The 125,936-nt window shown below is 49.6% G+C and overlaps 1 protein-coding gene across 1 annotated transcript; it reads right to left on the reverse strand.

The window, feature by feature from the left end:
• Positions 1-57,305: 57,305 nt before the first annotated feature.
• On the reverse strand, positions 57,306-109,913 carry COTL1 (coactosin like F-actin binding protein 1). The gene is made up of 4 exons (XM_016930291.3): positions 109,618-109,913; positions 109,280-109,362; positions 81,344-81,501; positions 57,306-58,664 (listed from the first exon to the last, which is right to left on the reverse strand). The coding sequence occupies exons 1-4, from the start codon at positions 109,692-109,694 to the stop codon at positions 58,554-58,556; spliced, it is 429 nt and encodes a 142-aa protein (XP_016785780.1). The 5' UTR covers positions 109,695-109,913; the 3' UTR covers positions 57,306-58,553.
• Between the last annotated feature and the right edge of the window lie 16,023 nt (positions 109,914-125,936).

A 125,936-nucleotide genomic window follows, 5' to 3' on the forward strand; every position in this document is an offset into this window, starting at 1 on the left:
GTACTGGATGTTCACGCAGCACTGTTCACAATAGCCTAAAGTGGAAAAAAGATAAAAGCCCATCTGAAGAATGGATAAACAAGATACCGTATATCCACACAATGGAATAATATTTGGCAATTTAAAAAAAAAGGAATGAACCACTGACACGTTACAATGTGGATAATCCTTGAAAATCTGATGTTACGGCCGGGCGCAGTGGCTCACGCCTGTAATCGCAGCACTTTGGGAGGCCGAGGTAGGTGGATCACCTACCTCGGTGGATCACCTGAGGTCAGGAGTTTCAGACCAGCCTGGCCAACATGGTGAAACCCTGTCTCTACTAAAAATACAAAAATTAGCCGGGCATGGTGGTGGGCGCCTGTAATTTTAGCTACTCAAGAGGCTGAGACATGAGAATTGCTTGAATCCAGGAGGCAGAGGTTGCAGTGAGCCAAGATCGCGCACTGCACTACAGCCTGGGTGACAGAGTAAGACTTTGTCTCAAAAAAAAAAAAAAAAAAAAAAACTGTGGTTACGTGAAAGCAGCCAGACACAAAGGACCACGTATTGTAGCTTTGATGTAAAATGTTCAGAAAAGACAAATTTAGAGACAGAAAGTAGATTGCGGTTGCCAGTGCTGGAGCGTGAGGAATGAGGAGTGACTGCTAATAATGGCTCTGGGGTCTCCTTCAAGGGTAATAAAAATATTTTGGGACTAAACAGAGGCAATAGTACAGCAATTGTGAACGTATTATCCTCAATGTCATGGAATTATACACTTCAATATGCTTAATTTTATGCGATGGGAATTATACTAAGATTTTTCTTTTTTTTTTTTTTTTCAAGGAAAGTGCACAATCTTTTGAGGCCTCACACAGATGGTTGTGTGAATGGGTCAAGGCTGTGGAGACCTGCTACAGGGCCGAGTTCCATTTCCCCTTAGAGTGAGTGCAGGGTCAGCCTCTCAGGGCTCGGGGGCTTCAGTGGCCCTGCCTCGGAGAGCTCCAGCCAATGGCCATGTCACACGTGAGGAAGCTGAGGGGCCAGGGCAGCAGAGCAAGGTCTGTTGCCAGGAACTGACTGCCCTGCCTCGCAGCAGCAGGTCAGAGGTGGGGCATCTGGGACAGGTGGCCACAGCAGCCTGGAGACATCGCAGAAGGAGACCTTCCGCAGAACACCAGGAGCCCAGCGGTGAGGGGCTGCAGGGCCAGGACCCAGGGTGAACCAGGACCCAGGGTGAACCAGGACCCAGGGTGAACCAGGACCCAGGGTGAACCAGGAGGGTGAAAGGCCAGGCACTGCCCAGCTAAGGGCTGCAGCAGGCACGGCCTGCTAGGAGAGTCTCAAAGGACATCCACACAAGTGACCACAAGCTCAAAGTCAACTTGAAACATGGGCCACAGATCGCCTGAAGCCAGCTTACCCCCGTGGGACACAGAACAGCCCCCAAAGACGTCCATGCCCTAATCCCCAGAACCTGCGCATATGTTACCTGACACGGCAAGAGGGACTTCGCATATGCGACTGAGTTAAGGACTTTGAAATGAGGCGATTATCCCAGATTACCCAGGTGGGCCCCAGGCAATCACAGCAATCCTAATGGGGGAAGACAGGAGGCTCAGGGTTGGGAGGAGACCGCGATGGAAGTAGGGAAGCAGGTGGGGGTGGGAGGCACTGGACCGTGCCACGCTACCGCCCTGAAGATGGAAGAGGGAAGGGAATCCCCTCTAGAGCCTCCACAGAGGACACCATGCTGCTGACCCCTTGATTTTAGGCTTCTGATTGCGGGACTGTAAGAACACATTAACGTGTCTTCAGCCACTGAGTTTTTGGGTCATTTCTCATAGCACCAATGGGAAGCCAACATCTCACCCCACTGGGCAAGTGAAAACTTCCCGTGCCCTATCCCTCCTTCCGAGCCGGAAGGGGGTCACAAATCAGGCGGTCAGACACCAAAAATAAAAATATAGGTGGCCAGGTACAGTGGCTCACGCCTGTAATCCCAGCACTTCGGGAGGCCAAGGCAAGCAGATCGCAATGTCAGGAGTTCGAAACCAGCCTGGCCAACATGGTGAAACCCTGTCTCTACTAAAAAACAAAAATTAGCCAGGCGCGGTGACACACTCCTGTAATCCCAGCTACTCAGGAGGCTGAAAAAGGAGAATTGCTTGAACCCGGGAGGCAGAGTTTGCAGTGGGCCAAAATCACGCCACTGCACTCCAGCCTGAGTGACAGAGCCAGACTCCATCTCAAAAAAAAAAAAAAAAAATAGAGGATAGTGGCCAGGTGCAGTGGCTCCCAATGCTTTGGGAGGCCAAGGCAGGAGGATTGCTTTAGTCCAGAAGTTCAAGACCAGTCTGGAAAACATATTGAGACCTTGTATCTTAGACAAAAATTAGCCTGGCATGGTGGTGCATGAATTTTAAATTCATGAATAGCCTGTGGCCCCAGCTACTTGGGAGGCTAAGATAGGAGGATCACTTGAGCCTAGGAGGTCAAGGCTGCAGTGAGCTATGATCGTACCACTGCACTCCAGCCTGGGCAACAGAGTGAGATCCTGTCAAAAAAAAAAAAAAAAAAAGCCCAGCTAAGTTTGAGTTTCAAATACTTTTTTTTTTAGTAGAAAAAGACCCCAATATTGCATGAGATATAATTATACTAAAAAAGTGTTCACTCTTTATCTGAAATGCAAACTTAGCTTGGCATCCTGTTATCTGGCAATCCTCATCAAAAACAGCAGCTACATGGAAGGAGGGTAGCAGGGAAGAGAAAAACCACAGTCCCTGCTGCCCCAGTAGGCTCTTGGGGGCATGGGGGAAAGCTAATGGTAAGTCAGCGTCCACATTTTACTACCTGGGACCGAATATTTTAAATTCATGAATAGAGACTGCTTTTGATCTAAAGTGGTACCAGGAACTAATTCCCTAGGAATAGACAAAAAAAAAATCACGGGAAAGGTCTGGGCTTTTCATAGCGTAGAAAGAAGGGACAAGAGGGCAGCCCTCTTCCCGCGTTCCCACTGAGCAGGTTTGAGGGGCAGCAGGAAACAACGCTGACTGCATTGTGGCACCCCTCCAGGCTGCCTTGGACGAGTTAAGATGGGATCCGTCAGCTTGGTCCCTAACCCCAGGTAAAGATGGAACAGATGCTGGCTGTGACCAGGAGTCCTGAATTTGCCTTGCACCATTTCCCTCCACCGGACTGGGAGCCACTGCGGGGCAGGAAGCTGCCTTTTCCATTTCCCAAGACCGGAATCAATCACAGCGGCTCATCGCATCATGCATCCTCTGCAATTGTTCCTTCCTTTCCAGGGAGGTTGGTCACGGCCAATGCTGTCCTGTGTCCACGAGGTGGCGCTCGCGATCACCGCAAAACACATTGCTACGGTGATGGTTTTTAAATAAGAAATCTTACAATGGTTTTAGACATAAAGGACTGTTGAGAATATGATAGAGAGTTCGTGTGCGACCCGCACCCTGTTCCACTGCGCCTTAACATCTGACATGACTCTGGTCCATCTGTCACCATGAAGGAGCCAATTCAAATATGAGTAAGTCACCTGCATTTTATTCACTCTTCCTTCGTGTTTGCCTAATGTCCTTTTCTACCCCAGGTCCCACGAGACATTTAGCCACCAGGTGTCCCCAGGCTGCTCCTGGCTCTCGCGGTTTCTCAGACTCTTTGTTTCTGATGCTCTTGACAATTTGAGGAGTCCTGGTCAGGGATTCAGTCAAGTGTCCCCCACTATTGTGATTTAGCTGATGGTCTCCTCGTGATTGGACGGGGGTATGGGTCTGGGAGACAGACCCCAGAGGTGAAGTGGCCCTTCTCGTCGCATCCTGTCAAGGGCCAGAACTATCAGTGTGGCTCACGGCCGTCGATGTCGCCCTTGAGCACCTGGCTGAGGTGGCGCCTGTCCGCCTCTCCTGCTATGAGACTGCCCTTCCACTCCCCTTCTATTCGGTACTCTTGGATCATTTTTTGGCTTTTGGAAACCATTTCCTGAACGCTTGGCCATTGGAGCACTGAGTTCGGTTAGGACAGTGGAGGTAGGGGTGAGAATTGGGGGACAGGGTGCTGGTCACATGGTGTGAGAACAAAGTGGAAACTTACAACCAGGGGGAAGGGCCCAGCAGTTTTCAAAGTTAGGGCACCAAATAGTAACTTAGGGTTCTTGCCTCTTCCCACCTCTGAATTACCCAGGTAAAACTTAAGTCAGGATCCTTTCAGAGGTGATAGGAAGTGTGATCTGAGAGACCAAAATAGATGCCCCTGTATCAGCTAAGATGGACCATAAGGTTAAGGAAACAAAGTTACCTGTGGTTCCAGGGTTCAAGGTTCAGGGCCCAGCTGGCATGGGAAATTAATTTTTTTCTTTTTTGAGACAGAGTCTCACTGTCATCCAGGCTGGAGTACAATGGCGTGCTCTCGGCTCACTGCAACCTCCGCCTCCCAGGTTCAAGCAATTCTCCCACCTCAAACTCCTGAGTAGCTGGGATTATAGGCATGCGCCACCACACCCAGCTAATTTTTGTATTTGTAGTAGAGACGGGGTTTCACAATGTTGGCCAGGCTGGTCTCAAACTCCTGACCTCGTGATCAGCCCGCCTCAGCCTCCCAAAGTCCTGGGTTTACAGGTGTGAGCCACCACACCTGGCCAAATTTATTTATTTGACACCCCGGCTGGAGTGCAGTGGCGCGATCTTGGCCCAGTGCAACCTCTGCCTCCTGGGCTGAAGCAATTCTCCCACCTCAGCCTCCCAAGAATCTGGGATTACAGGCATGTGCCACCATACCTGGCTAATTTTTATATTTTTTGTACAGATAGGGTTTCATCATGTTGCCCAGGCTAGTCTCGAACTCCTGACCTCAAGTGATCTGCCCACCTCAGCTTCCCAAAGTGCTGGTATTACAGGCATGAGCCACTGCATCTGGCCTGGCATGGCAAATTTTAAAATCCCTATGGCGGCAAGAAAAAAAAAAAACACATTTGTAAAACACCGTAATAATTGGAGCTATCAGGCAAATTATCCTAACTCTGATTTACAATCCCAACCGCTACAACTCTGACCGGACGAAGGAATGGACTTACATTCTTTTCCCATAAGTAATTACAGACCTTAAGCCTGTTTCGGCGGCTTACAGAAGCTACCCACAGACTGTGTGCCCTACAGTTCACCTTTTCACACAAAGAGCCAAGTTCCACCTCTCTTTAATGCTAACCTCACTCCAACGTGAACATGTGATGTATATGTATGTTACATGTGTTTACCCACTGCCCGTGCACTCGGCTCCCTTCATAAATATATATCACTTCTTCCCGAACCTGCTGAATATGTGCAACTATTGTGGGCTACAGGCCCTGTTAGGCATAAAACCCAGCCTGTTGCTCCCCTCTTGGAAGAGGGGGTACCTTTGGCACACACTGGAGACCGTCTCTTCCAGTTTGCAAACTGATACCCCCGCCAAGCTCTCCTTTCTACCGTTTAGCCACCCTGGTGGTCTTTCGGATAACAAGAAAAATCCAGGAAAAGGCAGCCAAGGAAAAGCAGCGTCCAAAAGGCTGACAGAGACTGTCACCCTGTCCTCTAAGTGCCACCAGGACACAGAGCCTGAGCACAGGGACGTCATGTGTATGTCCCTTGCACCTGGGCCTGGTCTGGCCCACAGCGGGGGCTCAAGAAACAGCTGCTCACCAAGAGTGGTGGCTCACACCTGGAATCCCAGCACTTTGGGAGGCCAAGATGGGAGGATCACTTGAGCCCAGGATTTCAAGACCAGCCTGGGCAACACAGGGAGGTCCCTCAACCCTACAAAAAGTCAAAAATTAGCTGGGCGTGGTGGCCCACGTCTCTGGTCCCAGCTATTCGGGAGGCTGGGGAGGGAAGATTGCTTGAGCCTAGGATGTAGAGGCTAAAGCAAGTTGTGATTGTGTCACCACACTTCAGCCTGGGTGACAGAGCCAGTCAAAAAAAAAAAAAAGAAAGAAAGAAAGAAAGAAAAAGAAATGGCTACTGAATGAACAAATGGTCGGTTGGTTGCTCTGCCCCACTCAATTCCCCCAGGTAAAATGGATCCTGCCTCTCACCTACTTTAAAACCCTTCCACGACTGCCCACCGCCCTAGGCTGACCTCTCACTCAGCCCCCACCATCTGGGCCTGGTCTCTCCCCACATGCACGGCCCAGCTCAACTCCTTCACCCCGACCTTTCCATGGTCCTCTCTCCCCATGCGCATGGCCCAGGTCGACTCCTTCACCCGGGCCTTTCCATGGCCCTCTCTCCCCACGCGCATGGCCCAGCTCAACTCCTTCACCTGGGCCTTTCCATTTTGCCTGGAACACGTGTCCCCATGTTCTTCCCTCCCTCATCCTTCAGGTGTCCCCAAGATCTTCCTGCCCACTCTCCACCCCACCTTGGCTTACGTGGCCCGCAGCCCAGAATTGGGATGAAAATAATGGGGGTGGAGGGAGGTGATGTTCTTTGACGACAGTACAGGCTTCAAGGACAGTGGAGAAGCCTGATCTGGGGGAGGATGGTGTGGGGAAAGACCCCGTGGGTGAGCCACGAGGCTAAGGAGGGGTCGTGGGGGAGGGTTATGCCCCATCCAAAAGCCCCACCAACTTAAATTCTGCAGCTGATTTCTGCCGCTGCTGTCTTGCCACTGCACAGGAACCCCAGGCTCACAGTTCCAGTCACTTTATCTTGGGCACCAGGCACCCTGCAGAGTTAGCTTCATCCTGGGCCTCTCACAAAACGTTGCTTTTGCAGTAAGAGTCGCTGTGAGTTCAACCCACGGTTCTCACTGCGCTAAGGCTGTGTTTCTGCTTTTGTGGTACACAGGTCTTTTTCTTCTTCTAACACCATAAAAGGTGACAAAATCTCCTAGTTGCTGAAGTCCTCTGTGCACACACTCAGCTGGGGAGCCTTTGTGGCTTAGTGGAGCGAGGCTTGTGGGGCCGCCTGCTTACCTGGGTCCCTGCCTCTGCAGGGATTGCCTTATATGGTGAACAGGCCCAGTGACAACGTGCAGCCAGGGCTGGTGACGGAAGTCCTCAGTTTCGAAAGAGGCTTTGCACAGATCTTTACAGAAGGTCTGGCCTCCAAGCAGGCAGGCAGGCAGCAAGCCACCTTTCCAGAAGTCACCAGGCATCGAGGGCAACCAGGGACTCGGTGCCCAGACTAAATGCAGAGAGGTCATTCTGCTTCCTGCCCAGCAGTTCAAAGGAGAAGAGATGGCCAGGAATGGACTGTTTCGGGGAGATGAACAGAGGGAGGCAGCAGGGCTTTCTAACACTAGGTACAACCAGATGAAGCTGCCGTTTGGGATTGCAAACATGATTAATACCAGTAGATGTGGTCCAGGCTCACAATCACCCGCCCATGGGCCAGGCCCATGCTAAGTGCCGAACACGCAGCATCCCACTTAACCCTGGCCGCCAGCACTCTGGGATAGGCACTCTCATTCTTCCCACTTAACAGATACACAAACTGAGGCTCCAAGCAGGACAGTAGCTTCTCTACCAGGCCACCGGTCCATGGCAGAGACAGTGCAGGCCTCCTGCAATCCCAGCTCAAGAAGGCTGTGCTGGGGCAGGGAGCAAGGGACATGGCTGTCTGACACTGTGGCCTCAGGCCACGCCCGCTGCTTGAATGTCTCGGGTCCAAACCTAGATGTGATATAAGCATGAAAGATGCAACAGTGTTCAAAGATTTGGTTGATTTTTTTTAATTTTAAAATCTCAAATTTTAAACTACTATTTTATGGCCAGGAGCAGTGGCTCAAGCCTATAATCCCAGCACTTTGGGAGGCCAACGCAGGCAGATCACCCAAGGTCAGGAGTTTGAGACCAGCCTGGCCAACATGGCGAAATCCTGTCTCTACTAAAAATACAAAAATTAGCCAAGAGTGGTGGTGGGCATCTGTGGTCCCAGCTACTCTGGAGGCTGAGGCAGGAGAATCGCTTCAGCCCAAGAGGTTGAGGTTGCAGTGAGCCGAGATTGCACCACTGCACTCCAGCCTGGGCAACAGAGTGAGACTCCATCTCAAAAAAATAAACTACTATTTAGAAATAATTATAGATTCAACAGAAAGTTGCAAAGACAGTGCACAGATGTCCAATATACCCTGCACCAAGTTTCCCTGTGGTTCTAACTCACCTAATCCAAACTGGGGAAGAGACATTGATGCAATCAATGTGTGTGTCCAATTCTGTCATTTCCCCACGAGGGTAGTAGAGTCGTGTGACCATCACTACAAAACACAACTATTCCATCTATGCTGAAGATACAGAAGTGTTCCATCACCACGATGATCTCTTCCATGTTGCCCCAAAATAATTGTGAAATAGAAATTCCATGTAGAAATAGTATTTTGGCTATATTAGGTTCAAAGCATATTAATATTAATGTTACCATTTCTCGTTTTAAAACATGAACACTGAAAACCTTAGAATCGCACACAGGGCTTGTGTTCTACCTCCATTGTCTGTATTTGGATGTTGGACAGCACCGGCTCCGAAGTTCAGACCACAGCTCGGCTGCTTTGGATGGGTTAATTAACCTCCCTGAGCTAGGCTCCGTGGGAGTAGACCAGACCTGTAAGAGTCACTGTTCGGCACACTTGAGTGCCTATGTGCTGGGCATCACGTAAGGGCAGGGGACACAGGAGGCAGCGAGAGAGACCATGTCCTCCAGAGGGAGAGGAGATGCCCCATAAAGGCTCACACACGGGCTAGCAGTGAGAAGGGTCAGTCCACCAGCACCGCCAGGCAGAGTGGGGACCCAGAAGGGGTTAAATAAAAACAGCAAGGGAGACGACTTAAGAACATGGCACAGACTCGCCCACACACAGTAAGGAAAAGAAACGCATGCACTGTCAGCAAATAAACAGCAGAAACAAAGAATTTTTTTTTTTTTTTTTTTTTGAGATGGAGTCTTACTCTGTCGCCCAAGCTGGAGTGCAATGGCGCGATCTCGGCTCACTGCAACCTCCGCCTCCCAGATTCAAGCGATTCTCCTGCCTCAGCCTCCCAAGTAGCTGGGATGACCAGGGTCCACCACCGCACCCAGCTAATTTTTGTATTTTTAGTAGAGATGGGGTTTCATCATGTTGGCCAGGCTGGTCTCGAACTCCTGACCTCAGGTGACCTGCCCACCTCGGCCTCCCAAAGTGCTGGGATTACAGGCATGAGCCACGGCACCCGGCCAGAATGTTGCTTAGAAACCCAAATTGTCCCTGTTGCCCCAGAGCAGGTAAACCATACTGGGGGACCCCAGAATCCCAGCCCTTCCCGGGTGCCTCCCAGTACCCAGAGGGCAACAGGAAGAAGCGACTGCGGTTGAAAATAATAAAAATACTGCTACATGCAGCCCCTGTTTCCCTAGAGAACTCGACCACCAGCTGGGAACTGATACCAAGCCCCACGAGACCCATCCCCCAGGGCCCGTCCCAGAGGTACTCAGCCCCAGGCGCTGGAAAGCTTTTCCAAAGAGATTATGAAAAACGTCTAATATGCGGAAAACCAGACTAAAAAAACAAGCCCTCTTTATACCCACCACCCAGACTCAGCCATTGCTAACATTCTGCCGTTTCCTACTTTTCATTGGAATGTTCGAAGTGAGGCAATTCTGACATTTGAGCTTTCAACATATTTGATGCATTTTTTAAAAAATGATGCCTTTGTACTAACCACAGAACTGTCAATGCATCTAACAACGTTAACAATCATTTTATCATAGAACCTGAGCGTCAATTGCTGGACTCTGGTTGGTAATGCAGAGTCTCCGGCTTTACCCCAGAACTCCTGAATCAGAATCCGCACCTTCACAAGGTCTGAGTCCTTCACGTACTCATGATGGTTGGAGGAACCAACTATTTTTTTGGAGACAGGGTCTCGCTGTCACTGAGGCTGGAGTGCAGTGGTGCAATCATAGCTCACTGCAGCCTCCACTTCCTGGGCTCAAGTGATCCTCCCGCGTCAGCCTCTTGAGTAGCTGGGACTACAGGCACAGGCCACTACACCTGGCTGATTTTTATTTTATTTTACAGGGTCTTGCCAAGTTGCCCAGGCTGGTCTGGAACTCCTGGACTCAAGTGATCCACCCACCTCAGCCTCCCAAAGTGCTGGGATTATAGGTGTGAGCTGCTCCGCCCAGCCCAGAAGCAAACCTTATATTCAGTCTCATTGGATTAAATTCTGTGCCTCCACAAAATTCATGTGTTAAAGTCTTTCTCCCAGTGCCCCAGGATATGACTATGTGACTTATCTGAAAATAGAGTCATTGCAGATGGAATTAGTTAAGATGAGGTCACTCCAGGGTACTATGTATGATCTAGTGTGGGCCTATGATCTAGTGTGACTGGTATTTTTTTTTTTTTTTTTTTTTGGAGATGGAGTCTCACTCTGTTGCCCAGGCTGGAGTGCAGTGGTGAGATCTCGGTTCACTGCAGCCTCTGCCTCCCAGATTCAAGCGATTCTCCTGCCTTAGCCTCCTAAGTAGCTGGGATTACAGGCATGCACCACCACGCCCGGCTAATTTTTTTTTTTTTTTTTTGTATATTTTTAATAGAGCTGGGGTTTTGCCATGTTGGCCAGGCTGGTCTTGAACTCCTGACCTCAGGAGATCCACCCGCCCTGGCCTCCTAAAGTGCTAGGATTATAGGCGGGAGCCACCATGCATGGCCTTTTTTTTTTTTTAATTAGATAGAGACAGCCATGCACGGAGGGAAGATATTGTGAAGAGTCACACAGGAAGACAGCGTCCACAGGCCTCGAGACGCACCAGCCCTGCTGACACCTTGACTTTGGGTTTGTGGCATCCAGAGCTGTGAGGAAGTCGATTTCTGGTGATTTTAACCCCCTGCCCGCAGTTTGTGGTACAGCTGACCTAGGAAATGAATCCACAGTCCCTATCCAAAGTTCACCTGTGGTTTTCTTAAAAATACCCACGGCGGAGCCCACACTAACGATTCCGATGTCCCAGGTCTGGACAGGGCTCAGATGTGGGTGCTTTTAAAACTGAGACTACACTGCAGGCAAGGCCAGCATGGAGTCACGAAGCTGCTCTCCTGGTTAACCAGGAAACAGCAGCCAGGTGGTGTAGGGCGCCTGAGGACAGTCACTGAAGTGTACCTGAGAAGGTGGGGATGACCCTGGATGGCAGATGCACGCGGATGCATGTTCCGAGCTAGGGAATCTGGGTTGGCCAACCCCGAGATCTATTCCTTGTCTATGAGACACATCTGAGCCTCAGTTCCCTCTCCCCCACCCCAACCCCAGCCTAGCCCGTGGAACACGAGCTGTACAGGAGGGTGAGGCCCTGAGTTTTTTGTTAAATGCAGGTTGCCAGGTGGAGGTCGTTAAGGGGAGGGGGTTAAATGAAAATGCTGGGTAAACTGCATGATGTTTGCAGACAGCCGTGGCTCTCCTGTGCAGCCCGCTCTCCCCTGTCCGTACGCCGCAGTAAAACCTGTGTCTCGTTCACTGTCTCTGAGTCTCTTCGTTGGCCTCTTGAACCTGGTGCCTTCCCTATTGAGGTTAATAGGGGTTTCGGCACAAAGGATGGACCCTCATCTGCCGCCTGCTGTTTTGTGGGGAAAGGGTAGTAAGTTATTTGGAGAGAGAAATACCCAACACCAGGGCTGGAACCCCGGCAGCTCTGGTCCTCAGTGTGGGTTTTGACTCACAGCAGCCCCTTAGGAACTTGTTAAATTACAAAAATCCTCAAGCCGCACACACAGCTCTTGAGTCAGAGATTCCTGGAGTGGGCTGCTGTCTGCATTTTAAGGAGCCGTCCTGGGGGCTCCGATGCAGGCTTGAGAGTGAGAACCCGGACGAGAAGACGTGCAGGCCCCACGCTGTGTGCACTCAGGCAGCCCCCGGACCAACCCACAGGGGTTTCAGTGTGATCAGCTCTGCCTACGACAAGGTGTAAAGAAACAAAATCCCACAACCACAGCCCCTGACCTGGGAGTTTCCTTCATCATCCGCAAACACAGTAACATTTTCAAAAAGTCCTAAAGACTTAAGAAAAAGGCAACTTCCTCTCCACCTCCTCCAGACCTGCTCCCTGGAGGCAACCGCCACGAGAAGCTTCCCGTGGATTTTCCCAAAGTTCTAGAGGTGCATATTCACGTCCACCTACAGCCCTTAAACATGGACACACGGGAAGCAGACGACTGTCTTACACCTTGACTTTTTTCTCGTTTAACAATATATTAGGCGCTCACACCAATCTACATTTTCCTAACCTGCCACTGTCTAAGTCGATAATAATTTATTGAGCCAATTCCCGTTGAGAGGCACTTCAGTTGCTCCGTCTTTTGCTTTTATGTACAACACTTGTTTAACATCCTAGTACGCACATCTTCCTACATACAGATGGCTAAATATTGTTTCCAGACTGTGGGTTTCATAGGCAAGTTAAAACATCAAGAGACTAATCCAAAGCTGTCTCTTATTTCACCCACTAAGGATATTTAAAAGAAAAAAAAAGTAATACCCTTTATCATTGCCTGTTTCACAAAATAAAGTCATTTTAACCTAAACCTTAGAAAAGACAGATTCAAAAAACCAAAGTGAACACATCGCTTTCTCACGTGACCGGGGATCTGCAGCTCTCCAACACGGTTCTTCAAAGGAAAAGGGGAGATGAGATTAGTAGCACGCCCAAGCCCCCACCAGCTGCAGCTGATCCCCCTCCCGCCTCCCAAGGGCACAATTCTGTAAGAGGAACTCCTACCGCCTCCTTCCATCCTGTCTGCAATTATATCGCCCTGATGTCCCAGGCTTTTCTAATTTAGAGGGAGCGTGTCCATTCTCATTGGGTGCTTGGAGAAGGTAATTCCATCCAGGTGCCTAATGAGACCAGCAGGCCACTGGACAGCTGTCGGGTTTTCAAAGAAATCTGTTAGCAGGTGCTCACCAAGCAAATAAACTTCTCGGCTCTATGAAATGCCAATTGCTCTGCAATTCCAAGGCAAAGTGGTTCCTATTACCCAGGTGTTACCATGGCTGGAAAACAGGACGGAGCTGCCCAGGTCAGGACTTTCCCCCACTCCATCATAGGTGCCTCTTGAGGGTTTGTGGAGCGGTACGCTTGCTCGCAACCCCATACCAACCAACGCCTGGTCCCAAGCCAACGGGGCTGGCATCACCTGGAGCCAGAATCTGCATTTTAACCAGGTGACTCACGTCCACATTGAAGTTTGAGAAGCACCAGCTTAAACAGAGCTATACTGAAACCAAGCCAGGGGGCAGGGGTCACACTGTGAAACTGGGAGCGACGCCTCGTCAGGCAGCTGACTGGAAAGCTGACTCTGCCACCTCTGTTTGTGCGACACTGAGTGGACATTTTGTCTCTCTGGGCTTCAGGCTCCTCGTCTGTAAAATGGGAGTAAGGACAGGACCTGCCTCACGGGATGCTCTGAGGATGAAATACGCTAATGAATGTAAAGCACAGGGCTTGGCACAGCACACGAGCTCTGAACACGTGGGTGCTTCCTTCTCCTGCCTCTTCCAGTAGAAAGGCTCAGGTTCCTCCAAAGGCCACTGTCTCAGCCTTGATCATCCTAGAAACCCACAAAGATGTGGCATGTCTATTTAATGTTCTCAAGACCCTGAGTGCTTTTTTTAAAAATTGAGGCAGGGTCTTGCTCTGTTGCCCAAGCTGGACCGCAGTGATGTGATCATGTCTCACTGTAGCCTCGACCTCCTGGGCTCAAGAGCTCCTCCTGCCTCAGCCTCCCAAATAGCTGAGACTACAGGCATGCACCACCACGCCCAGCTAATTGTTTTGATTTTGTGTATGTGTGGACATGAAGTTCTCACTGTGTTGTCCAGGCTGGTCTCAAACTCCTGGCCTCAAGCAGTCCTCCTGACTTGGCCTCCCAAAGCACTGGGATTATAGGTATGAGCCCCTGCACCCAGCCCAACCCTGAATACTTTAAGCCTCGGTAGTTATGTGACTGTCCTGGGAGGCAGTTAAACACACAAATGTCTGGGGCTCAGTCCCAAGCAGCCTGATTTTGTAGGTCAGGAATGATGTCCTGGATTTTCCAATTTTTTTGTTTTGTTTTGTTTTGTTACAGAGTCTCACTCTGTCGCCCAGGCTGGAGTGCAGTGGCACAATCTCGGCTCACTGCAACCTCCGCCTTCTGGATTCAAGCAATTTTCCTGCCTCAGCCTCCTGAGTAGCTGGGATGACAGGCGTGTGCCAGCACGTCCAGCTAATTTTTGTATTTTTAGTAGAGACGGGGTTTCACCATGTTGGCCAGGATGGTCTCGATCTCTTCACCTCGTGATCCGCCTGCCATAGCCTCCCAAAGTGCTGGATTACAGGCGTGAGCCACCACGTCCAGCGGATTTTCCAATTTTTAACCAGCATCTGGGTGACATTGATACATGTAGACCAGGAAACACCCAGGAAGAAGCACGAATCTAAGACCTCACTGCTCAGAGGGTGATCCGGGACCAGCAGCACCGGCGTCGCTAGACAGCCTGTTAGGAAGGCAGCCTCCGGCCGCCAGGACCTACTGAATCGGAATCCGCATTTTAACAAGATCCTGGGAGACTCGTGTGCACCTTAAAGCTGACTAGGCGCTGCCCAGGGATGTCCCTGACCCAGGCTTGGAGGTGATGAGGAGACCCTTGGCGCTCTTGGGTATGGGCACTCCCAGCCCTCCATCTGCCCAGCCCCTTCTTCGGGGACCGGTGTTGGAGCTCAAGCTCCAGGGCTAGAGCTTGATTTCTTCTGGAATGGATCTTGTATTTGTTTCCTGTAGCTGCTGTAACAAAGTATCACCAACTGGGTGCCTGAAAGCAACAAAGTCTTTTGTGTCACAGTTCAGGAGGCCAGAAGTCCAAAACGAGGTGTCCACAGGGCTGGTTCCTTCTGAGCACTGTGAGGAAGAATCTGACCAGCCTTTCCGCTACTTCACTTCAGGGGGTTGCCTGCAGTCCCTGGTTTGTGGCCACATTGCTCCAATCGCTGCCTCCAGCTTCACGTGGCCTTCTCTGTGTCCGTCTCTTCTTCTCTTCTGCTTCTTCTGTTTTGGTTGGGTTTTTTTGGGTTTTTTTGAGACAGGATCTCACTCTGTCACCCAGGCTAGAATGCAGTGGTACGATCACAGCTCACTGAAGCCTCAACCTCCTGGGCTCAGGTGATTCTCCCACCTCAGCCTTCTGAGTAGCTGGGACCACAGGTGCCCCAACGCACCTGGCTAATTTTTTTTTTTTTTTTTTCAGTTTTAGTAGAGACAAGGTCTCACTTTGTTGCCCAGGCTGGTCTCAAACTCCTGGGCTCAAGTGATCCTCCTGCCTCTGCCTCCCAAAGTGCTGGGATTATAGGCCTGAGACACTGCACCCAGCCCTCTTCTGCCTCTTAGAAGGACACTAGTCGTTGGATTTAGGACCCACCCCTAATCTAGGATGATCTCATCTGCAAAGACCCTCTGTCTAAATAAGGCCGCAGGTGCAGGGCTTAGGACTGGACATGTCCACCATTCAACTCATGACAGGCCTACTCTGCGGCTCACACCTGTGAGGATTTAAGTCACTGTTCTCCAGGCAGTTTTACATCTGTTTGGTCTCTTTTCTTCTCCAGAAGGAAGAAAGGTTGTGTCCTCCTTTAAAGAGATTTCAGCCCTCTGCCAGTTGGCAGGGGAGGCTGCGTGCATTCCCATGACTGGCTGACAACCCCGGTGACAGCTTTTTATACTCACCAGGAAACAGAGGGCAGAAAGGGGCAGCCAGGGGGCTGGGGCTCAGCAGCTCCCCCCGCGAAAGGACACCATGTGGGCACCACAGCCGGATGGCCCACAGAATGGGGGGGGCATCCTTTGGCCTTCAGACACAGCCCTACCTGCAGTCATGCAGATTTCACGGACTAATCTGGGGCACCAACACCCAGGGGAGGCTACCAGGAAATGATCTGGCCCCGAATAAAAGAACGTTTGGCCGGTCACGGTGGCTCACACCTGTAATCCCAGCACTTTGGGAGGCCGAGGCAGGCGGATCACGAAGTCAGGAGATCGAGACCATCCTGGCTAATATGGTGAAACCCTGTCTCTACTGAAGGTACAAAAAAATTAGCCGGGCGTGGTGGCAGCTGCCTGTAGTCCCAGCTACTCGGGAGGCTGAGACAGAATGGTGTGAAGCCGGGAGGCGGAGCTTGCAGTGAGCTGAGTTTGCTCCATGGCACTCCAGCCTGGGCAACAGAGCAAGACTCCATTTCAAAAAAAAAAAAAAAAAGAACGTTCATCTGGCTGTGCTTTTTGAAACCTCTAACACCTGACGCTAAGGGACCTGGGGGTTGGGTTGATGAGACCCACAGAATGGGAGGGTCCATGGCCCTGGTGAGCAGGCTTCAGGCAGCCTCAGAGCTCGCCTGAGCTGAGACACACACATGGATGCACAGACTTTGATAGCACACGCTGTCGACTGCAGCCAACAGCTAGTTGAGTCAAAAGATCAGACCTCCTGTTGCTCTTGTTGTGGCCAGCAGCCCTGAGCCCCGCTGCCCTGCTGCCAGGATCTCGTGGGATGCTTAGACAAGCCCGGCTGCCAGGGCTGCTCCCAGACCGGCTGAGTGGCAAGCTCTGGGAGATGGGGTGCAGGCACCGGGGGTTCCAATGACCAGCAGCACCAAGAACCACTGGTATGTAACTATAATCTGTTGTCACACCGGCGGGAGCTTTGGGAAGACATGGGGCCTTGTGGCACCAAAGGGCAGCTTTAGGAACCTGCAGGTCTAGGTGGTTGCCATGTGGCAGCCTGTTTGAAACAGTGTTGAAAGTGCTTCCATCCTATGGGGCCCCCTGCAGCCCTCAGCCTGGGACCCCTCCTCACCTTACCCCAGCTCCAATGACAGAATCCATCCCTCTTTTTGGGCTACTGTGTCTGTGTTCTTGGGTTTGTGGTGGCCATGGGGGTGCACGGCTCAGATCTCCCTGCAAGACAGAATCTGGTGGTGTCCCTGCTCCCAGCCAATGTGAGACCAGGGCATGGCTCCTAGAACCCAGCCACTCCGCCCCCTCCACTCAGTCCTCTCCTAGAGCCCGGCCACTCCACCCCCTCCGCTCAGTCCTCTTTGTTCTGGGCTCCCTGACTTTCTCATTGCTGCTCTGCAGGCTGAGGCTCTTCCCCGCTCCCAAACTGCCATCCTCCCTCCCCCTCCGCTCTGTCAGTGTCAGACCCGTCCCACGGCTGAAGCCCTTCAGCACCCACTCCTCTCCCCAGCCCCTCGACCCACATGGGCATTACATTCAGTACATTGCTGGCACATCTAACTCCCACTCGGGATTCGAATCTGTTTCCCATGAGACTGGAACTGGCAAAAAGTTCAACGTGGTTTCTAGCTCAGAACTCATAATGTGTGCTTGCCCCCAAATCTAGGAATGGGATTCCAAAGACATGTGACAAGTGTCCTCGGTGCTCACACATGGCCCCAGAGGCCCACGCCAAGCAGCAGCCTGCCCAGCGTGGGCTTCCAACACCTCTTCCTCACCCCTGCATGGCCTCCTCTTCCGTGGATCTTTCCACGGCACTCTCCCTGATGTCAACATAACCTGCTACCTGATCAGAGCCACCAGGATCCCAGACCTGCCAAACCGTTCATCCATTCATCAGCCCTACTTGGAAGCTCAGAGGACATGCAGACATGTTAACTTTTAATTTTTTAATTTTTTATTTTTTTTTTGGAGACAGGGTCTTGCTCTGTTACGCAGGCTGGGGTGCAGCAGCACCATCACGACTCACTGCGGCCTCAACCTCCTGGGCTCAAGCGATCCTCCTGCCTCAGCCTCCTGGGTAGTTGGTTCTACCGGTGCACGCCACCACACGGCTAATGTTGTTGTTGTTGTTTTGGTTTGGTTTTTTAGAAACAGGGTTCTGGCCAGGTGTGATAGCTCAGGCCCGTAATCCCAGCACTTTGGGAGGCCAAGGTGGTGGATCACCTGAGGTCAGGAGTTCGAGACCAGCCTGACCAACATGGTGAAACCCTGTCTTTACTAAAAACTACAAAAAATTAGCCGGGTGTGGTGGCGGGCACCTATAATCCCAGCTACTCGGGAGGCTGAAGCAGGAGAATCACTTGAACCCGGGAGGCAGAGGTTGCAGTGAGCCAAGATTGCGCCACTACACTCCAGCCTGGGCAGCAGAGCGAGACTCCAAGTCAAAAAAAAAAAAAGAAGAAGAAAAAGAAAGAAAGAAACAGGGTCCCACTTTGTTACCCAGGCTGGTCTTGAACTGGGCTCAAGTGATCCTCCCACATCTACCTCCCAAAGTGTTGGGATTACAGGTGTGTGCCACCATGCTGGCCTGTTTGTTAATATTTTTGTCTCTGCCCCAAGGACACCAGCGTAATGGTTAAGATACTTTACCCTCACAACTCACTTTCTGCATTACTACTAAGCATCCCTCGGTTGTGGAAATGAAGGTCCAGGGAACGGGTGGCCATTTGCTCAGAAGAACCTAAGAGGGGAGCTTTCAGAGCCCCTGCCTCCAGAAACTGCCTCGAAGGCTCTCTGACCCTATCTCCTCTCCCTGAGCCTATCCTTGAAAATCACAACAGCCGCAAGTGATCAGGCCTCCCACCGCAGCCCTGTGTGCAGGGCAGTGTCTCCGCTCCAGACTGGAGGAGGGGTGTTTCCTTCTGCTCTTCCACCTCCTTCCTGCAGCCACGTGGACCCAGCCTCTGCTGCTGCCTTTTGTCTGGCAGCACCAGCCGGGCTAAGGGTCTAAGCAGATTTCGTGCAAATCCCCGTCAGAAAGCACAAATCCACCCGGTCAGCACAACCAGGCAAGGGTTCCCCCTGCACACACGACAAGGAAGGGGGACCTTTCTCCCGCTCAGGAGAGTCATGTGATGCCTCGGGAAGGGGCAAACGGGTCCAAGCCTCAGCACACACCCACAGTGGAGGCCACAGCCTCGGAGAACCCCGGGCGGACTGTTTTCTTTGTTAGGACTTAGAGTTCCCAAAGTCCTTCCAGTCCCTCTGCCAATCCCACTGTGGAGATGACAATTCCAGCCGCTCGTCAGCCCACAAGCTGGAAAACAGGAAAAGACGGTGGCTATTATTTTTGAGACTATGTTATTAATGACTCCGAGGGCTTTCCAATGGTGGCAGGCGGCCACGCTCACGGAAGCAGGGTGAGTCCTGGGATGTTTGATGTGCCTGTGTGAATCTTGGATGACGTGGTTAGAAGGAAGAGAAAAGACTGTCAGAATGAGCTACTTGCTGCTTTTGAGTCAGTATTTCTTTGAATGCTCAGAGGCCTCTTGCGGAGAAGAATGACGCCTGATTTCACAGGTGTGAAAATGAACGCTCAGGAAGACCCAGCAACTTGCCCAAGGGCACACAGCGAGGGGGGGCCAGGGCGGGCAGGGTGGGCAGGGACTCCAGCTGAGCCTCCTGGCTCTAAGCAGAGCAGACTGCTTGGCAGGGCACCCAGGAACAGATTAAGAGAATTTTCCAACAAAGTTCCGTTCTTTGAGCAAATGTGGATTTGTTATCTTAAAATATGTTAATAGCAGGCATGCGCATTGCTCTATGTGCCAAGCACTATTCTAAGGCCTTTACCAGCAGTGACTTATGTCATCGTCTCCACAATTCGATGAAGCAAGCTCAGCTATTATGCAAATATTATATATGAGGAAATCAAGGCACAGAAAGGTGGTCTGACTTGCTGGAAATCACACAGGAGGGGAGGAGCTGGGGGCTCACACCTCGGATCTAACTCCAGAATTGATGTCCTCAGCCACTGCCCTAGATCACAGAGAACAGAAAGGAGACACAAAGAAAAGAGAAGTGGGTTGGGCTGATGCCCAAGGTCACTCACTGAATCACATGACAGAGCAAAAATCCTGAAGGCCTGTGTGTGGGGCAGCTCGTTGTAAAGTGCTCCCCATCAGCCAGAGGCAGCAGAGCGTGGGGACAAAGAGCTGGGGCCAAGGAGCCACGCTCTGCACATCCACTGGCTGTGTGACCTGAGCCAGCTATCTAACTAGCCTCACTCTCCCCATCTGTAAGATGTGGGTGGTGACACCTGCTTCAGACTTTGGGCACCTAACGAACAAGAGCTCCGAGAACAGTGCCCGCTCTTCCTAAGGGAGCAACAGGGCATCTCTCATAGGCCTGTCTTTCTGCCCAGTTCCATACACCTGCCAGACCACCCCCACCTGACCCCTCTTTGAAAGCTGGAGTGAATTTGCAGGGATGCTGCACCGCCTGCAGAAGCTGCCAAGCTCACTTAGCGCCATCCATATATGGGCCACAGGGGGCTTGTGATTTCTGCCTATGGCTTTTGTAAAGGTCATAAAGGGGTCACAACTGTTTCTGCGGGTTACTTCTCTCACTTGGACACCCAAACACTCGATGTTCATGCCTTCAAAGAGGGAACTAGTGTTTCAGCTCCTCCCGTGCTGAAACCATGAGTGTGAAGACTTAGGAGCTAGAGACAGAAGGTGCCTATGGAGAGCGTGTCTCATTTCTCCATTTTCTTTCTTTTCTTTTTTTTTTTTCTTGAGACAGGGTCTCACTCTGTCACCCAGGCTGGAGTGCAGTGGCCCGATCTCAGCTCAATGCAACCTCCACCTCCCGGGTTCAAGCGATTCTCCTGCCTCAGCCTCCCGAGTAGCTGGGATTACAGGCATGCACCACCACACCTAGCTAATTTTTGTAGTTTTAGTAGAGATAGGGTTTTGCCATGTTGGCTACTCCTAGGCTCAAGTGATTCCCGCGCCTTGGCCTCCCAAAGTGCTGGGATTACAGGCATGACAGCCACCGCATCTGGCTGTCATTTCTTTATTTTCTCATTCACTCATTCAACAAATGTTTCTGGAGCACCTACTCCTTGCTGGGCACTAGGCTAAGCACTGCCAAAGTATGGTGATGGACACGGTTTCTGCCACTCTAAAGGGAAGATACCATCAAACCCCATATTATGCACATAATCCCTTAGTCACAAGTGCTGAGGAGAAAAACACCACAGGGCCCACAGGGTATATAACAGCTGGATGGCAACCACTCAGGGAGAAGAGGGGCTTCCTGAGGAGGTGAAACACCAGCTGAGACCTAGGAGATGGAGAGGAAAAGATGGATGAGGGGAGAGAATGGACATCAGTCCAGGCTATAGGGAGGCCTGGGGAAGGAGAAAGAGCCATGTGGAGAGTCTAAAGGAAGCAGGTGTTCGTTGGAGAAGAGCAAGCCAAGACAGATGTGGGCAAGACCAGCTCAGGAGGGGCCTGTAGGATCGTGTTCTCAGAGCAATGGGAGGTGCTCACAGGTTTCAGCAGTAAGTGTCATGCTGAGATATGCATTGTAGGAAGGTCACTTTGGCTGCTGTATGGGAATAGATGGAAAGAGTGGAACCCAGTGAGGAGGTGTAGGATGGCAGGGGCTTTGACTAGAGGGCTGGAAGTGGAAGGGAGCTGGACTCGGTGCCATCAAGATGCCTCCTGGTTTTCTGGAATGTACATCTGGGAATGTAGCGCGGTCCTTCATTGAGACAGTGACAGGAACGGGTTGTTGTTTTGCAGCTCCCTGTCTACTCAGTTGTTTCTCCACCAGAGTCATCAGATGCAGCCAAAGCTGCATCAAGTAGCATCTTCAAAGCCTCTGCACTGTATGTAAACCATCAAAATGTGGAGACAGTTGCTATGCTTGAGCAGAGTGCTGGTGATTTGGGACTGATCCACCACTACATTACAGAGGGCCTGGAGGTCTTGTTATTTGGAAAGCAGAACTCCAGCTTGAACTCTTGACACTTTTAACAGAACCACTGTATCTTTAGCTCTTGGCATCTGAGTTTCCTTTCCCAAAACTTCTTTCCTGATCAGCAGGGTTATTACAAGTGGCGGTGACGTGCAGTACCTTGATGATGTTTGCCATAAGCCTGTGGGAAAGGGGCTATTATTTGCTCTACTTTGCAATGACAGAAACCAAGGCTCAGAGATGATAATGTGTGGCCCAAGACCATGTGTCTAGTAAGTAGCAGATCTGGGATTCCAGGACATGCCAACTACTTCCTCTGTGCCCTTCCCCACCCATTCTCAATCTTTCTCTTCTCTGCTCTCCAGCCCGGAAAGCTGATCTCTAGGATCTCGTCCCTTGGGCTCCCTTGGATTTGGCCAGTGGGAGGCACTAGCAGGAGCTCAGAGGCTGGCAGGAGACAGAGGCCAGGGCACCCGTCACCCTCCCCTCAGCGCCACTCACACTGGGTTTGCTTTCAGCAGTGGCTCCATTCTTCTGCTATGGTCTTGGCTCCTGTCTGTAAACATTCCATGCTGCGTCGCTGGCTCGCAAACTCCCTGACACCATTCTCTCCTCTCACACCTGCTGCAGCTTGCTGGGTGCTCTGGCATCCTGTTGTGGTCCCTCTGACCTGCCCATCCTCTCTGAAGAGACTCTTCAATCCTCTGGGTGTGTCACCCTTCCCTGATGGCATATGCCCATCAGACGGTCATCAGCCACTGAGAAACCTTGAGCCACACAAGAGAAAGAGTATGGGCTTTGGAGCCAGACAGTCCTGGGTTTCCTCATTGAGCCTCGGTTTCCTCATCTATGCAATGGGCACAGTAAGAGTTGCCTACCTTCTTGTCTTTCAAAGTGTGGTCACAGACCAGGAGCATTAGCATCACCCTCCAGCTTGACAGAAATGCAGGTGGGGCTGAGTGGCATGGCTCACACTTGTAGTCCCAGCACATAGTTAGAGAGGCTGAGGCAGGACAAGTGCTTGAGCCCGGGAGTTTGAGACCAGCCTGGGCAACATAATGAGACCCTGTCTCTATAAAACATTTAAAAATTAGCCAGGCAGGGAGAAAAAAAAAGGAAATCCTGACTCTCAGCCCCCAACCTGGGACCTGCTAAATCAGAGTCTACATTTTAATGAAATCTCTAAGGAATTCGTGTGTACATTAATTTTTGAAAAGGCCAACCCCACCTGAAAAGAGTTCCGGTTTGGATTAAATAAAATTTAAAGTTCCTGGTACATTTTGATTTTGATAAAGGTTAATTTTCTTTTCCCACCCTTCCTTTCTGCCCCCACCATAATGTAGAAACTATTTTTTTTGAGACAGGGTCTTACTCTGTCGCCCAGGCTGGAGTACAGTGGCACGATCATAGCTCACCACAGCCTCAACCTCCTGGGCTCAAGCGATCCTCCCACCTCAGCCTCCTGAGTAGTTGGGACCACAGGCGCATGCCACCACACCCAGCTAATTTTCCTATTTTCTGTAGAGACAGGATCTCGATATGTTGCCCAGGCTGGACTTTAACTCCTGGTCTCAAGAGATCGATCCTCCCACTTCAGCCTCCCAAAGTGCTGGGATTACAGGTGTGAGCCACACCCAGCTGGAAGGTAGAAACTTTACCCTCCTCCTGATGTGCCCTCCTAATAAACCCTGAGGAGCCGGTAGTTGCCTGAGTGCCTGCATTTGACATGCATGATTGCATTTCATCTCACAGTGCCCCTCAAAGTAGAAATGATGGGCACCATGCGACAGATGAGGAAACAGATGCTCAGAGATCTTGCCCAAGATATCTGTGGCCAATACACAAGTCAGATGCATGGCTTGTCCCAGTTCACTGTGGTGGAGGCAGGTCTGGAAACCAAGTCTGTCTGACAGCACAGCCCTTGTTCTCACCAGTACGTTCTGCTCCCTTTGTCATGAAGCCTGCTGCAGTTTGGGATCGGAGTTGGTTCACTGCGTTTCTAAGCATCATGCCTGCTCATGCACTCATTCATTTGCTCATCCATTCACTCCTTCCAAAGGCTGAGAGAAGAGGTATCCTTCCCAGGTGAACAAGTCCCCGGCGCCACCCACACCTCCGCCCCCAGGTCAGTCTTGACACTCCAGATGAACGCACCCTCCAAGCAGACAAGCCAGAACCTGAACAAAGGAACCCAAAAATCTTACCAACTTGCAAACTGATTGCAACTTGAAAATGTATTGCAGCTTGACATTTATTGAAAATGACTGCAATCTTGGCTGCTGGGTTTGCATTTTTGGCAAAATGTCCCTTTAGTCCCCTCTGCTTGCTGAAATCACTCCATTCTGATTCTCTCATTCACAAGCTCAGCCAGGGCACTCACTGGGAGGGTGAATGTTAACACAAGCAGTGACCTTTCCAGAAAAGAATGACCATTCGCCTCCGCATTCCCGAGAGAAATTCCCCAGGAGCAGCTGAGGAACTTGGTACCATTTCTAAAAGCACATTCTTGGCTGCTTAACATCTCATGTCCATATTTGGGAGTTCTTGTGTCTTGTTGCATTCATACGCGGTTCCCTTTCAGGGCAAGGCCTCAGCTCCAGGCTATCTGGGTCGTTTCCTGCCTGCGGCCCAGTAGGAAGAGAGTTAGTGGTGGCTTCTGACAATCTCCATAGGAGGGATGTTAGAGCCAAGGCCAGGGCAGGAAGGAAGCTGCCAGCTAAGCGGCTACTGGAAACTCCCGCTGAGGATGCGGCACCAGGAACACAACCTTATGACTGTCAGAACATCATAGCTGCACATTCATTTGGCAAAATTTAGAAGCGTGTTTATTTTTTTCCTTATGAAAGTAACATAACCACCTTCCAGAAAACAGAAGCAAGAAACCTCACACAGATTATGCTGGGAGTCCCGAAGACCACCCTCACATTCATAGATTTGCTAAAAGAATTCATATGGGCTTCGGCATACTCAGGTAGCTGTATTTGTGGCTAAGATTTATTTACAACAGTGCAGTAAGGATACACAATCAGCTCAAAAGGCGAAACCGTAGAGTTGGAGTCTGCAGGAGTCCATTATGAGGCTCTCTCATGCCCTCCCCTCCCCAAGAAGGGTTGCGCAGAGCACATTCCGTCCCCATCAACAAAAATGCAGCTGTGTGTCTGCAAGGCTTCTGTCCAAGGCAGCCCATCAGAGACTCAGCACCCCAGAGTTTTTCTAAGGGCTGGTCAGTTGGCACCTTCTTCTTAGCAGGTACCAAATTCCCAGCTCCCAGAAGGGAAGCACGTGTTTAGTATGAACCACATTGTTTGTGGTCTAGGCACAGTGAACCACTTTTATCATTTAGGAAACAGCTCAAGTGCCAAGTTCCCAGACACCAGCCAAGAGTCAACCTAGCAAGCAGGTCTTCCGAAAGATAGCAGTCTCAAGCCTGCTATACTAACTTCTGTCTGCACAACCACATATATGCAGCTGGAATACGGCCACCCCTAGCAGTTCTGTGAATCGCCCTCCTTTCTTTCCTTTTTTTAACCTGTGACTATTTATACATCTTAATTATAATCTTGTCATATGAAGTGAAGCAACACAGAATTATACAATTTTATATTCTTTTTTTCACTTGATATCATAATTTTTTTTTTGAGACAGAGTCTCACTCTGTTGCCCAGGCTGTAGTGCAGTGGCGTAATCTTGGCTGACTACAACCTCTGCCTCCCAGGTTCAAGTGATCCTCCTGCCTCCACCTCCCAAGCAGCTGGGACTACAGGTGCGTGCCACCACGCCTGGCTAATTTTTTTTATTTTTAGTAGAGATGTGGTTTTGCCATGTTGGCCAGGCTGGTCTCCAACTGACCTCAAGTGAACTGCCCACCTCAGCCTCCCAAAGAGCTGGGATTACAGATGTGAGCCACTGCACCCAGCCTCATAACATAACTTTTAGTGGCTGAAATCATGCACGCATCCCACCAGTATTTACTAAATGAGTGATGTTCTCTTCAGTAGATGTTCTGTGATTTATTACAGTGCATGGTTGTCTCTTTGATGTTCACTCTTTATGCACCTATTGTGCAAGCCTGAAAAACTAGGTGAGCTCTGGTCACTAAAGAGCCAGGGGAAACAGTATTATTTCAGGTATGATTAACAAACAAGCCTGATGTGAGCCCCAGCCAGGACTCTAGAATGGATTATTCAATGGAGGACCTGGAAAGCGGGAAACACTTGGAAAAGAAATCATTCATGTTCATGACGAAGTCACATGAATTAATAATAATATTAGTAATTTCCATCACTACATGCCAGGCAACTTTATCGAATGATTTCCAGATCATTAAAGATCAAATTATCTCCCTATGCCTCATAGCCATCTTGGGGGGATAAAGAAATATTATTATTCTCATTTTCCAGCTGAGGAAAAGGGAAGCTCAGACAGGTTAAGTGACTTTCCCAAGGCTACAGGGCCCATAAGTGGAGATGCTGTGACTCAGATCTAGACCCATTCACAACCTAAGCCTGATCTCCATGACACTAAGAGCACCATGCCAACCTATTTCCAACAGGCTACAAAAGGCTGTCAACCAGGAAAAGGCAACAGACACAGTGAACCTGGATGTCAGATGGCTGGCAAGGTCTCTCATTATTTCCTTGACATTTAATCCAGTTAGGTGGGTTCCAAATTGTTGCAAGACAGCCCTGAATGGGAACCTACTGATTCATGGGCAGGACTGATGGCCACCCAAGGGGGTGACATGTCACAGGGCTATGGGCTCAGCATGTCCTGGCCAACAGTCTAATGAGCGATCTGGAAAGAGGCAGAGAGGCAGGCTATTTCTGATACGCCCATGCCCCATCAGCCCTCAGCATGGTGCCTAGATGCAATGTGCTCCTGACCTGGGCAGACACAGCCAGCTAAGAGAGCCCCCTGTATGGTCACCGCTGACTGATCCCCTTCCACTCGGAGCCCCAGCAACTCGGCTGCTGCACACAGATCGGTTTTATCCAATCCAAAATCATCTTCTTCTTTCTCCTTCTCCACCTCCTCCCCCCCCCTTTCCCCCCATTCCCCCTCCTCCTCTCCCCATTCCTCCTCCTTCTCCCACTCCTCCTCCCTCCCCCTCCTCCCTCCTCCTTCTCCCACTCCTCCCCCTCCCCCTCTTTCTCCTCCTCTTCCTCCTTCTCCTTCTTTTTCTCCTTCTTCTTTTCTTTTCTTCTTCTTTTTAACCTAAGAGTTTATAAAGAATTGGAGGGCGGTATTTGAAACCACCATGGAGAATGAGTACGGTATTCAGTTAATTCCAGGTAATTAAACATAATATAGCCAAAGCTGCAAGTGTTTGGATACATTAGCAAGAAATGTCAGGGTCCTGCCTGGCCCCTCTCACTGCATTGCTGATACATTTGGTGAAGAGAAAGGCCTATGTCTCTTTGTCCTGATCTGATCTGGACTCCTCCTCATCATCCTGCCAGTGTTAGTGCCTTTTGGATTCTTGGACTGTACCATCTGCCCTACGAACAGCCCTCCCTGGGCCTTGGGCCCCGTCTGCTCTTGGGCCAGTAGCATGGAGTTTAAAGGCGTTTGCTCCCATCCCCCCAAAGGCTCTCTGTTGACCACCTGCCCCAGGAATGCCTTTTCTTTCATGTTGTTTAGTCATCCCGAACTTTCTCTGTCCTCTGAAGTTTTACTGCCTATAGCTGCCCCTTTGATGTAATTCTAGGCAAGATTTCTAAATGCTGATATAGGAATTAAGAAGAAATTAGGCAGATAGTAACGGTATGGCAGTTCGCAGTAAGGCTTTTCTTTTAAACGAAAAGCAGCCCCAAATTATTTTCTTTTCTAACAAAGAGCAGCCTGTAAAATCGAGTTACAGACATAGATACTGGCAGTTGTGCCAATCATGTTAAAGATGGAGGCTCCATCTTCCTTTGTCTTTGTCAGCCACCTGTGCAAAGGAGCAGGCAAGATGGCACAATCAACTGGGAAGTCCATTTGCATAATAAGATTAGGGTGGGGCAACCAGACTTCCCTGTACACTACGTAAACGTCATACATGATCGAACCAATCTGTAAGCCCTACGTAAATCAGACACCCCCTTCTCCAGCCTGCCTATAAAATCTGATGCGGTCCGCCACCTCCCCCATTTTTTTGGACGTTCTCTCTCAAGGAGCTGCTCTCCTCTCTTCTTCCTTCTATTAAACTTTCCACTCCTTAACTCACCCACATATGTCCGTGTCCTGAATTCTTTCTCCGCAGGAGACAAACAACCCCAGGGTGTATACCCCAGACAACATAGCCATTTCAATGCCTTTCCTTCACATGGGAAGGCCACCTTTCCAAACAGGTCAGTCTTGCTCAAGGTTCTTTTGGTTGCAGCCGACATAAACCCACGGCGGCCTCCACGGGCACGCAAGCTACCAGCCGCACAGGCTCGCATTCAGAATGGCTTCATGCTTTGTTTCGGGTTCTGCTGCTGCCATATTGAAATTCTTAACACATTTTGAACAAAAGGCCCCACCATTTCCTTTTGCATTAAGCCTCTAAGTTCTGTAGTTGGCCCTGCATAAAGCCATTCTGGTAACTTGGATTACCAAGGGGAGATTTACGAGAAGGACAAGGGGTGTCTCTCAGAACCCAAGGGTGAGAACTGGAAGCAGGGCCTGGAAAACCAGAGTCCAGGAGGCCGGCACTCGCTCACAGTCTCTCTCTCCCTCTGTCTCTACTTGTGCTTCATTTGTCTTATTCTGTTTTGTTTTGTTTGTTTGTTTTTTTTTTAGATGATATCTTGCTCTGTCGCCCAGGCTGCAATGCAGGAGCGTGATCGCGGCTCACTGCAACCTCCGCCTCCCAGGTTCAAGCGATTCTCCTGCCTCAGCCTCCCGAGTAGCTGGGATTACAGGCTCACGCCACCACGCTGGATTAATTTTTGTATTTTTAGTAGAGATGGGGTTTCACCATGTTGGCCAGGCTGATCTCGAACTCCTGACCTCAGGTGATCCACCCACCTCGGCCTCCCAAAGTGCTGGGATTACAGGTGTGAGCCACTGTGCCTGGCCCATTTCTGTCTTATTCTCTCTCTGAGAGAGACAACATGGCTGCTGGCCCCACCCAAGACTCCATCTCCTTTGTCCCAGATATCAGACCCAATGGCAATTTCATGAGACGGAGACTCTGATTAGCCCAGCTTGGGTCAGGTGTCCAGCCCTGGTCCAATCAGCTCCACCCCACGGGGCAGGGTCCCATAGTGCCAACATGGCGCCCATATGGAAGCAGGAAACAGTCAGCAGTTTGCAAAGAACAGATTCGCCTTGAAGTTTCCAGGAAACACATTCAGCCAGGCCCCACCCCACCCGCTGCAGCAGCCCCAAACTCACTGCCCAGCCATCTCATGCTGACTATCCTATGGGCGCCCCTTCTAGAAATGCCCTCAAAATGTGTTTGGTGATTGATTAATTGACCATTGGCCTCGAGCCCATTTCTAGCTGAGCTATTGACTTTTGTGCTGGGGGTTTGGAGAAAATCCTATCCTCTATTGTCATTTTCTTTCTCCTGTTTAAAAACAAAGCAAAGCAAACAAACAAAACTCCTTCACAAGAAGGCTGGGAGGGCGCACAATATAGACAGCTGTGAAAAAGGCTGGTGTGGGGAGAAGCTTCTCTCTCTCTCTCTCCATGCACACAATGTATATTATCTAAGGCTGTGTCAGCAAGCTATATATCTTTGACCCTTCAAAGTCTGGCTCTTTGTAACTCATTGCAAAGAATTCTCTTGGGGGCACTCAGTTCTGTGAGGGACAGATAGCCGCCTCTCCCAAGGAAGCGGATTCGACTCTGGGAGATAAATCTTCTTCGCTTCCTTCCTCTCTGAGACGATGATGAAGAAAGTGCTCCCATAGTCCTGGCAGGAACAAAGGCCCTGTGTCCAGAGAGGCTCCCCCACCCGACCTCTCATGCATTATGAATGGGGCCTCAAGATCATTTCACAAGCTTTTCACGCTCCGAAATGGCCACTCCCCAGCCTTAGGCTGCCCAGCTGTCGGAGACCCCTTGGCCCCTTCAGGGCTGTGTCCCCCATAGCTCCTTCATACCAGCCCCAGGGGACTGACAACCTCTCAGCCATAAATGTCAGCCAGGCCTTCTGCCGATGCCACCGGGGGATGCGGAGGGTAATCGGGACATGCTCTGTTGTCCCATCAGTAAAATTATTAGGAATTTCAAAGAATTAAATCCCAAGCACAGGCCCTTCTGAGTGCAGGGCCCTTGGCTGCTGCCCTGGGAGATAATTACCCACGAGGCTAGCCCTGACTGTAGCTATAATTTCAACTTATCCATCACCCTGATTCTTTGACTCAGGAAAGTTATTCATTAAATAAATATTTTTCTAAGAATTTCAGAGCATCCACTAAAGCAGACCATAGATCTGCACCATAACCCAGCATTTGCACTGTGTATACACCCAACAGGGGGATGTGTGTGGATAAGGACTTGAACTAGAATGTTCTTTGCAACACTGTTCACAATAGCCCCACATTGGAAACCACCCAAATGCTGATCAATAGTAGAATGGCTAAATACATGTGGTCTGTCCAAGTGATGGAAAACCACACAGAAAGAAGAATGGCTTCAAACCACACACAATATGGCCGACTCTCACAAACAATACGGAATGAAAGAAGCCAGACACAACAGCGTACACAGCATATGGTTCTGTGCTGTTGGAAGTTCGAGTCACGCTTACTGTTGAGGGTGACTCAATAGGGGGCATGAAGTGGGGCTTGGGGGCTGACACTAGTGTGTTATTGATCTGAGTGCCATTGCATGGTTGTGCTGAGTGTGTGAGTGTTCTTGGAGCTGTACACTTCAGATGTGTGCACTTCTCTGTATATACTGTATCTCAATAAAAAATAAAAGTTGCTTCTCAGAATGGGGGCTTAAAAAATAAAAATAAGGCCAGGCGTGGTGGCTCATATCTGTAATCCCAGCACTTTGGGAGGCCAAGGCAGGCGGATCACCTGAGGTCAGGAGTTCAAGACCAGCATGGCTAACATGATGAAACCCCGTCTCTACTAAAAATACAAAAATTAGCCGGGTGTGGTGGCACATGCCTGTAATCCCAGCTACTCATGAGGCTGAGGCAGGAAAATCACTTGAACCTGGGAGGTGGAGATTGCAGTGAGCCGAGATCACGCCACTGCACTCCAACCTAGGCAACAAAGCTAGACTCCATCTCAAATAAATAAATAATACAAATCAAAAAGTAAAAGTAAAAAATAAATAAATAAACCTTTCTAGAGGGCTCACTGTGAGAAGCCTTAGGGAGGTTAAGGAGCTGACTCTGCCCCTCCTCAGTGCAACTCTCCCTCCGAGTCCTTGGTTTCCTTTGACTGCAGCTCCCTGACAGTAGATGTGATTTTGCGACACTCAGAATACCTCCTGGAGTACAGAGGTACGAGAGTGAACCAGTAGGCTTGATGCCCTGACGTACGGTGCCTGGATGTCCTTTTGAATCTATTGATGGTTTCTGTTTAGGTTCTGTTAACATTGGATGAGCACCCAATGTGCCAGGTCCTGGGGACACAAGGATGAGGAAGTCCCTGCCCTCAAAGAGCTCAGGATCTGGAGAGAAAGGAACCCTCAATTAGAGTCCAGTGTGTTAAATCCCCCCCAGGGAGACTCGGGAGGATGAGGGAGGCTGGGAAGATTCTACAGGCCCAGGGAGAGAGGCCAGTGGAGAATGAGGGGTGAGGGGAACTCCCAGTGGCTCAGGACCCACTAGGCCTCAATGTGCGATGGGCATCAAGAGGCTGAACTTGCTGGCATCAGGGGTCCTGCCAACACTCCTCAGAATCTCTGATTTACAGTATCGGGGTAGTCACATGAGAACCAAGCTCAGCTACAAGTGCACAATACAGCATTGTTTAAAACAGTGACAAAATGGAAAGCAAGCTACATTTCCAAAGATGGAAGATTAACCCAAAGAATGATAGAGGGGCCAAATGAGGGGACTCTGGTAGAACCTGGAAGTGATGCTGGGGAAGACTGTTTCATGATTCTCAAGGCCCATGGATGAGCTGGGATTTGAACCTCTGTGCAAGCCCCCAGGTGAGCCTGCTGCAGTGCCATGGTTGCTGGCAGAAGACACGAGCCTCCTGGGTCAGAGACAAGGGACTTTATTACTCGCAGCACAGCAAGTAGCATGAGCTTTATGTTTGCATCAGTTTCCCTTGTCCCCAAGTCCCACAGGGGCCATGCAAAGGGGCCTGGAAGGGGTGGGTGTTGCGCACACAGCACATTTCTCATAGCTGAGGAGCCCTGAGTTCAGAGAGCCCAAATTTCTTATAAGAAATCCTGATCCTTGCCCTGGGGGCAAACATCTATCTATATTGGACAGAAAACAAATTTGCCCTTTGATCTGAGGAGACACAATATCTCTGTCTAACAAAGTTGTTTGCTATATAAACATCCTTGTAAAGATAGTTCTTCTACTTGCAAGACATGTAGAAACCTGAGAGACCCATGGAGAACTGTCTCCCAACAATGACACAGAAAGAAAATTTAGGCCGGGCATGGTGGCTCACACCTGTAATCCTAGCACTTCGGGAGGCTGAGGCGGCTAGATAACCTGAGGTCAGGAGTTCGAGACTAGCTTGGCCAACAAGGCGAAACCCTGTCTCCACTAAAAATACAAAAATTAGCCAGGCATCATGGCGTGCACCCAGCTACTTGGGAGGCTGAGGTGTAGTCCCAGCTACTTGGGAGGCTGAGGCAGGAGAATCACTTGAACCCAGGAGCCGGAGGTTGCAGTGAGCTGAAATTGCACTACTGCACACCAGCCTGGGTGACACAGCAAGACTCCATCTCAAAAAAAAAAGAAAAGAAAAGAAAAGAAAAAATTTAGAGTCGCCAAGAAACAGATAACAAAACAGTATACATGTGTGAATTTGCACATTTGGTGTCTGCATGTGCATATTACATAGGCACTAATACAAGCCCAGCAGAATATTCCCACAAATGTTCACAGGGGTTCTTGCTGGGCTTTCGTTCTATGATGAACAGAATAGTGACCATTGTACCTAGGAATCAATAGCAAACCCTTGCTATATGTTTGTAACATTCCAACCCCTGTTCTGAGCATATTACAGGTATCACCTCATTTAATCCTCATGACAAGCTGTGAGTCAGGAGATGTTTATCATCTCCATTTTCAAGATGAAGCAAACCGAGGCCTGGAGTGGTCACTCAGTGGGGATTGAGTAGAGTTAGGATTCTGAATCCAAGTAGTGTGGCTGCAGGCTCCATCCTTCTTTTTTTTTTAGACAGGGTCTCATCGTTGCCGAGGCTGGAGTGCAGTGGTGTGATCTCAGCTCGCTGCAACCTCCGCCTCCTGGGCTCAAACGATTCTCCTACCTCAGCCTCCTGAGTAGCTGGGACCACAGGCGCACACCACCACACCTGGCTAATTTTTGTAATTGTTGTAAGACGGGGTTTTGCCATGTTGGCCAGGCTGGTCTTGAACTCCTGACCTCAAGTGATCTGCCTGCCTCGGCCTCCCAAAGTGCTGGGATTACAGGCATGAGCCACTGTGTCCAGCTTCATCCTCTTAAAACCACATTCCTTATGCCTTGAATAAAGCCGTATTATTATAGCAGAAAACGCCCTCTTTCCAGCAGCCTTTTATTTATAGATTTAATAAGTCTAAAATAGAAAGACAGGAATTGTTTTCTCTACTCAGAAAATTAAGTGAATCGAAAACCGACCGTAGTGGAATATGACGACTGTGTAATAACATGCAAATGCAAAAATGATCACATTAAATGGCAGTTTATATAATTTATATGAAGCAATATTGCAAATTTATTTTAAAATACATAAGCACAGGAAAAAAGCACTAGAACAAGATATACGAAGCTATGACTGTGTTTGCTTTAGGGGGCTGAACTCTTGGTGAATTTATTTTCTTTACTCCATTTTCTGAATTTTTCATAATGCAGTTATAGTTCTTTTATAATGAAAACAGTTATAAAAATGTAAAAAGCAAAATGAAACAATGAAACAGATCTTGGGCTAGTAGAGAAAGCGAAGTCTAATCTAGACTAAAGGCTGTAAATTGGCCACTAGCAGGTCTGACTTGCCTGAAGAATGTTTTGCTTGGCTGAGTCTTTGTTGTTTAAAAAAATATATGCATTAGCCTCTGACACTGTAAAGTCAGGAGATTTCAGATAAAACTCCATCTTTGCCTGGACGCTTGTATTCCTATGACCCAGCAAGTCCACTCCTAGGATATACGCAATAGAAATGTACACACCAAAAGCCTAGAATGTCCTAGAATGTTCATAGCAGCTCTCTTCATAATAGCTTCAAATAAGAAACCACCCCAATACTCATCACAGTGGAATGGGTGAATAAACTGGGGTGTAAATTTGTGAAAATCATATATTGGTTGATGTCTTCTGTCTCCCCAAAACATATACAACCAACCATGAAAAACTGTGCAAAAGTTGAGAAAGAATGATTTACAACTAAACCCTAAATTTGTATGGAGTTCAGACATGATGGGGAGGGAAAGCAGCCAGACAAAAAGTCCACCCTGTGTGTAAAACATTAACACAAACCAGCAAAGCCAAGCTCAGGTGTTAGGTCCAGGCAGCGGTCAGCTCGGGATGAGGGTGGGGGCTGCAGCCTCAACTTCCCAGGCTCAAGCCATCCTCCCACCTCAGCCTCCTGAGTAGCTGGGACTCCAGGCCTGCACCACTATGCCCAGCTAATTTTTAATTTTTTTTTTTTTTTTTTTTTTGAGACAGAGTTTTGCTTTTGTTGCCCAGGCTGGAGTGCAATGGTGCAATCTTGGCTCACTGCAACCTCCTCCTCCCGGGTTCAGGCGATTCTCCTGCCTCAGCTTCCCGAGTAGCTGGGACTACAGACACGCACCACCATGCCCAGCTAATTTTGTATTTTTAGTAGAGACGGGGTTTTGCCATGTTGGCCAGGCTGGTCTCGAACTTCTGCTCCTGACCTCAGGTGATCTGCCCGCCTTGGCCTCCCAAAGTGCTGGGATTACAAGCGTGAGCCACCGCGCCCAGCCTTTAAATTTTTTTTTTACAGTGATAGGGGTCTCATTATGTTGCCCAGGCTTGTCTCAAACTCCCAGGCTCGAGTGATCCTCTTGCCTCAGCCTCCAAAAGTGCAGGGATTGCAGGCGTGAGCCACTGCACCCAGCCCATATTTTTTTAAGTCAACCTACTGTGGGATTTTTTTTTCTGCCTTTCTCAGCATAACTCTAAGCAATAATGTCCATGAAGTCAGGGTTTCAGTGAGCTACAGAGTTTAGCAGTTAACAACAAAGACAGTGGATCCAGAATGTCTAGGTTTAAAGCCTGCATCCTCTACAGTTGTGTGACTTTGGGCAAGTTACTTAAACTTCTTGGTCCTCAGTTTTCCCATCTGTAGAATGGGAATAATAATAATACCACATATCACAGGGTGGCCGAAAGGATTAAATGAGTGAATTATGTAGAGTTCTTAGAACAGCTCTGGGCATGCAGTGGTGTGCTGGTAACTGTTTAACAATGGCTTGGAGGGAAGGCCTTTACTGATTTCCAATTTCCCTGGTGTAAACACTTCCACTGTGGCTGATTTCAGGCTACCAATGAGAGGTCACTAAAGGTGGTTTTGGTAAAGGGGCCACTAGGTCATCCCAGGGTTGAAATAGGCAACTCTGTGACCACAGCCCAGATGTGTGTTTTGGAACAAAACCTAAGGAACCGTGGACAAGCCTTCTGACGTTAACTCTCTGGTTTCTTTTACGAGTCAGGGTCTTGCTCTGTCACCCAGGCTGGAGTGCAGTGGCACCATCATAGTTCACTGCAGCCTCGAACCCCTGAGCCCAGGTGATCCTCCCACCTTAGCCTCTTGAGTAGCTGGGACTACAGGCATGCCACCACGCCCAGCTAATTAAAAAAAAATTCTTTCATAGAGACAGGGTTTTGCCATGTTTTCCAGGCTGATATCAAACTTCTGGGCTCAAGTGACCCTCCCGCTCCAGCCTCCCAGAGTGGGATTACAAGCGCGAGCCACTGCGCCTGGCCTAGCCTCTGACATTAACTCTTATAAAAACACTGGGAAAAAAAATGACTCATGGGAAATTAAATAGCTGTCTTGTCCTTATAATGGATTCCTAGGGGTTCCCAGAGCACTCTGGGATGTGTGCACAGGGTCCTCCCTGCCAGGTGTCCCCAAGGGGAACATTCATTACAAAGAGCGTTCACGCCTCCTTCCTGCTTACCTGGTGCCCTGGCCTCGGCCGTCCCCTACCTTCCCTTTCTGGATTTATTAAAGATTCTTTTTACTTCTGTACACGTAACTCATGGAGGTGCCAGTTTGACCTTTGGAGAAATCTGTGTACAGCTCATCTCAACTTTCCCCAGTTTTTATGTCATGAAGCCTGATCTACACACAGTTCGGAATTGCCCCCACACTCCCCCGCAGTCATTGTCACACTGCCAATATTTTACAACGGGAACAGAACACCTGTTTGCCGAGCGCCCACGAGGGCCCAGGCATCCTCTTAGGTCTGGAACAGAGAAGGAAGGAAGCCAACGAAGCCGCCCCCGAGCACCGGCATCTGACAGAGGAGGCAGGCGGCGCTGGAGAACCCGAAGCAAACCATGTCATTGCAGCCCGAGACTCCTGCAAAGAAAATAAAGCAGACAAAGGGGCCTGGAGGCCTGAAACCTGGGCCGGGGGCATCAGGGGCTGCACACACCCTCATTTCACACCATCTGGGCATTTCCTCTGTGCCCCAGAGTCCCCAGGATCATTTTGTTTAAATGTGCAAAAATGAAATTCAATTTCTAACTGCACTCCATGTGCTTATGAAGTAGTAGAAAACTCGGAATGGTGGCACTTTAGGATAATTGACCTCGTTCAGGCTCAAAAGCCCCTTTGGCCAGTTCCTGGGTAAATTCAGGATTTGCATTCCATCGGGGCTATTCTTGGGTGTCCTCTCTTCCTGGCTGACCCCTGAGCCTGAATCCTGGGATTATTTTTAAAGCCTGGATATCACGCTGCTTCATGGTGCCGTGCAAAGCACTTGGTGTTTCCATTACAGGGGGGACACCTGCCTGCTTCCAATTTTCGGCACTATAGATGATGCACCCTGCTGTCTCTGGAGGAATGTCACAGGATAATAGCTCATGTTCGAGGACTGCTTAGCCGGCCTGAAAGTTTTTGCAAGTATTAACTTTTGTAATTCTCCCAACTCTCCTTGAGCAGAAGTTGCTATTGTTAGCTCCATTTTACAGATGGAGAAACTAAGGCACAGAGAGGTGAGGTGATGATAAGTGGCAGAGCTGGGATCTGAAGTGTCACAGAGGAGGGTGGGGAGGAGCTGGCACAGAGAGAAACAGCAAAAGTGGATTGCCTTTGCTCCATGCTCAGGACAAGTCTCCCTCTGATTAAGTGCACTGTGTTGAGAGGCCCCTGGGGAAGGTCTCAAAGCCATCACCCACAGCACAGATGGTGGAAGCTGGCACCCCTGCCATGCTGTGCTGGAAGTGTGCTTTGGTTACAGCCTGTGTGAAGGGCGACTTGACAGAGGCTGTCTCCATGTCAAAGGTGCATGTCCTGACCAGGGGCGGTGGCTCACGCCTGGAATCCCAGCACTTTGGGAGGCCGAGGTGGGTGAATCTCCTGAGGTCAGGAGTTTGCCAGCCTGGCCAACATGGTGAAACCTCGTGTCTACTAAAAATACAAAAATTAGCCAGGCATGGTGGCAGACACCTGTAATCCCAGCTACTCTAGAGGCTGAGACAGGAGAATCACTTGAACCCAGAAGGCAGAGATTACAGTGAGCCGAGATCGCGCCACTGCACTCCAGCCTGGGACAGAGCGAGACTCCATCTCAAAAAAAATAAATAAATAAACACGGTGCACGTCCTCTTTTGACCCTCTGCTGGCTATTGTCCTCGGGAAATACCTGCCCATGTGCATGAAGAGGCATGGATGCTTATGCAGGGATGTTCCTTGCAGCATTGTTTGCAACAGTAAAGAATTGGAAATATCCTAAAATGCTCATCAGTAAGTGAGTGCTTAAATGATGGTACATTTACACTATGGAATCTGTTACCATAAGAAAGAACGCTATGTCTATATCTGGGTTTCTCAACATGGGTACAAGTGACATTTGGGCTGGATCATCCTTTGTGGTGGGGGGGGGAGTGTCCTGTGCATTGCAGGAGGTTTAGCGGCATCCCTGGCTCTACCTACCAGATGCCAGTAGCACCAACCTCCTTGGTGTGACACCCAGAAATGCATCCAGACATTGCCGAGTGTTCCCTGGGGGCAAAATTGCCCTTGGTTGAGGACAGCCAGTCTATATGCAGTGAAGTATAAAGATCTCCAAAACAGACTAATACATGAAAAAAAAAGTTACAGAACTGTATGCATTAAAAAAATACAATGCTGGTCAGGTGTGGTGGTTCAAATCTGTAATCCCAGATTTCTATTCTAAAAAATAGAAAAACTTAACTGGGCATGGTGGTGCACACCTGTGGTCCCAGCTATTCAGGAGGCTGAGGTAGGAGGATTGCTTGAACCCGGGAGGCAGAGGTTGCAGTGAGCCGTGATGGCACCACTGCACTCCAGCCTGGGCAGCAGAGCAAAATCATGTCTCAATAAATAAATAAATAAATAAATAAAGCTAAGCTATTTATCTATATAGACATAGATACAGATACAGAGTCATGCATTCAACGAGTTTTATTGAGCACCTGCCCCATGCCTGGAACTGTTCTTGGTGCTGAGCAAGTAACGACGATCAAAATGAAGTCTCTGCTCTACTGGAGATTACCCTCTGGAGATTACACTTTGGCTTCTGGCGGGGAAAGACACCAATGAACAAGCGAATAGACACATGGTATCAGGTGGTGATAAGTGCTACAAAGAAAGATAAGTGGGGCTCGGGGACCTCGAAAAGACACAGGTGCTGTTTTAGAATGGGGTCAGGGCAAGGTGACGTTCTACTCCACTAAGGTGACATTGAGCAGGGAGCTGCATGAATGAGGGACCAGCATGGGTACTTAGAAGTCAGTGGGCTCCAGGCACAGCAGGAGTCCCCCTGAGGCAGGATGGTGCTGTGTGAGCAGGAGGCCCAGCGAGGAGACCCGAGGGCCTGCAACAGAATAAATGAGGACCGTGGTGGGCGACGAAGCCAGTGAGACATTGGGGGCACAACCACAGCCGGCCTTGTTGCATAGCACTGACTTTGCTTTTTGCCTCGAGAACTGGAGCGATCAGGAGAAAATCCAGCTTGGAATGTAAAGAGGCCACGGTGGACGGTTCTGGGAGTAACGGAAGAGAAAAGGGGGAGGGGGAGAGGGAGAGAGAAAAGGAAGAAAGGGAGGAAAGCAAGGAGGGAGGAGGAGAAACACCAGATTGTCCAGCTCACTGACGAGTTCAAATCCCAGCTCCTCCACCTCCTCAGGCAGCTTCGCCTCTCTGAGCCTCAGTCTCCTGTTGTGTAAAATGGTCTAACCATGCCGCCTCTCATAGGAGAGAATGATGGCACCAAAGTTCCCACTACGCCGCTTTTTCCATAGGTCCCCAGTGAAAACGGAAGCTTCCCCCTGTCCTGCCCCTTCCCCCAGAAGACCCAGCCAACTCCTCTGCAGCAGCAGCGCTGTGGCCCAGGGGCCCCTGTTTAGGCTGTAGGCTCCATGGAGGCCCAGAGGGAATGCCTTTCCACATGTCAAAGACACCTGAGACCCTAAGGTCGTATCAACTGCAGACCTTTGGGCCTAATGGCTATTGCCAAGAAGAGCCTTTTAGAAAAACATCTCAGCAGGGGCCGGGTTTGAAGGCCCCCAGGGGCTTGTGGGAGGCAACATTTTTTCTGTCTGACAGCCCCCTCCAACTCCCCCAGCCCGGGATCCCTCCCTGACAGCTGGTGGGCTGAGCCTGCTTCCCGAGGCTGGGCTTTGGGGTTGGGGTCTCTTTCTCAGCCCAGGAATAACCCAGCACCCCCGCCCCCCGCCCAACCCACACACATACACACACAGTTCACCCTGCAGGAGAGGTCAGGCCCTCCCACAGCATCTGCCCAAGATGCTCGTAAATCCACGGGGACAATCCCAGGCCTGGGGCATCTCCATGTCACCTAGGCGGGGAGGGGGGATGCTCAGCCGAAAGGGGGGACTCGAGAGGCTCTAAAGACAGCAGCACACGGCTGGGTGCGGTGGCTCACGCCTGTAATCCCAGCACTTTGGGAGGCCGAGGCAGGCAGATCACCTGAGGTCAGGAGTTTGAGACCAGCCTGACCAACATGGAGAAACCCTGTCCTTACTAAAAACACAAAATTAGCTGGGCGTGGTGGCAAATGCCTGTAATCCCAGCTACTCAGGAGGCTGAGGCAGGAGAATCACTTGAACCCAGGAGGTGGAGGTTGCGGTGAGCCAAGATTGTGCCATTGCACTCCAGCCTGGGCAGCAACAAGAGTGAAACTCGATCTCAAAAAAAAAAAAAAAAAAAAGCAGCACACGGCTCACTTTTCCCTCAGACCCTGCAGGGCCATGGAAACAGCCACAGGGGCTCAGGCAGCTGAAGAGAATGTTCTAGAATCCACAAAGAGCCTGGTAGGAGCCTGGGGACCTGGAGATGCAGCCGGTGCATCTATTCAGGCTTTCAAGCCTCCAGCAACCCGGAGACCTGCTGTCTCCACGCCTCTCACACAGAGCCAGCCTGTGGGGCGAGTGGCTGCCTGCTTCCACCACCCCGACTCCTCCATGTTGGTTGGCCAGGGTAATGAGAATGTGCTTGTTTTGATGAAATGTCAATCACTTGTATATAAATATCTACATTTAGGACTCCTTTAGAAAATAAGAAAATCTGGGAGCACACAGTCACCATGCAGCTGCCCTCTTTAGAAAGACACGCGCCCTCCCCTGGCCACAGTCCCCACCTCTCCCTGTTGTCTCCTTGGTGCCCAGCCTCCAGCCCTCCTCCCTGTACTTGCCAGGCCCCGGAGGCCTTGGATCCCCAGTTCCCTGCCCAGAGATGCCCCGGGGCAGCCAACCCCATGCCAGACGAGAGTCTCAACCGAGCAGGGAGGCAGGCTGAGACGCAGGAGGCCTTGCCCACTTAGAATCAGCCGCCGGGGATACAGAGGGTGGAGGAGGAGAGGCAGGAGGATGGAGGAAGGACATGCCAAGGTCTCAAGCTGGAGAACACGGGGCTGATGGGGAGGTGGCAGAGACAGGGCCTGCTGGGAGAAGCAGGAAAGGCAGAGAATGTGTCCATGCGTCCGGAGCCCTGACCTGTGGTGGGGCCGTTCTGTCGGCAACCGGGACATGCGCTTGTCTGAGTTCCAGGAAGAGAGAGCTGTGTGCACATCCTGTCATCAGAGCAGCTTGAAATAAATGCCCCTATTTGTGTATCCGATTGGCAACAAGTAAAAGATTAATGATAGGAGACAGAAAGCAGATGAGTGGCTGCCGGGGGCCAGGGAGAGAGTGGGGAGTAACCGCCTAATTGATACGAGTTTTCCTTTTGGGGTGACAGGAAAGTTCTGGGACTAGAGCAGCGGGGGTGGCACAATATTGTGAGTGTGCTGAATGCAACGGACTGGATCACTTTAAAATAGTTAAAATGGTAAGTCCTATGTCGCGTGTATCTTACCACAGTTAAAAAAAGATGACTCATATCCATTGTTGGTGAGGGCAGGGGAAAGGCGGCAGACTGTCAATCAACACGTGGCTTCAGGAGGCCAATTTGGTAATTCACATCCATAGTGTCCTTTTTTATGTTTTAATTTTTATTTTTTGTAGAGACGGGGATCTCATTTTGGTGCCCCAGCTGGTCTCAAACTCCTGGCCTCAAGTGATCCTCCCAATTCGGCCTCTCGAAGTGCTGGGATGACAGGAATGAGCCACTGCTCGTGCAGCACATATCGATAATTTAAATGGTTAGCCCAAAAATCGTTTAGAAATCCACCCCACAGAAATTCTGAAATAAAGATGTGTGTGAAAGGAGGTTCAAGACAGAAGTGTTCCTTAAAAGCACAATTGCTGGAAACCATAGGTACGCCTTACCAGTTTTCTTTTGTTGTGTAACAAAGTACAGCAAGCTCGATGACTTCAGACAACACTCTTCCCTCCCCATAAAAACACCCAATTCACTGGTGATGTCCCAGTTCTGCAGTTGAGAAGTCTGGACAAGCACGGTTGGATTCTCTGCTCAGGGCATCCTAAGGCCAAAATCAAGGTGCCAGCTCACTGCATTCTCACCTGGAGCCCAAGGGCCTCTTCTGAGATCACTTGGTGGCTTGAAGACAGGGGTTCCCGTATTTCCCGACTGTGAGAGCCACGAGTCATCCTTACCTCCTAGAGGCCTTTCTGACCCACCCCCTGCAACAATGGAGAATTTCCCTGAAGTCAAATCCCTCTCCTACTTACAATCTCCCTGTCAGAAAGAATCCCAGCCCTTTTAAGGGCTCGACTGATTGGGTCAGGCCCACTGAGGGTCATCTCCCATTCTCAAAGTCAACAACGTCATAAAACACACTCTAATCTAATCACAGAGTGATACCCCTATCATATTGGTAGGATCCTTTATGGGTTATAGACGTCAGCCTGCAACAGTGTCTGTCAATAGCGGACTAGTTCATCTCCATAATCTCAAATACTGGAGACTTTTTCAATAAATGAGATATCTCTATATGAACATTTTCCTTGAGGTGTTGTTAATGACATGCAAATAATTGATGCAATTTCATCAGTTTCCTTGATGTAATTGCAAAACTACACATATACCTATTATATATATATAATTTCATGTATAATTGTATATGTACAATTTCACTTACATATATAAAATTTCATTTTGTTAAAAAAAAAAAATCTATGCATGGCCCAGGTGCGGTGGCTCACACCTGTAATCCTAGCACTTTGGGAGGCCGAGGCAAGCAGATTGCCTGAGCTCAGGAGTTCAAGACCACCCTGGGCAACATGGTGAAACCCTATCTTTACTAAAATACAAAAAATTAGCTGGGTGTGGTGGTGGGTGCCTATACTCCCAGCTACTCAGGAGGCTGAGGCACAAGGATCACTTGAGCCCAGGAGGCAGAGGTTGCAGTGAGTCTAGATCGTGCCACTGCACTCCAGCCTGGGCGACAGAGTGAGACTCTGTCTCAAAAAAAAAAAAGAAATCTATGCATTCTTGTACAAGTGTGTGTGTGTGTACATGCACAAAGAAAAGTCTGGAAGAATATAGACCAAACTATAAATAGCAAGTACCTCAAAGAAGGGAGGCTGTATGAAGCAGAATTCTCACTTTTTATTTTATATACTCTGTATTATTAAAATTAGTTACATTGAATATGTATTACTTTCACAGTTAAAAAGATTAAGGGCCAGGTGCAGTGGCTCACGCCTGTAATCCCAGCACTTTGGGAGGCTGAGGCAGGTGGATCACCTGAGGTCAGGAGTTTGAGACCAGCCTGGCCAACATGGTGAAACCCTGTCTCTACTAAAAATACAAAAATTACCAAGGCATGGTGGTGCACACCTGTCATCCCAGCTGCTCGGGAGGCTGAGGTAGGAGAATCACTTGAACCCAGGAGGCAGAGGTTGCAGTGAGCTCACACCAGTGCACGCCAGCCTGGGCAACAAGAGCAAAACTCTGTCTCAAAAAAAAAAAAAAAAAAGATTGAAACATTAAATTTAAAACAAGCTCACAATGTAATCACTAAATTTTTAAGGTTCATAAAGGAAAGCTGGTCCCCCCTCACTGGCCTCCCCCTCACTGGGAGAAATTCTCAAGCCAGCTCATCTTTTGTTTTTTGTTTGTTTGTTTGTTTTGAGACAGGGTCTTACTCTGTCACCCAGGCTGGAGTGCAATGACACCATCATAGCTGATTGCAGCCTCAACCTCGTGGACTCAGGTGATCCTCTAGCCTCAACCTCCCAAGTAGCTGAGATTACACGTGCATACCGTCACATCTGGCTAATCTTTATTTTTCTGTAGACATGGGGAGTCTCATTATGTTTCCCAGCTTGTGTCAAACTCCTGGGCTCAAGTGATCCTCCCTCTGTAGCCTCTCAAAGTGCTGGGATTGCAAGCGTGAGCCACTGTGTCCAGCCCAGACTTGTTATTTTTCAGTTTTGAACTGTTTCTTAGTGACTCTTGAACTTCCTCATTGTTAAGTGAGAGGTCTAGAAATCAGAGCGTGGTGAGGGCCCACAACCACACCCGATGCTCTGTTCTCTCAGAGGGGCCCAAATACCTCTGTGCAGGCAGCGGCAGCGTAGAGGGACTGTCCACACTGGAGGTCAGCAGCACCCCTGAGACCTGAATCAGGCTGAGGGTCAAGAGCTGGAGAGGATGGAGCGGGGTGGGCTCACACACCAGGCAGCAGGGATGGGTTCCCAGCAGGGTGGTATAAGTCAGGCTTGGTGCCAAAAGTACGAATGATTCTATTCTGCCAGAGGGTCACAGACTAGGCCACCCCAAAATATGCCATTCTGGCATCAGGATTATTTTGAGCTGAAGACAGTTGAGAAGAAGCAGATGAAGGAAAAGCTCTGCCCTACCCTATTTAAGCAGGACATAGATTTCTTTTTTTCTTTTTTTTTTTTTTTTTTTTTTGAGACAGAGTGTCACTCAGTAGCCCAGGCTGTAGTGCAGTGGCGTGATCTCAGCTCAATGCAAACTCCTCCCAGGCTCAAGTGATTCTCCTGCCTCAGCTTCCCGAGTAGCTGGGACTACAGGTACATACCCCCATGTCCAGCTTTTTTTTTTTTTTTGAGATGGAGTTTCCCTCTTGTTGCCCAGGCTGAAGTGCAATGGCACGATCTCAGCTCCTGCAATCTCTACCTCTTAGGTTCAAGCGATACTCTTGCCTCAGCCTTCTGAGTAGCTGGGACTACAGGCACCTGCCACCATGCCCGGCTAATGTTTTGTGTTTTTAGTAGAGATGGGGTTTCACCATGTTGGCCAGCCTGGTCTTGAACTCCTGACCTCAAGTGATCTGCCCACCTTGGCCTCCCGAAGTGCTGGGATGACAGGCATGAGCCACCGTGCCTGGCCCTAAAAGCAGGACATATATTTCTAACAGTGCCTCCTGGCCATCTTTCTACCAGGAAGGGCAGAAATTCATCACCAGACACAGCCCTAGACTCTTACTGCCCAGATGGCACCACAGGAATCTACGTAACAAACGTTGCTAACTGGCCCTTATCTTCTATCGGTTTCCCCATCTTTGCCTTCCCCCAATCTTCTGTTGCCCCAGAAACTCTCAAGACCTTCTTTTTTTTTCTTTTGGTCTTGTCCCTTCTGTACAGATGTGTTGCTTTTTTGGTTGAGGTGGAATGCAAGTTCAAGTTCTCACCACCCCTGGAGTTACTTGTCAGTGGGTGATCCTGGGTGTATTTGTGACACTCATGTTAATAAATTTCTGTTGGTTTTTCTCTAGTTAATATGTCTTGAGACAGGCTCTCACTCTCACCCAGGCTGGAGTGCAGTGGCACTGTCACAGCTCATTGCAGCCTCAATCTTTTGTCATTTCACAGGGCCTCAGTCAAGGAACCTAAGATGGGTAAAGGAAAATGAACAATTTCCTTCCCTACATAAGTATTTCAGGCAGAAGACAACTGAACACAAGGTGTTCGATGCTGACAAAACTGACGGGTTGGATGGAGGGGTGTAAGGACCCCCCAGATGCTGCAGAACTGACTCACCAGCAAGGCTGCCATGATCAGGAATACGGAGAATCAGAAACCTGCCTGAGGGACTGTTGAGCCAAGCACACCCTCAGAGCTGCAACCCAGGGATCGGAGCCCCACAGCTGCCTCCGCACCTACCTCCGCACCTGCCTCCAGGCACCCACAAAGCTGGAGACTGGACACTCATATCCGCACAACCTTGCCTGCCAAGAGAAAACGGGCCACTGAGAGATGCTTCTGCCTCCCTCCTGTCTTCCAAATCTCATGTGAACGTGCTTAACTGTCACAACCAAATGTGCCCCCAAAACCCTGGATGTCAGAGAGTCTGGGTAATTCATTTTAAGTTTTCAGTGTTGAAAGCCCTGGAAGGAAGTGGGAACGGATGCTGAGTACCAAGAGTCACTACCCAGGATGAGGACTATACCACGGGAGGCCAAGAACTCAGACTGGGGCCCAGGAGGTGGGAGAGAATCAAGCTACAAGGTCCAACGCCATGTTCACTGTCTGAGCTGGGCCACGCTTGCATTGCTGTACAGAAACACCTGAGACTGGACACTTTATAAGAAAAGAGATTTAATTGGCTCATGGTTCTGCAGGCTGTACAGAAAGCATAGCACTGGCATCTACTTCTGGGGAGGCCCCAGAAAGCTCCCAGTAATGGCAGAAGGCAAAGAGGGATCTCACATTGCGTGAGCAGGAGCAAGAAAGAGAGGGGCGAGGAGGTGCCACACACTTAAACAATGAGATCTCATAAGAATTTACTCACTATCACAGCGACAGCACCACGGGCATGAGCTAAACCAACCATGAGAAATCCACCCCACCCAGGAGGCAGAGGCTGCAGTGAGCTGAGATGACGCCACTGCACTCCAGCCTGGGTGACAAAGTGGGACCTTGTCTCAAAAATAAATAGAAATCCACTACCATGATCCAGTCACCTCCCACCAGGCCCCACCTCCAACACTGGGGACTACAATTCAACATGAGATTTGAGCAGGGCCAAGTATACAAACTTTATCACCACTCCAGCTGCAGCGAAAGCCTTGACACCTTGACCTGGTCCCCGGTCTAGGTTTCCTGGGCGACCTCGTGGTCTTTAAACATAGTATCAGGATCAAGTTTCTCTGCTTTAACCTCAGAGTAGCTGAGCAGATTCACTCCTGCGAAGCTCGCACTCTGGTAATTATTGATCATCACAATCTTGGTGGCTGTTCTGCCTTGAGTGGCTGTTGCTTGCCAAGCACTGTGCTGAGAGCATCGTGCATTACTCTGCATCAGGTATTTCGCAGCAACCATATATGATTAGGACTGTTGTTACTATTATCGTTTAGAAGGTGATGAAACTGAGGCTCAGAGAGGTTTTATAACTTGCCCAAGGTCACACAGCAAGTAAATGACAGAGCCAGGATTAGAACCCATTTGCTGAACCACTTGATGACATTGGCTGCCACTATTCATTTTGATTTTATTTTTAAATAAGAAAACAAATATGTGCTTCCTAAATCAAGTTTGTTTGGAAGACAATTGTCCCAAAATATAAAATGCATGGGGAGGTGAATAGTAAAAGGAATGCTTTGTAGAGAAGGAACCGGAGCCTGTGGTACTCAGTGATCCCTGTGCCATTTCAGAGCCGACGTTCTGTTCTACAAGCATGCCTCTTTATTCCCTGTTCAATAGCAACTGGGACTGCATCCATGCTGGAAGTTACTACCCGTGGAGCCAGGGTGGGAGGCGGGCTCGGGGGAGGAGGGCCTGCTTCTTGGAGGATGCTCTGTGATCCTCCCTGAAGCAATCTACAATATGGTCCCAGAGTTGCCATAGCAACTCCCCATCTGGGCTATTTGAATGAAATAAAGGAAGCAACTTCTCTCTGCAGACTATTGTGACTTTGAAGAATGATTCCTTCAGCAGACGTTTAACAGTGTCACCCAGGGGTGGCAAACGCAAATGCTCACAGGAAGCGAACAGACAACATAAAGGAGCTAAGGAAAGGACAGCAGGGAGGTTCATTGGGTGGTCGGGGGCTGGAGGGCCCTGGGTAGTGCACCTCCCCCTGCCCCCATCCACGCAGGCAGCTGCAGCTCAATCATAGCCCCTTGTTACTCTGCAGGAATGTAAACCCAAGGTTACTGGATCTTCAGGTTTGTCAAGAAAAGCTGAAAGCTAGATTTTTAGGTGAAACCTTTGCATCTTTAAATGTTAGCACCCAATCCAAACTTCGGACTGGGGCTTCCAGGCGCTGTTGTGCAAGTCATGCCCTGCACGACTCCGAGGACGTCGGTTTCATGTTTGTTCCAGTGTGGAGTGCTCCCTGCAGTAAACTGCACACTGCGCAGCCAGATGTGTGTAGTCCTGTAATGTCAGGGGGCCGAATTTGGCTTGTCACCAGTGTGCCAATTCCAATTCTAAGTATCCAGCCGTAGAGGTCTGGCTAGAGAAATTATTGTTCAACTAACCAATATAAGCCACCAAAAATAGTGAATAGCGTTCACAGATGTGAAAAGGTGTTCACCATATATTGACATGTGAAAAAAGCACATTACAAAAATATAAACAGAGCATAATCTTAGTTTTTGAAAATAAAGATGTACACGTTGCATTAAAAAGTCTGCAAAGAGAGAGGAGGGAGGGCATTAGGAAGAAGAGCTAATGCCTGCTGGGCTTGGTACCTAGGTGATGGGTTGATAGGTGCAGCAAACTACCTTGGCACACGTTTACCCATATAACAAACATGCACATCCAGTACACGTACCCCAGAACTTAAAATTTTTCAAAATAGTCTGCAAGGTTGCACCCCCAAATGTGACAACAGTAACCTCAGAGAGGTATAAAGTCATTTTTATTTTCATCTTCTTTATCTCTGTGTTTTCTCAATATTTTTTGATGGCATGTAAATACTTATAAAATTAAAAAATTTAAGTTCATTCCAAAAATTCTTCTAATGGCTGAACGCAGTGTCTCACACTTGTAACCCCAGCACTTTGGGACGCCAAGCTGGGCAGGTCGCTTGAGCCCAGGAGTTGGAGACCAGCCTGAGCAACATGGCAAAACCCCGTCTGCACAAATTAAAAAAAAAAAAAAAAAAAAAGGCTGGGCGTGGTGGCCTGCGCCTGTAGTCCCAGCTACTTGGGAGGCTGAAGTGGGAGGATCGCTTGAGTCTCGGCAGTTGAGGCTGCAGTGAGCCATGATCGAGCCACTGCACTCTAGTCTGGGCAACAGAGTGAGACCCTGTCTCAAAAAATAATAACAATAATTCTTCTAAAATGAAATCAAAGTTTGTTTTCTAGCAAAAAGGAAGAGAGTAGGACTGTGGCCAAAAGCAATGCTTTTCAAACTCCAACGTATTTCAGCATGGCCCTGGACAGTTAGCTCAAACACAGATTACTACCTGCCCTGGCTGTGCCTGGGATAGGTCTTGTGGAATGTGCTGTTTAAGCGAGTATCCAGGTGATGCTAGTGCTTGGGTCCCCAGACCATGCATTCCAAACACTGGAACAAAAGCCTTATTAGGCTCTATCCTCTGTAAAGATATTCTCATAAGAATATCTAAGAATCATCTGGTAAACTCGTTTAAAATGTAGTTCTGGGACCATCCCCAAAGACTGAAACTCACTGGGTCTGGAGTGGTGCCCAGGAACCTGCATTTTCATAAATATACAGGGTGGTTTTGCTGTAGGTGGTTTCTGGGGACAGCCTTTGAGAAGCACGGTTCTAAACGCCAACCTGGAGATGGGATCGAGGGATTGCTGGTCTCTTTGTGGTATGAGCTCATTTAGGTGGCATCCATATATTAAGTGAGCAGCTACTGGGCTCCCACTGTTTGCCAGGCACAGGGCCAGGAGCTGGAGGAGCTGGACAGATGTATAAGACATGCCCCTGCTGCAGCCCTGGGCTCTACTAGGGATGATAGGGACTGTGGGGAGCCAGAGGCAGCCAGCACCCAGGTGGAAGGCATCTGAGGAGGCTGGGGGATGGGGACAGGGGTATAGGAAACGAGGGCCTGGGCAGTGAATGCTCCCGGGCTGAGGGAGGCAGTCTACAGGAAGGCACTGGGAGCTTCAGTCTCTTGACCTTTCAGACAACGAATTTGGTTCTCAGCAGCAACCAGCTGCACTGTGGTAGTGTTTGAATCTTCATACTCAGAACTCGTGCATTGAGCAGCCATCTATCCTCTCTGTTCTTAATTGACCCATTGTAAGAACCCTCATTACTTTCTTCTTAGCATCCTGCCAACTCTTCCAACAGGTGTACTTTAAACCAAATCACCTGTTCCAGGTGAGCAGTTTGACATTCCTCCCTCTGATTGATATGTACTACATGAATTCCCTTCTGTGTTTAAAAAACGTTTCTTAACTTTAATACTCCAAAAAGACAGAAAACTAGGGAAAATTATCTAATTTCCACCTACCCATTACACAGATGATAACATCTTACTATATGCATCTGTAAGGTTTGTTACCCAGATGCTAACATCTTACTTATTTCCTTCAGCTTTTTAAAAAATACATGAGCCCAGAAAGACACAGCAAACCTCCACTCCACCACTGTCTTTCCCCTCTTCCCTCCCTCCTCCCACGGCTCACCTCTCGTTTTCATTGTGCCCGATGCATCTCTGCTCAGGTGGACCTACTCAAAACCAAGGTCTTAGGATTTTGTTTGGAAATTTAGCACAAGTGTTATCACTGTTCCCCTATCACTTTGTAAGCTGCCTTTTATACCTGCCTTTATGTTCTGGGGTTTATCAGAGTCATCACAGCTTGTCTTGCCTGTGCATGCACGCAGTGGTGTGGCCTGTCCTCCGCAGTGACACTAGACATGGGAACTGCTGGGGATGAACCAAGGAGCAAAGAATTCAGTGCCTGCTCTCTCATTCTCTCAGGTTTACCAGAAATAACCCATGGACTGTAGCCTTCAGTTCAAAGGGGTTTTTCTTTTTCTTTTTCTTTTTTTGAGACTGGGTCTTGCTCTGTTGCTCGCACTGGGGTGCAGTGGCGCGATCATGGTTCACTGCAAACTTGACCTCCTGGACTCAAGCAATTCTCCCACCTCAGCCTCCTGAGTAGCTGGGACCACAGACACACGCCACCATGCCCAGCTAATTTTATTTTTACTTTTCGTAGAGATGGGGTCTCTGGCCGGGCACAATGGCTCACACCTATAATCCCACCACTTTGGGAGGCTGAGGCAGGAGGATCACTTGAGCCCAGGAGTTCAAGACCAGCCTGGGCAACATAGCAAGATCCCATCTCTATTTTTTTCCCCTGAGATAAAGTCTCTCATTGTTCCCTAGGCTGGTCTCGAACTCCAAGGCTCAAGCGATCCTCCTGCCTCAGCCTCCCAAAGTGCTGGGATGGCAGGCATGAGCCACCACTCCAGGCCCAAAGGGGCCTCTTTACTAGCTTATCCCCCAGTTGCAGTGGCAGCTCCCTCAACACGTTCCCAGCACAGGCAGATAGAACAGCCCCTGCCCCAGACTCCCTGGTGTGCCTTTAGCCTTAGGGCAACACCTGCCTCTCCTGCCCCACCCAGAGGGATTCAAAGTCCCACACCTCGTACCTGGGGAGCACTTGGCAGAACCCAAAGCCTGGAGCACACGGCAGCCTCCACAGCCCCCTCCTGGTAGCGGTATCTTAAGACTCCCTCAGAGACGATTAAAAGGGTGGAGGACTCAGGGTAACGGGGTCAAGCAGCTGGGTTGGAAGAGCCAGACAGGTGGACAGGCGCACGGGATAGCTGTCCTCCAGGGCCAGCCCTGGGGCAGAGCCAGAGGCAAGAGCCAGCACCCAGGCGGAGAAAGCCAGAAAGGCGTCTGGTCTCATTGCCTAGTTCAGCATAGGCTAGGTCCGAGCTCCATCTGAGCAGGTATGGATTCTGGGTGTGGCTCAAAGAGCTGGGCAGGGTCCCACCTCCTCCCCTTTCAGACTGGGGAACTCCACTGAAGCTGATTCACTGACCACTTAGTGAGCACCTACTGTGTGCAAGGCCTCACGCCAGGCACTGGGATGGGGCAGCTGCCCCAGAGAGGCGCACAGTTAGTGGGGGAGGGGAGAAGCAACTGGAGGAGGGAGGGAAGAGGGCGGACTCATTCCCCATGGCTGCCACAGTCAATCACCACACCGGGGGCTTAACACAACACAAAGATATTCTCTCACGATTCTGGAGGTCAGAAGTCAAAAATCAAAGTGTGGGCAGGGCCATGCTCCCTCTGGAAGCTCTAGGGGAAGCTTCCTGCCTCTTCTAGCTCCTGGTGGCTCCAAGCTTGCAGAGGCCTCACTCCAATCTCTGCCTCTGCCTTCACGTGGCCGCCTCTCTTGTCTCTCATCTCTCCTCTCTCTTGTCTCTTGTCTCTGTCTCAAATCTCCCTGTGATGCCTGTTATGGGATTTAGGGGCTGCCTTAAATCCAGGATGATCTTTAATTATATCTATAAAGACCCTTTTTCTACATAAGATCCCATTTACAGGTTCTGGGGCACAGACAAATCTTTTGGGAGCCATGATTCAGCCCACTTCACAGGGCACAGGGAACCTTCTAGAAGAGGCAGACCAGCAGAGGCCAGTCTCTCTCTAGAGGGAAAGAGAGGAGCCTTCAGAAAAGTAGAGGAAGGATGTCAGGGCCCGGATGCGGGCATGCGAGGAGGAAGGTGGACAAGGTCCTGGCTAGAGGGACACGCAGAGCCCCTCCAGCCCTTCCGGAAGTTTGCCATTGACCACAGGATGCTGAGTGGGTGAGGGGTAGCAAAAAGCTAACATGGAGCTGCTGTTGGAAACAGGTGAAATTCTCTTCTCAATTTAGGATGAACTGCTCTGATGGGCAAGGAAAGGCTCAAAATTAAGGCATAATCCTGAAGAAAAAAAAGCTCTAAAAAATATTTTTCCCTTAGTTTCATGACTTAAGAATTTATTTGGCCAGGTGTGGTGGCTCACGCCTGTAATCCCACCACTTTGGGAGGCCAAGGTGGGCAGATCACCTGAGGTCAGGAGTTTGAGACCAACCTGGCCAACATGGTGAAACCCCATTCCTACCAAAAACACAAAAATTAGCCAGGCGTGGTGGCGCACACCTGCAATCCCAGCTACTCAGGAGGCTGAGGCAGGAGAATTGCTTGAACCCGGGAGGCGGAGGTTGCAGTGAGGCAAGATCACGCCACTGCCCTCCAGCCTGGGCGACAGAGTGAGACTCCGTTTCAAAAAACAAAACAAAACACACACACACACAAATTAGCTGGGCATGGTGGCGGGTGCTTATAATCCCAGCTACTCAGGAGGCTGAGGCAGGAGAATTGCTTGAACCCGGGAGGCAGAGGTTGCAGTGAGGCGAGATCGCGCCACTGCACTCCATCCTGGGCGACAGAGTGAGACTCCGTTTCAAAAAAAAAACAAAACACACACACACACACAAATTAGCTGGGCATGGTGGCGGGTGCTTATAATCCCAGCTACTTGGCTGAGGCAGGAGAATCGCTTGAACCTGGGAGGCAGAGATCGTGCCACTGCATTCCTGCCTGGGCGACAGAGGGAGACTCTGCTTCAAAAAAAAAAAGAAAAGAAAAAAAAAAAAGGAATTTATTTACGTTCAAACAAAAATGGAATGTTGCAGGTGCCTCATCTGTCAGGCTGGGAGGAATCTCGGAGCTGAAAGCAACCCAAGCTTCTCTCGCTCCCAGAAAGTCTCACTGTATTGATGCCACCTGCTCAGCACAGTGCACCGCAGACCAGAACTCCTGGGCTCAAGGTGTCTCCTGCCTGAGCCTCAAGTACCTAGGACTACAGGTGTGCGCACTGCGCCTGGCTAGCTTTTGTTTTTATGCTGTTGGGACACCTGGCCATGGTGAAGTTTGGCCGCCTGGTCCTTCTTCCTCTTTGGATAGCAACCTGGATTACTGAAATTCCTGCTCCATCCTTCCTCCAGCCTGCAGGGAGCACCTGCTGAGGGAGTGCTGGGGAGTGCTGTTGTCCTGGTCCATGAGGCAGCTGAGGACCCCGGCAGACTAGCCAGTCTCTTTCCATTGCACAGAATGTTAGGGCTCACTCATTCATTCACTTCTGTGAGATCCTACAGCATGACCTCATGAAAAGATGCTTGAACCCGGCACTGCCTGGGTTCAAATCCTGGCTCAGCTGTTTCCTAGGAGTGTGTGGTAGGCTGTATTTCTCTTCACAAACGCTTGGTGACCCCCCTTGCAAGAGACTGGTACATCCCTGCCCGGCTGAACCTCGTGTAGCTGTGTGACTTACCTTGGGAACTCTTCAGAGGAGGCAAGCATCCTGCCTAAGGTCACACGGCCTGTAGGCGGGGAACTCGGGTTCCAACCGTTCCCCTCACACTGTGCTGGCTCCCAGTCCCAGCCCCACCTTCCCAACAGGGATCGAAGAGCCATGTCTTTTGCTCCCTCCCAGACCCTGCCCAGGTGGAGACATTTGTGTACCCAAAGTGATGCCAGCCAAGCCCTAGATTCGTAGCAGCAGCCCACACTGACAAGCAGGGGTAGAAGGATCAGACGGCTCCGTCACTGCCTTGGGGTTAGGCCTGAGCTGTTCATGGCCACAGCCCTTGCTCCAAACGAGGATGGTCCCCCAGGACTGTGCAGAGTCCCCATCGGAATCTAACAGATCACATCACGCTAAGCACCTGGCAAGTCTCAGCTCACTTAGTCCTTGTAATAAATGCATGAGGGAAGTGCTGTGATCTTTAGAGGGGGAAACTGAGGCTCAGAGAGGTGACACTACTGGCCAAGGTCATCTGGCGGGTGAACCACGGACCTCGGACTCAAACCTGAGCCCAAGGCTGAGCTCTGAGCCACGGCTGTGCTGCCTACTGTCTCTTACTGAGTCATCTGGTGGCCGCGGCCGTTTCTGGTTCTTTCAAAAAATTCTTTCTACATCACTTGGACTGTGCACATTTTCTGCTTCTTGTTTCTCTCTTTTATGGTTCACTAAGAAATGGGGAACAGAAAGATTTCAACGAGGGCAGCCCATCCTCAGGGCAGGAGCTGCACGGGAACTTTCCCCCAGCCAGGGCCACACCCTGGGCCTGGACTCCCTCACCAGCCCCAGATAACCTCTGGGGTATAAACACCTGGCACAGCTGAGAAATAGGGCTGAGTGTGGTGGTTCACGCCTGTAATCCCAGCACTTTGGGAGGCCGAGGTGGGTGGATCACAAGGTCAGGAGTTAGACACCAGCCTGGCCAACATGGTGAAACCCTGTCTCTACTAAAAACACAAAAATTCGCTGGGCATGGTGGCGGGCGCCTGTAACCCCAGCTACTGGGGAGGCTGAGGCAGGAGAATCGCTGCAACCCAGGAGGCGGAGGTCGCAGTGGGCCGACATAGCGCCATTGCACTCCAGCCTGGGTGACCGAGCAAGACTCTGTCTCAGAAAAAAAAAAAAAGGCAAGGTTTCTCTGCCTTCAATGGTCTCATGATCCCTTGGGATCCCCAGCAAAGGCCCAAGCTGCAGTTTTCAAGTTAAAGCCAAGCTCCTTGACACACAAACAAGCTGCTTCAGACCCTGGCTCACCCGTGGGCAAACATTCCATGGAGCTTATGTCCACGCTTTCCTGTTCCTCCCCTCCTTTCCCCGAGTTCTCAGCTCAGGTACCACCTCCTTAGGGAAGCCCTCCCCCATACTCCAGCCAGATCCAGGGCCCTCGTGAGCTCTCATGGAACCTGGGCTTTTTTCTCTGAAGGAGACTTATCCTCATCTGGAAACACACACCCTCTGGCGGGACAAGCTGATTAATATCCATCATCCCTGCTAGACTCAGCCTCCTTGAGGGTGGGGGCTGTCTGAGTTTGTTCATCATCAAATCCCCATACCTAGGCCAGTGCCTGGCACATAGTAGGTGCTCAATAAACCTGTCTGCACTTGCCCTTCAAGATTTCAGTCATGGCTGGGTGCAGTGGCTCACGCCTGTAAGCCCTACACTCTGAGAGGCTGAGGTGGGAGGATCACTCAAGTCCAGGAGTTTGAGACCAGCCTGGGCAGCATAGGGAGACCTCCTATCTACAAAAAATACAAAACTTAGCTGGGCATGGTGGTGCACACCTGCAGTCCCAGCTACTCAGGAGGCTGAGGCAGAAGGATCGATTGAGCCCAGGAGATGGAGACTGCAGTGAGCTGTGATTGTGCCACTGCACTCCAGCCTGGGTGGCAGAGTGAGACCCTGTCTCAAAACTAACAAAATAAAAACAAACAAGATTCCACTCACGAGAGGAACCCACAGAGGGAGAGGCAGGCCTCCCTTCCAGCCCCTCCTGCCCGGGATCGGGGCCACTTCTGCAGCTGTCTGGAAAGGAAAAGCTGGCGTTCGTTGAGTCTGGCACTCCGATTTCACTAGTCTGGGATAGAGGCCTCATCTGTATTTTCAAAGCTCCCAGTGATCCTAATTCACAGCCAGGGATGAGACCACAGGCCTAGGGGCAGATTTGAGAGCTGCTCATTCTTTCTAGTCTGCTTTGGGGCAGGGAGTGGGGTGGGCAGTGGGCCTGGAGGAGGGCTTGGCTGACCAGGAGATTCCAGGAGAGGATGGAAGGCTTGCGGGACGCAGTGCATGAGTGACATGAAGTCATGCACCTACTGAGCCCATGTTCTGAACGGAGCTAAAACCCGTGCACTGGAAACGGACCTAGTTTAGCTCCCTCAGCTCTGGGTATAGGAAAAGACGGAAGCCCACAGAGCTAACAAGACCAGTGGCAGGCGTGAGATAAGAACACTGCACCCTGACAGGCGCCCTTTGCCTGCACAATCCTCGCTGCTCCTTAAGCCTTTCTACACGTAGGCAATGTTGTCTATTTTGCAGATGAGGAAACCGAGGCTGAGAGGTTAACTAAATTGCCTAAATCCACACAGCTGTGAACAGATGAGCAGAAATTAGAACCCAGACGTGGGTGGGGCGGGCTGGGGCTGGGGAGGGTGGTGACCTATGGCCCCCTGCCACCCTGGGCAGCATGATCAGGGCCTTGCCCATACCTTGTAGGATTCCTTCCTGCCCTGATTTCGGCTTCTGCCCTCTCTCCGCACCCTCCCTGCCCCACACTCAGCTCCTCCAAGCCCCGCTGTCTGTGTCTGAAACTCCTCTGCCCTGATTCTGGGCTCCCACAGGGTCTGGTGTGCTGGAAGTCCAGTTTCTCAGCTGTAGGATAACCTCGGAAAGGATGTCATGGCCAACGAGGAAGATGCTTTCTCTTGGCTTTTCCTAAAAAGGCAGACAGGGGAGTTCTGGCCACTCAAAAAGAATCACTACCTGTGGTCCCATCACTATCCCAAATGTGTGGCCTCCCCGCTCCCCTCACAAGCCACAGCACCAGGGACTTTGAGAGATCTCAGTTCAAATCCCAGCTCTGGCCGGGTGTGGTGGCTCACGCCTGTAATCCCAACACTTTGGGAGGCCAAGACGGGCAGATCACCTGAGGTCAGGAGCTCGAGACCAGCCTGTCCAACATGGCGAAACTCCTCTCTACTAAAAATACAATAATTAGCCTGGCATGGTGACGGGTACCTGTAATCCCAGCTACTATGGAGGCTGAAGCAGGAGAATCTCTTGAATCTGGGAGATGGAGGTTGCAGTGAGCTGAGATCTCCCCACTGCACTCCAGCCTGGGCCACACAGTGAGACTCTGTCACCAAAAAAAAAAAAAAAAAAAAAAAAAAAAATCCCAGCTCTGCCACTTTCTATCTGGGTGACCTCGGGTGAATGAGTCCCTCTGAGCCTCAGATTTCAGGAAATGGGGACAAAAGCAGCACCTGTTTCTTATGGTTGCTAAGAATTAAATAAGCTATTGAATGTGAATGTGCCCGGCCTCAGCAGCTCCGCAAACACCTATTAAATCTGAAGGCGATGATGACTGCCTTTGTTTTTACAGCAAAAAAAAAAAAGAACTTTGTAGGACAAATCAGAAACCAAACTGTTTTCTGAAAAACAAAAAAACATTTATTTCTGTAAACTGTCTGAGTGCAGAGATGTTCTTTACAATCCCAATACAGTACAGATTTCTTCCCCAAAACGAAATGAGCAAGGAAAAAAAGAAAAAGAGCTATATCAAATGTGCTCATGAAGAACCAAGCCAATCTCACCTTTCTTTAAAAACAAAACAAAACGATCCTTTTGAATGTGTGGTGCAGACGCAGGACTGAAGCCACAGGCTTTTGGGGTGCTGTGAGCCCAGGGCTTTGCTCAGCTCACAGCTAGCGCGGCGGGCAGAGCAACCCTTCGGCCCAAGCCATCCTCGCAGCTTGCACAGAAGCTTCCTGAACCTAAGGGATCCGTTCCCAGCTCTCCTTAAAATCCCAGTCCCCACCCTGGGCCTCTCTCCCTAACGATCTTGTCGCTTTGGGAGCCCCTGAAGTGAACCCTGAAATACTCCCTCCGTCAACTCTGGGCTCAGACCTTTGCCCTTCTCTGTGTCACAAGGAAATTTCGGTCAAAAGGGTGGGAACAGGTGGTTTCAGATCGTGCAGCAAAGCCACTGCCAGGTAAGTTTTAAGGCAAATTTTATCTCTTCTTATTCAGTCTGAGCCGGACCTAACCTTCTCACCACCGAGCAATCCTGCCTATGCTGGACATGCATCTTAGGCAACTCTGGATGGAGGTGGGATGAGGGAGCCCGGGGCAGATACCAGGAGGTCTGGGCCTGAGTAGGGAATGGACGTGTGTGCTTATGAAGGCTGCAGGCACCGGGCGCAGCTCCTGGCCCAGCTGCCCCTCAGTGGTACACAGGAAGCAGGGCCCAAGAAAACTGAGATGGCAAAACAGGCCCGGGCTCTGGAAAGCAACGTGAGGTCATGCAGATCTCACTAGGCAGACCTCGTCGTGTGGAAGAGAAATGCCAGGAAAAGGGGTCACTGCAGGAGGCACCTCGGATCTGATGGCAGGCAGGACCTTGCATCAAAATGATTTTTCTTTAGAACAAAAAAGAGGGGGAGAAAAGAAAAAGTAGATCAAAGAAAGAGGTTCCATGAGCGTCATGAGATAGGACACGGCAGGGTTCTAAGGGAAGCAGGAAGGTGGGGGCTGCGGACACAGGGTGGCGGGCGCTGCCTCTCATGGCTTCTTTTCTCCCTGGTGGGCTGGTGGGCTAGTAGCTGAGGCCGGCGGTCCTCTCCCCCGGGGAGCAGGCAGATGACTTTGGCAAGGGGTGGTGTGGCGGGGGCTGGGGTTACTCCGTCTGGGCGTCGTAATTGGCTCCCCCCGCCTTCTTCAGCTCGCTCTTGATGAAATCTTCCTCCAGCTCCTTCCGATCACTGATCACAAACTCCTTAGCGAAATTCTGCAAGAACAAAGGAAAACACAGTGTTCCTATTAAGAAGGAGGCACAGGATGTGAGGGTGGCTCAGGCAACACACTGGGAAGCAAAGCACTGAAAACCCTGATGAGAGATGGAAATGGAAATTCAGCAGCAGAGTCAGTCAATGGAAATTCAGCAGCAGAGTCAATGGAAATCGAACAGCAGAGTCATCTGGCAGAAAAAACCTGACTGGGAGGAGGGAGTGGGGCAGATCTGATGCTGCATCTTCCCATGTCCGTGGGGATGGCCCGAGGAAGCTGGGGCTTGAATTTGGGCTGTTACCTTGGCCAAGTCCCTTCAATTCTCTGTGCCTCAACTTCCTCATCTGTAAAAAGCTATCTTGTCAGGAAAATAATAGGTTACGAGGTTGGAAAGGCTCACGAGTGTGCTGGTAAATGTTTAACACCAGGCACTCCAAAAAAAAGAAAAGGACAAAAGCTCAGATTGGTGTCTGTTGCCCACTTCCATGATGTAAATAGTCCCACAGTGGCTGATGTCAAGCTATCAAAGTGATGTCACCATACGTGGAGGTGGAAGGAGACAGGCGTAATTGGCTCTCGCCAGCTGGGACAAGCAAGCTTCAGCCACCAATGTTCCTAATGACGCAGGAGCCTCCAGTCCTGGGCCTGCCATGGGCTCTCCACCCGCACTGAGTTACACGAGGGTAGAGGCTCTACCTTCTTTCAACAAATACCACGCCAGGCTGTGGGGCTACAGGGCTCAGCAAAATGGATGCAGTCACTCTTTCCTCTCGCAGTACACAGGTTTCACCCATAGAACCCGCAGGGACCCATGGTGCACTCAGTAAACGCTTGTGGCATGAATGAGGGAACCAGGTGGCCTGGCTTATCAGACAGCCCTAAGCCATGATGATACACAGTTACTGCCATATGTGGATCATAAGACTTTAACAAACAAAATTTCAGGACGATGACGGACAGCTTGACAAAAAAAAAGCTATCAAAACCACAAATAACAAGTCTAAAGGTAAGAAAATCATCCACATTAAAAAAAAAAAAGCCCATAAGGAAATAACATAAACAATGACCACCATTTTTCTTTTTCTTGAGAGAAAAGCCTGTTGCCCAGGCTGGAGTGCAGTGGCGCAATCGTGGCTCACTGCAACCTCTGCCCCCAGGGTTCAAGCCATTCTCATGTCTCAGCCTCCCAAGTAGCTGGAACTACAGGCGTCTGCCACCACACCCAGCTAATTTTTGTATTTTTAGTAGAAGCAGGGTTTCGCCACGTTGGCCAGGCTGGTCTCAAACTCCTGGCCTTAAGTGATCCGCCCAGCTTGGCCTCTCAAGGTGTTGGCACTACAGGCGTGAGCCACCACGCCCGGCTAACCACAATTATTAAGCACTTATGTGTACCAGCACAGTGCCACAGTACTGAGAATGACACACAGTAGTAAATATGAATCATGGAAGGTGGAAGCAACCCCTATGTCCATCAACAGAGGAGTGGATTATCAAAACACGGTCCGTCCACACAATGGAATATTCCTCAGCCACAGAGAGGAATGAGGCGTCGCCACACGCAACTACATGGATGAACCTCGGAAATATGATGCTGAGTGAAAGAAGACAGGCATGAAGACCATGTACTATCAGCTGCCATTGGTATAAATGTCTAAAAAAGGCAAACCCATACAGACAGAAAGCAGACTCGTGGTTACACAGAGCTGGAGAAGGGAACAGGAAATGATAGAGACGTTCTAAAATTGGGATTGTGGTAATGGGTGCACAACTCCACAAATTCACGAAAAAGTACTGAAAAAGTACACTTAGGATGACTTGATTTTGTGGTACATACATTATACCTCTATCAAGTTCTTTTTAAAAAGGCCCGTAAGGTGATCAACATTATTTCCATTTTAAAGGTGAGGAAACAAAGGCTGGAAATTACAATGCTTGTCCGAAGTCAGAAAACCAGAAGGTCCAGTTGATGCCAAAGCTGGCGTCTTGAAAGAGCCACCATCTCCTTTTGGGGTGATGAAAAAGTTTTGGAACCAGACAGAGGTAGGGCTTGCACAACACTGTGAATGTTCTGAAAGCTACTGAATTGTACACTTTAAAATGGTTCAGGCCAGGTGCGGTGGCTCACGCCCGTCATCCCAGCACTTTGGAGGCCGAGGCAGGCAGATCACCTGAGGTCAGGAGTTCGAGACCAGCCTGGCCAACATGGCGAAACCCCATCTCTACTAAAACTACAAAAATCAGCCGGGCGTGGTGGTGGGCGCCTGCAGTCCCAGCTACTGGGGAGGCTGAGGCAGGAGAATCGCTTGAACCCGGGAGGCGGAGGTTGCAGTGAGCCAAGATCGCGCCACTGCACTCCAGCCTGGGCGACAGGGTGAGATCCGTCTCAAAATAAATAAATAAACATAAAAAGGTTCATTTTATGTTAAATGAATTCCACCACAATTAAAAAATAAAAAACAAAAAAGTCGCCATGTCGCCAAGAATGATGAGCCCAGGAGCATCCCCGAAGTCAAGCTTTACAATAAAAAGACAATGCATTTGGCGCGCAAAGCCACTGAGAACACTAACAAAGTGAAGAACGGGAGGTTAATTTTTATCAAGCAGCTGATGTGTGCCAGGAACAGCCTCACTCATGTTCTCGTTCAGCCCTCAGTATATTAGCTTTATTTTATTTTACTTTTTGAAGATAAGACTCATGGGCTGGGCTTGGAGAGATTTGCCCAGAATGACAGAACACCCTTGAGATCCTTTCTGTTCCCACCCCACTACAGTGTGTTACTAAGTGTATGTGATCCGTGCAATGAAAGAACACAAGTTGGATGTAAGAGCCAGAAAGGAGAATTGAGAATTAATGTATTTCTCAACCCTGAGCCCCACGGCATGAGGGAGGGGCAGAGAGCTTTCAGAAGGAGGAAGCCAACAGCTTAAGATGCTTATAGAAGAAAAGTCCAAAGTTCCTCTGCTTTGTGATAGCTATATATGGCAATCTACAGAAATAAGAACACTTGAAGTTCGAGTCGGTTAGCTATTAGAAGATCTAGATTAAGAAAAATAAGTTTGAGAGCCATGGATGGTGGCTCATGCCTGTAATCCCAGCACTTTGGGAGGCTGAGGAGAGCAGATCATGAGGTCAGGAGATTGAGACCAGCCTGGCCAACATGGTGAAACCCCGTCTCTACTAAAAATATAAAAATCAGCTGGGTGTAGTGGCACGCGCCTGTAATCCCAGCTACTCAGTAGGCTAAGGCAGGAGAATGGCTTGAACCTGGGAGGCAGAAATGGCAGTGAGCCGAGATGGCGCCACTGCACTCCAGCCTGGCAACAGAGTGAGATTCCATCTCAAAAAGAGAAAAATAAGTTTGATAAGGTCTAAGAAATCTCAAATGAAAGACACATGGAGCTAGGCACAGGCCAACCTAAAACCACAAGTACTTAGGAAATCAAATTATAATGAAACAAAAAGAAGCAAAACAGACAGCAGATCTAGTAAAACATAACAATAAATGTAAATGAACAAAATTACCTTTAAAAATACTATGTTTCAAACTACAAAAAAAAAACCCCTCAAATCTTGTACTACATACCAGAGACATATTTAAAATAAAAAGATTAGCAGAAAAATGATTCCAAGTTATACAAACAAAAGCATATACAAAAGCAACCATATGAGCTCTGAAAACGTTTAAAGCAAACTGAATCTCACAAGATAAACAGGGTCATCCTGCAACTTGATAACCCTCCTGGCTCAGCTGATGTTCTTTCCTCTCTGCTCAGTAGAAAATAGAATGGAAGGTTATTTTCCCTGTTGAAGGGCTGTTTTTATCATCAGTACTTAGAGAGGTCTTAAAAGACAAGTCGTCCAGCAATCCGATTACTGCCAAAAAGCAAAGGTTTAGAAATCAAGTGTCTTAACACACTGAACTGGCTCATACCTAAAAGTCCTGTATTCCTATTTCATTTCCAATTTATCCTCAGGGGAACACAGAGAGAATGTGCAAAATTGAGTCTTCCCTCATTCCTGCTTTTTTTTTTTTTCATTTTTTGCCTCTTCCAATAACCAAGAAAGACAAAACTTTAAACATTTCTGAAGCTACAGTGACCGTGGCCGTGCTCTAGGCCCCTTTAGAACAGACCCCAGATTCTCTGTTCGGAAGAATCCTGACATACTGCCTCCAGGGGTGGGCTGAAGACCTTGTATTCAGACATGAGCCTGTTGGCTCCCTTCACCTTCAGTCTGGCTGACAGCTGGTGCATTTGGCTCTGCTCCCCTCCTCACACGAGAGCCCCCGCCACGTGACTGCCAAGGTGTACAGTCTGGGACTCGATGCAGCCCACGCCAGTGCAAAGCCAAGCAGAGAGAAGGGATGGACGGAGGACACTGGAGGTCCGGGCTCCCTCTGGGCCTTAGTATCACCATGGCCTCATAGAGAGCAGGGTTGGTGGTCCTTAGAGGTCATCTCTTGCCCCTCAATTCAGAAGGGGAAACTGAGGCTCGGCGAGTGACACCATGAGGCTGGTTAAGCGGCAGTCATGCCCCAGCCCACTGCTCTCCACCCTTGCACCTGGGTCCGCTCATCTCTCCCCCCTGCCCATCAGCTTCCCTCCCCTCTTTGTGTCTCCTCCTCGTGCTGCTCCTGTGTCTTGTCCACCCCTTCCCCGTTCTTTGAGCCTGGCAATGACTCCTAGCACCTTCCAAATAAAGTGTCTACATCTCTATCCAATCATCCCCCTGGGACCGGCTCCCCGCTGTCACCTCACTGGCAGACTGGTCATGCATGGGCCCATTGCCTGGACGTCACGTGGACACATGGGTGAGACAGGCCTGTGACCAACAGTGGTCAGTTCCCTTGGAGCCAGAGCTGGACCCCAGCCTGCTCCTGAGTGGACACCGAGCCGCTCCCACCTTCTATAGGGCCAGCAGCAACTCTGCAGGGGCCCAGGTGGTCAGGCCGCGTGGAGGGGGTACTAGCAGGCCTCCATCCTACACGGGGTGCTCCCAAGCCCCCAGAGGCTTACAAAGGTGAGCCAGCACCTTCCATTCAGGGCGTGGACTCCACAGAATGTCCCCAAAATGTCTAACCTGAGCCTCAGCCTAAAAACCAACTGAAAACAACCTCCACACCTCTCCACCTCCACGCCTTCCAGCGGCTCCCATGAGATAAGGGAGTTGCAAGCACCACTGGGGAGTGGGCTTCATTGCATGTCTTCAAAATGAGGCAGAAGCTGAGCAAAAACGGCTCTGGGCAGACGGACTCTGACTTGGGAGCAATGCCTGAAACTGGAGGGAGCCTGCGTGGAGCAGCTGAAGTCTGCCTTGCACCTGAGGCTGGAAACCACAGGGAACATATGCATGCAAAGCGTGGCCACCCCTATACCACACACACCTCCTCAAGACACAGCACTTGCCAACACCCACATGCCACCAACACCCACGGGGGCAGGGGCAGGTGGCAAGACTCAGGAGGCAAGTCCTTCATCAGAAGGAGACTTCCAGGGCCTAGAGCAATGCGGACACATACAGAATGTTAATTTTTCTTTTTTTGAAACACAGTCTCACTCTGTCACCCAAGCTGGCGTGCAGTGGTGCGATCTCGGCTCACTGCAGGCTCAACCTCCTAGGTTCAAGCGATCCTCCCACCTCCGCCTTCCTAATAGCTAGAAATACAGGCACAAGGCACCACATCCAGCTGATTTTTGTATTTTTCTGTAGAGACGTGGTTTCGTCATGTTGCCCAGCCTGGTCTCCAACTCCTGGGCTCAAGCGATCCACCCATCTTGGCCTCCCAAAGGCCAGAATTTTGAATTTTCTTTCTTTCCTTTTTTTTCTTAGACAGGTCTCACTCTGTCACCCACGCTGCCAGGCTGGAGGGCACTGGTGCAATCTCAGCTCACTGCAACCTCCACCGCCTGTGCTCAAGCAATCCTACCACCTCAGCCACCGAAGTAGCTGGGACTACAGGTACACACCACCATGCCTGACTAATTTTTTTTTTTTTGGTAGATAATGGGGTTTTACCATGTTGCCCAGGCTGGTCTCAAACTCCTGAGCTGAAGTGATCCACTGACCTCGGCCTCCCAAAGTGCTAGAATTACAGGCGTGAGCCACTGTGCCTGGCCGGGAATTTTCAATTTGCTACTAGCCACATTGAAAAATGTAAAAAAGAAACCAGTGCCATTTATTTTAATAGTATTTTATCTAATCCAATATATGCAAAATATTGTCATTTCCACAATGTAATCAATGCTAAAAGTTACTGATGAGGTCCTTTACATTCATTTCTTTTGAACCCAGCCTTAGAAACGCTGTGTGCCCTCCGGGTATACGGCACACAGTGATATGGCTGGGTGCGCTTTCAGGCGCTCAGTGGCCACACGTGGCCGGCAACAGCGCAGGTCTAGACAGAACATGAAAGCGTCTGAAAGAATAATGTGATCAGGCAAAGAGAATCATGAATCGCAGAGCATTAGAGCCCATCTGAGGGGGGTGGACATCTGCGCCATGTCCAGATCTGGGTGGTGGCTTCAAAGGTATGCATCATGAACATTCAAAATACACAAAACTTGGGCCAGATGCAGTGGCTCATGCCCAGCACTATGGGAGGCCGAGGTGAGTGGATCACCTGAGGTCAGCAGTTCAAGACCAGCCTGGCCAACATGGTGAAACCCCATCTCTACTAAGAATACAAAGAATTAGCTGGGTGTGAGAGGCGGGAGAATCGCTTGAACCGGGGAGGCGGAAGTTGCAGTGAGCTTAGATCGCACCATTGCACTCCAGCCTGGGTGACAAGAGCGAAACTCTGTCTCAAACAAAAAAAAAATATATATATATATATACATACATACACACACACACACACACACACTCATCGAGTAGTATTCCTAAGATCTGTGCGTTTTACTCTATGTAAATTGTGTTTCAGCTGAACAAAATAGTGAAGGGAGGTGGGGCGCTGTGGCTCACGCCGGTAATCCCAAGCACTTTGGGAGGTTGAGAAGGGAGAATCGCTTGAACCCCGGAGTTCCAAGACTAGCCTGGGGAACAGTGGGACCCTTTCTCTACAAATAATAATAATAATAATAGTAATAAATAGCCAACAGTGGTGGTGTGCGCCTGTTGTCCCAGCTACTTGGGAGGCTGAGGCAGGAAGATCACTTGAGCCTGGGAGGTCGAGGCTGCCGTGAGCCATGATCGCACCACTGCACTCCACCCTTGAGACCTGCCATTCACCTCTTCATTATGTAGAGGACCAGCAACAACCCAGAGAGGGGACACAATTCATCCCAGGGGACACAGCAACTTCCCGGCAGGGCCCTGGGGATGCGTTCCTGGTGCCAGCCCCACTTTCTCCCCACATCCCGCCTCCAGGGGCTGCTCTAGACTGCCAAGTCCTCGAGGCAGCTGCCACAACCTGCCAGAGACTGCACAGCAACATGTGTCAGTCTGGGGGCACCGTCACCTGTGGCTGAAGAAAGCTCTTTGTTTTGTCTGGGAACTCGGTGTCGCTCTCCCATAGCTGCCAGACGGGGGACTTCTCTTTTCTTGCCAAAGCAGGATTTTTTTCCAAGGGCCTCATCCGATGAAGTCTCACTCCAAGCGGCTGAGGCTGCTTGAATGGTTTGGAATTATGCAACCAGCAAGTGGAAGACCAGTTTTTTTGTTTTTGTTTTTTCTGAGACGGACTCTCACTGTTGCCCAGGCTGGAGTGCAATGGTGCGATCGGCTCACTGCAACCTCTGCCTCCCGGGTTCAAGTGATTCTCCTGCCTCTACCTCCTGAGTAGCTGAGATTACAGACAACCACCACCACGCCGGGCTAATTTTTGTATTTTTAGTAGAGACGGGGTTTCACCATGTTGGCTAGGCTGGTCATGAATGAAGACAAGTTTTGTCCCTGTGACCTTTCTCAAGTGCTTATAGACTCATGCCTCAAAGATGCAAAATAAACATCCAGTGAAACCTGTCTCCACCTTTCTGAGGAGGGTAATACAGCAGAGGGTACGGGTTAGGTACAGGGGCTCTGTACAGAGTCTAGCCGTCTATTCGCAAGGCTGGATGTTAAAGTGCATGTTCTCCTATCTTGGTTTTAAATCATTCTTTTCTCATTTATTTATTTATCTTTTGAGATGAAGTTTTTGTTCTTGTCACCTAGGCTGGAGTGCAGTGGCGCAATCTCAGCTCACTGTAACCTCCACCTCCCGGGTTCAAGCGATTCTCCTGCCTCAGCCTCTCGAGTAGCTGGAATTACAGGCGCCCACCATCACACCTGGCTAACTTTTGTATTTTTAGTAGAGACGGGGTTTCACCATGTTGGCCAGGCTGGTCTTGAACTCCGGACCTCAGGTGATCCACTCGCCTCAGCCTCCCAAAGTGCTGGGATTACAGGTGTGAGTCACCATGCCCAGCCCATCCTTTTCATTTTTATTTTTATTTATTTTCATTTTTTGAGACGGAGTCTCACTCTGTCGCCCAGACTGGAGTGCAGTGGTGCAATCTCAGCTCAGCACAACCTCTACTTCCAGGTTCAAGCAATTCTCCTGCCTCAGCCTCTGAAGTAGCTGGGATTACAGGCACGTACCACCATGGCCGGCTCATTTTTGTATTTTTATTAGAGACAGGGTTTCATCATGTTGGCCAGACTGGTCTCGAACTCCTGGCCTCAAGTGATCTCCCCGCCTTGGCCTCCCAAAGTGCTGGGATCACAGGCATGAGCCACCACACCTGACCCCTTTTCATTTTTTAATGGCTCCCAACTGCCCAGGTTTAAACCCCAGCATGCTGGGAGCAGGTCCAGGCCAAATACAAACAGGCATCCTTGTCCACAGGCATCTCCAGTGGCCTGAGCCTCCCTGGGGACTCAACCTCCCTGAGCCTGAGTCTCCTCATCTGCAAATGGGGACAATAGCAGCTTCACATCCTAGGGCTGTTGTGAGGGTCGTATGAGCATAAAAGGGGCTTGCACACTTGATGAGAACACCCGGTACAAAGCGGAGTGCTCAACAGTCAGAGAGAATGTTCTACAGGACTGTGGGTTCACCTTCATTCTCAGGATCGTTAGGGGAATCTGAGATGTAATGAAGTTCCCTCAGTCACTCAGAGTGAAGACACAGGCAGTAGCTAGTTCCTCTTCTCATTCCTAACGTTTATTTTTTAACAAAGGAAAGTCCCAGGAATTCCTTGGAATAACCAAGTCAGTGAAACTGGCAGACAGAAGATGACAAATCCGGCTGCAAACCCCAAAGCCAGGCCCAGGGTTAGCTTCAGGGAACAAGGAGGCCTGTCGGGGTACAAGTGTAGGGTCTGCTATTCAGGAGTGTTTCGCCTATGAGGATATTCCTAACCAATGCAGAGAATGTGGGTGCAGGGGAAGCTCCGGGGAGAAAACATGAGTGGGGATTCTTGGGCAGTTCCATTTGTGAAGTCAGGAATGCATATTTCTATGAAGTAGGGCCCAGGAGAGGAACTGATCTTCATTGTATTGGAAGACAATGAAAGCGACACAATTTGTTCTTCCCACGAACACACATTAATAAACACCTGTCATATGCCATACACTCTCCTAGGCTCTGGGAAGTCAAAATTCTGGTACTTACTGGTCTCTCTGATAGACTGAGAATAGAAAAATAGAAGCAGCGGGCTCTGAAATGCCCGGAAGGCAGTATTTAATGGCTCTGGGCCCTGGTTTCCACCTCTGTGAAAGAAGAAGGCTGGACAACAGGGTCCCCCAGCCTTTCCCCACCAGTCATCCAGGGATCCTACACCTAAGCCTCCAGAGCGCATAGACACGGGACGAAGTTCCACCACGGACACCAGATCCTAGGGCAGTGGAGAAACCTGGCATGGAAAAGTCAGCTTTGGGATCAGAGCATAGCTCTCACAACGAAGGCTGCCTGCTGGCTTCAGGTCCTTCCCAAACCCTCGCAACACAGTGTGGGGACTAGAATCTCCCCACCCGCAGGCATAAGATGGAGCCGGGGATAGACAAGACATGTGCTGGACACATGAATGTGTCTTTTCCACAAGTGGGTGATGATGACTAATAAACCAAAGACTCTGAACTGCTGAAGAAACACAGCCACAGTCCCCAGCACCCTGAATCTTGCTAGGAGACAAGGCAATCTCTAAGGAACAGGAGCCAAATGAAAACACACAGCTATGAAACCCACTGGGCACCTGCTGCCAACCCCACCGAGGCCCCTACCCCTCCCTCCCACAACTATTCAAAGTGCTTGAAAGACCGAGGTTTTAAAAACTCTACCAGCAAGGTATAATTTACTCAAAAGGAATGGGTTCTTTTTTGTTTGTTTGTTTTGGTTTTGGTTTTGGTTTTTTGAGACAGAGTCTTGCTCCATTGCCCAGTCTGGAGCACAGTGGTACCATCTTGGCTCACTGCAACCTCCACCTCCTAAGTTCAAGCGATTGTCCTGCCACAGTCTCCCAAGTAGCTGGGACTACAGGCATGCGCCATCACACCCAGCTAATTTTTGTATTTTTAATAGAGACAGGGTTTCACCATGTTGGCCAGGCTGGTCTTGAACTCCTGACCTCAGGTGATCCGCCTGCCTCGGTCTCCCAAAGTGCTGGGATTACAGGCATGAGCCACCATGCCTGGCCGGAACAGGTTCTTATAATAGGCATGAGTCATTATAGATAAAGGGAAAAACTAACAGATCAAAATGGCACAGGCTAGGGTTTGACAGATTCAGGAACAAAGGCACCCGTGTCAAACCCTCATAGCTCCGGAGTGACGCGACCCTGCTGTACTTGGGGAACAAAAGCCAAGACAGAGGCACACGGCTGTATTTCGGGTGGACACAGGGTAACCATCTAATGAAGATGGAAGGCATGGCGTCCTAGAAGCACGCTGTGAGTGTTTTGGCCAAAACCAAATAGGGGCGGCTGTTCCTATGCCCGGATCTGTGACCCCGAAAGGGCCCCCGACCTCTTCAGCATTTGGGCAACTGCCTGGAGTCTCAGGCTCGGCTTTCCTGACCACAGAGATTTACAGAAGCCCCAAACGCACCTTGCCTAATTTCTAACTACAGCTTCATCTAGACCAGGCATGGAAAGCATGCGGGAAACATACTCTCCTCTCTCCGGTGTCCACAGCAGACATCACAAATTAATCATGGCACTTTCCCCACCGAGTCCAGGCTTAACCTCAGAATCTCCCTTAACCCGGAGCTCCAAATAGCCCAAGCTTATTGATCAGTTGACAAGCTAGAGATTAAATCCAGGTTCAGATCTTCAACTTCTGCCCCATCAAAACTGTGCCCAGCATTTCTTATTCCTCAGCCACATCCATGTTTGGGGATTTTTCCCAAAGAAATAACAGAATTTTTTAAAAATAACAACATACATACTCAAAGATGTTCATTGCCAGTAAATACCAGGCTGTTTCCATTTTTCAGCAAAAGTTGGATAAATAAGTAAATACTATCTACGTAATACTTCATATACACCAGGCAATTATTATACAAGGTATCTTATTGAATTTTCACAATTCCATGAGATATTATCATACACATTTTTCAGATGAGAAAATTGAGGACAAAGGAAGTGAAGTAGCCAGCAGACCACAGGATTCACTCCACGCCAGGGAACTCACCAGGTGGAGGAACAGACACACACAGGCATGCACGCACACAAACACAGATATGCACACACCAACACACATACACGCAGACATACACACACACACAGGCATGCACCCACACAAGTGTGCACACACACACACAGGAATGTACCCACACAGGTGCACACACACAGGCATGCACACACCCTCTCACACACATACATGCACATGCACATACAGGCATGTGCAGACATACACACACAGACACACAGGGATATGTCCACACAAACGTATACACACACAGGTGCATAGAAACACAGGTATGCACACACACATACACATGCAGGCATGCACACACAGACGCATGCACACACAGACACATGCATGCATACACACAGATACATGCATGCACACACAGGTGCACACAGGTATGCACACACATGCACATCCAAGCATGCGTACACACATATACACATGCATGCACACACATCCACACTCATACACAGGAGTGCACACACATACACATATATACACACAGGCACACACACATCCACTCCCACACACAGGCATGCACACACACCACCATACAGAGGTGTGCACACACACAAAATGGGTATCACAGACTTACATATGTTGTACTACATCCACTTACAAAATAATATTTGGCCATTACAATAATAGAAACAGGCCGGGCATGGTGGCTCATGCCTGTAATCCCAGCACTTTGGGAGGCCCAGGCAGGCGGATCACCTGAGGTCAGGAGTTCGTGACCAGTCTGGCCAACATGGCATCTCTATTAAAAATACCAAATTAGCTGGGTGTGTTGGCATACACCTGTAGTCCCAGCTTCTTGGGAGGCTGAGGCAGGAGAATCACTTGAACCACGAGGCAGAGGTTGCTGTGAGCCGAGATCGTGCCACTGCACTCCAGCCTGGGTGACAAGAGCAAAACGCCATCTCAAAAAAAAATTATAAAAACAAAAAGCATTTAGGAAATGTCAAGAGAAAGGACACAGGCTATATCTCTGCTCTGCTAAAGGCTGTGGCAAGGGCTCCACGGGAAGGGGCAGACCCCTCTGTGTGAGACGGTGGGTAGTGGCTGATCACTTAGCTCCTGCATTTTGTCGGAACCCTTTCGGCAAACCACAGCGACTTAGAATAAAACCACCACGGGGCGAAGACTAAGCGTGTGTGCTTGTTTCATAAGGGAATCTCACGAGGCAAGATGTCCGAGAATAAAGAATGACAAGAGGTGGACAAAAGTATGCAGCGGTCCAGTGAAGAGGAAGAGAAGAGGGGGAGGAAAGACACTCATACACAGGGGCAAGATGTAGAGTGCAGTGAGCCTTCGGCCTTTCATGAAGGCTGGGAAACATGCACTTCACACACAAACAGCTCTCCAGATTCATTTCTTCAGGTTAAGACCTGTACACGTTCGAATGCTGCATCCTCACGGCACAGCGACTGTATACCGTGCTAGCGACTGTGTCGGGAATCACTGCACCACAGCGTCCGGAGGCCAGCTGCTGGCAGGTGCCTGGGGCAGGTACCAGGCTAGGGCAGGCTGGCCAAGGGCTGGCACTGGTCTGGAGTTTGGTGGAGGGCAGCCAGGTCACAGCCCGCTGGGCAGAATTCTTTGCTTATTCAGGTGGCTTTATTTACATGCCAGGCCCAAACCTAGGGTGCAGGGATCTCCTTCTTTCTCCTAGGAGACTGTTTTTTCCTCTAAGACTTTTTTTTGAGACAAGGTCTTGCTCTGTCGCCCACACTGGAGTGCCACTGCATCCTCACAGTGGTGTGATCATAGCTTACTGCATCCTTGACCTCCTGGGCTCAGCCTCCCGAGTAGCTTGGACTACAGGTACATAACACCATGCTCGGCTAATTTTTTTATATATTTTTTGTAGCGGCAGGGTCTCACTATATTGCCCAGGCTGGTCTGGAACTCCTCAGCTCAAGCAATCCTCCCACTTCAGCTCCCCTAAGGGCTTTTAACCTCTTTGGTAAAAGATCAACAAAGCAGATGCATCGCTTTTGAGTTTCAGATCTTCCCAGGGCTCCTCACTGCCCTCCCATTATGAAAGCCCCACATTTAAAGTGGCCTGCAGTCCCCCACCATCTGGCTTCCACCTGAACACTCACCTTGGCTCAAGAACTAGTCCTCTCTAAGCCTCAGTTTCCTCATCTGTATATTGGGGTCACTACAGCCCCCGGCTCATGGATGAATAAGCCTGGCCCTCCATATACGATACCTGATCCCACCATTCACAGGCTGCATGGGAGCTTTTTATTTTTCAATTGTGCAATTTGTGTTTTAAAAATATATGACATGAGGCCGGGCGCGGTGGCTCACGCCTGTAATGCCAGCACTTTGGGAGGCTGAGGCGGGCAGATCACCTGAGGTCAGTTTGAGACCAGCCTGGCCAACATGGTGAAACCCCATCTCTACTAAAAATACAAAAATTAGGCTGGGCATGGTGGCAGGTGCCTGTGGTCCCAGCTACTTGAGAGGCTGAGGCAGGAGAATCGCCTGAATCCAGGAGACAGAGGCTGCAGTGAGCCAAGATGTTGCCACTGCACTCCAGCCTGGGCGAGTGAGATTCCATCTAAAAACAAACAAACAAATAAATATATGTATGTATGTATGTATGTATGTATGACACGAGCAACAAGAAGTGCCCCCGGCCTGAGCCCAGGCCCAGGTAAAATGCATCAGGCCAAAAAGGCCCTTCTGGTTATGCAAATACAGTCCTTCCATGAACCACTGGCTTAAGGAAGCGTAAACACTCCACATAGAAATAAACAGCAGAAACCCTTTGAAGGCAGCGAACAGTCTGTGGATGGTCCGCAGAGTGCTAAGTGGTAACTCATGCTTTGCAAGGGGGAGCAGCAGCCTCGTAAATCTCATCCCATGGAGGGTTGTAGGTTCTCCCGGCTGCCCCAGTCAGCTCTCACTCCTGCTTTCTCTAATTTTTTGTTGTTGTTCTTGAGATGGAGTATCACTCTGTCACCGAGGCTGCAGTGCAGGTGGCACAATCTCGGCTCACTCCAACCTCTTCCTCCTGGGTTCAAGCGATTCTCCTGCCTCAGCCTCCGGAGTAGCTGGGATTACAGGTGTGTGCCACTATGCCCAGCCTAATTTTTGTATTTTTAGTAGAGATGAGATTTCCCCAGGTTGGCCTGGCTGGTCTCGAACTCCTGACCTCAGGTGATCTACTCGCCTTGGCCTCCCAAAGTGCTAGGATTACAGGCATGAGCCACCGCGCTCAGCCTCCTGCTTTCTATTGAAACAGAAGCAGAGATTTGGAAATTTCAACCTAGCCCCAAGTCCCCTGAGTGTAATTAGCTTCCACAATTTAATTTAATGGAGAGAAGAGTTACTGAGCATTTATAAGCTTCTGTCCTGGTAATACACAAAGAGCCTACATAAGCAGATACATTTCTTCATTTTTTTTTTTTTTTGAGACGGAGTCTTGCTCTGTTGCCCAGGCTGGAGTGCAGTGGTGCAATCTCGGCTCACTGCAACCTCTGCCTCCTAGGTTCAAGCAATTCTCCTGCCTCAGCCTCCCGAGTAGCTGGTAGCTGGGATTACAGGCACATGCCACCATATCCACCTAATTTTTGTATTTTTAGTAGAGACGGGGTTTTACTATGTTGGCCAGGTTGGTTGCGAACTCCTGACCTCAAGTGATCCACCCACCTCAGCCTCCCAAAGTGCTGGGATTATAGGCATGAGCCACTGCGCCCAGCCCATTTCTTAATTTTTAAAAATTATTTTAAAATAGAGATGCAGTCTCACTATGTTGCCCAGGCTGGTTTCAAGCTCCTGAGCTCAAGCAATCCACCTGCTCCAGCCTCAAAAAGTACTAGGATTACAGGCATAAGCCATGGCGCCCGGCCTCATTTCTTCATTTCTTAGCCCTTGTTATGTGCTAGCACACAGTAATCTTCCAGCACTAGGAGTACAATCACAAAGCAGCCATGGCTTCTGCCTTTTAGGAGATTATTTCCTTGTTAGTTACTTAATTATAATTCCTTAATTATAATACTATCTAGACCATAGTAGATACAGATATAGGCACAATTAATTCTGATTGAGGCTGGTAGGAGAATGGGGTGAGAAATCCGGGTTTTGAAGGATGAATAGTTCACCAGGCATCAAAATGGAGAAGCCCTTTTCACACCCACTGCTTTTCTTTAATCATTCCAACCACTCTGTGAAATTTTACATTCTCTTTTTCCTAAGTGAAAACACAGAAATTCTAGTGATAAATACCTGCCCAAAGTCCTACACCTGTGAGCTGATGGCGCCAGAATATCAACTTGAGTCTCACTCCCCTACATGCCGTAACTTTGTCCATTTCACACAGCAGCACTTTTTTAAAGTAAGCACAGAGCAACAAAGTTCACGTTCCGGTTTAAAGTTTCCACCATCAAGGAAGATTGAGAATCAGGAAATTTAAAAACTAATTTCATGTGCAACACAAGCCTACAAAAGGAGCGTCCAGCCCTGCTTGCGGCCTTCGAACCTCTTGCCTGGTGCCAGAAGGCTTGGGAAATGTGCAGTGTGGTGAAGTGGCCGTGTCGGGGCTCTGAGCCCACAGCCTGGATTCCAGGCATAGCTTTGCCATGTCCAAGCACCCGGACCTTGAGCAAGTTACTCAGCGTCTTCGGATCCCAAGCTCCTCATCTATAAAACAGGGCAAGTGGCAGACCTGGCCTCGTGAAGGACAAATGATTTAATACACGGAAAGTCCTTCACAGAGTGTCAGGCACATAGTAGGGCCACAATAAAACTATTGTTATTCATATTATTGCCACATTGGTACCCAAAAGAGGCCCTCAGAGGGGAGGGGTGGCTAAATCTGGTCCCAGAAATGAAGCCGATCCTGCCCCTGGGGTTTATTTTTATTTATTTATTTACTTATTTTTGAGACAGGGTTTTCCTCTGTCACCCAGGCTGAAATGCAATGACACGAGCACAGCTCATGCAGCCTCCAACTCCTGGGCTCAAGCGATCCTCCCACCTCAGACGCCTGAGTAGCTGGGACTACAAGCATGCGACACCATGCCCCAGCTAATTTTTTTTTGTTTTTAGTAGAGACGAGGTCCCACTATGTTGACCAGGCTGGTCTCCAACTCCTGGGCTCAAGCAATCCTCCCGTCTTGGTCTCCCAAAGTGTTGGGATTATAGGTGTGCGCCACTAAGCCTGGTTAGTCCTGGGGCTCAGAAGCCATCAGAATAGACTCCAACTGGCTAGTTCACACCATCCCTGGCACGTCCGTCCTTCCCACCTCCACTTCTCCTTGGAGGCAGCAGCCTCTGTTGTCCTCTGTTCCTGAAAGCTGAGCTGCACGCCTTCTGGATTCCTGGCTCCGTGAACGTTCATATTATGTTAAAGAATAAATAAAAGGATCAAGTGAATGAACCCATCCTGCAAGACAAGCATGGTGCAGCACTGACCAAGCATGGCTCTAAATCAAGAGAGCCTGGCCCTGGCACATCGCAGGTCACTAACCAGCGGTCACTGCATTGTCCCCACAATCCTGCAGAGACACGAGAACAATAGGAGCGAGGTTCTGTCCTGGGCACCGGCCGGGTACTTCTGTGTGGCAGACAACAGCTGTGGCCAGCCAGCCGTGCGTGCTGTGCGTTCAGCGCATTCCCCGGACTGGAGTCTGGGCATCGCAATCGCCCTGCCCAGCTTGCCTGGCAGCCCCGTGGCCTTGCTGGCATTTGTCTTGTTTTGTCTTGTTTTCCCCCAGCCACAGACGCCTCTCAGTTTCTCAGGCTCTGAATACAGACTAAAGAGGATCAGAGTTGAACTTCACTCTTAATTCTTCCAGGCTCTAGCCCCAGCTCTGTCACTCATTAACTGTGAGTTTAGGGCAGGTCCTATCACTGCTGTGGGCCTCAGTTTCCCCATATGCTGATGCATCTGTGTGCCGGCCACAGGTGAAGTATGAGCTTTTTGAGGTCAGTGCTGGCAAGTGTGGGTGAGGCCAGACCCTTCCTGTGTGGCCGACGGCTGGCAATATCCGTGAACAACAAGATTCACGCCCTGTGTCCTGGAGCCGAGCATCTGTATCTAGCATCTCCTAAGGAAATAATCTACAGTGTAGAAACATTTCTTGCCTGAACTGTGCATCACGGTGTTGTCTAAACAGAAAACTGGAAATAACAGCTACTACTTCCGGGTCCCAGAAATTAAGACATTGTTCTAAGCACTTTCCCTATATTTGCTCATTTAATCCCCACCACAACCCTACAAGGCAGGCACTACATTGCCCTTACTTTATACATCAGGTGACTGAGCCCAGAGAGGGTAAGCCATGTGCCCAAGGCCACACAGTAAGTGATGGAGCTGAAATTTGAACCCACGCCATCTGGCTCCAAAGTCCACTGTACTACACCTTCCCCCTTGGCAAAGTAAAATAAGGTTCATTTAAAGGTAAAATGCCTTCATAAACAAATTACTCCATTAAAACAAAAGAAAAGAAAAATTTCCAGAATACACCAAAATAGAATATGACACAGCAAGTCAACTCATCCAATTCTTCATTTTACAAATGAGGACACTGAAGCCCAGGGAGGGAGAGACTTGCCCATGGTCAGGCAGGTGGTTAGTGACATACAGATCCCTCCACTAAATTAGCTGGGTGTGGTGACACACACCTGTAATCCCCAGCTTCTTGAGAGGCTGAAGCACCAGAATTACTTAAGCATGGGAGGCAGAGGCTGCAGTGAGCTGAGATTGTGCCACTGTACTCCAGACTGGGTGACAGAGTGAGATTGTCTCCAAAAAAAAAAAAAAAAAAAATCGCCCCCCCTGGATTCAAGTTCCTCCACATCAATGACCGTGCAATTAATTTACACCCTCCACGTTTCACACAAAGCACAAGAATGCATGTGCATTACTTTATTACAATCAAAAAGTCAAGGGTTTATTAATACAGTAATCTTAAACTAAAAGCCAATCTACTTCTTCTTCATATGGAAATGATGGCAAAAAGTGCAGCTGGGGAAATGACCTGGTCCCCAAGACATGGCACCTGGAATGGGCCCATCTGGAAGGTCCCTTAGAGAACATCTGCTCTGAATTCCCGTGAAGCAGAGGGGAAGCTGATAGGCATGCCAGTCTCTGCATGGTTTTAGCGGCCGTGGAAAGACAGCATTATACCAGCAGAATGGATCCTTTGTCACCTAAATGGCTATATTTGCAACTGCAGCATAAATGTAAGGTCTTGTAGCAGCTTCAGATAATTAACATTTGTAAGTGGAGAGGTGGAAAATGCAAATGATAATGGTCAAAATATGAGCCTGCACCTGTAGTTCAGGCCAGTATTCCAGCTCCCCCACTGCAATGCACATCTGCGCTTCTTCATTCACCAGCATCCCTTTCTCTAACAACTGGGATCACGCTGGAGCTGCCAATCATGAAACCCCGCCTCCCTGCCCAAAGGCGTGTGCACGTGACCCAAGCTGGGCCAATCAGGGTCCTCTTAAGAGACTGACGGACACTGAGGAAAGAGGCCTCTCTCTGCTGGGATCCTGAACCAAAGGGACCACCATAGCATGGACCGTTTCTTTGGCTGTGCAGAGGCTGCCTGACGCCAACCCCAGAGAAAAACAGAACTGAGAGATGAGATGAAAATACTGCATGAGCCCTCGATCTAGCCACACCTAAAGCCGAAACCCCTGCACTTCCCACTACCAAGAGCCAAGCAATTCCTCTTTGTGCTTCAACTTACTTGAGCTTGCAAACATATGAATTATCACCACCACTCCCACCTAAAGGTTCCCAGCAGGGAATTAATTTCCTCCAATCCCCCTCAGTCACCGGCGCACCTACCCAAACTGAAAAGAGTTCTAGAGAGGAAAGAAACTCTGCAGACTGCCTTAGTGGGTATGAGGTTTCCTTTGGGGGTGATGAGAAAGTTCTGGAACTAGACAGCAGTGATGGCTACACAACATTGGAACTCTGTTTAATGTAGCCGAATTGTACTTTAAAATGGCTACAATGGTAAACTTTATGTTATTGTATTTTACAATTTTTTATTATTCATTTAATTTATTTTAGACAGAGTCTTGCTGCGATCTCGGCTCAGTCTCCTGAGTTGATCTCTTGGGGTCAAGCAATTCTCCTGCCTCAGCCTCCCGAGTAGCTGGGACTACAGGCCACGTGCCACCATGCCTGGCTACTTTTTTGGTATTTTTAGTAGAGACGGGGTTTCATCGTGTTGGCATGTTCGCCAGGCTGGTCTCGAACTCCTAACCTCAGGTGACCGGCTGCCTTGGTCTCCCAAGGTGCTAGGATTACAGGCATGAGCCACCACGCCTGGCCTGTATTTTACCACAATTTTTTAAATGGGAAGACAAAAGAGAATTGCAAGATCTGCAATGTGGTGCCCCGTGTACACATCCTGGTGAGCCCCCTCCCTCTGCTCCCTTTCCTCCCGGCGACGTCCAGGAGTGGGCCAAGCACGGCGGACGGAATTCAGCAGGAGACCTTTGGCCACAGAACAGGCCTTCTTTTTCATTTTCCATCCTGCTGCCACTCGGAAGACCCCTGGAAGCTGGTTAACCATTAAAACCCAACTGGCCTGGAGAAAAACAGCCTGTAGGGTTGAATAAGTGGTTTTCCAAAACAAGGGCTCCCAGGCCAGACAGGGTGCAGACAGCAGTGTCAACCAGGAACGCTGACTACATGTGAAACAAATGGCCTTTGTCAGCATTTCCTCAGTCCCAGGCACAGTGCTAGCACTGCTCAAAGCCAATCTGATGCCCATACCTTTTAAAAATGATTATCTCGCCTCTTAACTCCGGAACCCCACCTCCCGAGATTGTTTTCTAAAAGAATAACTCAACAGAAGACAGAAAGGAGCTGCATGTATTAAAATGTTGGTTGGAACATTCTTTATAAAAATAAAAATTGGAAGCAACTTAAGAGGCCAAGAACAGGGGAACATTTAGTACATGACGGTACACTTGTGAACCAGGACACTCTGCTACCAGAAAACCATGAATTACAAAGGTGGTGCATCCATATCATTTATGAAATTACATTAACCTTAAAAAAAGCAGCTGCAGATGACAGCGTGACCTATAGGCTGGGACCACAGCAAAGCCAAAAGGCAGGAGGCGAGCCCATCCAGAGAGTGGCCAGGAGGGACGTCCAAAAGCGGGAACTGACAGGGGGACCACAGGACTCTATTATGTCCTATCATTATTTTTTTATTTATTTATTTTATTTATTTATTTTTTTGGAGACTCGCTCCAAAAAAGGCTAGATCTTGGCTCACTGCAACTTCCGCCTTCTGGTTTCAAGAGATTCTCCTGTCTCAGCCTCCTGAGTAGGTGGGATTACAGGTGCCCACCACCACACCCGGCTAATTTCTGTATTTTTAGCGCAGACAGAGTTTTGCCATGTTGGCCAGGCTGGTCTCAAACTCCTGACCTTACGTGATCTGCCTGCCTTGGTCTCCCAAAGTGCGGGGATTACAGGAGTGAGCCATGACACCTGGCCATATTGTTATTTTTTAAATAAAAGTTTTATTTGGGGCTGGGCGTGGTGGCCTACAATCCAAACACTTTCGGAGGCTGAGGTGTAGGAATGCTTGAGTCCAGGAATTCGAGGACAGCCTGGGCAATATAGTGAGATCCTGTCTCTCTTAAAATAATAATAATAATAATAATAATAATAATAATAATAAATTATTTTAGAAGAGCTTTGGAGTTACAGAAAAGTTGCAAGAGGTAGCACCAAGTTTCCATATTACCTTCCTCTTAACACACACATACATATTTCACCACTGTTAACATCTTACATTACTGTGGTACATTTGTCACAGTGAAAAAGTCAACATTGGTACATTACAATTAATTAAACTCCCGACTTTATTTATATTTCAACAGCTTTTCTGTTCTAAGGTCCAATTCAAGATAGCACATTGCAGATAGCCTATTTTTTTGTTTGTTTTTCTTTTTGCAACAGGGTCTCACTCAGTCTCACTACACTCACTCAGGCTGAGTGCAGTGGCGAGATCTTGGCTCACTGCAGCCTCGACCTCCTAGGCTCAAGCCATCCTCCCACCTCAGCCTCCCAAGTAGCTGGGACTACAGCCATGTGCCACCATGCCTGGCTCATTTTATTTTGTTATGTTGTGTAGAGATGGGGTCTCACTATGTTGCCCAGGTTGGTCTCAGACTCCTTAGCCAAGCAATCCTCCCACCTCAGCCTTCCAAAGTGCTGTGATTTACAGGCGTGAGCCACCGCACCCAGCTGAGCCTATTGTTTTTAAACGTTTGTTTTATCATGGACCAATTACACTGCTTTGAATCTTTAAAATAATGTGCATGGTGGAGGACGGGCAGTGGTACCCCCCGCCCTCTGTAACAGACAAGCTGCTGAAGGGACATGTAACACTGTTTCTGGTCACCTGAACAACAGTTTAAAGGGGCGGTAAGAGGGAGAGATTCCCTTCTTCATGGGTTGTGAGAAATCCTTTTGCAAAATGGAGATCCCTTTAGTAGGGAAAGACCTCTCTCCCTCACCTACCCTACCCCGGGATTACCTTTTTGGAGTTCAGATTTTCTTTTCTCAACATGACCGTGTTACCCGTACCCCAAGTGAACAACCTTGGAAGTTTCTGACATTGCAAATGTCCATTTTCTTTAATGGCCAGAATGGAAAAGAAAGTAGGCACTGTTCAGAGAGGGTACAAATGAATTCTCCCACGGGATCCTTGCGACCACCGCCGACAGTCAGCCAGGACACCACAGGGTAGTGGCCGCTATTCTGGTCCCCCCACCAGTTCCCATCTCTAGAAGCAAGCAACCTGCCCCACCCACGGAGGCAGGCACCCAGCTGCCGTGCTTCTGTTATGGGATAGGTGGGATCGTAAACACAGTTACCTCCTCCTAGCCAGCATCCTGAGACAATTCTGGTGACATTTCACCAATGGCTTTACTGGTGCAGAGACACAGCATGGCTTGTCCCAAGTCACCGCTAAGCTACAGACCCAGGAGTCGAACCCAGCCCTCTCCCTCCTTGCAGGATGCTGACCCTTGGTGAGCTGTGACCTCCAGACTCTGGAGGAACTCAGTACCTGTACGACCTCCTTCACCAGGGTCTTGTCCGTCCCGGTTTTGGCGCGCTGCAGCCCGCTGACGTTCTCACCGATCCACGTGATGAGGGCAAACTTGGACCTCTTGCTCATGGCATCCCCGGTGGTGAAGCGCACGAAGGCAAACAACCGGACGTCATCTGTGGCCAACAGCGAAAAGAGAACATGGTGCTGCGTTAAAACACCCCAACGTCATGTCCCTGGGGAGAGGCTGTGAGCCACGAGTGCACCTGGAGCAGCACAGCAGGAGACCGGTGCAGTTCCCTGGGAGCGCCATGTGCAGAGGACGGGAGGGAAGCACTCATCCACTGCCCTTGTCACACTCTCCTGAATCCTGGCAACAGTGCTGCAGGCTTCATGCCCATTTCACAGGTGGGAAATGGAGGTTCAGAGAAGTCACATGGCACTTTCAAGGTTGTGAGGGAATTCAAGGTCATGCTGGGATTTAAACCCAGGCCTTTCTGGCTGCAACGCCTACAGCCTTCCTACAATCAAGGCTCAAAGTCTGGGTGGGCCCATTGCACAGATGTGGGCGCCGCCAGCAGTGCCAGGGCCCAGCCAAAAAAAATTTAAAAATAAAAATTTAAAAAGGCTCAAATTATGGGTCTTATTTAGGGACCAGAAATTCATCCTCTTTGTAGACCAGAAATTCATCAACTCTTTTTGCCTCAATCTTTGCAGTTTGGAATGAGACTCTACACTGTAGAGAGACAGGAGGGGCAAGGGGGGTGCTGGGTATGAAGAGGAAACAAAGAAAAAGGCTCTTAATTTGGCCCGGGATATGGCTCCGAGGATATCTCACTTATGACTAGGCAATTAGGTCAACAATGAATTCTGAACACATTTCCATTGGCTGTGTTATGCTTGTTCTATCTTATACAGTCATTTTTATTAAAATGGCTTCGAGGGCTATTTTGTTCCATTGATCCACATTAACTTTTATTTCAATGCCACACTGTTTTTATTATCATGACTTTAAAATTTGTTTCACAATCCACTATGCTAAGTTCCCCCATCCTCCACTGCTCTGTATTATCAAAATATCATTTGATATTCTTGAATTTTTTTTTTTTTTTTTGAGACAGAGTCTCGCTCTGTCACCCAGGCTGAAGTGCAGTGGCACGATCTCGACTCACTGCAAGCTTGGCCTCTAGGGTTCACACCATTCTCCTGCCTCAGCCTCCCGAGTAGCTGGGACTACAGGCGCCCACCACTACGCCTGGCTAATTTTTTGTATTTTTAGTAGAGACGGGGTTTCACTGTGTTAGCCAGGATGATCTTGATCTCCTGACCTTGTATTCCACCCGCCTCAGCCTCCCAAAGTGCTGGGATTACAGGCGTGAGCCACCGCGCCCAGCCTGATATTTTTGAATTTTTAAAGTGATGTGTGTATTGGCCAGGTATGGTGGCTCACCCCTGTAATCCCAGCACTTTGGGAGGCAAAGGTGGGAGGATCACTTCAGCCCAAGAGCTTGAGACCAACCTGGGCAACATGGAGAAACCACCTCTCTAAAAAAAAAAAACCAAAAAATTAGCTGGGCACGGTGGCAGGCACCTGTAGTCCCAGCTACCAGGGAGGCTAAGGTGGGAGGATCACTTGAGCCCAGGAGGTTGAGACTGCAGTTGAGTAGAGATTACGCCACTGTACTCCAGCCTGGGTGACCAACTGAGACCCTGTCTCAAATAAAATAAAATAATATGTGCGTGCACGTGTATGTGTGCATTGCATGTGTGTGTGTGTGCATGCGGGTGCATGTGTACCCCACTAGGATAAACCAGAATTGTTCAACATCAGCTCGACTGGCATCTGGGGCCAGATCATTCTCTCTGGTAGGAACCGTCCTGTAAATTGCAGGGTGCTAAGCAGCACCCCTCACCTGGCCCCACCAGTTATGACAAACAAAAATGCCTCCATACATTGCAGATGTCCTCCAAAGGGGGCAGAACACCCCCAGTTGAGAACCTCTGCTGTAAACCGTTGGTGTCCCCATTTAATTGGGACCCCTTTTGTGTTTTCCAACAAAGTTCTGTGCCTCTTGAGGGCATCACATATCCTTATTCAGCTTACTTCACAAACAGTTCATATTTTAATTGCCATTATCACCAAGATCTCATTACAATTCCTAACTGGTGGTTGCTGGCACATAGGGATGCCACTGGTTTGGAGTCATTCACCTTGTATTAGCCACTTGCACAAACTGATGCTCTCTCAGGGCGTTTAGTTGCTGGTGTGAGGGTTTCTCAGGCACCTAATGATATCGTAGAGAGATATGTTTGCTTCTCAAACATTGTGTGGATTTGAATCACTGGGGAAATCTTCTTAAACGCAGCTTCTGATTAAACAGGTCTGGGGTCTACGCTTCTAAGAAGCTTCCCAGTGATGCTGATGCTACTGGTCAAAGGATCACACTTTGAGTTAAAAAAAAAAAAGAAAAAATCAATCTGCGTTTCTTCCTAGAATCTAAGTACGTCCCTGCAGAGTCCCACACAAAGCATGTAGGTTAGCACCAAGACCCAAGGACACAAACCACCTGTCTAAAGGAGACACAGGCCTGGAGCTGACAAGCTCACTTCCTGGTGATTATCTCAAAACCGGAGGGGGTACCCAGCACGTTCGCCTTCAACAAGAAGCCGGGTGGTCTAACGGGTCATCCATTTGTCCCCGGGAGCTAAGGAACACGCAGCTCTCAGCAGACCATGAATGCGTGATCCTAGCTGCAGTCCAGGGTCAGGGACTCCACAACACTTACTTCTTAAAGGAAACTGATCGTCATCACCACTCACATTGGCACAGCACTTTTCAGTTTACAAAACATGCTTCTATTTCATCTCATTTGGTCTTTGTAACAACGCTGGGAGGCAGATGAGGTAGAGACGTCATGGCCACTTTCATCATCAACATCCAAATCACCTTCATTGATAAGGGCTGGAGGCTCAGAGGCCACGTGATGTGGCCAGACTCACAACACAGTGAGGCCAGAGCCAAGGGCCTGGACACCTTGGGTGTGTGTGCTCAGCCCCCTTTCTCCAGGGAACTGCCCCACCAGGCCATGGCCATCTGGGGGTCAGTAGGTAACAACGCAGCAGGGATAGAAGGAAGGGTGGTCTCAGGGACACTGCGCAGGTGAATCCACAGGGCCTGGTGACCAACTGGATGTGAGAAGGTGAGGACACAGGAGTCCAGGGCACAGGAGACCCCGAGGGGTGAGGGCCCCACCTCCCATGCCCAGGGGACTGTGCCTGAATTCCCAAACATCAGCCTGGGCTGCCTCACCTGTAAAACACGTTCTTTTCTTTATTGAGATAAAAGTCACATAACATAAAATTCACCATTTTAACCACTTTTTTTTTTTTTTTAGAAGGGAGTCTCGCTCTGTCGCCCAGGCTGGAGTGCAGTGGCGCGATCTCGGCTCACTGCAAGCTCCACCTCCCGGGTTCACGCCATTCTCCTGCCTCAGCCTCCCGACTAGCTGGGACTACAGGCGCCCGCCACCACGCCCGGCTAATTTTTTGTATTTTTAGTAGAGACGGGGTTTCACCGTGGTCTTGATCTCCTGACCTCGTGATCCGCCCGCCTCGGCCTCCCAAAGTGCTGGGATTACAAGCGTGAGCCACCGCGCCCGGCCATTTTAACCACTTTAAAGCATCCAATTCAGTGGCTTTAAGGACACTCACAATGTTGTGCCATCATCGCTACTATCTAATTTCATCACTGCAACGAGAACTCCCGTCCTCAAGAACAGTCACTCCCCATTCTCCACCCCACTCCCCCAGGCCCTGGCAACCACTCTTCCACTTTCTGTCTCTATGGATTGGCCAGTGCTGGACATTTCACTGAAATGGACTCATACGCTATGTGGCCTCTGCAGTCTGGCTTTCACTCAGCGTCACATCTCCAAGGTTCATCCCTGCTGCCGCGTGTGCGGGTCACCACTTCATTCCTTTTAAGGCTGAACAGCACTCCATTGCATGGAGAGAGCACATTGTGCTTATCAGTGCATCAGTTGATAGACATTTGGGATCCTTCCAAAATGGGGTGATTTCACGCCTCCCTTATCAGTTGACCATGATGACTGAAAGTGAAAGCTACAAAACCCACCTAGCCCATCAGGGTGGAACCTCCAACCTAAAGCTCCTGACACAGGGCGGGGCTGCCAGGTGGCCACAGCGCACAGGAAACGAGACTGGTGCAAGAGATGGCAGTTCCTCACTTGTAAGGTGCAAAGTGCGCAGCCACAGGCGGCTGGTGCAGACTTGGAGTGTGGGGGAGCAGCGCTTTAGCTCGAGAGCATTTCTCAGCAGTCCCCGTGGTGTCTGGGAAGCCAGGGCTCTGTTTTGAGGAGTGTCGTCAGAGCAGCAACACCAAAGTGCTTAATTAAATGGCAGTCTTGACCCGAGGGGGAGGAGGGGCTGAACATCCGCCTCCGACTGCATTTCACAAGCAAAAGAACACGGTGAGTGTGTTTCCATGGTAACCGCTCTTGGGTTCCCATTTCCACATTGGTCAGCCCGGACTTGGATCCAAACTACCCATCCCTGGCCCAAGCCCCCATGGAGGTAAGTTACCAGCCCTGCTTTGGGCCAACGCAGTTTTTGGGGACCTCAACCATGTGTTCAGACCAGGGCCAAGGCTTCGGGCTGAGCCAGCTCTCCCAGCCTCTCTCTTCTCAGTGTCGCCCCCTCCCACGGCCCTGGCTGGCTCCTCTGCGGAGCTCCATGGCTTTTCCAGCGTCTGCCCTCTCTGCTGGCTGCCAAGTGCCTCCACATGCCGGCCATGCTCTGCGCACCTCCAACCCTCCACATCCACCCTTCCCCTCTTTCAGACCTCCCCAGGTCTACCTTGGGCAACACCCTTTGCCCCTGGAGGGTCACAGGTTCTTGTTGAAGAACCACAAGCATTGTCCCTGTGTCCTAAGTACCAGCCCAGGGCCTGGCACAAGATAGATGTACAATAAGTAAGTCACACCCACAACCCCAAGGACACTGGGAACCTTCCAGAACCACAGCCTGATGTCATTTAAATGATCGTGGGGGAGTGGGGTAAAGAGGGACGTGGTTTGCTAGGTGATTGCTGGGTGCTTATCCGACAATGGTTTGGTCAACAAGATTGCTGACAGGCCTGTTTTTGAAAATCCGAGTCACGTTACGCTTACAAATGTTTGCTGCTAGAGATCTGGCACGACAGTGACGGGTCAGCTGAGTCGGAGACAGAAAACCTGTTGCTCTGCGCACCGTTTTTGCAGCTGCCCAGCAGACTGGAGGCCTCTCCCCAACCCCGCTCACCCTGAAGGAGGTTCTCGGTCCCTTTTGACCTCACACTGGGCAATGGAAGGGGAAGCGCTAGTTCTTTGTCCCTGGTTCAGTTACTTTCCCTCTTCTGAACAAATCGGGTCCACAAACCCCAGTGGCAGTCACAGCCCCACATCAGCAGTGGGGAGCCCTAGGCTCCCTCGTCTACCTCGGGCTATTGTCACTCCTGTACACGGGAACACTGGCATATCTACTAAAGGGCACAGAGAAACGCTGTCATGTACATATTAGTGTGATATGTGTGTGCGTATATATTTGTGTATGTGTATATATACATATATTTGTGTGTATGTGTCTATATGTGTACAGGTGTGTTTGTATATGTGTGCATATACATACATTTGTGAGTACAGGTGTATATATGTGTGTATATATATTCATGTATTTGTGTATGTGTATGTGTGTTGTATATACATGTATGTGTATGTGTGTTATATATACATGTGTATGTGTGTGTGTTATATATACATGTATGTGTATGTGTATGTGTGTTATATATACATGTATGTGTATATGTGTGTGTGTTATATATACATGTATATGTGTGTGTGTGTGTATGCACTAAGATGGCAAAACTGCCCAGAAGAAGGTTGGTACCTGGGCTTTCCATCACCCTCACTGTGCCACTTGGTCCCCAACAGGGCCAATCGTCCATCTCTTCAAACTGAAGCTGAGAGTCCAGGTCTAGGCAGAGGAGACAGGGAGACTGGGCAACCCCAGTGGGGGATGGGGGACCCAGGACTTCACCCAAACACAGGCACCAGAGACAGATGCCATGAGCTCCTTCTGCTGGAGCCCTCAGCACAGGGGAGTGGTCTATACCCTTAACCTTCTCTGCAATGTCCAGGGTGCAAGTTCAAATTCCAGAATCCTTTAGAAACTTACCCCCACATGTACTAGCCTTGTGACCCAGCCCAGAGTCCTGAACGTCTCTAAGCCTCAGTTTCCTCATCCACAAAATGGGTCAAATACTTACCTCATAAAGTGGTTGGGAGGATTACATGAAACAGAAATGAGATCTGAAGGGCTGGCTGATGGGAATCACGGCTGTTGAAGGGCTGGCTGATGGGAATCATGGCTGTTGAAGGGCTGGCTGATGGGAATCATGGCTGTTGAAGGGCTGGCTGATGGGAATCATGGCTGTTGAAGGGCTGGCTGATGGGAATCATGGCTGTTGAAGGGCTGGCTGATGGGAATCATGGCTGTTGAAGGGCTGGCTGATGGGAATCATGGCTGTTGAAGGGCTGGCTGATGGGAATCATGGCTGTTGAAGGGCTGGCTGATGGGAATCATGGCTGTTGAAGGGCTGGCTGATGGGAATCATGGCTGTTGAAGGGCTGGCTGATGGAAGTCATGGCTGTTGAAGCGCTGGCTGATGGGAATCATGGCTGTTGAAGCGCTGGCTGATGGGAATCATGGCTGTTTTTTGACCCCCAACACCTCTCCAGTGAAACTGCCCTCAGGGGTCCACAGGGGCCTCCTAATTGCCAAAGGCAACAGCATCTTCTTCATGCCCACTGGGGGCGTTTCACACCATTGTCAATTCTGCCCTCCTTGAAACTCTCCCTTCCCACAGCACCCAGGGCATGGTGCCATCTTGGTTCTCAGAGCACTGATCCCGCCTTCTACTTTCTCCCTGGCTCTTCCACCCCCTCTGTCTCCACACACACACTCCCCAGGGTTCCACCTCATCCTCTCCTTTCCCCTGACACTCTCTCCCTGGGAGATCTCAGCTACCACCACAGAACACTGGCGCACCGGCCCCTGCCCTCACGACTCTCCACTGCTCTGTCCTTAACAAGGTGGGCAGAGTCTGCCCTCCGTTTCTCGCCATTTCCTGGCACCTCGCACCCCTTACACACAACTGTTTGCTAAGGCAACCTGGAGCACTTAGAAGAGCACAAACTCCAGAGATCAGCCAGCCAGGGCCGCATCCCAGCCAGGGCCGCATCCTAGCAGGGGCCGCATCCCAGCCAGGGCCGCATCCTAGCAGGGGCCGCATCCCAGCTGGCTTCCTTCTAGCTATGGAACATCAGATGAGGGTGCTTCATGCTCTGAGCCTCAGCTGTTCCAGCTGTAGAATGGGGACAACTTTCTGCATCCAGCTCTGGGTTTCAGAGTGAGGCACTCCGAGGCACACAGTCACGGAGTCACTCCTTCTGTGAGTCTTTCTTGAGGAGAGATGGAAGACAGTGAAGGTCTGAGAGGTAACTGAGCCCCAAGTCTACTAAGCACTTATGAGGGGCCGGTCCCCACTCTAAGAATCTGCACACTGCAGATTCTTCTCCTCTGTGAGGGCAGCACAGATCGCAGTCCCATTTCACAGATGAAGAAACTGAGGCTTGGAGAGGTGAAGTGAGAATGAGCCACACAATCCGCCCTGCCCGCTGCAGAGCTGCTGAAGTCCACAGCAGCAGTTCTCAAAGTGTGGTCCTCGGACCAGCAGCACCACAGCACCCAGGAACTTATTAGAAATGTGGGTACTCAGGCTCCCCTCAGCGCTACTGATCCAGACACTGGGAGTGGAGCTCTGAAACTGTGCTCGAATGAGCCCCAGGGTGATCCTGAGGCTGCCAAACCTTGAGACCCACTGACTTAGAGGAAGAGGTGGAGAAGAGGAAATGGTGAGAACTCACTGTTGGGAGAGGGGACGAGACAAAGGTCTCAAGGGCAGAAAAGCTGAAGTGCTCAGAGTTCAGCCCCCACGCCCTCCTTGCTGCCTGCCTGCCTTTTATTTTAAGCAAATGACTGCACGAAGCAGCTTCCTGCAGAGTCCGTGGTTCCTGAACACGCCCATCAAAGACCACCAGGACAGTCCCTCCAGGGCTCCCTCCCCAAAATCCCACACCCCATGAGAGGGAACAGCCATCATTAGCAAGAGAGCTACTGAGCATCAGCCCTGGGTACCACGAGGCCTTTCTGCCTGTGCTGCCTCTAGCTCCTCTGCTTGCCCATAAGCCACGAGGATTCAGATGCATATCATAGCATCACACTGAGCCCCATCTCAGGGCTGCCGTCACTGAGGATACAGCAAGGTTAGGAGCCCCATCCTGAGGATGGTGGTTTCCTTCTGGTCGGTGTCATGCACTCAGAGCCCAGGCCAATTGCACGCTGGATGTCCCTGATTTGAAGACTATGGATGCCCTCCCCTTCCCACCCAGAGAGAGTCTTGTTCATGAAAAGACACAGCTGTTATGTTTAACGTTAATAAAACTCCACTCTCAAAAGAGCCTGACCCTTCCTTCCACTGGTCTATGAAGCCTCATCAGAGGCCAATGATGGAGCTTTGGCTCCTGGAAAGGACCCGTGGGGACCTAGAAGCCCCAGGCAGGGCCCTGCAGGTAGGTAAAGGGAGCCTCAGTCCAATGCCCAGGTCATCTCTTCAAGGTTCTCTGCCTTCATTTACTAAGTAAGTTCATCTGTGTCAACAAATCAGCATCCTAACGTTCTCAGGATACCGCCTGGCGCAGAGCTGTGAACTCAGCAGCCGGCCCTGGTTGGCTGTTACATGCTCTTCTCTCTGGCCTTTCCCTCTCCTGGCTCTCCTCTGATCTTTCCCCTGGGTCCTGGAGGTGCCTTTACGCCTCTCCCACCTCCTCCCCATCTGTGCCTCCTCCTCCCCTTCTCCCCCCCAACCCCCCACCACCAACCCCGACCTCTCTGGAAGAGAGAGGGATGGGGCAGGGAAAGGCCAGAGGGGGTAAAGGAGAGACAGTGGGGGTGGGAAGGACCACACAGGGAGACCAAGCAGGAGACCAAGCGGGAGAACCAAGTGGGGGCGGCGGGGACCAAGCGGCGGGGGTGGCGGGGAGCAAGCAGGGGGGGTCCAAGTGGGGTCGGGGGTGATCAAGCTGGAGCTGCTGAGCAGTCAAAGGGATAAGGATATGGGAGAAAACCCAGTGACAACAAAAACAGAGGACGACCACAAAGGGGCTAGGAACGGGGGTAAAGGCAAGAATTCCCTGTAATCACCAAAGCCACCAGGATGAGCCGCTCAAATAATTCCCCAAAAGTTACAAATGGCATATGGTCCCCACTAAGCTCTGAAGGCCTGCCCCTCCCCCCTTCCCCCTCCCACCCAAACTTGAAATCTCAGGCTCAGGTCAGCACTGAGGAAGAGATTCTGACCAGGCACCCAGTGTTCTCACCAGGGCGGCCCCGACACAGGATCCACATTGACTGGGGGCCTCTGCCTTCTCCCCAAAGAGATTCTAGTCTCCTCTGCGTATCGCCAAAGCCAGTCCTGGCTGGAGGACCAAACCCCCAAGGAAGGAGGATCTGCTATGGGCCAAGCACTGCGTAAGTTTCTTAACACTTTTGCAAATGTTTTGAACAACCTTTTTTCATTACAAAAACACATACTAGGTGTAGAATAATGAGAAACACAAAAAAGCAAAATGAAGAAATTAAGGATCCCCCACCACCCTAGAACTTTTTAGCGTAAGTCCTTTTGATGTTTTCAGCTACTTTCACATCTGTCTGGGTCTTGTTATGGCCCCAGCACTGATCACCATGCCAGGCATGTCATAGGCACCTTATACGTTATCTGTGGGCCAATGGAAAGAAAAAAGAGAGAATCATTTCAGAATTTCCACCCAACACTTAACTTTAGAGCAAGGCCAAAGAAAGGGGGAAGGGGAGGACAGGAGGAAGTTGCCCCAGAGAGCGGCAAGATTGCAGCTCACTCTAAAGCTGCCCTAACTTTACAGAGACTCCGGAGAGGTTATGCAAACACGGCTCAGGAAGGGAAAAAACAACCCACACACCAAAAAGCTGAGCTGTCAGCTTCCACCGAGGGAGCTCCCTGGAGCGAGGATGAAAGGAAATGGGAAAGAATTCTTACATCCTGCTGCCCAGAGCAAGGGGACAGCTGGGCAGTCGCCATGGCAGCGGCTGGCTTCTAGCAGGCTGCTAAGGGGAGAGAGGGCAAGGCCGGGGAAGGAGAAATGTCTTCTTGCCACCAAAGAGGAAGGAGGGCTCAGTGGCCGCCCACGTCTGTAAGAGGGAGGGGGCCTGAGGCTGGGGCTGGAAGGGGCCAGGTTCGTTGCTGAAGTTGAAGGGAGAGCTCTCATTACTAAGAGGCCTGATATCACTATACCACTTGCTGTCTTTTTTCAGAGTGACTTTCCTAACTCCCTGCAGTTGACAAAAACAAAACCAAACCAAAAACACCGTCCTGTCCTGCTCAAAAAACTTTGCAAAAATATTAAAAAGTGTAAAAACTGAAACCCATTACTCTGTTTATTTCTAAACTCCTTTTGGTTTATTCCTTATAGGGCATGAATAAAGGCTCTTTTTTTTTTTTTTTTTTGAGACGAAATCTCGCTCTGTTGTCCAGCCTGCAGTGCCGTGGCACGATCTCAGCTTACTGCAACCTCCGCCTCCTGGGTTCAAGCGATTCTCCTGCCTCAGCCTCCTGAATAGCAGGGATTACAGGCGCCTGCCACCATGCTCGGCTAATTTTTGTAGTTTTAGTACAGACGGGCTTTCACCATGTTGGCCAGGCTGATCTCGAACCCCTGACCTCAGGTGAACTGCCCGCCTCAGTCTCCCAAAGAGCCAGGATTACAGGCGCGAGCCACTGCGCCCGGCCAAGGCTCTGTTTCTTTATGTGATCCGCATTGTGTGGGTATCTGCGTGTAGGCACATTGTTTCTGCATTGGAGCTCACACTGTAAATGCGGTTTGATATCCAACGCAGGAGACTCCTCAAATGATCCCCGATTCATTGCATTTTCACGAGGTGTGAATGACCCAGCTTTCCTAGCTTGACAGAGAACATAAGAAAATGAAGTACAGGATGGCCAGAGGAAAAGAAAGATGATTACTTCGGCAGAACCTCCAGGGTATAAGCTGATCTGGATACCCAAATTAAACCGAGAGCTAAAGGTTTTCCCCCTATGACAAAGCACTAGCACTTTCTTTCATGATAATTCTCTACTTCCTTAAATGGGAGTTAGTGTGTTAGCCCTGACTCCACCCTCTGACTTAGAGAAGAGTGGCTGTAAGCAGTCCCTGGAGGCTCTGAGGACCTTATTACAGTATCTATAGCATCTATAAGGAGACGCTGCGCCACTGAGGGGTTCAGTGTCTGGCTCCCAATCACTGAACAGCCCTGGCACACACTGCTTTATACTCTTGTGTCTGCTTTTCACTGCTGTGCTGCCTCTTCCATCGCTGTGGGTTGGTTATTTGACAAACACTTACTGACAATCTGTGATACAGGGATTTTGCTGAAAATGCAATCCCTACCTTCAAAAAATATACAGTCTACCATGGCAAACAAAAATGTAGTGTGTGAATACCATGAAATTACTGCTATGGTAAAGAGTTGTGAATGGCAGTTACAGGAGCATCAAGGAAAGAAGGAAATCCGCTCTGCCTGGGCAGCTGTGACCAGGACTGGCTTTGCAGAGGAGGTGATGTTTGATTAGGGTCTTTTTCTTTTTTCCCCCCGAGACGGAGTCTTGCTCTGTCACCCAGGCTGGAGTGCAGGGGCACAATCTCGGCTCATGCAACCTCCGCCTCCCGGGTTCAAGCAGTTCTCCTGCCTCAGCCTCCCGAGTAGCTGGGATTACTGGCACGCTCCACCACACCCAGCTAATTTTTGTATTTTAATACAGACCAGGTTTCACAATGTTGGCCAGGCTGGTCTCGAACTCTTGACCTCGTGATCCCCCCATCCTGGCCTCCCAAAGTGCTGGGACTACAGGCATAAGCCACCGCACCCATCCTGATCAGGGTCTTGAAGGATGACTCAGAGTTCCTCCAGAGAACAGGGTAAGGACAAAGAGGGTTCTTGTTGACAATTTGAGAGGGAGATTGTGACAGAACTCCAGACAAAGCAACAGCCTCTGCTGGCAAGTTCAAAACGCCTTCCTCCACCAGCCCTTCTCTCTTTTTCCGACTCACCACAAGCCAGAAGGGCATATGATGCAGCTGATGATAACTGTGTGCAAACTAAGAGCTTAAAGGCTCAGAATGAGCTACAGGCCTCCTTCAGCTTGCTCAGCCCTACTCCAGGAGGGAAGGAATCTCATTCCCTAGCACATCCAAAGCACCCAGACGATGCCCCACATGTCCTCAATACATACTTCCCGAATAAATGAAGGGCATCTACATGGCATCTTTGACTTCTCAGAGGCTTTTCAGTTCCAAATTTGCAGCGTTTCAGTTCAATGGGGGTGGGGGGGTGCCATTTTATAAGAGTAAAACCAAGCAGATGGGCACAGCAGCTCACACCTGTAATCCCAACACTTTGGGAGGCCGAGGCAGGAGGACTGCTTGAGCCCAGGAGGTTGAGGCTGCAGTGAGCTATGATCGCACCACTGCACTCCAGCCTGGGCCACAGTGAGACTCTGTCTCAAAAAACTTTTTTTCTTTTAATTAAAAAAAAAAAAAAGAATACAACCAATTCTTTCCCAGGATTTTTAAAGTGTGACTTCCACCCCCAGAGAGCAGGAATGAATAGACAGGCAGGAATGAACGGATATGGACAGACATAACAACTGATTTGTTTTGACAAATTTGTGGTTTAATAAAAGCACATGTGGCCAGACGCAGTGGCTCGTGCCTGTAATCCCAGCACTTTGGGAGGCCAAGGCGAGCAGATCACTTGAGCTCAGGAATTCGAGACCAGCCTGGCCAACCCGGCAAAACCCTGTCTCTACTAAAAATACAAAAATTAGCCACTCATGGTGGTGCACACCTGTAATCCCAGCTACTCGGGAGGCTGACGTAGGAGAATTGCTTGAGTCCAGGAGGCAGAGGTTGCAGTAAGCTGAGATCATGCCACTGCACTCCAGCCTGGGCGACAGAGACTTCATCTCAAAAAAAAAAAAAAGTGCATGGAAAGGGAAGGCCAAAAAGGCAGTGTTGCTGGAGTCAGCGATGCCAGAGTCAGTGATGCCTGCGTAACGAGGAAGCTGCTTCTCCACCTTTCACATGCACCAAGAACGGTAGCCCAGAGGGACGCAGCTGGCTTGAAAACTCAGCGGCATGAGAGCCTGGAGACCAGGGTTCAGGGCCTGGCTCTGCCCCTTTCCTCCCATGCGACAATGGCCCAGCGACTTCCCCTCTCTGCCCCCCAGTTCCCCGGAGGCCTCTCCATCTCTGCCTGGGAGCCCCTGATTGGCGGGAGCAGACTCGCAGCCGGTTTTCCTTCCCCGTGGACTTTAACAACACTCCAGCCCGCAAGCCTGCGCACACCAGCCCCCACGGGGACAGCTGACTCACTTTACTCTTCTACGGATTCACTTATTCATTACCCCATGCAACATCCGAGGCAGAACCTCCCCTCTTCCCAAAGGACTGAGGCAACGAAGTGTGACTCAGTCAGGGCTCTGCGCCAGGCTCTGAGTGAACACACTGGAAACCCGGCCGTGGGTACAACACGGCGTCACAGCTCTGCCGTAAACACAGGGGGACCCACTGAGAACCCAGGGGACCAGCAAACCTCCCCCTGGAGGTCTCCTCATCGGTGACACAGCACGTTGATCCTCATCAGCCAGCTGAGGGGGTGATGCCCTGGGAATCGGGCCTGGCACACAGAAAGTGTTGAGAAGCGCTAGGTGAGGATGATAAGGACAAGGCGGCCTTGGGACCAACGATGACAATGGCAACAGACTATGAAGCGAATGGAGGCAGTGGGGGAGCCGGGAGTTCAGAAGGGAGAGGCAGGGCTGTGTTCAGGGAAAGGGGCTACTCAGGGCCTGTGGGGTTGGCACATCATGCCTGGGGACCCAGAAGAAGTGGCAGAATAAGACTCTGCCCAGCTGGGAATGAGCCACAGAAAGGGCCAAGGCAAAGTTCTAGGAGGACATGAAACAAAAGTGATCAGAATAAAATGCGCACTGCTCCAGGAAAACCCAGAGGCCTCACATGGCTCCCGGGGCCACTGCGCCCTGGGCCCTGCCAGCTACCCACCTCCCCCCACTTTCTACCCCCCACTCCCCACCCACCTTCCTCCCTGATGGCCCCCACCCCATGCTCCCCACTCCCTACTACTCCTGCAACTCCCCTCTCTCTCCCGCTGCCCCACCACAGCCCGACCGCATACTCCCCAACCGCCTTCCCACCCATGCTCCCCTCCCACTCCCCACCCATGCTCCCCGCTCCACAGCCCTCACCCCATGGCCCCCACCTACACTACCCCCTACTCCCCAACCCCCGCGCTCCCCATCCACACTCACCGGCCATAGCCCTCATGCCACGGTCCCCACCCCCTGCTCCCCACCCCACACTCACCCTCCACAGCCCTCACCCCCTGCTCTCCACCCTCACTCCCCACCCACGCTCCCCTCCCACGGCCCCCACCCCATGGCCCCCACCCCATGGCCCCACTAGGTTCCTGTCCTCCTGCCCACCCAGGAGCCTCATCCTTTTTTATGCTTTTTAATCCTAAGATATTATTTACACAGCATGAACTGCACCCTGTGAAAGTGTACATTTCAGTGGGTTTCGGTCCATTCACAAGGTTGTGCATGGTGATGCACCCCACTGAGCTCTCCCAGCACGAGTGCCCAGCAGACCGTGAGTGCTCAGTTTATATTTGTTGGGGGGATGAGTGATCAAAGTCACCCAGGAAGAGAGTGTGGTGTTGCCAAGAATGGGCCACACAGCAGCCAGGTTTGGCCAAATCCAGAGAGCTGCAGGGTGGACACAGCCCTCTCTCTGTCCCTCTGTTAGGCAGGGGCCCAGAGGGGGCTGTGGCTGCAGGGGTCACACAGGGGCCGCCAGGAGCCTGGCTCTTTGCATCTCAAGCCAGGTTCTTTTCACCCCTCCCCCAGCTCCAGCTGACCCCTGGCCCGCCTGAAGCAGCAGCAGCTTTTATTTGCAAGCCATGAACAATACACTCCATTTTATAAGCAGCGTAGAATTCTAGCCAGAAACGGGGAGAAAAGTGCTTCCGGGTCAGATCAGACCTCCAAAGGCGAGCCCTTCAGGCAAAAGGAGGGAAATCGGGATTTCCTGGGAAAGTCTCTCCAGGGCAGGAGGGAACACTTGGGTTCAGGAATTAAGGAGCATTGCTCCCCAGACACACGCACAGGTTTTCTGTGTCAACAACAATGGCAGAAATGGCCTCTAAACAACAGTGGCCTCTAAACACTTCCCACGGCTCCCCCATGGCCTGGGCCTGGGCCTTAGGTCTGCCCCACGGTGTTCCACAGAAGATCCTCCCGTGGTCTTCCCTTCTTGTTTCACAAAGATTTTACATTGCAAGCTGGGGTGCAGGGGGTGTCAGGAGTGGAGGCGAGAAGCACACACACCAGGTAAGAATTGCAGCCTGGCCTGCGTACTGCCTCGGCTGTGAAATGGGATAACAAAATGAAATCACAAGTGACTGTGGCAGGCAAAACAACGGCCCCTAAGACATCTATGTCCTAAACCCCAAAACTGTGAATATGTCCCTCACATGGCAAAAGGGCTTTGAGGGTGTGATTAAGGTAAGGATCCTGAGATGGGAGATTCTCCTGGGTTATCTGGGTGAGCCCCACGTGATCACTGCAGTCCTTAAATGGGGAAGGGTGGGGAAGAGGGCCAGAACCAGAGAGGTGGCATCATGAGGACTCGACCTGCCAGTACTGGCTTTGAAGACAGAGGAAGCGGCCACAAGCCAAAGAATGCAGGCAGTCTCTGGAAGCACAAGAAGGCAAGAAAATGGATTCTCCTCTGGAGCCTCCAGGAGAAAGCAGCCCTGTCCACACCTGGATTTTAGTCCTGTGAGGCTCATGTCAGACTTTTGACTTCCAGAACTATAAGATGATGCATTTATGTTGTTTTAATTCACCAAGTTTGTGGTCATTTGTTACAGTGGCCATAGGAAATTAACACAATGACCCTGGCTAATGCCTGGCCTAATAAAGGTCCACTGTTAACCATTGCTGTTATCAACTTATTTATTTATTGCTGGCAAGGAAGCTTACCTAAGTACATAGAAGACAAGGTAAGAATAAGTGCATGAAGAAAAGCGTGATGACCATAAACTAAGTACAGAACTAAAAACAAGATCTATGGCAGGTTAATTTCAAAATGCACTCATGAAATAAAATATTAAATGCTGACGTGCCATGCCTGCCTTCAAAAACCAGCCTCTGGGGACCTGCCACTGCTGAGGCCACTGAGCTGAATCAGAAAAGTCACAGGCACTTGTTTAAGTGGGAGAGGAAGGTGGCGATGCCTGGGCTCTGGAGTAAGAGGCCTGGGGCCAGAGCAGTCACATGGCCAGTGGTAGCGGCCAGGAGCCTTGTGGGCCACTGGGCTGTTACTTTGGAGGAGGGGACAGCGGGCCCTCCTGTGTGAGCTTAGCTCTCAGACATCTACATGGACTGTCACTCATTTGCCTACTCAACGACACCTGTGCAGGCTGCCAGGTACTGTTCCCAGCACTGCCAATACTGCAGAGAACAAAGCTGACCTGGTTGCCCCACGGGGCTTGGATGCTCCCAGGAAAGTCACAAGATAAACAGGTGCATAACTTCACATGTGGCTATGATCTTAGGCACTGCTAAATGCTGCAAGGAGATGCTTTTTGACTCCTTGTCACCTTCTCCAAGGCCATGTCTGGTTTCAGTGGTCGTGGGCATAGCCACTTGGGTACACCATGACATCCTGCCATGTCTAGCTGCTCAACCTCACAGAGGCACAGCCTGGAGTGCAGAAACCCTAAAGCCCCTAAAGGACCCCTCAACCAATGGGGGATAAGAGTCGCTGGCTACGTGCCCCCGCCTCCCAGGGCTGCACCCTCCATGTCCCTCTAAGGGTCTCTGAGGGATTCTGTCCCAGGTGCCCACAGCAGTAACTGTAGGATTCTGTCCCAGGCGCCTACAGCCCATAAGAAGTAGAGCTGAAATTTGAACCCAGGCGTTATGGGTTCTCTTCTATAAGCAAGAGACAAAGGAGTGGACAGCCAGTGCTTGCTGGGAAAAGCCTATGACCCAGGATTCAGCCCATGACTTGGGCCCACTCAAGGGAGCAACACACCTATGGGGGAAAGAGATTGGCAGCCAGCTAACCATGAAGGATGGGGATTCCCCACCAAGGATACCACCACCAAAGGGACAAAGTCCCTCTCTCCAGGAGGACTTCGCCAAGGAGTTGAAGAAACAGACATGCACACGACCACCACACGGGACACCAACACCACAAAGACAAGGAGGGCATCCGAGCAGAGGGAACATTCACACCGGGCCTTGACGGGTGTGTAGGAGTCCTCCAGGAAGGCGAAACAGATGAAGACAGTGCAGGCAGAGGGAAGAGACTCCACAGGCCTAGGGAAGCGGGAAGGCAGGGCAGCGCGGCACAGGGGAAGAGCTGGGAGCCTCGGACACAGATCTGGATTCAAAGTGCAGTTCTTCCCAACTGCAGCATCTCCAGCAAGCGACTCTGGCTCTCCAAGGAAAATGTCAGGTTCCTCCTCAGTGAAGTGGGGATAATTTCTACTTGTGGGTGTCACTCTGCTCATTACTCCCTCAGAGAGAAGATAAATTAGATAAACTAACACACGCAGAGCTCCTACGTAGGGCCTGGGACTTGGGCATCCCTAAGGTCAGCATCGTGTGTGTTGGGGACACACACTGGAGGGGTCGGCTGGCCAGCACCTGTCATAAAGGGCACCCCATGTCATGTCTGAGCATTTGGACCTTATGGAGAAAAGGTGTTGGAAGTGGGAGGCGGGGGAGCAACTTGACCTGAAGGTTAGAAAGCCACCCCTGGCCTGGACTGCAAGCTCACTAGGGTCAGGGAAAGGACTCAACTCAGTACTTGGCAAAGGGCTTGGGGCATAGTAGATGCTCCAGAAATGTCCTGGAGAAGACAAGGTCATGATCAAGGGTGGAGCCCTAAGAAACGCCTAGACTTATCGGGCAGGAAGCAGAAGCAGCAGCAGAAGGAAGTGAGAATGACAGGAGAGAGACATAAAAGGAGAACTAGGCAAGTCTAGCCATGCAGAAGCAGATGCAGAAGCAGAAGCACAAGCGAGGGGGACTATCTTTTCAGGAGGTGCTGGCCACTGGCAAATGCTGGAGGGAGGTAAAGTGGATCAGAGACAAAGAAATGACCACTAAATCTGGCAACTGGAATATTACCAAAGACCTAGACATAGAGCTCCATGCTCTGGGTGTGGGTGGGCACCAGAATGAAATGGGGTAAAGAAAGGATGGGAGACAAGGAGGTATTTATAACACCTATAAAATCTGTAAGGGATGCTTTCAAAAAGTTTGCATTAACTTCTGAATATTTTCAAGGGACAAAAACCCAATTCAACTAGTGTTTAGGGAATGCTTTTTTTGAACTTGAGACACTGTACTTACCAGGAAGATAGACATCTATCATCCTTCATCATTTTCTGTTTGTGGTGACACGGCCACAAACAGAAAAGAAAGCACAAACATCACCATGCAGTAGACTGAAAGAGCTACCACAAAGCCCACGCCCCTGTGGACACACAAAAAAGCTATACAGTGTGGCTCAGGGCCTCCCAGCAACAGATCTGTGGGCAAAGAAGGCAATGGGAGACTGGATAGTGCAGAAAATTACAAAGGTAATGTTTTCGCAGCCCTTCAGGGTACCACTTAAAAACAAAAACCCAGCCGGGCGGGGTGGCTCACGCCTGTAATTCCAACACTTTGAGAGGCCAAGGCAAGTGGATCGCTTGAGCCCAGGAGTTCGAGACCAGCCTGGACAACATAGTGAAACCCTGTCTTTACAAAAGATACAAAAATGAGCCAGGCGTGGTAGCAGGTGCCTGTAGTCCCTGCTATTGGAGACGCTGAGGTAGGAGAATCGCCTGAGCTGGGAGGCAGAGGTTGCAGTGAGCCAAGATCGTGCCACTGCACTCCAGCCTGGGTGACAGGGCACGACCTTGTCTCAAAAATTAAATTAAATTTAAAACCCAACATTGTTTCTGGAGCAAAGTAGGAACCCAATAAAATGTTTGTCGCATGCATTAACGGACAGACTGTTCAGCACTTTATAACTGCCCAAAGCCCTGTCACAGATTTGGAGCTTCTTTTTGATGTCACATTCCCTTAGACCTTAGGAAAGAAAGCAATTTATCTCCTTCCCTTCTCGCCCAAATTTCTTAAACCCGTGTGTGTATGTGCAGCTAGGGAAAAAATATTCAGGTGCAAAACAGCACGATAAATAGACTGCCGACTCTCTGTGTGTTGTATTACCATATATGCAGAGGTCATGGACAGCAAGTGAATTTGACTCCTTAGCATTCCAGCTCCCTTCTTTTGGTAACTATACTCCAGTTTTCCATAGGAACCACCTCTCTGCCACTCTCAGTCTCTGTCATCCAGGTAGGGCTGATCCCACCTCCAAGAGGCATCCCCCAGGCCTGCACTAAGGCCAGTCAGTCTTCCTGGAGGCATAGCAGGCCAGAAAATGGGGCTGCGAGACAGGAGAGTGCAGAGGCAAGGAAGGCCTCCTTCAATCCTTTCTTCAACATCTATGCCAAGTGGTTAGTCGGACTCTCCTGACATACGTCCTGTGATGGGGGCCTCACTTTCTCCTCTGGTAGCCCATTCTACCTTAAGGGTCTCTTCCTCTCCAGGTCAACCCAAAATCTATCTGATATGGTTTGCCTCTGGGTCCCCACCCAAATCTCACCTTGAATTGTAATAAGTGTCAAGGGCAGGACGGGGTGGAGATAATTGACTCAGGGGGGCAGTTTCCCCCATACTGTTCTGGTGATAGTGAGTTCTCACAAAACTGATGGTTTTATAAGCGGCTTCCCCCTTCACTTGGCTCTCAGTCTGTCTCCTGCTGCCACGTAAAGAAGGATGTGTTTGCTTCCCCTTTTGCCATGATTGTAAGTTTCCTGAGGCCTCCCCAGCCATGCAAAACTGTGAGCCAATTAAACCTCTTTTCTTTATAAATTACCCAGTCACGGGTATTTCTTCATAGCAGCGTGAGAAGAGACTAACACACTATCCCTGAATTCCTACTGCGTGGTCCCATTTACCACATAGGGTTGGTGTGGGGGTAGGAACACAAGAAGTCCACACTTTCCACATGACAGCCCCTCAAACATCCGAAGACAACATTCATGTCTCCCAAGGATCTCTCCTCTTGATCTCACAAGGTTAAATATGCCCAATTTCCTCAGTCAGTTCTCACATGAGAGGCTTTAAATTCCTTGTCCAGCCTGGATTCTCCTCTCCTCTGAGACTGTGTCCAGCTGCCTAACCTGGAGACTATGGCCAGGACTCTTTTAGATGGAAACTAAATCCAGAACCCACTCACACTGGCCTGAGAAAAAATATTACTTGGCTCATGAAAGTGAACCGTCTAAAGAGAAAGCTTCAGGCATGGCTGGATCCCAGAGTTTTCTGGCACGTCACCTGTCTCCACTCCCACCACCAGGCTCTGTTCCTGAGTTCTCAGACAGGTACTCTCTATAAATGGTAGACATGCCCTGTGAGCTCCAAGCCCTCATTATTCTTATTTGTTTTAATCCCAGAGAAAGATAAAAAGACTCTTTACCAACAACTTTGTCCGAAGTCTCAGGGATGAATCTGATTGGCTAGATTTGAGTCACAAGGGCCCTTGAACCAATCAGTTAGCAGAAGAGTGGCTTGCTCTGATTGGACAGGTCTGGGTTATGTGCACTCTCACAGGAACTACATTGGTTGACCAGGATTATTATGAAATGGAAGGGAGAGGTTCCCCCAAAGGAGGGAATGCTGGACAGAAAAAAAACCATCAATCCCTACATCTCTCTCTGTGGTGTTTTGGGTTAAACACTACTGGCTGACCAGAGCCTCATGGGAATATCATCTCCACCAAGACCATCATCCAACAAATGTCACAGGGCACCTGCCTCCAACCAAGCTGATGCTGCCCTTCATGAAGAAGCCTTTTCTGGTAACCACCCCACATCTCAAATTTATTTCAACCTATTCATTGATATGTAACACCTTCCGAAGGTGCTACTTTAACAATAACCACATTGATTGAGCTTTACTCTGTGTCAGGCAGTACTCTACAAGCTTTATATGGAACATGCCAGTTTATCCTTACAGCAACCTACATGCAATCATTATCCCCACGTTTACAGACAAGAAAACAGAGACCCTGGGAGATCTGCCCAAGGTCACACAGCACAGCAAGGCTATCGTTCAAAGCAAGACGCCCCAGCCTCACCACTGATGCTCTTAACCAATCAGCTCTAAAATCTGCACCAACAGAAAACTGGACTCATTCCCAGATGCCTGGATTCCTTCTAAAATAAAACTGCTTGCAACACATAATTTGAGGTCCATGGATAGAGGATTGCTTTAACAATGTCACATTTGTATGAGAGAAACTACGTAGCCATTTTTAAACTGGTATTGCAGAAGAACAGGGGAAGATAGGGAAGAAACTTTGGAATTACAGTTATTGTGGGAGGTGGCTCTAAAATCTCTATGATCCCCTTTTGTAGTAGAATTACATACAGAAAACTATGTCAAGAATACAGATAAAAATGAGACCAGTGGTCTGTCCTGGGAGATGACAATAAAATGTCAGCTCCACGAGGACAGGCGCCTTTTCTGCTTCTATATTTATCCTCAGTGCCTACAGTCATGCCCCACAGAGTAGCAGTCCCATATGTCGAATGAATTAAATGAATAAACAGGAGAATGAAGGAATAAACACATGAAGGAACAAGTTCCTGAGTGTTTGCAAAACTATATCTGAACTATATCTACTTGGTATTCTCTTCTTTTGGTTTAGTCTTGCTTAATGAGTATGCCACAGAGAATATGTATTATCTGAATGGTGCAGAAACAAAATGTGATTTCACAGACAGCCCCAGCCACTGCCTCGCCACACATACATGATCTGTAAGCCCTTTCTGCTGTGGCCAGGTAGATCATACGACCGGTCTGGTAAATGGCCCCTTTCCCTCCACCTCTGCCAGCTGAGCCCTGATTGCTCCAGGCTCCCAGTGGCTCTGTCAGGTGAACCTGTGACCCTCCAGCCCAGCTCAGCACCCATTTCCTTCCCATCATCTCTCCCCCTTCCATCTTCTTGGTGCTCTTGAACGCTACTTCCACATCACTTAAATTCCAAAAACAAAAATGGCAATCGCAGTAATTGACATTTATGGAGTGCTCACTATGTCCCAAGCAGAATAAGGACTTGCTTCCTTAATCCTCCTAATGACCACACTGTAGCAGGTTACCAGATGGGTAACTCACCTGCTCCAGAGCACATGAATGGCAGGTATTTGAACCCAGGCAATCGGACAAAACCCAAACCTTGAACTACTGAGCTAAGCACCTCTCACCATGCTCCTTCATGCAGACCCGGGCCAAGGCTCTAATGCGTGTCCACATGGGGCCAAATGCCTATTGCATACCAGCCTTGGCCAGGTGCCTACTTTGTGCTGAGCGGGGACGTGTACTGAAAGCTTCCGAGTGGCAAGCATAATGCCTTCACGAGTGCTATCAGAGTAAAAATAATTATTTGAGGCCGGGCGCGGTGGCTCACGCCTGTAATCCCAGCATTTTGGGAGGCTGAGGCGGGTGGATCACTTGAGGTCAGGAGTTTGAGACCAGCCTGGCCAACATGGTGAAACCCCATCTCTACTAAAAATACAAAAATTTGCCGTGTGTGGTGGCACATGCCTGTAGTCCCAGCTACTTGGGAGGCTGAGGCAGGAGAATCTCTTGACCCCGGGAGGCAGAGGTTGCACTCCAGCCTGGGCGACAGAGAAAAACTTTGTCTCAAAAAAAAAAAAAGCAGTGGTAGGGGTAGCCAACACACACCATGGCCTGTGCTCTCATTTTAGGTGCATTACTTCAGTGAACCCTCCCAGTCACCCTCAGAGGTAGGCATGTCAGGATCCCCATTTTACAGACCTAAAAACTGAGGCACAGAGGGAGGGAGGCACTTGCCCAAGGCCACACACACAATGAGTGAGAAGCAGAGCGGAGATGTCAATCTAGAATGTCTCTTTCTTTTTTTTTTTTTTTTTTTTTTTTGAGATAGAGTCTCACTCTGCTGCCCAGGCTGGAGTGCAACAGCGCGATCTCGGCTCATTGCAACCTCTGCCTCCTGGGTTCAAGTGATTCTCCCGCCTCAGTCTCCGAGTAGCTGGGATTATAGGCGCCAGCCACCATGCCTGGCTAATTTTTGTATTTTTAGTAGAGACAGGGTTTCACTATGTTGGCCAGGCTGGTCTTGAACTCCTGACCTCAAGTGATCCACCTGCCTTAGCCTCCCAAAGTGCTGGGATTACAGGCATGAGCCGCGGCGCCCGGACTAGAGTGTTTCTGATTCCAAAGTGTACTCAGGGTTGAAATGAAGAAGGAATCACACTAAGCTAGGTGGGTGGCTAAGTCCTAAATGAGTTGAGATGGGGAAGAGGAATACCGCATAGTAGAAACCTCCAAAATCAAAAGCACCAAGACGGGAAATGTTACAGTGTTGGGCTGCAGGTGTGTGAGGGAGGCTGTGTGGAGCTACTAGAGAGGAGATATGGGTGGGGACAAACCGACTAGAAAGCCAAGCAGACAGCATGAGTGTAATCCAGTGGGGCAGAAGGGAGCCACAGCAGGTTAATGAGCAGAGGAGTGACTTGATTAGAAATGTACTGTAGAAAGAATTACCCCAGCAAGGGAGGACAGAGTGGATACCAGACAAGGAAGATTAAGGGCAAATAGACTGTTGCTATAAAGAGGAAAGCAGAGATGTTAAGGGGCAAATGGACACTTCTGTGAAAGTGGCATGCCATTCTTCCCTAGGAAGCCACCTCCTCAAGTCAGTCTCCTGGTTTGAGTGGGGCTGCCCCGCCCCCCACCCACTCCAGAGGTGGGCATGTGATCCAGGCCTGGCCACGCAGAGTCTCCACGATTGGTCTAGGGATGGGCACATGACCTCAGGGCCAAAGACAGTCCAGGGACCCCCAAAATCACTGGCAAAGAGGCTTGCTCCGTCTTTCCACCAAGATGGCTCTGCCCAGGGGCTAAACCTCCCCCCTCCCCGCAAGAATGGAGGTGAACGATGAAGACAGAGCTAGGAGGAGGAGAGGCTGTTTGGAGTTCGGGCAGTCTTTGCTGCTGCTAGAACTTCCCCTGGAGTTTCCAACCTAGAGGCCACAGTGGATTTTCTGCTTACGTTAATCTGCACTGGGCATTTCTCACCGCCCTCGCAAGGTCTCTGACCATCCCAGGCGAACTGAGCTATGGAGCAAGAAGCAAGAGCGGAGGTAGTGGAGGGGCAGGCAGCGAGGAAGGCCGGGAGCCAGGCAAGCTCGGGAAGAAGCAGCGCAGACCCAGAGCAGGCAGAAAGATTGGGAGGATGAGTGCGGGGGTGGGAGGGAACTGGCCTGGCAGCACAGACACCCCGTGGCCCTCTGGAAAACAGCTCTGAGGGAGGAAAGGCCAGGCCAGGAGGCTGGGAAGAGATGAGGAGGGGAGGCTGGGTGGAGAGATCCCATTCTGGAAAGCCGTGGGGGAGGAAGGGGAGAAGGGACAGTAGCCTGAGGTGGGAGGGCCAGGGAAGGGGGTGTTTCAGAGAGAATGCCTGAGTGCCAGAGCGGGGAGGGTTGGGAGAAGAGCAGGACCCCAGGAAGGCCCACACCCCGAGTTTATAAGGAAGAAACTGGGTGCTGTTTCTGGCCTTCCAAGTCTGCTGGCCACCTTGTGAGATGTTTGGAAGCAGGAAGCCTGAACCAGAGTGGAACCTTTCTTCTCAGGCCTGTCAGGATACCTGGCAGGGAACTGGGGCCACAAAAGAGCCCTCTCTGAGTCCCAAGTGGGCAACCATGTCATTTGCAACCTGCAAGCAATCCCACGAGAGGTGAGAATCTAAACAACCGGCCGGGCGCGGTGGCTCACGCCTGTAATCCCAGCTCTCAGGGAGGCTAAGAGGCGGGAGGATAGCTTGAGCCCAGGAGTTCGAGACCTGCCTGGGCAATATAGCGAGACCCCGTTCTCCAGAAAAAGGAAAAAAAAAAAAAAAAAAAAAAAAACAAAAGACAGAGAATCTAAACAACTTCCTCAGAAGCCAAGAGCACCTGCCCCGAGCCAGCCTGCCTGGGTTCAAGTCCCACCTCTGCCACTTTCTAGCTGGGTGAATGCAGGAAGCCTATTAACCTCTCTGGGCCTCAGTTTCCTCATCTGTAGAATAGGAGTAACCTTAGTACCTGCCACACCAGGCTGTTCTGAGGTATGACCAAGATAAGGCACGTCGAGCGTGGTGACTACTATCCAGCCAGTGCCAGTGTTGAGTCCATTGTCCCTGGGTTATGAGGACACGACGACAGGAAGGAACAAGCTTTTCCGAGAGGAACAAGAGCAGACACGGCAACCATAATTCTCCTATGCATTTGTCCAACAGATGGCTGGGGAAAGAAAGCACTGCAGCTGAAGCTCCCATGGCCCATTCATGAGGATCCACACACAGCAGGGAAGCATTTTTAGCTTCCTCGCCAGACACGCGCCACTCCCCACTCCCGTCCCTGGGGGGCAGGGGGTGGGTCTGAGCAGAAAACCACAAGCCTGTGGGAGGAGGGAAGTGTTCTCCCACTACACCAGAGTGGGCTGAGGCCTGGGAGCATCTGCCAGGAGCCTCCTGATGGGATGGATGCTCTTTTCCTCATCCCCTTCTACTTGCTGGAGAGAACAGTAGCTTCAGAGGCAGAACATGGTTTGATGGGGGAAAGGAGGGATGGGTGACCAGCGGGAGGAAAGAAGCTGAATTTAGGGAGGGAAGCTGGTCTGTAAAGCATAGCCTCAGAGCCGGCAAAGCAGAAATACTGCTGAATCTCCTGGCTGTTCACGGACTGGAGGGGAGAAAGTTAAGAGTTTGCACTTATTCCACTTGCAAAAGCATTCAACTACAGAGGCGGAGGGACGGAGGCCTGGGTTCAAATCCTGCCCTGCCAACTCTCCACATCGTTGCAGTGCTTTATGCTGCGATTTTAGGCCAACTGTTTACAAAAGCAATGAATGAACGTCTACAGGCAGCGCTCAAGGAGTAATTTTAGTTGTGTGTGTGTGTGTGTGTGTGTGTGCACGCGGGTTCTTAGTATCACCCATCCTCTAGTAGTCACACCACAAATATCCTTTGAATTGAACTAAATGCAAAATATAATTTGATTATGGAAGCAGTTAAGGAAAGAAACACCCACATGATCCCTGGCACAATTTTGTACTTTTTATTTATTTCGCAAACAATCATGTAGCTTGTACAGGCACTGTTCTGAGCATTTTATACATACTGACTCACTTATCCTCGCAACAGCACTGTGAGAGTGCAGGTGAGGAAACCAAGACCCCCAGAGATTAAGGAACTCGTTCCAAACCACACAGCCAGGAAGCAGCCGTTCAGGGATTCGAACCCACACCGTCGGCCGGGCACAGTGGCTCACGCCTGTAATCCCAGCACTTTGAGAGGCCAAGGTGGGCAGATCACCTAAGGTCAGAAGTTAGAGACCAGCCTGGCCAAAATGGTGAAACCCTCATCTCTACTAAAATTACAAAAAATTAGCCAGGCGTGGTGGCGGGCGCCTGTAATCCCAGCTACTCAGGAGGCTGAGGCAGGAGAATCTCTTGAACCCGGGAGACGGAGGTTGCAGTTAGCTGAGATTGTACCACTGCACTCCAGCCTGGGCAAAAGAGGAAGATTCTGTCTCAAAAATAAATAAATAAGTAACCCACACCGTCTGGTTCAGGGTCCACGCCCTAACCTCCGGGCTGTGCTGCCTTTGTCCGAAAGCTTGCTTCCAACTAAAGACCAGAAATGGGAGGGAGTCGCATTCTCCAATCTCTTTAAAAGGTCCCATTACCAACATCACAGAGCCTCTGCCACTACTGAGGGGTTTATGGCGATGCCTGCCACGTGGTCTTTCTTTTCATGGTTCACACGCCACAGGGAAGTGCCTAAGGCACACATATCTTAAGTATACAGTCTGATGATTTTTCACGCGGGTACACACCTGCATAACCCCCTCCCAGATCAACAAATGTCTACAGAGACATTTTCAGCTCCCAGCAGTCCGGGTGGTGTGCCCCTCCCCATCAGTGGCTATCTAGCCCCAAAAGCTAATCTCGATTCTGACATTCACACCATAGATTAGTTTCGCCTTGTCTAGGATTTATAAATGGAATCATACGGTGTGTACTCTTTTGCATCTGATTCTACTCGTCAAATTAAAAATCACATAAAATCAGCACACGGGCAGACAATGATAGCGGGAGAAAGGAGGGCGCGGCTGAGTTTCTTTCCCTTCCAAGCAGCCCCCTAGCCTGTTCGTATTTGGGCTCAGTGACTGATCAAAGGGGACAGTGGGAAGAGCTGGACACTGGAGTTTGGAAACACAGGAGTTGACCTTGGAAAACCAGTGGACCGCAGGGGGCAAAAGAGCTGCCCCGCCTGGAGAAGGCATTGTAGGATGGCGGAGGCAGGTGGGTCACTTCTGTTGCTTCGGATGTCCAGAGGGGAGAAGGTTTTATGAGGCCTTAAAACGCTCACATCGGGTTCCTCCCACGCCATGCGCCAGGGGCACCCCATGTGGCCACCGGTTCCTCCCGGGTTCGCTCTGGCCGGGGCTCCCCGGGTGCAGACAACCTCCCAACGACCGCGCATCCGCCCGGCAGGCGCGCCTCCCTACCTGTGCACTGCTGGATGAAGTGCTGGTACTCCGCTCCCTGCTCGCCGGGGACGATGGTGGAGCCGTCATATTTAAAAGTCACCCTTTGGGTTGGGAGAAGAAAAAAACACACACACACATCAGCGCTGGTGGCCGCGCGACGCGGCGCTTGCAGAGGACAATCTAACAGACGCGCTGGCCACGGAGAAGCCCGCGGGGGCCTGGCACGCCGTCCCGGAATAAGGCGAGGAAGACAGCGCGGGAGGCCCCGAATCCGTCCCGCCTGGAGGCCGGCTCGGTGCACGAGGCCCCGCGCGAGCCCCGGGAGCGGGGCGTGGAGAGGAATGAAAAGTTCCTACCAGATGACGGCCGAGCCGTCGTCGCGCACCAGGTTGTACGCCGCCCGGCAAGCCTCTTTGTCGATCTTGGTGGCCATCGCCGCGGAGCCGCAGCGGGACACTGTCCGGGGCGGCCGAGCGCGCCCCTGGCCGGCGGCGGGGATGGGAGCGCGGCGGGTACGCGCCGAGGGCGCACGGGCTGGCGGCGGTGGCGACGGCGACGCGGCGCCTGCGAGCTCCGAGCGCGGCGGCGGCTTCCACTGCGGACGGAGAGCGCGCGGGGACCCCAGGCCGTGGCCCGCCCCGCCCCCCCGCGCCCATTGGCCGCCCAGGCCGCGGCCCGCCTCTTCATTGGCCGTCGGGCTGCGGGGGCGGAGCGTCTTGATTCTCTGGCGGCCAATCCCAGACCGGAAGGCTTGCGCAACTCCGCGGTGGGGGCTGGAGTAGGGGCTTTGCCGCCTCCCTCTCACTATCCCTCCTCCCTCCCGCTCTCTTCTCCCCCAACATCCCTCTTCTCTCTCCTTCTCCTTCTCACTTCCCCTCCTCCCCTCCCGACCCCTCCCTGGAAACTCCCACTACCCCAACCCCCTTTCCCACCCCGTCTTCCTCCTCTCCCTCCTCCTTCCTCTTCTTCCCCCACTCCTTGCTTCCCCCACTTCCCTGACCTCTTCCCCCTCCCTTCCCTCCCCCTCTTTCTCCCTTCCCCCTTTATTCTTCTTCCTCTCTCCTCCTCCCTCTTCTTGCCTATCCCAGCCCAAAACTTCTCCATCCTCCCTATTTCCTTCTCCCCAAGCTCTCTTCTTTCCTCCTCCTTGACCCCCTCCCCTGCTGCCCCCGGCTTCGCCTCCCTCGTCTCCACTTACCCTCCTGGCATCTCCTCCTATTCCCCCTCTCCCCGTTCCTCATTCTCCCCACCCCCCTGCCCCTGAGGCTGCAGGGCTGCAGAGCTCCACAGGGGACCCTCCACGTGGATGATGTAATGCGTCAAACCCAAGGAGACAGGCTGGCCACTGTCCCTACCCCAGCGTTTGGTTCCATGGATTCTAGGTGGGGAGGAACTGGAAAGAATGAAGCATTTTAAATAGGAGGGGGTAGAAAGTGGACTGCTTCCAAAACGCTGGTGGGCTCGCGTTTACTCTGGATTCTGGTCATTTGCATTCCTATCTTAACCTCTCCCTTTGGGCTCCTCTGAAAGCAAGAGCTGACTCATTCTGTCTTCCTCATTCCTTCACTGACTCATTCATTCATTCCCTCATCCAGCCATTCCACAGAGACCAGTTACAGACAGCGTCCAGGTAGGTAAAAAGGCAGGATCCTGAAGACTGGGCTCTTGAATTGCATCCAGTACTGCCACTTTCCAACTGGGGGCCATTGGAAAGCCTCAAAACCTCTTTTAAATGACTCCTCAAATGGGAAAAATAGTATAACTGACATCACTGCTTTGTTTTGAGTGTAATTGAAATGATACTTGGAACGAATATACTAGACATTCGATAAAATGTCATCATTGTTGGTTATTAAGTGATAAAAACAAATCCTAAATAGAATCCCAAAAGGTCAGGGACAATATCCAATTAATATTAGAATTCTCAACAAGCAAGAAAACAAAAACGAGAAATTGAATGAATCAATCAATCAGTCAATCAATGGGTAGTTGAATGGGTGGGTGGACAGGAACACAGTTTCAGAAGAGTAGAGGCAGATGCTGTTATAAATAAGACAAAAAGAAATTCACATTTCATACCCCACAAAGCGGTTCCTACCTAACTCCTTGACAAGGGTAATGGGACCATTGGCCATTAGAAAGAAGAACAGAGGTGGATCCTTTGATCAGGGAAAATTCCAAAAGGATCAAAAATTTAAACACAAATAAAGGAAATCAGACCAGTCACAGTGGATCACGCCTGTAATCCCAGCATTTTGGGAGGCTGAAGTGGGAGGATCTCATAAGCTCAGGAGTTCGAGACCAGCCTGGATAACATGGCAAAAGCCCATCTCTACTAAAAATACAAAAATTAGCCAGGCGTGGTGGCAGACGACTGTAATCCCAGCTACTTGGGAGGCTGAGGCAGGAGAATCGCTTGAACACGGGGCGGGGGGTGGAGGTTGCAGTGAGCGGAGATCGCACCATTGCGCTCGAGACTGAGCGATAAAGCGAGACTCTGTCTCAAAAAAAGGAAATCACAAAAGTGCCAGAAGAAAATATGGGGAGCTTCCTTCTAACCATAAACCATGTTACCCAAATCCAAATCCAAAAGCCGTTGAAAAGATGAATACATTCAAACACATAAAAAGTGATCCAGGGAAAAAAAAAAACCATACCATACCACCTCATGCAAAGTGTAAACATAAAAAGACAAAGCAGTAAAAAGTGTTTGCAACTCTAGTAAAGAATTAGTCTTGCTAAAATATAGAGAAGTCAAACTTAAAAAAAAGAAAATGAAAAGAACAATGGGCACAGAATATGACCAGACAGATTAAATGATCTTAAACATGCAAAAAGATGCTCAACCTCAACTCCTAGTAAGAGAAATGCAAATTAAAGCAAAATTGAGATACCTTTAAAAAATAAATAAATAAACCAGCAGTTTGGCAAAAATAAAAAACTTTGACAAGCCTACTTTGCTGGGGAGGCTGTGAAGGCCCAGGCCCTCTTGTACATTGCTGGTGGGAGTGTGAATTGACACAAGCCCCATGGAGCCGCTGTAGAGGCCAGTTGGCAATGTCTAGCAAATTTACAAGTCTGTGTGCCCTTGATCAATCCATTTACCCTATAGGGTCAGTGGTGCCCAGCCCTGGCTGGACATGGGAATCACCAGGGTCCCCTGATCCCACACCCAGACATTCTGATATAATTGGTCTGAGATAAGCCCTGGGTATGGAGATTTTTTTTTTTTTTTTTTTTTTTTTGAGAAGGAATCTCACTCTGTTGCCCAGACTGGAGTGCAATGGCGTGATCTCGGCTTACTGCAACCTCTGCATCCCGAGTAGCTGGGGTTACAGGTGCGTACCACCACGCCTGGCTAATGTTTGTATTTTTAGTAGAGATGGGGTTGGCAGGCTGGTCTTGAATTCCTGACCTCGTGTTCTGCCCGCCTCGGCCTCCCAAAGTGCTGAGATTACAGGCGTGAGACACCGCGCTCGGCCTTTTTTTTTTTTTTTTTTTTTTTTAAGGCAGGGTCTTGCCTGCCTCAAAAAACTCTGTCACCCAGGCTGGAGTACAGTGGTGCAATCTCAGCACACTGCAGCCTTGACCTCCCAGGCTCAAGCGATCCTCCCACCTCAGCCACTCAAGTAGCTGAGACTACAGGCACGTGCCACCACGCCTGGCTAATTTTTGTATTTTTTTGTAGAGACAGGTTTTTGCCATGTTGCCCAGGCTGGTCTGGAACTCCTGAGCTCAAGTGATCTGCCCGCCTTGGCCTTCCAAAGTGCTGGGATTAGAGGTGTGTGCCACCCGTATGGGGATTTTTGTAAAGCCCCCTGAGTGATGCTTACGTTCGGCTGGGGCTGAAAGTCACTGCTATAGATAATAGATACACTTGTATGTGTGCAAAATATATCCAGGGTTATTCATTGAGCTTTACTTTTAAGGCAGAAAGTGAGGGCTAACCTGAGTCCCCATCAGTGAGGGGCTAGATGAATAGGTAATAACGCTGGTGAACCATGCACGACTATGAAGCTGTAAAAGAAAGAAAGGATGAGGACCCTCTCTAGATGCTGGTATGGAACATTCTACAAGATAGATCATGAATACGCAAAGCTAGCTACTGAATAGTGTGTTCAGAACAACACTACCTTTTGGGTAAAATGGGGTGGGTGTTAATATTGTATTTGTTTTGTTTTGTTTTTTTCAGAGGGAGTCTCGCTCTGTCACTCAAGCTGGAGTGCAGTGGCGCGATCTCGGCTCACTGCAATCTCTGCCTCCCGGGTTCAAGTGATTCTCCTGCTTCAGCCTCCTGAGTAACTGGGACTACAGTGCACGTCACCACGCCCGGCTAATTTTTGTATTTTTAATAGAGACAGGGTTTCACCACGTTGGTCAGGCTGGTGTCGAACTCCTCACCTCAAGTGATCCACCCGCCTTGGCCTCTCAAAGTGCTGGGATTACAGGCATGAGCCACCACGCCCAGCCTGCGTTTGTTTATATTGGCATTGAAACTTCTGGTACAGAACACAAGAGAAAACTAACAGTACCTGTGGTGGAGGGGAAGCAGAAAGTCAGGCAAAAAGGGTTAGGGATTGGGGTAGGGGGGTGGTGGGTGTTACTATATACCTTCTTATTTTAGTTTAGTTCTCGATCACGTGAATGTATTATCTGTTCAGAATGCTAAACTACCACCCAGAAACGTGGCTGCCATACTGAATTCCATCCTCAGTCTCCACGGTTCAGCGTTCCTGGAGGAATCCTATGAATGTGTTGGGAACTGGGAAGCCCCACTTCAGTCCTCCTTTCATTGCTGTTCTCTTTCTAGTCATTGTTGCGATCGCCCTCTACCGGACCGAAAGTGTAAGGGATTGGTTTGAAAGAGAACCCTGATTTTGAGCACCTTGCTGTCCATTTGCCCAGCTAAAGGAGAAAAATAAACCTCATATCAGAAATAAATATTCTGTGTAAATATTTGTTTAAATTGCAATCCACGTGATATAAAACAATCTAATTCAATTCATGTTTCTTTAAGAGAAATCAAAGTATCTGACACTTAACTATGTGCTATGCACTGTGTTAAGAACTGGGGAAGTAGGCCAGGTGCAGTAATCCCAACAATTGGGGAGGCCGAAGCAGAAGGGTTGCTTCAGCCCAAAAGTTGGAGACCAGGCTGGTCAACATGGCAAAACCCTGTCTCTAAATAAAAATAAAAATAAAAATAAAAGCTAGTCAGGAATGGTGGCAGGTGCCTGTAATCCCAACTCGTGAGAGGCTGAGGTGGGAAAATTGCTTGAACCAAAAAAGATCAAGGCTTCAGTGAGCTATGATCAGGCCACTGCACTCCAGCTTGGGCGACAGAGCAAGACACTGTCTCAAAAAAAAAAAAAAAGGAATTGGGAAGTGCTATAAATTAATCCATCCATTCATTCATTCTTTCCTGGCACTGAGCCTATTTCGTGTCCAAGGTGGGGTCACAAACTTACTTGCCTGTAGGGGGCAGGCATGGAATGTAAATGAACCAAGCACAGACCATGTAAGAAAATTTGTTCTGGAAAAGGTGATCCTCTCTGTTCTGTCTTCCTCCAGGTGAAAGTTTCATGTTCAGAGCAGCTTCCTCATCCAAAGAGGGTCACTGGTTCTCAGCTCTGCCATAGTTGCTATGCACAATGCCAAGCTTCTGGTTGTTTCAGCAAAGCAAAAAATCTAGATGTCTCTGTGAAATCTCTTATTCCTGCATTTTGTTGATAAAAATGCACACAAGAGCTATCTGTGTGCAAATGTGAACTAGACTAATATCTCCCAGTCCTCTCAGGGCTTAAAGTCTATTATGGGTGACAAGCATTGACTTCACTGTGGACACTGTTGGTTGTCAGCAACAGAAAACTCAATTCAAACGGGCTTGAACAATGGGAAAAAAAAAAGTAAAGACCTGCTGACAAGAGTCCAGATGAAGGTGGAATTCAGGGATGGTTTAGTCCTGGCTCTGTAGCTCTGCATGTCTCTACTTTGCCCTCCTTTGTGTATCAGTTTCATCTTCAAGCAAATTCTACCCCTCTGCCTGGCACACCCCATCCCAAAATCTGAATGGCTAACTTCTCATTCTGACCTCAAATGTTACCCCCTCCCTCAGAGGGGCTTTCCCCAGCGTCCCAAAGTTAAAAAGTCCCCCTCTGTAACCCTCCTCCAGCCACTATCACATAACCATTTTTTGTTTTCCGTAGTACTCACTAATCACTATCTGAAATTACCTTTTTCATTTATCCCTTTACTCGATTGTTGTCTATCCACTCCTAGAACATCAGGTCTATGAGGGCAGGAATAACGTTCATCTTGCTCATCATTGAATGCCAGTTCCCAGCACAGCACCAGTCCCAGACAGACACACAACTTGTTGTTGAATGGAAGGATGCAGAGCGACAGGGAGTGCAGAGCCAAGGAAGGTGGTATGGACAAAAGCACAGGCATAGAAATCAATGGAATAGAACTGAGAGTCCAGAAATACACTCTTACATTTATGGCCAATTTTTTTTTTTTTATAGAAAGTCTCACTCTTTCTCCCAGGCTGGAGTGAAGCAGTGCAATCTCGGCTCACTGCAGCCTCCTCCCCTTGGGTTCAAGCAATTCTCGTGCCTCTGCCTCCTGAGTAGCCGCCACTATGTCCCGCTAATTTTTGTATTTTTAGTAGAGATGGGGTTTCACCATGTTGGCCAGGCTGGTCTCAAGCTCCTGACCTCTGGTGATCCACCCATCTTGGCCTGCCAATGTGCTGGGATTATAAGCATGAGCCACCGTGCCCGGCCTGGTCAATTGATTTTTGACAAGGGTACCAAGACAGTTCAATGGAAAAAGAACAGTCTTTCAATAAACAGTGATGAGACAACTTCATAGCACATGCAAAAGAATGGAGTTGGACCCTTATCTCACACCATATACAAAAATTAACTTAAAGTGGATCACAGATGTAAACATAAGAGTTACCCTTAGATGAAAATATAGGCATAAATCTTTGTCATATTAGATTAAGCAAAGATTTCTTAGCTGTGGCACAAAAAGCAGGAGTGATTTAAAAAAAACTGGATAAATTGGACTTCATCAAAACTAAATTGTTTTTCTTTTTTCTTTTTTTTTTTTTTTTTGAGATGGAGTTTTTTGCTCTTGTCACCCAGGCTAGAGTGCAATGGCTTGCTCTCGGCTTACTGCAACTTCTGCCTCCCAGGTTCAAGAGATTCTCCCACCTCAGCCTCCCGAGTAGCTGGGATTACAGGCGCGTGCCACCACGCCCAGCTAAGTTTTTGTATTTTTAGTAGAGACGGGGTTTCACCATGTTGGTCAGGCTGGTCTTGAACTCCTGACCTCAGGTGATCCACACACCTCGGCCTCCCAAAGTCCTGGGATTACAGACATGAGCCACTGCGCCCAGCCAAAACAAAAACTTTTTGTGATTCAAAGGGCACCATTAAGAAAGTGAAAAGACAATACACAGAAAAGAAGAAAGTATGGGCAAAATCATATCTGATAAGGGCCTAGTATCCAGAATATTAAAAACAAAAACCTTTTACAACTCAACAATAAAAAGGCAAGTAGCCCAATTTAAAAATAGACAAAGAATTTGAAGAGAGATTTCTCCAAAGAAGTTTTACAAATGGCCACTAAGCACATGGAAAGATGTTCAGTGTCATTGGTCATTAGGGAAATGCAAATCAAAAGCACAAGGAGGCCGAGAGCAGTGGCTCACGCCTGTAATCCCAGCACTTTGGGAGGCCGAGGCGGGTGGATCACTTGAGGTCAGGAGTTCCAGACCAGCATGACCAACAAAGAGAAACCTCGTCTCTACTAAAATAAAAAAAATTAGCCAGGTGTGGTGGTGGGTGCCTGTAATCCCAGCTACTTGGGAGGCTGAGGCAGGAGAATCACTGGAACCCAGAAGGCAGACGTTGTAGTGAGCCACTGCACTCCAGCCTGGGCAGCAGAGCAAGACTCCATCTCAAAAAAAATGCACAAGAGATACCACTTCACACCAGAAGACAGACAGACAATAACCAGTATTGGTGAGGATGTGAAGACGCTGGAACTCTCACACAGTGCTTTTGGAAATGGAAAATGGTGCAACTGCTTTGGAAAACAATTTGCCAGTTTCTCAAAATGTGAAACATAGAGTTATTATGTGGCCCAAGAATTCCACTCCCAGGAATATACCCAAGAGAAAGGAAAACATATGTCCGCATGAAAGCTTGTATGTGCATGTTCATAGCAGCATTCTTCATAATGGCCAGAAAGTGGAAACCTAAATATCTGTCAGCTGATGAATGTATAGACAAAAGTGGTTTATCTGTATAATAGGATATTATTCAGCCATACAAAGGAGTTAAGTATTGATTCATTCTACGACATGTACGAACCTCAAAAACATTATGCTAAGTCAAAGAAGCCAGTCACGAAAGACCACACATCGTATGATTCCATTTATATGAAAAGTCCAGAATAAGCAAATCTATAGAGACAGAATGCCGATTGGTGGCTGCAGGGGCAGGGGGAGGAAGAATGGGGAGTGGCTGCTAGTGAGTGTGGGGTTTCCTTCAGGGGTTGACGAAAATGTTTTCAAATTCAATAGTGATGATGGCTGCACAACTTTGTGAATTTGGTTGCACTAAAACTCACTGAATTGTACACTTAAAAGTCATATATGTATATAAAAGTCATATATATATGCATACATACATACATATATATATATATTTGAGAGAGAGTGCAGTGGCGTGATCTCAGCTCACTACAGTCTCCGATCCTGGGCTCAAGCGATTCTACTGCCTTCCAAGTAGTTGGGATTACAGGTGTGCAACACCACACCCAGTTAATTTTTGTATTTTTATTATTTATGTTTTATTATTTATTTATTTATTGAGACAGAGTCTCACTCTGTCGCCCAGCTGGAGTACAGTGGCGCCATCTTGGCTCACTGAAACCTCCACCTCCCTGGTTCAAGCAATTCTCCCGCCTCACCTTCCCTAGTGGCTGGGATTACAGGTGCACACCACCACGCCCGGGTAATTTTTGTATTTTTAGTAGAGACGGAGTTTCGCCATCTTGGCCAGGCTGGTCACGAACTCCCGACCTCTGGTGATTCGCCTGCCTTGGCCTCCCAAGGTCCTGGGATTATAGGTGTAAGCCACCAGGCCCAGCCAATTTTTGTGTTTTTAGTAGAAACTGGGTTTTGCCATGTTGGCCAGGCTAGTCTCAAACTCCTGACCTCAAGTGATCCACCCGCCTCAGCCTCCCAAAATGTTGGGATTACAGGGGTGAGCCACGATGCCTGGCCAAAGTCTTATATATTTTTTAAGCTCAGCAAAATACTAGCCCCAAAATTATATTTTTGAACTAAAAAAAGAGAATCACAGAAAGCTCCAGGTTTTGGGCTGAGCATCCAGGTGGGAGGTTGATGGGGTGGCAGTGTTGCATCATGCTTGGGGTCGCTGCATTTGAGCTGCTGGTAGGACATGGCAGTGGAGACGTCCAGCAGCCAGACGGGTCTGAGACTCAGGACAGAGCCTGGCTTGGAGATATGGTTCTGGGAGCCACAGGGCTCTCGGTGGTGATTAGGCCACGAGGGTGTGTGAGTTGGCCCATGGAGGATGCTTAGGTGGAAGAAGAAGGTCTGGGGCAGAGCTTCAGGAAACACCAGCATTTATGGGGAAAGGAGCCTGCAAAGAAGACAGGATTGTCCAGAGGGGGAGGAAGACTTGTTTTCTTTTTTTTTTTTAAACAGATTCTCACTCTGTTTTTTTTTTGAAACAGATTCTCACTCTGCCACCCAGGTGCAGTGGCTCACACCTGTAATCTCAGCATTTTGGGAGGCTGAGGCGGGTGGATCAATTGAAGTCAGGAGTTCGAGACCAGCCTGACCAACATGGTAAAACCCTGTCTCTACTAAAAATACAAAAATTAGCCAGGCGTGGTGGCACACATCTGTAATCTCAGCTACTTGGGAGGCTGAGGCGGGAGAATCGCTTGAACCCAGGAGGCAGAGGTTGCAGTGAGCCAAGATCACGCCATTGCACTCCAGCCTGGGCAACAAAAGCAAACCTCCATCTAAGAAAAAATTGTATAATTATAACATATATTAGTAATAGTAACCATGTTCCATATCATGTATGTTATATAGTAACCACATTATGTAAAACTAATAATGGAACTGTCTTCCTGGCTGGGCACAGCAGCTCGCGCCTGTCATCCCAGCACTTTGGGAGGCCAAGGCATGCAGATTATGAGGTCAGGAGTTCGAGACCAGTCTGGCCAACATAGTGAAACCCCATCTCTACTAAAAATAAAAACAATTAGCCGGATGCAGTGGTGTGCGCCTGTAATCCCAGCTACTCAGGAGGCTGAGGCAGGAGAATCGCATGAACCCGGGAGGTGGAGGTTGTAGTGAGCTGAGATCGCACCATTGCACTCCAGCCCCAGGCAACAGTGCGAGACTCTGTCTCAAAAAAAAAAAAAAAAAAGAAATGTCTTCCTATATATTGTGCGCTATGTGCCAGGCTGCATGCTAAGTGCCTGATGGCTATGTTCCCAGAGAATTCTCACATCAACCCGAGGAGATGCTGCAACTGATCCCCCAACACAGATGAAGGAACCCAGGCCTCAAGACAGGAAGGCATCTCCTCATGTCTGAACATTTTTGAACCCAGGGTCTTGGCCTCTACACCAAGAAGTAGCGTTTGGGGACCTTGACATTGAACCAGGGTGGCTCACTACATGTGCCCTGAAGCAACTGAAAAATCTGTGCCGGCTTTTTAAGAACCTGGTTTTTGCATGGACTTTATTTCTTTCATTGCAAAAACCTCACAGACTCTTTAAGGTCAGCGTCCTGGTTTCCACTTTTTCTTTCGGGCTACCAATTAAAAAAAAAAAAAAAAACACCTGAGCTGTAATTGGAGCCTGGGAATAAAACATAACCCTGAAACTTGCTTTTCTCAGCAAGGTAGTTGTCATTCTGAAGCAGGTGTCTTACACGAAATGGCTACTTATAGAAAATGATATTTATGCAATCTGTGCTGATCTCACTGTCAAATCTCTGAAAAGGGGCTCGCAGGAACATTGGAAGATGCAGATGTGGAGCCCCTGAATGAGGGAGTGTCAAACGGCACTCTTGAGTGGTCCTCCCCAGGCACCACGACCTGGGGCTTCAGCCTCCAGTGAGGAAGGGCAGGGAGGGGTCACAGGTAGCCCAGGTCGCTTTGCCAGGAAGTGTGCTCCAATGGTTAGGGGCTAGGGCAGCTGCCCACCCAAACCCTGGCTCTGCCATACCCCTGAGCTCCAGTTTTCTCTTCTGTGAATGGAGCATCTCTCACGGAGGGTTTTTATTTTTTGAGGATCACAGTAAAAAATTCATGTAAACATACGTAATGATAGCAGGTGTTTTAAGCGCTAGCTTCCCAAACCTGTATAACTGTATGCAACTTCCCAAACTTGTATATCTGTATGCAACTTCCCAAACCTGTATATCTGTATTCAACTACATTACCAAAAGTAGCACACCGTGCTAGACTTCACCCTGGAAAACAGAAACTATCAAGTATATAAAAGTAGGAGGCCGGGCGCAGTGGCTCACGCCTGTAATCCCAACACTCTGGGAGGCCGAGGCAGGCAGATCACTTGAGGTCAGGAGTTCAAGACCAGCCTGGTCAACATGGTGAAACCCCCATCTCTACTAAAAATACAAAAATTAGCCAGGCATGATGGCAAGCACCTGTAATTCCAGCTACTCGGGAGGCTGATGCAGGAGAATCATTTGAACCTGGGAGGCGGAGGTTGCAGCGAGCCTAGATTGCACCACTGCACTCCAGCCTGGGCAATAGAGCAAGAGTCTGTCTCAAAAAACAAACAAACAAAACTAGGAAAAAATGAATGCAAGGTATTGGCATTGGCTACATCAGGGACGAGCAAGCTGAAAAGCTGAGCAGGTTGGTGAAGACCCCCAAGACTGGCCACAGCACAGAGATTAGCAAATGACCCTGAGTCAGAAGAACAGGGGAAGGAGGGGGAACCCTGGAGACCAGGACCTAGCGTCACCCAGGGATTGCTGGAGTGCAGAGCTGTGGCTGCTGGAGATTTGCTCCAGAGAGAGGTTGAAATACCCCCGCCTTTTCTTCCCTCCTGCCCTCCAGCCGGGAGCCACTGACCAGGGACTTAGGAACACAGCCGGAGAGGCTGACGCCTCCCCACCCCTCCACCTCCCCACCGCAGACCCCAGCATCCCAGCAATTCCCAGCAGAGCAGGCTGGGCAAGGGGGAGGAGCAGGTCTAACAAGCCCTAGAGTGGGACTCACACCCCAGACAAGGGTGCTGTACCGTCAGCTGCTGGACCACACTTTGCGGCAAGAGAGAGCTCCTCAGGAACGGGAGACAGTTCTGAGGTCTCAGGGCCTCAGGAAGCCTCTCCTCTGCACGATAAACCCACGCCCGTAGCTTCTCCTCCCCTCCTAAGCCCGCTCTGTGTCAGCTAAGTCCCCGCTTAAGCACATCAGAACACAATTCCCAAAGTGTGGTCCATGAGACCTGAGAGCCGTCTCCCCATTCCTGAGGCGCTCTCTCTTGCCGCAGATGGTCATCTTCCTGCATGAACCTCTGGAGAGCAGAACAAAACCAGTTGTTGGGGTCAACATAAAGAAGATCTTTCCAAATGAGACCAAATACACTCCTCTGTGAGGTAGTGAGTTCCCGGTGAGAGCAAAGGGCTCTGAGAATTTTATTTATTTATTTATTTATTTATTTTTACTTCTAATAGTACTTTTCTTTTTTTTTCTTTTTTTTTTTTTTTGAGACTGCGTCTCACTCTGTCACCCAGGCTGGAGTGCAATGGTGTAATCGGCTCACTGCAACCTCCACCTCCTGGGTTCAAGGGATTCTCCTACCTCAGTCTCCCAAGTAGCTGGGACTACAGACGTGTGCCACCACGCCCGGCTAATTTTTGTATTTTTAGTAGAGATGGGGTGTCACCATGTTGGCCAGGCTGGTCTGAAACTCCTGACCTGAAGTGATCCGCCCGCCTTGGCCTCCTAAAGTGCTGCGATTATAGGATGAGCCACTGCGCCCAGCCTCTAATAGTACTTTGGAGAGAATTTTTTTTTAAAACAGGGTCTCACTGTGTTGCCCAGGCTGAAGTGCAGTGGCGTCATCATGGCTCACAGCAGCCTCGAACTCCGGGGCTCAGGTGATCTTCCCACCTCGGCCTTCCAGGCGTGCACCACCACACCCAGCTAATTGTTTGTATTCTTTGTAGGCACAAAGTTTCACCATGTTGCCTAGGCTGGCCTCGAACTCCCAGGCTCGAGCAATCCACCCACCTTGGCCTCCCAGAATGCTGGGATTACAGGTGTGAGCCACGGCACCCAGCCAGGAGTCAATTCTTGACCTAGTGGCTGTGGCCATTCTGAACTGGTTTCTCCTTTTGCTCGATCAAAGAAGTTACGGTGACACAGAGGATCTTGTATCATTCATTGAGTTTTTACACTTGCTTTGTTAAAACTATCTGTTCTATTTCCCACTACCAGGCTGTAAGTTTCCCGCAGACAGACTTGTTTATCTGTGTGACTTTAGGCAAAAAAAAAAAAAAAAAGCAAGAGAGAAAGAAAATCTGAGGTTTTGGTTTTACCAAAACCACACAGATGTACCACAGAAGTCCTTTAAACAGTAATTTTTCCTAGAACAATAAAAATATAATTTTAGGTTCATACGTGTTTGTTTCTGAAACACTTACTACATGCTGGAAAGGAGAAAATATTACACTGGGGAGGCCCACAGAGAGGAAGAAATTAATGTGAACAACGTGCAAATAAAAGGCCACAATTATCTGCAGCATTTGCTAAAGTGAGCATGCCTTTGGCTCTAAAGTAAGCCTGCGCTTGACTGTAAGCCTATAACAGCGGCATGCAGCAGGTAAAGAAGTATTGTTTAAGTTAATTAACACAGAATACCCCATTTAATTCAGTAAATATAATAAATTAATGATCTTTAGTTCCATATTTGGCCATGTAATAGGTAGAGAAAATAGCAGAGAAAAGAGAGAAAGAAATTGAAAGAATAGGAGCAAAGACAAGACAGACCTTCAGAAAGATGTGGGGCCAGGCACAGTGGCTCACACCTGTAATCCCAGCCCTATGGAAGGCCAAGAAAGGCAGACCGCTTGAATTCAGGAGCTCGAGACCATCGTGGTCAACATGGTGAAATCCCATCTCTACAAAAAATACAAAAATTAGCCAGGTGTGGTGGTGTCCGCCTGTAGTCCCAGCTACTTAGGGGTCTGAGGTGGAAGGATTGCTTGAACCCCAGAGGTGGAGGTTGCAGTGAGCCGAGATTGCACCACTGCACTCCAGTCTGGGTGACAAAGTGAGACCCTGTCTCAAAACAAAACAAAACAAAACAAAACATAAAGATGTGGAAGCCTTCTTGTCCTTTGAAATCAAGACTTTGGTCAGTCAGCTAACTGTGAATCTAAGAAGTCAGTTAACTCAGGGAGTCACCTTAAATTCATTTATATCGTATCTCTTTTTATTGCCCTAATATTTATGAGTGTGTCCTTTCTTTGAGAGCGGCCTGGCTGAAATAGGCGTTGTGTCTCTCTTCTCCCATAGACCACATCCGTAACCCTTCTGCTACAATTTCCCACTTCCTATTCTTTACACAAAGACACTTTCAAAATCATATATGTGCAGAATCATTGCAGGGTTCACAATTCCCTCCACCCAGCCTTCCCCAGTTTCTGCAATTAATTCAGTATCAGTTGTCTTAGTTACATCTTGAAGTCATCCAAAGTTTCATCTGAGTTTTATAGCGATTATATTCCTTCTGTTTATCCTCATATTCCCACAACTTAAGTCACATTTAATTAAATCAATTAATGACCATAATCAACACAACGGCCACGAACAGTTTTGGGAGCAAACGCAGCTAGTTCTAGATAAGCACAGAGCCCGGGTGGTTAGGGAAGATGCTCAGGAGGAGGCTTCAGCACACTGTGTGCAGCTGCTGGCATGTTTCACAGGAGAAATGGGACAAGTCTGTTAATCTAGTGAGTGAGTTCAGCAGAAGTTGGTTAAGACAGCGTCTTAAATAAAGGCTTAATAATTAAAATTTGATTAGACATTAGAAGTTAGAGGTGTCTTTCATGCATTGGCTAATTTCATTCAATCATCCATTCATTCTTTTTGCTTGTTTTTGTTTTTGAGACACAGTCTCATTGTCACCAAGGCTAGAGTGCAGTGGTGCAATCACGACGGCTCACAGCAGCCTCGACCTCCCAGGCTCAAGTGATCCTCCCACCTCAGCCTCCGAAGTCTCTAGGACAACAGGTACATGCCACCATGCCCAGCTAATTTTCGTATTTTTGTAGAGACAAGATCACCCTGTATTGCCTAGGCTAGTCTCGAATTTCTGGGCTCAAGTGATCCTCCTGCCTCAGCCTCCCAAACTGCTGAGATTACAGGCCTGCACCACTGCGCCTGGCCCATCTATTCATTTTTTTCATTCAACAAATATCCCCTTGGGGACCTCACAACACTAGACACAGTGCTTGCTGCAGGCTGATTGGCAGGGTCAGTATTGCTGTGCCCATTTTATTGGTGGTAAGACTAAGGCTCAGCCATTTGTTCATTGTCACACACATGGTAAGTAAAAGCAGGCTGGGTACGGTGGCTCATGCCTATAATCCCAGCACTTTGGGAGGCTGAGGGGGGTGGATCACCTGAGGTCAGGAGTTCAAGACTAGCCCGGCCAACATGCTGAAACCTCGTCTATACTAAAAATACAAAAATTAGCCAGGCATGATGGTGCATGCCAGTGATCCCAGCTACTTGGGAGGCTGAACCAGGAGAATCACTTGAACTCAGGAGGCGGAGGTTGCAGTGAGCTGAGATTGTGCCATTCCACTCCAAACTGGGTGACAGAGCAAGACTCCATCTCAAAAATAAATAAATAAATAAAGTAAGAAAAATAGTAAGTAAAAGTGCCAGCCCCTGAAGCCAGGACTCCTGATTGTAGATCCTGATACGCTCTCTATGAAATGTTGTGGGTTCAGATTGACCTTCCCTTTAGAACAGAAGTCCAGGCTCTCCAAGTTGACACCTAGAAAACAGGCCATCCTGGGAGCCGTTCCGGAGAATGACAGATAAATGGATTGAAAGTCAAAGTGTCCAGTGTAGAGAGTCAGGATGCTGAAACCAAGCAGAAGGCATATCGGGTGCAATTCTGAAGGGACTGTAAACAAGGGACTGTTTAGAGAACTGGGTTAGAAGAGCCAACAAGAGCAATTGAGACACCCAGGGGAGCAAGAATGGGCGCTGTTCCCACGCTAGGCAGGAGAGATCAGGAGGAAAGCCTGTGCCCGGAGCCTGCGGAGCTGGAGTCGTGGGGGAGGGATTGTCTAGACCAAAGTCGAGTTCCTCAGAGCCTGCCTCTCCACTCGGCCTTGACCTTGGACCCATCCAGTCTTTGGTCTGCTGAGTCCCGTTTTAGTAAAGAATCCTGCTAAGTCAGTTCAGGGACGATGCCCCAACCCTTGATATCTGGTCACATCCCCCATCCTCCCCACCCTTGCTGTTTAAGTTCTTGGTCTGTCTGTAGCAAGAATCCTGTGAAGTCGGTTTAGCAGGACTCCCCTCGCCCCAATGTCTTCCCTTAGTGACTTCTCATCCAC

This window comes from Pan troglodytes, chromosome 18 (assembly GCF_028858775.2).
Source record: "Pan troglodytes isolate AG18354 chromosome 18, NHGRI_mPanTro3-v2.0_pri, whole genome shotgun sequence".
Taxonomy (NCBI): Eukaryota; Metazoa; Chordata; class Mammalia; order Primates; family Hominidae; genus Pan; species Pan troglodytes.

Excerpts from the sequence above, each read along its gene's own strand:
- COTL1 (XM_016930291.3), bottom strand. The coding sequence starts at position 109,694 with ATGGCCACCAAGATCGACAAAGAGGCTTGCCGGGCGGCGTACAACCTG. Across the intron at positions 109,363-109,617 it reads GACGGCTCGGCCGTCATCTG|GGTGACTTTTAAATATGACG; the intron begins GTAGGAACTTTT and ends CCCAACCCAAAG. Across the intron at positions 81,502-109,279 it reads CTTCATCCAGCAGTGCACAG|ATGACGTCCGGTTGTTTGCC; the intron begins GTAGGGAGGCGC and ends TGTTGGCCACAG.